At 39.3% G+C, this 144,179-nt stretch overlaps 1 protein-coding gene across 5 annotated transcripts; it reads left to right on the top strand.

The window, feature by feature from the left end:
* The first annotated feature begins 36,134 nt into the window (after positions 1-36,134).
* On the top strand, positions 36,135-116,985 carry LOC149253571 (uncharacterized). 5 transcript variants are annotated; one of them, XM_089459967.1, is made up of 3 exons: positions 36,135-38,122; positions 38,228-39,022; positions 39,217-39,899. In XM_089459967.1, the coding sequence occupies exons 1-2, from the start codon at positions 36,415-36,417 to the stop codon at positions 38,698-38,700; spliced, it is 2,181 nt and encodes a 726-aa protein (XP_089316093.1). In that variant the 5' UTR covers positions 36,135-36,414; the 3' UTR covers positions 38,701-39,022; positions 39,217-39,899. The 5 variants fall into 5 exon arrangements, with proteins under 5 accessions (XP_089316093.1, XP_089316095.1, XP_089316094.1 ...); XM_089459969.1 differs by having other exon boundaries at positions 36,136-38,065; XM_089459968.1 differs by having other exon boundaries at positions 36,136-38,170; positions 38,333-39,022.
* Positions 116,986-144,179: the final 27,194 nt, after the last annotated feature.

The raw sequence follows: 144,179 nt of genomic DNA, 5'->3' as shown, positions 1-144,179 counted from the left end.
AGAGCTTGAAGGTGAGAGAAATAATAATTTTCCCCTCTCGTAGGACGGGTTGTAACCATTTAAAGTTAGGACATATATTCCTTGTGAGAGTTACTTGAAGAGGTTCATGTTAAATGAGTTCCATAAAAATCCTTATTCTAGCCACCCAGGGTATCAAAAGATGCTAAAAACCATAAAGAGGTCATATTATTGGCCCAATTTGAAAAGAGACATGGCTCAATTTATTTCCAAATGCATAGAATGTCAATAAGTAAAGGATGAATGCAAGCACCCAGCAGGATTGCTATAGCCAATCCCATTCTAGAATGGAAATGGGAAGTGATTTCCATTGATTTAATTACAAGTTTACCAAGGACAACCAATCAACATGATGCAATCATGGTTTTGGTAGATAAGTTGAGCAAAGTAGCTCACTTTGTGGCTGTCAAATCCACTTGTATGACAAGTGATGTGGCTCGAGTCTTCATAAAAAAGATAGTGAGGCTACATAGGATACCCAAGAAAATTATCTCCGATGGATATGCAAAATTCACCTCAAAAATCTAGAAAGAGTTGTTTGCTAGTTTAGTGACAGAATTAACTTTTAGTATAGCATACCATCTGCAACAGATGGGCAAATCAAGAGGGCGAATAGAGTGTTGGAATAAATGTTTAGGATGGATGTAATGCATCAGCCTAGGAAGTGGGAAGAGTTTCTTCCACTACTGGAGTTTTCTTACAACAATGGGTATCAAGAATCATCAAAGATGAGCCCCTTTGAGGCACTTTACGGTTGGAAGTGGAACACTCCTATCAACTGGAGTGATCCAATGAATAGGGTCCATATTGGGCCTAATATGGTAAGAGAGAAGGAATAGGAAATGGTAACCATCACACAAAATATAAAAGTGGCTTAAGATAAGTAGAAGAGTTATGCAGACCAACATAGAGTACATAAAGAGTTTAAAGCAGGGAAGCATGTTTACCTACTTTGGAAATTGAATCTTCTACCAATTTGGAACCACAATTTTGTGGGCCATTTCAGGTTTTGGAGAGAATGGGAATTGTTAGAGCTCCAAGAAACTCTCCTAGGTTGTAGCTCGGAGATGCCTGGTAACATATAAATCAAACTATTTTTACAGAAGTTTATTGGAAGGGATGATGGTTTGGTTTAAGCCAGATAACCAAGTCTGCTCTGTTTTCACTCCAGACATGCATGAACACCCTCAAACTATAAGGCTTTAGACCACCAATGCTCAATAGTTTAGGAATTAGGTGAATATGGAGAATACTGACCACACCAGCAGATACACACAAGCATGTGATGGTCGGCTGCAACCGATAAAGAAACTTGTAGATCTAATCTATCAATGAAAAGACAAGATGACAGTTGTTTTGCATTAGACACATAAGAAACCTGAGTGGCCTACTCACTGATACATTCAATATTTCAATACAAAGATAAGATGACAATTATCTAGTATTAAACATGGAAGCAATCACGAATATAGCACCACAGGCACAAGCTTAGAACAGAGAAGAAATGGACAGTGAGCATATAACAACAAAAGAAGCTTGCATCGCTGAAAATGAAGATGAGACGCTGCAAGTTACAAAGTTTCTATTGTCTCCAGAAGTTGAACCTTACATCAAAGGCCAACCCTGATTACATCTTTCTGGTGGCTATTTATAATTTTTCATTACAACGGCCCCCCTGGCCTTTTAGGGATGGGGGGTCTTTAATTGACCACCAACTGCATTTAACTGTCTGATAGTGTCTCTGAATGAAGTTTCTTTCTTTACGGTGAAAACTTGATCAGTTTAGGTGTTGTGTTGTCCTTTTCTCCATTCGGCCATGCTCTCTATTTAATTCGGTTGTTGGGGTCAGACTGTTACCAGGCTAACAGAGCTGGTTGTCTTCTTCCTCAGGTAATAGACTGGACGTGGGGCCGGAGTGCATGGGGGATGAACGGCTGGGATGATCGTGAATGGTGGTCATCGAATCTAGGAGAATGTGTGGTGGAGATCAATTTACAAAGGTAATCGGTCATAGTGAGAACGGGACCTATCCGGGCCATTGGATCTTCAATGGGTAGATCGGATGGTTATCAGGCGGCGAAGATGTGTGGGCGATAGTGAGCGGGAGTGGTTTGTCCTGAGCAGTAATAGTTTTCATCGCGTAGGCCTCGGGCGGTAAGTGGTAATTGTCTGAATCCGTGTGATTCCACTCAATGAATGACACGTAGCGGCGGAGGAGAGAGAGAAACCGCCTATATCGCGCGAGTATTCTCCGTGTGATATGCGCGAGGACCATCAAATCTGGCAAAGGTGATCTGACAGTAGGGAGTGATCGGGCATGTTTGCTTTTATTGGGCGCAAAATGGGCCAATGGATTGGCGGGAGAAGATCGACGGCGTAAATGTTGTGCGGTGTGTTGTGAGCGCGTAAAGGTATATGTCTGGGTTTTATGGGCTCTTTGAGCTTTTCTGCTTGGGGATAAGGCCAAACAGGGGGGGTTTATCGGGTTAGAAGGTTAATTTGGGAAATGGGAAGGGTGAAATGTGATCGGGGTAAGAGGAGAAGGGGAAAAATGACCCGAGTGGGGCCCCTTTGACAATAGCAGAGCAGACCAAGCCTCTTTTTGACCTTCCAAAAGTTAGCACTGAACCTTAGGGCTAACACTGGCTCCTTCTGGGGATGAAATCCTCCCTGTGAGGTTTCAAGAACTGTAGACCACTGCCTTCTACATAAAACAGGATCAGAAACATTGCCTAGTACCATTGGGCATGGAGTCTATTTAAGCCTATACTAAAACTGTAAAATAACATATTTACAATGCTGAGGCCTGAAAGCCTTAAACTGAAATAAAGTTCAAAGAACAACCCATTGAATGGGCCATCAAAAACATAACCTCCCTCATTTAAAGCATTCCTTTTGAGAAAACAACCATTAAACTGAAAATTGACCCTTTTTACCTTTCTATGAAAGGTTTCTTTGTCTTGGTCAATGTGCATATCAGCAAATTCATCAAAGACTTGCAAAAGCCTATTGATTTGATCATTTACTTCAAAAACTTTCCAGCATTTGGTATTATCAGGTAGAGATGGTCTATATTTCACTTCATCTCTGTATGCTTTCAGCCTTGGATGTTTTGCTTGGAAGGTTTTGTACACCTGCTGAATGATAAGGTATGCTTCATACTCTGTTGTGTCATTTGTGACCTGAAAAGTTAATATGAAGGATGAATCAATGCATTCTTGTGTGGGGGACACAAGGACTTCACCTGTTCCTGCAGCTTCCTTAGAGCAAGCCCCATCAAAGAACATGTCCCAAATCTGTGAGCCTTCTTCCTCTGTGATCTGGCAAACTGGTTTTTTAAGCTGCGTAGAGGCCAACTGATAAGGCTTGGTAATGTCAAGACCGAGCTTATCCATGACAGCCTTGGGCATTGGATTATGGCTGGCTCCAGTGTCCAGAAGACAATTATGAAGGATTTCATCATGAATAGACAGAGAAACATAGAATGATGGGGAGTTGTCTTCACAATTTTCAATGATTGGGCTGAGAATAACAGCTGGTTGGTCATCTTGCAGATTTACATAGTCAGTGGAGGCTTGGATTGCTTTAGGCTCAAGATCCTCAAGGATGGATGCTTTGAAGGACTCATTCTTCACTAGTTCAATCAGAGGCATAGGTATTCTTGGCTTCTGAATTTCTGATTGAAAACTGAAAGAAGAAGGGGACTTGTTAAGGCCTCTTACCTCTATGGCTGGAGCTTTGAGGATGATAGGATCAACTGTTGGTTGCTTCTGCTTATTGGCTTGTTGTTCTGCAGGGACAACAGCTTTATGAACATGAGTTTCTTTGACATTATTCATCATAGACCTTAGATTATATTGGTGTTGATCTTCAGTTTGTAGAACAGCTTCTTTGTCCCACTCTTGGCTGGTCTGGTCCGTGAGTAATGACTCTTCATAGGCTGCTAATGTCAAAAAGGAAGAACTGCCTTTGTCTTCCATGCAGTGGATCTCATCCTCTTCATCAAACTACTCCTCCTCCATGACTACGTTCTGGAAAGGGTCTTCACCTTCTGTTCTTCACAGACCTCTTTTCCCCTTTGCATGATCTGCAATTGTTCATTTGCTCTCCTATACGGATTTGGATTTCTAGGAGCAAATGTATTAGGAACCCTTCCTTTCCCTGAATGTTTCTCAACCTTCAGCTTGGAGATTTCAGAGGCCAATGACTCTATCATCTTGGTCATTTTGTCTATCTTGGGGTCTGAGGATGAAGAAGGTTCACCCCTCTGTCTCCTTCTGTCAACATGTCCCTTGAGTTTCTCTATAGCCATGATGTTAGACTCTACCTCCAAAGCTGCATCATGCATCTCAGCCAGAGAAGCACATCTTCTTTCTCTCAATAGCAGGCAGAAGTCAGAATCAAAGGCATTGGCATAGGTGAGCTTGGCAAAGGTGGGAGTAGGTTTCACTTCAACTGGTATCTTGCTATACATGCGGTTGAACCTTTTATTGAAATCAGAAAATGACTCCCCGTTGTCTCTCTTTAGGTTGCCAAACTCAGTATGATAATAGAGTAAATCTTTCTTGTCCCCCCAATGCTTTAGGAAAACATCATCTAAGGCCTCAATGTTTGTTATAGATCTAGGGGTCAATTCTCTGAACCATTTTCTTGCTTCTCCATCTAGGCTTTGGACGAATACTCTCTTCCATACATCATCTTCACTAATATCTAGGTTATCAGCATAGCTGTAAAATGACTCAAGATGTTCTTCAGTTATAACCCCCTCTATCCCTGTGAACTTAGGCATGTATTTCTGGTATTCTCTAGCAGGCATTGCATTCAAAGGAGTGGGCAGTACTAGAGTTCCATACCTAGCAACTATGATTCTTTTCATTTTGGTGGGTGCTTGTGGACCTGCCATGACTGGGGTAGATGAAAGAATGCTGGCAGTCTGAATGATAGAAAGCTAAGGGGTGATTGACAGGGCTAAAGGAATATGGTGGACTGGAGGGGAGGTTTCCTTTGTGCTGAAATCTAAAGGAGGACCTAAAGAAAAAGCAGATTTATGAATCTCTGAAAATTTTTCCTCACTGCTAGTGCTATAGGCTATATTCTCAATATGTATGTGCTTTGTTACAAGCCTTTCTTGCAGAGATGCATAAGATTGTTTAGGCTTACCTGATCCTGATGCTCCCTTTTGTGATGTCTTTCTTTCCTTGATAATCTTCTCAGGGTCAGGTAGTGGGTCAGATGGTTATTTCTAAGGATTTCTCCAAGTATGCCTCACAAATTGAGCTAGAACTGCGATGTGGATTTGCCAAGAGTTTCGACCTCTAGTAGAGTCGCCAGATAGATGATTACAACCAAAAAAGTGTCCAGACTTTGTCTATCATCAAAGCTGGATCTGTGTCGTTTTCCCAGGGAAGCTGAGCTTCAATCTCCTCTCCTCGACAACGGCGCCAATTTATGTTAGAGCTCCAAGAAACTCTCCTAGGTTGTAGCTCGGAGATGCTTGGTAACATATAAATTAAACTATTTTTGTAGAATTTTATTGGAAGGAATGATGGTTTGGTTCAAGCCAGATAACCACTTCTACTTTGTTTTCACTCCAGACATGCATGAACACCCTCAGACTATAAGGCTTTAGACCACCAATGCTCAACAGTTTAGGAATTAGGTGAATATGGAGAATACTGACCACACCAACAGATACACACAACCATGTGATGGCCGACTGCAACCAGTAAAGAAACTTGTAGATCTAATCTATCAATGCAAAGACAAGATGACAGTTGTTTTGCATCAGACACAGAAGAAACTTGAGTGGCCTACTCACTGATACATTCAATATTTCAATACAGAGATAAGATGACAGTTATCTAGTATTTAACATGGAAGCGATCACGAATACAGTGCAATAGGCACAAGCTTAGAACAGAGAAGAAATGGACAGTGAGCATATAACAACAAAAGAAGCTTGCATTGCTGAAAATGAAGATGAGACGCTGCAAGTTACAGAGTGTCTATAGTCTCCAGAAGTTGAACCTTACAACAAATGCCAGCCATGATTACATCTTTCTGGTGGCTATTTATAATTTTTCATTGCAACAGCCCCCCTGGCCTTTTAGGGATGGGGGGTCTTTAATTGACCACCAATTGCATTTAACTGTCTGATAGCATCTCTGAATGAAGTTACTTTCTTTATGGTGAGAACCTGATCAGTTCAGGTGTTGTGCTGTCCTTTTCTCCATTCGGCCATGCTCTTTGTTTAATTCGGTTGTTGGGGTCAGACTGTTACCAGGCTAACAGAGCTGGTTGTCTTCTTCCTCAGGTAACAGACTAGACGTGGGGCCAGAGTGCATGGGGGATGAATGGCTGGGATGATCGTGAATGGTGGCCATCGGATCTGGGAGAATGTGTGGTGGAGATCAATTTACAGAGGCTATCGGTCATGGTGAGAGCGGGACCTATCCGGGCCATTGGATCTTCAATGGGTAGATCGGACGGTTATCGGGCGGCGAAGATGTGCGGGCGATAGTGAGCGGGAGTGGTTTGTCCTGAGCGGTAATGGTTTTCATCGCGCGGGCCTTGGGCAGTAAGTGGTAATTGTCGGAAGTCACACAATTCCACTCAATGAATGACACGTAGCGGCAGAGGAGAGAGAGAAACCGCCCATATCGCGCGGGTATTGTTCGTGCTAGTTGCTCGTGCGATATGCGCGAGGACCGTCAGATCTGGCGGAGGTGATCTGACGGTGGGGAGTGATCGGGCATGTTTGCTTTTATCGGGCGCAATATGGGCCGATGGATTGGCGGGAGAAGATCGATGGTGGAAATGTTGTGCGATGAGTTATGAGCGCGTAAAGGCATATGGCTGGGTTTTATGGGCGCTTTGAGCTTTTCCGCTTGGGGCTAAGGCCAAACAGGGGGGGTTTATCGGGTTAGAAGGTTAATTTGGGAAATGGGAAGGGTGAAATGTGATCGGGGTAAGAGGAGAAGGGGAAAATTGACCCAGGTGGGGCCCCTTTGACAGTAGCAAAGCAAACCGAGCCTCTTTTTGACCTTCCAAAATTCAGCACTGAACCTCAAGGCTAACAGGAATAATGGCTTATAGACTAGATTTTCGACCTACAATGAAGTTTCATGACATTTTCCATGTTTATTTACTTAAAATATAAGTGCAGGATTTTAATCATGTGCTTGACTGCTCTGTACTCCATGTAGAACTAGAGGGAGAGTTCCAGTTGGAACCTCTGTGCACTCTATATTGGAGGTTGATCACGCTCTAGAATTGAGTAATCAAGCATGTCAAGGTGTATTGGAGGCACTTTATACCACATGAAACCACATGGGAGATGGTTGAGAAAATGACGGTATCATTACACTTTTTAGTTTGCGGGTTAAGAAAATGTGGATACAACTGTAAATATGAATGTGTGTAAATAAATTGGAAGAGCTATTTATATAAAGATCTTGTAAATAGTTTGTGTTCAGGTATAAAACACTAAGGATAGTGTTCCTCCAAGGGGGTGGGGTTTATGACAACCGTTTTTGCCAAATCCTCTTGTAAATATTGTTATGAATTGTAAATTCATGTAAATAAGTCTTGATTATAAACGATGATTGGCTGAGATGGGACATAAATTCAGAGGTCTGTAGGAGGATGAGTTGCTTGCAAGCCATACCTTGCATTTAAATTACCACCTAAATTCGTATTAGAGGAGATGGCCCTACCATAGACAGTTAATGGAAGGAATGAGCTCCTGATCAGAGGATGAGTTTGCATGCCACCTTGTGGGTCATGTTGACAGGGTCAACATGCAAGAGGAGGTGAGAAGGAAAAAGAGGAGGCAAGAGAATAGAGGGGACATTATGCACAAGGGGAGGAGAGGGTATGAACGAAGCAACAAGAGAATGAGGGGCTAGATTTTGTCTCTTATATGTGTATCTCATGTGTTGTGTAGCCTTGTGTGATCACATGTGTGATCTGTGTGATAAGGGAGGCCTATAGAGGCGCGCGAGTATTCCCTATGATCAAAAGGGTAAGTAGTGTTATCGTGTATTTCTTATTAATGCCTAAGCATGTATGTGTTTTAAATGCCGAAAGAGAGTTGAGTGGAGTAGGGATTTTTTGTGATAGCTAGGTTGAGAAACCTGTGGGGCTTGCTGGCTAAAAATAACCAAGGTTGTGGCTATGTTCCAAGGGTTGATAAAACAAATGGAGACTATGTTGGTTGAGAACTTACTAAGAGGTTGAGGCACCCTGGAGCTAGTGGGTTGATAACACCTAGTGTCGTATTAGGGGTTGAGAACAAAAGTGTGAGCACCACTGAGAAGTTGTTGGAAAGTGCACTTATTCATATAAAAGTAACGTAGCTGAGAAACATCCTTTTTATATACATATCTCTCTCCAAGATTGAATTGAGTCTCTTTGTGCCCTGCTTGAACTCCTGTGTTGATTGCTAAATTATAAAGCCATTTTGGTGTAATGGTTGGGAGTTATTGAGTAAACCTGAGAAATGGGCTTTGTTTATCGTATGTGAGTGAATGCTTAAGAAATCCTAAGAAAACTACCTTCGTAGACACTGAATCCGACAAATTATCCTGCTGGCTACAAGAAAGGATAGCTGTGTAGTCAACCTATGGTTGAGTGGAGAGTTGAAGTCCCACTCTCAGTCACCAACCATCTACTTCATAAGATTAGTTACTTAACCATGAAATTGTGCATATCAATGAAATGTAAATGTTTATTGTTATTGTTGGAATTGTATGGCCAGTGACGAGGAATGTTTATTCCTGGTGTACCTAGATAAGGAATGTGTATGCTAGTGTAGTGTGATGAATAATGCATGTTCTTGTGTTCATGGGTAAATGGACGCCTGTTTATTATTGCAATATGATATATGTGTGGATTAATTATCTTGCTAGTTAAATTCCTTGTATAGAATGACTGGCAACATATGGTCATGTCGTTGATCTATTTAAGAGAGATGTGCCCCTTTCTCTATATATATGTGTGTGTGCATAATTTAGGAGAGATATCCCACATTCGACTAAGTGTCGATGGTGCCTCTGTAATGTGTATATATACACATATAAAGCTCAAGAGGGATAGCCTGGATTTGACTAAGTGTCGATAGAATCCCTGTAATGTGTACGTATATACGTAAAGTTTAGGACACACACACACATATATATGAGTGTCGAGGACATTCCCGTACACATAATATATGCATGTGTTTGTGTAGAGCCTAGGAGCTAGTTATAATTCTTTAAAGTGTTGAGAGGAATTCGACTGAGGAGAAGAATCCCCTAACTGTTGTTAGGACTGTTGCCAAAGCTTAGACACATGAAAAAGGAAATTATCATCAGTTAATGGAGGGATTTCTAACTTGCCTTGATGGAACGAAGTGTTTCCTAATCAAGTTGGTCGAGAGATGAAGCTGAGAGATGGAGAAAGTTCCCTTTAAGTGGTAGACACTTTTATGCCTCGCCACAGCCCTTGGCAGGGTTCAAACCAAGGTGGAATGCAAAATAAGGAGTAAGTTAGAGTGAGTGTGAGAGATGTCAACATGAAATCATCTTGGCCCTCAAGACCTCAGGGTAGTCATGCCATGGTGTGAACAGAGAAGAGAGGGGGTGGGCCAGGGTGAGAGACGTCAACATAACATTATCTTGGCCCTTAGGCCCTTGGGACCTAGGGAGGACTTGTGTTTGCACATTAGAGCCGTTGGCAAGATGAAATGGCAGGGTCTAGAAGATGTGACTTTCCACGTAGACCATATCGGTTGATGTAGGTTACTACATGGGCAACACATGGTAGTGTTCAATTCACATGGCAAGGTTTTAATCGTTGCCAAGTTTCAAATGGCCATAACTTCTAAATTGGGCATCGGTTTCTGGTAAAACTAATATCACTAAAAAAACTCTTAAGGAGCCAAATGTGATGGTGATTTCTAATCTATATTTTAAATAAGTTGAGAAAATATGGAGTTTGTGACCCCATTTCCATGACGAGACCTTGGAAGTTGGGTTAAATGAAAGTAACTCCTTCCATCTAACCTAGTTTATCCAAGGGGGTGGGAGGGAGAATTACAGTTTTTGAATGATCTTGCATACCTTCTCATCTTGCACACACAAATAGTGCATAATGAAGCCTCTATGTCTTCCTCTTTCCCTGAGAGTGCATTTACCACAATATTTTGTTTTCTCTTTTTGTAGGTAATTTCAAAGTCATAACCTAAGATCTTTATAACCCATTTTTCTTGCTCTTTTGAAGTTAGTCTTTGTTACAAGAAGTATTTCAAACTATCATGATATGTTTTTACTTTGAAGTGTCTTCTTATCATGTATTGATGTCTTTGCTTAACTACATGTAGTATGGCCAACACTTCTTTTTCATAGACAAATTTGAGTAAGTTATTTCCTTTAAGTTTTCTACGTTTAAAGGCAAGGAGCATTACTTCTTGCATCAAATCTACCTCAATGTTGCATGAGGCATCCCACTCTATAATTAAGGTTTTTGTGAAGTTAGGTGTGGCTAGGAAGAGAGTTCTACACATAGTCTCTTTAAGTTTTTCAAAGGGTTTGGTTGCTTTTTTAGTCCAAGAAAATTACTTCTTGTTCAACAATTTTGTTAAAGGGGCTTCTATTTGACCACAATCCTTGAAAAACTTGTAATTATATCTTTCCAATCCCAAGAATACTTTGATCTTCTTCAAGGTCTTGGGGACTAGCCATTCCTTCATATGTTTGATTTTATTAAGGTCCACTTCGACAACTTCATGGGATACAATATGACCAAAATATTCCAATTCTTGAACCCCAAAGGCATACTTGGAACACTTTGCATATAGTTGTTTCTCTTCCAATAGTGTTAAGACTCTATCAATATGTTGTACATGTTCTTCCCATGGTTTGTTGTAGATTAGTATGTCATCAAAAAATACTAACACAAATTTTCTAAGGAAGGGTTTGAAAATAGAATTCATGAAGATTTGAAATGTTGAAGGTGCATTAATAAGTCCAAATGGCATAACTAAAAACTCATAATGACCTTCATGTATTCTAAAGACTATTTGGGGAATGTCTTCTTACCTCATTCTTATTTGATGATATCCATAATGGATATCCAACTTAGTAAAGAAAATTGGTCCATGCAATTCATCCAATAATTCATCAATGATAAATAGAAAATTTATCTTTGATTGACATTTTGTTGAGTTGTTTGTAATATGGACACATGCACTATGAACCGTCCTTTTTTATAACCATCACCATTAGTGAAGAAAAAGCACTTTGTCTAGGATGAATTATAATAGCCTATAATATTTCTTGAACCATACATTCAATATCACTCTTCTATGAATATGGATATGTGTAAGGCCTAATGTTAGGTGGTATAATTAAAGGTTGCAAATGGATATTGTATGACTGGGTTAGAAAGGATTGGGCCGTGTCAACCTCTGTGTCAACCTACAACCCAACATAACTATTTCAAACCACTTGTAGCTAGAAGTTAGCCCTTCTAGCATGAGAGGGCTCTCTCAAAATATATATGAAATTGACTGTAAAAAACTCAAAGTTCAGATGACTAACTCTGTTTTTTCATGTGATTTTGCAAGTAAAAGAGTGTGATGACAGCCACCATTGGGCATGGAGTCAATTAAAGAAAATCAATTACAAACAACATTGTTTTCATGGAAGTTGAGGCATTTTTTACTTTAAACTGGTGTGAAGTAAACATTTACAGTAAAACAGAGCAAATTGAAGGAAGTTGGAGCAATATAACATTGAATTCCAAGTAATCAAATAAGCTATGAAAACTGATAACAACATGAAAGCATGATAGGATGGAATTGAAACCAAAAATGAATCTTAGGTTAAAACAAAGTATTGCTGCAAAATTTATTTCTTATTAACTAAAAACAAAAAAAAAACAAAAAAACAAAACAAAACAAAAACAAAAAAACAAAAACAAAAACAAAAACAAAAAACAAAACAAAAAAACAAAAAAAACAAAAAAAAAAAAATATATATATATATATATATACACACAAAAGTGGTCTTCTCACATCATCGATCCACCTTCTTTTCCAAGTGAAAAAGTTCTACATATATAGAGTGAGGTCTCCATTTAATAATCTGCCACCTGGGCTAGACTCGATGCATGGCTAAGAGACCTAATTCTATTTGACTAATAAAACATTGAGCCTTTATAGGGATATTTATGTTTTAATAGAGTTTGAATACAAATAGGAGTCTCCTATCATTTATGAGCTCAACAAATTTTGTTGTTGAACCTTATCGAATCCAACCAAATGTTGAGTGTACTGGATTGCTGATGTGATTTTGACACGTGTATGCTGACCTGGTTGACTTTGCTGACCTGGACCCCACCAAGTCGAATTTCAAAATTTTTGCAACAACTCTGGCTAGGAAAACTTCGGTAACATAGGTCTCAAAGATAAGTTTGTATTCTCTAAAACCTGATATATATGTGTAAAAAATGACAGATATTTTTGTAGATGAGCCCAAGTTGAACAAAAACCTCCTTCAGATTTCCAAAATCCCTTACCATTTGGTCAGAAAGTGAGCTTGAAGTCGACTACTAAAATAGTCATTTCCAGAAATTTCATAGCAAAAATTTGTAGAAAATTCAAAAAACACCTCCTTGCTACCACTCTGCAAGTTCTGCAAGTTCTGAGGTCTTCCTTGATGTTTGTAAGCTAAATACATGCCTTAGAATCCCATTTGTTGAGTTTTAGACTAGCCTTAACCTCCATGGAAAGCTACAACAATATCGTAGCAAATTCTCAGCTTCATTATGGGGAGTTGCTACGAAAGTTCAAAATTCTGAGTTTTTCGAATTTTCATGATTCTTAATGCCTCCTTATTACTCCTAATACCATGTTGACTATATATAAGGTTGCGTTTACTGTTTTAGGTATAGTGTAGACAAAATTAAGAATTTTACCATATCATGGAGTAGCATCTACTTCAGCAATGATCTTGAGATTTCTCTTTTTGAGTTCAACCTCCTTGCCTTTCTTTTTCTTTGTTGGCTTCTTTGATGGTTCTGTTTTATCCAATGGTACTTCGGGCATCTCCCCAACTTGTTGCATTGATCTTGTGATAGATTTCCTTGGCCTAAAAATGAAACCCTGTTCTTCTTGAGTAAAGTCTAACTTCTTAGCCCTCTTGCTTTTCTTCTTGGTTTCAATTTGGGTCACTTCTATAGGCTGCTCAACTGGGATTTCTTCAATTTATATAGCTTCTAGAATATCAGTTAGCTTGCCCTTCTTTGTACTTTGTTCTCTATTTTGTCTTCTAGTCATCTTCCTTTTGGTGCTTGTGGAAGCCTCTATTACAGGTTGCTCTGTCACTGGTTGCTTCTCTGCTACTGGTTGCTGCTCTTTTCTAGGGGTTGTGGATTTAGATTTTGGAGTTCTCCTAGAGGGGGTAGCAGCATCTAGTTCATACCCACTTAAGAACAGGAAGGTAAGCCAATCTTGGTTTAACCTATTTAACTCTTCAACCACCAGCAATTTGATAAGTCCATGATGAAAAATAGTGGTACTTCTTTATGGATGCCATGTTATCAACACGTCAGGAGTTGTTTGTCAGTTTCTTCCTCTTTACCTGCAAATCAATTTGAGAACACCTAGACCACACTCAGACCATGGATAGACTCATTTTGATAGCGCAAAACCCTATTATAGTGACAACACTTGTGAACTTTTGGTAGTAGCAGATGGTATAAAGTGGAAAAGGAAGGGTAAGGATGAATGAAAAGAAGTGGAGGGCACAAGAATAAAGGCATTTTATGACTCAGCACAACTCTGACATCACTAATAATCATTTAAAATAATATCGTTACACAACAATGGACTTTCGTAGCGAGACAAGTGTTAGGATGGACCGTTTTGCTACGGAACTGTTAGGAACTTTTGTAGCAAATTCTTGGTTTGTTGAACTGGAGTTGCTGCGAAAGTTTGTAAAACTGTTAGATGACTCAATTATGAAATGATGACCTCTATACAAATGGAATCATGACCTTTCCTCTTTTATGATGACCCTATCAAACACTAAATGTACCATATGAAAAATTTTACATGAACCTAAACATAAAAACCCTATCTAAAATGACTAATCAAACTGAAAATTATTTCTAGGGGTTATCATGGATAACAATGGCTCCAATGGGGATGTTGTGCCCCTGTGGTGTAGCAAAGAGCCAGCAGGCCAATTTCCTTATTGAAAACTTGAAAACTGATGAAATCCTCTCCAAGTTCTTGTGGCCTTCACTTCAGGCTCAAACATATTTTGGGATTGATGATAGTTGTTGTAGACTTCTTTTCTTTTTTCCATCAAGGTAATCAGCTGATTGATCCTTCATTGAATTGTATTTGGTTCTTCCTCCAATCCTTGTAACAATTTCATTACTTGAACTCCAAGGGAGCTTGGAAACACAACTTCAGTCTCGTAGACTACATGCCTATTCATTAGGTTGTTCCCAACCTCTTGTCATATTCTTCAGCCTGCATTCGACCCTTGACATGATTTTGAAGCAAAAACATTGTATAAACTGAAACTTGCAACTACAATCTTCAAACTAAATGTTGAAAGAGATGCTTGCCCAACAAGCTTATTTATGTACATACCAATCCTACTCTAACAACTGAAAATCCAACTGCTTAATTCAAGCAATATGAAAGCTCTAGTATAACCAGTCAAAGAGCTGATCCAACACCTGGGCTCCTTGACTGTGCTTGAACAAAATCAGTAGTGGATCATCTATTGGCAACTTGGAATGAAAATTGAATCCACAACCTGAACTTGTAAATGAAAGAAACTTCACCTTCACTGATGACTGGAATAGACTTACCAAAGGATCTTGATAATCATGAAAAATCACCTCTTCTTGATGAGTAAAATCATGAGGGCTGAATTCATTCATAACTGATGGCTTCTTTTGTCCTATGTCTTCAATTCCAAGAACATCATCAAATAAAAAGACAACAATAGATTTTTCTTCCCTTTCATGTAAATCAACAAAACCATCCATGCATCCTTGAACATCTTCAAACATGACATCCATATTGTGTGTATCAAAACTAATCTTTTGCTTATCAAACAAATCAAATATAACCTTTGGTAGTTTTTCTTGAGGAATGTCATCTTGATTTTGAACACTAACAGCTCCTATACAAACAACTTTATGCATATCATCCATGTCATTTTGATGATCCTCAAATAGAATAGGTAAAACCTGTATATTCAACTCTTCATGTAACTCAGGTTTACCTAAAAGTGAACTTTCATGCACTTTAACTGGGACAACATCATTATGATTTTCAATGGAAAAAGGTTCTTGTCTAGGTAGACAACTTTCATCACATGTTACCTCACTGTTCAGAATTTTCATGCATGTATTTTCAACAACCTGATCTTGAGGAGTTTCTTCTTGACATAAAATCTCAGAAAAGGAATGGGCTGAAAAATAATTTGAATGATTTGGCTCATACCTTTGACTACATATAGATTGACAAGGTTGCAAATCCTCATGGATTTCATGTACTATGACTTGACTGTCAAATTGCTGATCCATTTCATCTTCAACTAAAGAAGAGACATCTGCTTGTTGGAAAACTTCTTGATCATCATGATAACTAGCTTGAGAAGAAAATTCATAAAGTGCCTCTAACATCTCATCATCCATACATTCTACATCATCATCAATACTTTCAAGATATTGAATGAAACCTTTCAAAAAATTACAACAATCTTGAAATAGTGGTGATGAAGGATGAGACTTCCCATAATGTCCAAAAAATATTCTATGGAAATCTTTAAGAGAACACAAGCTTCCTGATGGCAACCCTTCATACCATACTCTAGCTTTGTCTTCTAGGGTAGCCATAAACATCTTCATGAGACAATCCTCAGGAAACTCAACCCTCAGTCTACATACATGTATATGGAATTTAACCAAATGTAGACCAACATCATCTTTCTTTTCATCTTTGAACATGGGAAGATGGGTTGACCAATCAACACAAGGCATAGGATTTGGAAAACCATATATGTGAGACTGATCCATAGGAGCATACCTAGCATTTCTTCTTACAGTAGAACTCATCTTGGAACTTCTTCAAGCTACTGATCTTCAAGCAGTGGAGTCACCATGAAGCTTTGATCTTATGTATCTTTTGATATTGGAGTCACCAGGGTAATATCACAACCTTCATAAAACTCTGATTTCTTGTTACCCTCAGGAATCAGAATGAAGAGACTCAGAGAAAATTTAGGAAATGGAGCTTTTCGGCTCCCGGTAGACGCACCAAAATTTTATCACTGGGCTATGTCAACCTTCAACCCAGCATAACTATTTCAAACCACTTGTAGCTAGAAGTTAGCCCTTCTAGCATGAGAGGTCTCTCTCAAAATATTTATGAAATTGACTGTAAAAAACTCAAAGTTCAGATGACTAACTCTGTTTTTTCATGTGATTTTGCAAGTTAAAGAGTGTGATGACATCCACCATTGGGCATGGAGTCAATTAAATAAAACCAATTACAAACAACATTATTTTCATGGAAGCTAAGGCATTTTTTACTTTAAACTGGTGTGAAGTAAACATTTACAGTAAAACAAAGCAAATTGAAGGAAGTTGGAGCAATATAACATTGAATTCCAAGTAATCAAATAAGATATGAAAATTGATAACAACATGAAAGCATGATAGGATGGAACTGAAACCAAAAATGAATCTTAGGTTAAAATAGAGTATTGCTGCAAACTGTATTTCTTATTAACTGAAAAATATACAAAAGTGGTCTTCTCACATCATCGATCCACCTTCTTTTCCAAGTGAAAAAGTTCTACATATATAGAGTGAGCTCTCCATTTAATAATCTGCCACCTGGGCTAGACTCGATGCATGGCTAAGAGACCCAATTCTATTTGACTAATAAAACATTGAGCCTTTATAGCGATATTTCTGTTTTAACAGAGTTTGAATACAAAAAGGAGTCTCCTATCATTTATGAGCTCAACAAATTCTGTTGCTGAAACTTATCGAATCCAACCAAATGCTGAGAATACTAGATTGTTGATGTGCTTTTGACATGTGGATGCTAACCTGGTTGACTTTGCTGACCTGGACCCCACCAAGTTGAATTTCAAATTTTTTGTAACAACTCTAGCTAGGAAAAATTCAGTAAAATAGGCCTCAAAGATAAGTGTGTATTCTCCAAACCCTAGTATATGTGTAAAAAATGAGAGAAGTTTTTATAGATGAGCCCGTGCTGACAAAAGCCTCCTTCATATTTCCAAAATCCCTTACCATATGGTTAGAAAGTGAGCTTGAATCTGACTACTAAAACAGTCATTTCCAGAAATTTCGTAGCAAAATATTTGTAGCAAATTCAAAAAACACCTCTCTACTACCTCTCTGCAAGTTCTGCAAGTTCTGAGGTCTTCATTAATGTTTGTAAGCTAAATACACTCCTTTAGAACCCAATTTTCTAAGTTTTAGACCAGCCTTAACCTCCATGGAAAGCTACAATGGTTTCGTAGGGAATTCTCAGCTTCAATATGGGGAGTTGCTACGAAAGTTCAAAATTCTGAGTTTTTCAAATTTTCATGATTCTTAATGCCTCTTCATTACTCCTAATACCATGTTGACTATATATAAGGTTGAGTTTACTGTTTTAGGTATAGTGTAGACAAAGTTGAGAATTTTACCATATCATGGAGTAGCATCTACTTCAGAAATGATCTTGAGATTTCTCTTTTTGAGTTCAACCTCCTTGCCTTTCTTTTTCTTTGCTGGATTCTTTGATGGTTCTGTCTTATCCAATGGTACTTCAGGCATCTCCCCAGCGTGCTGCATTGATCTTGTGATAGGTTTCCTTGGCCTAGAAATGAAACCCTGTTCTTCTTGAGTAAAGTCTAACTTCTTAGCCCTTTCGCTTTTCTTCTTGGTTTCAATTTGGGTCACTTCTATAAGCTGCTCAACTGGGCTTTCTTCAATTTCTATAGCTTCTAGAATATCAGTTAGCTTTCCCTTCTTTGTACTCTGTTCTCGACTTTTTATTCTATTCATCTTCCTTTTGGTGCTTGTGGAAGCCTCTATTACAAGTTGCTATGGCACTGGTTGCTGGTCTGCTACTAGTTGTTGCTCTTTTCTAGGGGTTGTGGATTTTGATTTTGGAGTTATCCTAGAGGGGGTAGCAACATCTAGTTCATACACACTTAAGAATAGGAAGGTAATCCAATCTTGGTTTAACCTATTTAACTCTTCAACCACCAACAATTTGATAAGTCCATGATGAAAAACGAAGGTACTGCTTTCTGGATGCCATGCTATCAACATGTTAGGAGTTGCTTGTGAGTTGCTTCCTCTTTACCTGCAAATTTATTTGAGAACACCTAGACCACACTCAGACCACGACTAGACTCGTTTTGACAGTGCAAAACCCTATTATAGTGACAACACTTATGAACTTTTGGTAGCAACAGATGGTATAAAGTGGAAAAGAAGGGTAAGGATGAATGAAAAGAAGTGGAGGGAACAAGAATAAAGGCATTTTATGACTCAACACAACTCTAACATCACTAACAATCATTTAAGATAATATTGTTACGCAACAATAGACTTTCGTAGTGAGACAAGTGTTAGGATGGACTATTTTGCTACGGAACTGTAAGGAACGTTCGTAGCAAATTCTTGGTTTGTTGAACTGGAGTTGCTGCAAAAGTTTGTAAAACTGTGAGATGACTCAACTATGAAACGATAAACTATATACAAATGGAATCATGACCTTTCCTCTTTTATGATGACCCTATAAAACACTAAATGTACCATATGACAAATTTTACATGAACCTAAACATAAAAACCCTATCTAAAATGACTAATCAAACTAAAAATTATTTCGAGGGGTTATCATGGATAACATATATGATGGTCATGACCTTCAGAAAGTGGAAGACCCTTAGGAATCTCTTCAAATACCCTAGGATGATTGTCAATAACTTTTTGGAGATTCATTAGAGCAGAGAATATAGATGTTTGAACATCTCATGGACACAATTATGCAATTACACCATGGTGTCCCTTTTTTAGTAATTTTTCCATGCCACTAGAGCTTATTACTTTAGAGGGTTTCCCTTGGGCACCTATAAGCTCAATTTCCTCTTTTTTTGATGAAAATATCATGAAAAGGTCTTGAAAATATCATGTCACGTGCTTTCTTTTAAAGTTCCCATAAAAAGGTTTAATTATCCCCTAAAATATTCTTTACCATAAGACTCAAATTTTGGAATTGTTGAATTTGTTTTTCATTAGACCTTTATGCCAAAGAATTTCCAATTGACTAAAGAATGTATTGCTCTTAATATCCCCATAATGTGTTATCAATTCCTCCATTCAAAAGGACCAGGATACAATAGAATCATTTTTCCTTTCACAAATCCATTACTCCAATTAGATTATCCATGTTATAGGATTGCTATCATAAAACTTCCTCATATCGATCTTTGGAATGTAGTAATTCCTTAGTGCTAGCTTGAAGCCCCAATGATGTGGATATTGGATTGAAAAGTCATGATTATGAACCTGTGATTCAATATTAGTGCTTTTCAATTGTGATACATTACTCCCTAGGTGTGATTGAGTCTCAACACCATGCTTCTCCTTATGTTCATTGTTTTCTTGGATCTCCATATCTTTTATAGGAATATTTTGTAATAGCAAGGTTTGTATTTTTTTTTATTTCTTCAATCATGGATTTTTGTATTTCTTCATTATTTTTAGTCATGGTATTTTGTATTTCATCCTCGTTTCCTTCATCCTTTATTCAATATGTGACAACTGACCTTCCAACTTGGACACTTAGTGTTGGGCATCTTCTTTTTCTTCATGATTCATGGATGAGCTTTTCAGAGGTTTAAGTGGTGAAGTAACTTTTGAAGCACCCTTAGGAGCCATGAGAGTAAATAATAATTCTCGTCTTTTCCTCTTTATCACCATTTTTAAAATGCCAAAAATAGATCTTCTAATCAAAAGTTATGCCAATTGTAAGTTTTGTACCTTTCAAAACCCTATTTTGTAAACTACCTAGATGGTTAAAGTTTTTCCTAAAATATATCTAAAATTTGAACCTTTTTTAATCTAAAATTTTGGTTTGTCGTATTCTAATGTCTTGTTTGCAATTCCATAAGTCTGACCAAAATTTGATGTGCCAAGTGAAAGTTATGGTAACTTTCCCAAAACCTGTTAATTTTGTGTCTCTTCCCAGAGCAAACTTCTATATCATGCCATATGTCCAATTATTCAAATCTGATTCTAAATTTTTTACCTGAGGTACTTTGGTATCTCATCTCAAATCTTTCAAAATTGCACAGTCTAAAGTGTCCCAAAAAGAAGTTATAGCAAAAATGCCATGAATATTACTCACTTTAAACTAATTTCAAGACCATTCACAAACCTTAACTTCCATAAGATGTATCTCAAAAATTATAGTGAACTCAAATATAATATATAATTAAATGTACCTTAAGATGTTTTTTCATTATGCTCAAAATTTCAGGATCTGGATATTCCCATTAAAAGAATTATGGAAAAATTTACAAAACCTCTCATTTGAAACTGATTTTGACACCATTCACAAACCCTAACTTCTACAGGGTATATATCCGAAAGTATAGTGAACTAGAATCTAAAATTTTTGCTTGATGTACCTTGAGATGTCTTCTTGATCTAATCAAATTTCACAGTATGAAATGTCCCCCCGAAAAAAGCTTACAATGAAAATGTTGAGATGACTCCTTTTAAGTAGCAAAACTCTAGGACTATAGCTCTAATACCAAGTGTTATAAACCTTGTGCCTTAAAAATGATAAGAGATTGATAATTATAGTCCACTTCAAGTGAGACACCTCCTTTTACAATGAATACAATGTATGAGACACGATTTGATGATCTCAAGACTAGGTCTCTCTCCTTAGTATATATATAGGAGACAAAGGGTACAATTATCATGAAATGGTACAGTGAAAGGTGTTAGCTAACAATGACAATATACCAATATAACCGTAATAAATTGATATTTAGGGCTTAATAAGGGCTTTTAGGGTTAAAATGGGGCTTGCATAGGGCTTAACATGCTTAGTTGAATTACTCCATATTCCAATATTTGCTTCAATTAATTATTCGCTTCATCTACTTCTAGGATGGATTATTTGTACATTTCAAGGTTTTTCAATGGGGAGTCTACCAACAATGGTATTTCATGTCCCACTTCCCTAATAGGTGGTAACCCCTTAGGCTACTAGAACACTTCTATGTACTCTTTCAAAAGCTCCTCCAACCAATATTTTTTCTCTTGAGTACATCCCTCTAGAGTTGCCTTCACTTTTACTATTTCATATCCTAGTTGATTCTCTACTAGGGAGAGTAATAAGAACTTCCTACTAGAACTGATAAATTTCTTGGCATGGATAGAGAGATATTGTATTTAACTTTGTATGCATTGATTATGAAGGACTTCCCATCCTTGAATAGGTAGTATTGGTTTGATCTCATCATGAAGATTACATCCCATTTATACATGTAGGGGCTTTCAAACACTACATCACACACTTCAAGTGGTACTACATCTACCTCCACTTCATCAACATAGCATGCGCTTATAACAAACTTGATCTTACACTACTTAGTGACCTTGAGATTTTCATCCTTAATTACCCATCCTAATGGATATTGGTGAGGATGTCATGAACTTCTAATCCAAACTTATTGACTAGACCATTGGTGACGAGGTTGGCCTATGAAATGGAATCAAATAGGGCATCCAACTTTGTCTTATTGACTTCAATATTAATATGGAATATATTAGGTGTCTCCTTCTCTTCCTTGGGACGAAAGCTACTTAGATTCACCTTATTTTGCATTGTAACATAGACACTCGTTTCATTTGCGTATGAGCTACTCTCTAGTTGGTTTCTTAAATCTAGAATGAGTTTGTTCTTCTTCTTGGCATCCTTCTTACATTCTTTCATTTCAGATCTAGTGTAGCTTCTAACACTCATATTCATTGTGACCACTAATATTCCAATGCTTACAATGGTTTTTTTTGTCATTGCACTAATATGTAGTGGTTCTCATCTTCTTGTATTTTTTTCCCACTTCCTCTTTCTCTCCTTAGAAGCATCTTGGTGGCATTTCCACTTGGTACCACTTGGTTATCATTTTCTCTTACCATTTTCTTCAAAAACTATCCTTGTACACATACCTCATCAATCATCTTAGGTTTAAAGAGCATCACTCCCCTCCATAAATGATTATATAGACCACCCAATTACTGGAGGGGTGCATATGGGTCCTTGGGAGATATACCTAGCATAATAGTTATTTTTTAAAATTCATTGGCGTATTCTTACACACTTTGTCTGTATAAATTCCTTGTAGATTCAAACTGCTTATGTATTATGCTAAAACAAAGGACTTGAATCTACTCTACTCATCAACGGAAACAATTAAATGATCGAGAAATAACAATATAAACATGAGACAAGATTCAATAACATATGCTCATAGATTTATATAAGGAGAAAGCAATTGTTCAAAACCCCTTCATATTTGTATTGCATTAGTCAGGAAATAGAGAAGAAATATAATGCTTGTTTAAACTTGAACAATCTCTGCACAAGTATAATCTATCTCATTGCCTCAGAAGCTGACTCTAGCCAATTATGCTGCATGCCAAGCTCCTATTTGCTTGCGTTGTTTCTCAAGGAATTAGCCCCTTATTAATTAGGTAAATACCCATCTTGAATTGCACAATCCCTATAGGTCCTTCTCTGTCTGCATGCACCACCTATACAACTCGAAGAATTATACAACTAATAATACACTTCCCTTGAACTCTAATCTCAACTGGGTAACTCGAATTTCATGCATGCATGAGTTAATTATGGCTGATTTATCAGTTAACTGGTTGAACACTAAAGTTGCACCCCACTGCTAGACCTCCTACTAGTTCCTCCAACAATTGGAACTAGTTTAACTGACATTAACTTAGTTTAACTGAATTAAATTATTACAACTCAAATTAAACTCACCCTAGGCTCCTAAAATTTAGGAACCACTCTACATGACTCAAGTTAGGCCCTCAACTCGAATTAACTAAGCCAACTAAGTGAAATTAACTTAGTTAACTCATTATTGTTGTCTTGTGATGTGGAATTACAATTTTATCCTAATTTAACTCAAGGGAAAATTAAATCAGGATTTTCTTGTTGCAATTTTCAACATTGGCTTTGCTTGTGCTAGAGGTAATGTTGATGGATCTATTGATCCTCTACGTAACTAATAGTGTATAATTGAGACTAATGAGGGTTTCAAATGCCTTTGTTATTTTGGGGTCACTCTCTAGCCTAAGCATTTTCGTTTAAATTTCCCACTAAGTTTGGACATGACCCTCTAACTTTAATTAGGCAAATGAAATATTTTGCTCTTCTCCTATGTTATGAAGAATGAAGTAAACTTCTAACTATTGCACCCATTGATTCAATTTAGCAACATCAATCTCATCTTGTTAATGTTTAATGTCCACTTTCATTTCCAATTTAAACAAAAATTGTGAAGAAGTGATGGCATCGAAACTTGGTCTTTGTTTATTTGGATTTTTTTCTAACTCTTTTTTGGGGTCTTCATTATATCTAGATTTCTCATCCATTCCAGCTTCTAAGTTATAGCTACCGAAATCCACAAAAAGTCCAAACTTGTTCTTTAATGCTCTTGAGATTGGGATGAAGTGGAAAACAACCATGAAAAGAACCAGACCCTCTTGTTAACCAGTCATTATGTCGGGTCACTCTACCCCTCACTTAGCCCGATTCTTTCTATCACTATGTTCTTCGTAAACCCAACCCGTCCGGAGGGCTTGCGCTTCTGAGGGCAAGGAGACACCAGCTCGATCCTAGAAGTGACACGGTGCCCCTCAATTACCCCTGGAAATACCAACAAAGGTAGAGCAGCAACTTCCCCTCCTCCTTTTATGCAACTTCCGCTCTAATCCACCCCCAAAATTGATGTGGATGACCATCTTGTGAAAGATGTCATTGACTTTCACTTCTAGCTTTGAAAATTTCTCCTCTAACTCATCATGTGGATTGTTATTACTATACTTATTTGACATAGCTAGGGTTTTGAGGCTTCTTCCTTATGCCAATTCATGGATCCTACAATTTACAACAAAACCATAAAGCACATTGATTTGATATCAATATGTTTTGTAAATTGTCATGGATATTCCATCACATAGTTTGTAATAACATATTTTCCCATACTATGAAATCCCTTAATATGTAGTGACTTAAGATTCAAATTTAATGTTACTAGATTAATGCATGCAATATTTGAATTAATTAAAAATGAAATGAAATAATCTAAGCAAATAACACACCATCCATACGACGTACATGAGACATACACTAGGAAGACCCAATGCATGAAAAACCTAGCTAGAAGGTGATATCTATGCTCTACTATTTTTTCTCGATTGTGAAATAGAAACACAAAGAAATAGGCACTCACTATGTAGTTTCCATGGATATTGTGGCCATTATGGAAAGCTCTTAATGCCACAACCTTGTCTTATAGTAGTGTTTAATTGTTTCTTTTCTTCTATTTGGTTATTAGGTAAAACATAGCATGTTACATACAAAAAAGAAAAAAGAAAAAAAATGATATCCATTGAAAATGATGCACTACAATGGGATTTCATTAAGTAAAGAATTAACACTATTAAATCTTTATCAAATAAAAAGCATGAGGTGGGTTTGAAGGGATTTTATTCCAATGTATGTGGCAAAAATGTCAAAGAAGCATAAATCACCATTGGAAGTTTTGGTGGGAAAGGATCACTTGGAGAATATATATATATAATGAAAATGTAGAACAATGTCCAAGAAGAAAGTCAAGAACCTCAAACTAAAATGTACATGTTGAAAATGATGAATATAACATATTAGAAATCAGTGATTAGTTTTAATATATCCTTGAAAAATATCCAATTTGACATGTATTGACGAGAAATATTTCTAATATTTTGGGTTGGGAATTAAATGTGCTATGTGCGTGTGCGAGATGAATCTTTCTAATATGTTCTTTACCATATTGTTAATTTTACTTTTAGGCTTCAATTTTACTGCCCACATTAGGTGTTAATCAAGGAAAGACTTAGCAACAATTCCTTGCATGATAATTTTGTAGAAATATGGTGATAGAATTGCAACTGCTCAAGAAATTTTAATCTAAATCAAGAGACACAATTCTACTCTACTGATCTGCGGAATTCAATTCACAATTTAAAACAACAATCTTAGACATGCAATAAGAAATAACACACATGCACAATATTTTTTCTAGGGGAACCCAAATGGGAAAAACCCCTCAAGCCTCTTTACATTAATCAAATGAATAGAGATGTAATAAAACTGTGTGTCCACTCTTAGTACAACCTACAAGTGAATAACGTATCTCTCTACTCACTGAGAAGCTCTGACCCAAACTTAGTCAATTTCTGCCTCTACTTAAGCCCCTATTTCCTTGCGAAAATCCTAGAGAATTAGCCCCTATTTTTTAGGAATTTTTCTCCAATTGATTATGCAATTCCCAAGGTTTGATCATCTGACTGCATGCAACACATGTACACTCAAACTAGTTTACAATTGTTTGTTACACTGCCTTGGAATATCCACCACAGCTGGGAACTTGAATTCTCTGCATGCGCTATTTATTTTAGGTTGATTGATCAGTAAACTGGATGATCACTAAGTTAGATTGGTGTCCCACCGCACAACTGACCTTCCACTAGTTCCTCCAACTGTTAGAACTAGTTTAACTAAAATCAATTGGATATAACTGAACTGGATTACTAAAATTTAGCAGTCACACATGCTTAACTGAACTCCAAGCCTTCTAACTCGAATTTACTGAGCTAACTGAGTTACAAGAGCCATGTCACATAATTTAACTACATCGAATTTGTCTACTGATGTGAAAATTTGATTTTTCTCAAAGTCAAATTGAGACTTTCTTGTTGCACTTATCAACACTCCCTCTCAGCGAGCAAGAGATTATCAACCACCCCTATCCTGCACATGTGGAACTCAAACTTCCCTCTTGACAAGGCCTTGGTCAATATGTTAGCATCTTGTTCCTCTGTCGGAATGTATTGTAGCAACATTCTTCGCCTCCGCACATAGTCTCATAAATGGTGATACCAGATATCTGTATGCTTGGATCGATCGTGAAACACTAGATTCTCAAAGAGCTTAATGCAACTCTGATTATCACAATAGATCACAGTTATATCTATCATTTGACTAAATAGTCCCACAAGTATCTTCCTCATCCATATCACTTCACATCCTGGTTGACGTGCAGCCATGTATTCTGCTTCTGCCAAGTTAAGCGCCACAAATATTTGCTTCTTGCTATACTAGGAAACCACTGTGGGCCCAACACTGAAAATTCCACCTGATGTACAATTTTGGTCGGATGGGCACCCTATCCAATCTGCATCTGTGAAGTCACATATCTTCACTCCCTCTGTCCATTTGTACCATAATCCATACTGGGTAGTGCCTTTGAGGTATCGTAAAACATGCTTCGTTGTCTTCCAATACAATTTGGTCAGACCAACCATAGTTTGGCTCAGTTGGTTGACTGCATAGCACATATCTAGTTGTGTGTTCACAAGATACGTTAGTGAACCCACTAATTGTCGGTAAATAGTAGCATCCACCTCTTCACCTAAAGTGGAAGTCTCCTTCCTCCACTTGGTCGCTAGAGGTGTCTTCTTGGGCTTGCAACTCTCCATGCAAAATCTTTGTAGAATCTCAGTGGCATACTTGCCTTGAGACACAAACAATTCCCCATCACCTTGCCATACTTCCAGCCCGAGGAAGCAGTGCATGAGACTCATGTCCTTCCTTTCAAACTCCCTTACAAGAGTTGATCAACTGCTCATCACCAGTTAATATTAAATCATCAACATATAAAACAATTATAAGAAATTTACTTTCTACCAAGATATGATAGAGGTTCGCATCCGCTTCACTTTTGGTGAATCCCAAACTAGTGATATAACTGTCAATCCTGGTGTACCAAGCACAGGGTGCCTGTTTGAGACCGCATAACACTTGCTTGAGTCTACACATATGAGACTCCTTATAAAATGTCTCAAAACCTTCTATTTGCTCGATGTATGCCTCCTCCTCAATAACACAATTAAGAAATGTCGTTTTTACATCCATCTAGTGGATATTCCACCCCATCTGCGCAGCTAGTGAAATAATTGATCTAATGGATGAATAACTTGCTACAGGAACAAAGGTTTCCTCATAGTCAATTCCCTCAACTTGAGAGAATCCTTTGGCCACAAATTTGGCCTTATACTTCTCTATGCTTCTGTCTATTGCATGATTAACCTTGAAGATCCATCTCAAACCCACAACTAATTTATTGTTCTTCATGATGGATTCATATTCTTCCACCATTGCATCAACCCGAACAGGCTACTCAATTACTTCCTCAAATGAGGATGGCATAGTTTCTACAAGCTCAATCATTAGAGCCATGTAGCAAGTGTACTGCTCAGGTGACCTCCTTTGCCTACACAAATTTGAAGGAGCTCCCACATTGTCCCTCACATCTTGCACTAATCTATCAACTTCCCTGGTTCTTTTTCTACCTTCTCTGGATGGTTCTACTTGAGTGAATGTCTACACTCTGCCTCCTCTCTACTCCTCAATTTGTGGCTTCTCCATAAATTCACGAGTTTCCTCCTTTGGAGCTAAAAGCTCCTCTTTTGGTGGGATCTAAAGCTCCCTCTCAAGAGGACACTGCATCACTTTCTCCTCATCAAACTTTATATCCCTTCACATAACTATCATTTTGAGGGAAGGTAAGTACACACGATAATTATGTGGAGTTTTGGTGTAACCCACAAAAACTCCCAACTTTTTTGTTGGCTCAAGCTTCTTCCTATAATCTTTGGAGACATGGCAGTAAACATAGGCTCCAAAAATCCTGAAGTGAGACACATCCGACTTTCTCCCTGAGAAGGCCTCCTCTGGTGTAATCATACCAAGAATCTGATGAGGTCTCAAGTTCTGCAAGTAGACTATTGTGTTACATGCCTCTTCCCACAAATGCAGTGATAGGCCTTGGTCATGTAGCATGGCTCTTGCAGCTCTAATAATGCTTCAATTCTTTCTCTCAACTACCCCATTTTGCTATGGGTTGTGGGGTGTTGTCAGCTCTCTTGAAATGCCTTCTTTCACACTGAACTCCTTGAAGTCATTTGAAACATACTCACCTCCATTGTCACTCATGAGAGCCTTTACCTTCTTGCCGGTCTCTTTCTCAGCTAGTGCCTTGAATTCTACAAACTTTGAGAATGTCTCATCCTTTTTCCACGTGAAGAAGATCCAACACTTCCCTGAGAAATCATCAATAAAAATAACAAATTATTTGTGTGTGGCAGTGGAGGCTATCAAGAAAGGTCCACAAACATCATAGTGGACTCTTTCCAAGATTGTGTGTGCTTTGTTGTCTCATTCATGCAATGTGGATTTCACATGCTTCCCCAAGATACAACCTTTGTGGACATCCTACTGCTCAAGTGCTCCTTTAGGGAGGCCAGTTGCTATTTGCTACATAATTTTCAGGGTGCCATGATGTGAATGGCCCAGTCTCATATGCCAAAGTTCATCGACATCGTGACTCTGTATTTTCTCTACCTTAGTGCTTAATGCATCAAAATCTTCCACATCTAACTTATACAGGTTCTTCACACAAACCCTGATTTGCTTCACCTGTCCAATGGTTATGCATCTTAGGAATGCTTTCCCCTTGCTAAAGATCACATCATAACCACAGTCCTCCAAGACTGCTACAAATATGAGATTCTTCTTTAGGCCTGGAACAGGGGAAGAGGGGATCCCTTCTCCCTCTTAAAGGTTATTGTACCAATCCCGGTAGCACTGTACCTTCCATCATCCTGAAGCTCAATATGCATCTGGAGATCTTTCTCCTCCATGTCACTGAAAAACTATCTACACTGTGTCATGTGGAATGGGGCACCAAAGTCCAAGTACCACACACTCCCCATCACAGTGTTGGTCATGCACGCAATAAGGGTGAATTCAAACTCAAATTGTGAATCCAATGCTTCACCTCCTGCTCCTCCTGAGTTCTTCTTGCTAGAGTTTTTGTGTGGACACTTTGTAGCATAGTGCCCGAATTCATGAAAATTGAAGCATTTTATTTTGGAAAAGTCTTTCTTCTTGCTGCTTGGTTGGATTCTGGTTTGGCTTGATATTTCTTCCCTTTGCCCTTCTTTCCTTTTCCAACCAATGCAAAATTTTCTTCATCCTCTCCCTTGGATGAGGTTCTATCTCTGGTATTCCACTTGATCTCTTATTGTACCAAATCAGACCACAAGCATTCCCAATTCTGTAATTTCTCCCTCCCATTCACTGAGTCCTGGTAGGTATGCCAAATTTTGGGAAGGCCTAGAAGAGTTAAGCTCACCATGTCATCTTCTGCAACATTCACACCAACCTCTTCAAGCTTATCATGAACTTGTGTAAATTTGTTGAGATACTGCGGAACGATATCATTCTTCTGCATCTTGATATTTTTAATTTGCCTTTGAAGGCCAATTTTCTATGATCATTTCTATTCTCAAACAATTTTGTAAGTGCCTTCCACATTGTGAAAGGAGTTTCTTTCCCGTGGAGATTTGAGATAATGTGGTCTCGCACTCCCTCCAAGATTATTCTTCTCACCTTGGCTATATATTTCTTCCATTGTGCTAGGTTCTGGGCATCAGATTCCGATGGTTTTCCAACATCTCTCTTGATGTATTCTAGCAAGCCATTGCCATCAAGCACTGCCTCCATGAGATCCTTCCATGCAATGAAATTCGAGTTGCCTTCTAAGGCATACTTTAGTCTCAGTCCATTGAATGTTGAAAATAGCAACAAGAAATGCTAAAAATAGAAGTGCTAAAAATAGCACTGCTATAAATAGCATTTTGGGATACCTTCCTATTTTAGTTAGTCCCTAACCTAAAATAGAGAAGTAAAATTCGAATTTGATCTTAGCAGTTGTTTGTAAAATAATTAATTAATTCATCTTGAGTTAATTAGTTGTAGGAAATCAAACATGAAGCCTATGTGAGGACATGCAACAATTTCTCCATTGATTGAGGAATTTATCCCTTAGTTAAGGAGATGAGGATGAGTTTTACTTTGAGTTGTAATTAGTTAGCATAGTTATTTGAGTTAAGTCCAGTTAGATTAGTTCAAATAGTTTGTTGAACTAATTGTGAGTTCAGTTAGTTAATGCATGCATGCATGTAACTGCTGCACTTCAGATAACTAGATATTCTCTCATAAATAACTCATGCATGTCAGTTCAGTCAGAGATCCAGATGAGATCAGGTGATGGGATAGTATACTATCAGTTGCAGGAATATTCCTTGGAGGATATCTCTTGCATGCAGAAGGAATTCATTCCTTAGAGATTGCGTAGTTACTTCTTCAGTTTAGTGAGTGTGTGATGAGGTCAATTCACACAGGTGGCATCAATAGACCCCAAGGAAAATTGCACAAGGAAATAGGAGGCTTGGAGGGTTGGAGGAAGACATATGTTGTGTCTATTCAGTTTGTGAGCTGTATTGTTCTATTGCAGAGAGAGCAGGATAGCTTGTGAGCTGATTCTTTTTGTAATCTGAACATATTTCCACTTGTATGATATTACAGAGATTGGGGTTTTAGGTTGAGGCTTTCCCCAGAGTATTCTTCTGTGTTCATGTGTGATTGCTTTCTCATTCTCAGTTATATGTGTTCTTATTGATCTTGCTCATATTCGATTAAGCTTCCGCAAAGTTTGTTGTAGAAGTAGATCTTGTATTTTGCTTTAGTATATTGCATAATCTATTGATCTACAGTGGGAAATTCTACATTGAAGGCCATTCTCCCAACTCTAAAGAGATCCTGATGCACTGAAGCTACAAATTCGAACCTCCTGAGAGACAACTTTGAAATTCTTGCTCTGTTATCATGTAGAAATATGGTGATAGATTTGCAACTGCTCAAGAAATTTTAATATAAATCAAGAGACACAATTCTACTCTACTGATCTGTGGAATTCAATTCACAATTTAGAACAAAATTCTCAGACGTCTAATAAGAAACACACGTGCACAATATTTTTTTCTAGGGGAACCCCACTGGGAATAACTGCTCAAGCCTCTTTGCATTAATCAGATGAACAAAGATGTAATACAATTACTTGTCCGCCCTGAAAAAAACCTACAAGTGAATAACCTATCTCTTTACTCATTGAGAAGCTCTGACCTAGTCTTAGTCAATTTTTGCCTCTGCTTGAGCCCCTATTTCCTTGCGCAAATCCTAGAGAATTTGCCCTATCTTTTAGGAATTTTTATCCAATTGATTGTGTAATTCCCAAGGTTTGATCATTTGACTGCATGCAACACTTGTACACTCAAACTAATTTACAACTACTTGTTACACTGCGTTGGAATCTCTACCTTAGCTGGGAACTCAAAGTCTCTACATGCACTAATTATTTTAGGCTAATTGATCAATTAACTGGATGATCATTGAGTTAGATTGTTGTCCCACTACACAACTGACCTTCCACTAGGTCTTCTAAACGTTAGAACTAGTTTAACTGAACTCAACTGGATATAACTGAACTGGATTACTAAAATTTAGCAATCACACATGCTTAACTAAACTCCAAGCCCTCTAACTCGAATTTACTGAGCTAACTGAGTGACAAGTGCCATGTCACACAAGTTAACTGCATTGAAGTTGTCTGTTGATGTGGAAATCCGAATTTTCTCAATTTGACCAAGGCAAAGTCAAATTGAGACTTTATTGCTACACTTCTTAGCAAATTTTGCCACCTTTGCGGCTCATGGATTATGGACAGATGGGTTGGTTAAAATCCACGTGTGATAAGAGGCCATTAGAAAATGGTAAGGTTGGTCATATCAACCATCCTATGTTTAATATGACGATCCATACCATGCTAGAAATCATTTCTTCTAGGGCAGGTGTAGTTTTGCATTAAGGATGGAGGTTTTGGGACACTCATGGCACAAAGTGCACAAAAACTTAGCAATCAATGTATACCTCTTCCCATGAAGTTTATTTTGCGTAAGTCACCCTATGTTTATCTAGTTTTCTTGTTGTTTTTGTCGGGAAAGGATCACACATACACACACATATATAATGAAAATGTAGAACAATGTCCAAGAAGAAAGTCAAGAACCTCAAACTAAAAATGTACATGTTGAAAATGATGAATATATCATATTAGATATCATTGCTTAGATTTAATATATCTTTGAAAAATATTCAATTTGACATGTTTTGATGAGTTATATTTCTAGTATTTTGGATTGAGATTTAAAATATTTTGGATTGAGAATTAAATGTGATATGTTTGTGTGTGTGTGCAAGATGAGTCTTTCTAATATGTTCTTTACCATATTGTTAATTTTATTTTTAGACTTCAATTTTACTCCCCACATTAGTTTTCAATCAAGGAAAGACTTAGCAACAATTCCTCATATGATAAATTTTCCACCTCTGCAGCTCATGGATTATAGACATATGGATTGGTTTAAATCCACGTGTGATGAGAGGCCATTAGAAGATGGAAATGTTTGTCATATCAACCATCCTATGTTTAACATGATGATCCATCCCATGTTAGAAATAATTTCTTCTAAAGCAGGTGTAGTTTGGCATTAAGGATGGAGGTTTTGGGTCACCCATGGCACAAAATGCACGAAAAATTAGTAGTCAATGTAAACCTCTTCCCATGAATTTTATTTCAGGTAAGTCACTGTATGTTTCTCTAGTTTTCTTATTGTTTTTGTCTTTATCTCTGCGACTCTGGGAGGTTCTTTCATCTTTTATTCACCCCCCAACCTCTGATTTTTTTTTTTATCTTGTCCATGATCCTCTTATTCCTTCTCATTCTGCCTCTCTTGCTCTCCTACAAATTTTGGTTCATGACCTCCCGTTACTTCACCTTCTCATCTTTCTTGAGGTTTAGTTCAACTTTCACCTAGTGTTCACTCCTTTTTTGTCTTACAACTAGGACCTTAGACCCTCTTCCCTCCTTTTCCCTAGTCTTTGTTATGCCTCGCCATGGTCATTTACACTCTATTCAGGGTCGAAGTAGGAGAGAGATGCCTCCTAAAAACCATGCCTAGGCTAATATGGAGGCTTTAGTGAATCATTATTGGGATTATACCACTCGATTTGCTTAGAAGAGATGGATTTTATAGAATAAGAGACTCGAGTTGAATGTAGGTTTTTGTCAGACATATACTTGGAGGAGAATGTCAGGCAATGGATTCTTGATACAAGAAATACACGCTCTAGACAAACTCAATACACACAAATTGTGGACTTATATCGGCAAATAAAGACCATAATGCACAAAGTTTTGGTTGAAAGAAGTGAAGCCCAAGAGGAATTTTTTCTTTGCATAGATGCCCTGCAACAACAATTTCACAAATTGGAAAAAGAAGTTTCAGTGCTAGCCAAGAAACTTGCCAATTTTGGATTTCCATAATAGCAAGGAAGATGAGCAGGTTCCATCTCCCACTCAGATTGAATCTCCTAATGGTTGTTCATGGCCTTTGCTATAACATTTTTGCATCTTAGGAGTATTTGTAAGCAAGATAACATTATAGTTAGCTACTACATGTTTGCTTTTCTAGTTTTCTAAATAAATGTAGAATAAACTATCCAGACAAGTATTATAAGACACTTGGTTTAATCTTTATGGCTTCAGGCTTATTTCTATACTCATGGTCTAATTTTCCCAATGGCATACCAAAAGATATAGACCTATAATGTTTCTTTTTTATTAGTAATATAAAGGTAGCCTAACTTACACAAGAGACAAAAAAAGGTTTATTTTCAAGCTTCAATTTTACTTCAAGGAAAATAGCAATATTGTTATTTTTACATATGAAATGTTTAAAAATATGCATAATTTGTATTATTATTTTTCTTTCTTTCGTCTTTGTTTTTATCATAAAAATATCATATTTGATATTGTTGAGCAAACTCACATATTCATCTCGCAACCAACCAACTATTACATATATAGAAAGACCATTAGCTTTATGGACACCCCCATTAACATAAGGTTGTGGTATGTTGAGGCATATGTATTGCATAACAAATGCTCATATAAATATGGGATAAACACAAGAGGAGAAGAGATTTTAAAGTCATAGAAACTATTCTAAGATGCTAAACATGATGTATCCGAATGTTTTTGTAATCTTGTTTCTTAATCATTGTTATCATCACCCACACAATAAGTCCTACAAAGGAGGAGAGGAAGCTAAGGAAGCACTCATATTCATCAATGTTGAGTTGACTAGGCAAGAGTAACTATTACTTGTCATTAAAGACAATAAAGGTTTCTACTATTAGGGTAGATTTATTTTGGAGATTTTGTAATTTAGACCACGATCTATTATCAATAGTTTAAGCCATATTTAATCAAGACCCACCATCTAAGACAAAGAAAATTGGGGAGAAAAGACACTAATGTCTTATGTCACATCATGATGAGAGGTTGGCCTCTTATGCATGACCAAATATGTCTCTATTGCATGATATCTCCATGTAGAAATAAGCTGAGTTCCAAAAGCAAATGTCTTATGCAAGATATTACTTTATGACCAAATATATCTCTATGGTATGATAACTCCATGTACAAATAAGCTGAATTCCAAAAGCAAATGAGGCTCCAATCCAAACACAAACAATTCCATTATTGGTTATATTTAATGATCAAAACTTGAGTGTGACTTGTTATTAACCCATCATCATGATTAAGGAAATTATAGATTTTCTTGATGTCAATAGCTCTCTAACCGTTCCTTGAAGTAATTAACAATTCTAATAAGTATTTTAGTTCTTCAGTATTCATGAAATGTTATTTTTCACAAAGTGTTACATGAGAGATGAGTTTTGAGTTTTATTGTGATTTATATCAATGTTGTGCTCTTTTACTCACTTTGACAGATCTCCCTACTCACTACATTCATAGTGAATTTGGTAAACACTTTTATGTAGATGATGATTGATTGGATCTTTTAGTGCCTTTATTAAATTATTTGGAAGAGAAAATGTAAAGGTGATATTTTTATTTTTCAACACCTAAGAATTTTATCAATATTCTTTTTTATCATTATCATTCACTTAGTAATTAATCTTTAATGTTTCTCAGTTTTTTGGAAAACTTTATTTATTTACAAGTGATTATACCCTTTGTTCTTAAACAATTTGAGTAAATGAGCCAATTTGGGGTTACCAGGGGGGCGCCCAATGGGCACGATAGCGACAGAGGCACGAGGGAGAACCTGACAAACGAGTTGAACGAACGAGCACAAGGCACAAGGGTGGTCACGACTTAGCATTTTTGGCACATCCTTGTATGCCTGCACACCCATAAGTAAGATGATACTTGTTGTAACATGTGACAACCATATGATATCCTTTTGTCTCATGTTATTAAGTGTTAAACACCTTCATCTTTTTAGTTTGGATAATGACACAACTTTATGTGTAAATGGAGATAGACTTTAGCATGTTTAATCAATAATTATAGTAACTTCAATAAACTTACTAACTTGAATAAACTCCCGTCAAGCACTAACCACTTATGAAAATATGTGTGTTTTCCCATTTTTTATGACCACCTATCCATGTTACTAGATCATGATACTTTTTCCTCAAGAAATTTGTTCATTACATTAATAAAAAGGAAAATAACCCATATCAATCCATCCAAGTGGAGACAAATGACATCTCCTAATCTCTAATTTCATAAACTTAGCTCATCTCTAATAACATTTGGTTATTTCAACGTAAAAGACAACCACTATCCAAATGTATCCAAATCACCCATTGCCTCATAGACTACGGACTTAAAACCCAAAATTTTACCTTATAAGCCAAACAACCAGCTGTTGCTTTTGGCTAGACCACACATATGTAAGCAATACTCAATAATATTGTTACAACGTCTCAATGAGAGACTCGAGCTTTCACCCCAAGGGCATGGCACAAAATTTTGACAATTGAAGTGAAATGTTGAAACCTAACCAGTCTTGTGGAGATGGCCCTGAAAACATCACGCGAGAAAAAGAAAATGGCGGATGAATGAGTGGCCATGAAAGTTGGACCTGAAAACATCATGCAGTAAAAAGAAAATGGCAGGTGAATGAGTGGCCATGAAGGGTTTTGTGGAGGCATTCCGCAATGCGATCAGTAGCATGGACTCTCCGACCAACAATCAGCATCAAATCCATAGTGCACTCCGCTAGAACCCTACAAGATTCCTTACGAGGTAACCCAGATTCCGAATCTCATTGTTTTCAAATTCTGGCTACCTTGTGTTGTACTCTTTCGAAGAACAATATGTCCGAGGATCGAGTCCCCAAGCAAACTCCCAATCCAGCTTCAGAAAACACTTTTTTTCGGAATGTTCGATCAGCCTCGGATTTGCTACGGAAATGTCAAAGATGGGATCACGAGACAGAAGCAGAATTGCATAAGCTGGGGTTTCCGTTAACATACGAGTTTATTAGGCTAGTTCTGATTAATTTACACGAAGATGTAAATATGGCATTGAAATTTTTTGTCTGGACTGAACAATGGCATGGACAAATGCACAGTCCGCGGCTTTGTCTGACCATGGTTGAAATTCTGGTTAAAGCAAACAACTTTGAAGACTTGTTGTGGGAAATGTTAGAAAACTCTAATTTATTTAATACAGCTGTAATGCTTTTGGTCGAATGCTATGTGTTTATGAGATGCCCAGTAAAGGCTTTTGAAGAACTGAAACAGATAAAAAACTCAGGGTTTAATAGACCCTCCCAAAATGCCTATAATGTCCTTTTTACAAGTCTTGTTCGCGAAGGCTTTCTCAGTGAGGCCAAAGAAATTTACACCGAGATGCTTGTAGATGGCATGAAACCTAGTGTTTTTGCCCTGGATTCCCTCCTCATTGCACTCTGTGACCATCGAAAAGCTGAAGACGCTGCAAGCATGCTAGAAGACATGGAAATTCAAGGTTTTTTTCCCAGTTCCACGTGTTGCGCTGTGCTGATCAGGGAGCTTTGCAGGGGCATGCAAGGGGACAGGGCTTATTGTATTGTGAGCGGGATCTTGAAGAGAAAGAGTAGGAAGACTCGTTCTTTGAATATTTGCGTCTATGCGTTCTGCAAAGCTGGGCAACTTGAAAAGGCTGAAATGCTCATAGAAGAGAGTCTTAATTGGGGTTATGTTCTTGATACTGTAACATACAATTCATTGATTGCGGGGTTTTGTTGGACAGGTAGGGTAGAAGAATCCCGTCTGATATTGGACAGAATAATGGAGGCTGGTTGTGTTCCGGATGTCATTAGTTATAATACAGTGATTACTGGTTATAGCAAGAAAGGGATGTTGTCTCATTCGCTAAATGTTTTCGACGAAATGATGTGGAATGGAATCTCTCCAGATGTTTGTAGTTACAATTCCGTGATACATGGTTTCTCCAAGGTTGGTAAGTTAGAAGAGGCAAACAAGTTTCTGCAAGACATGATGGCAAAAAATCTTGTTCCTTGTGCTACCACTTACAATATTATACTAAATGGGCTTTGTAAGAGTGGCAAGGCCTCAGATGCTCTTAAATTGTTCAGGAAATTGAAAGGGCTTCATTTTTCTCCAAAGATTGAAACTTACAACATTCTTATTGATGGACTTTGCAAGGCTGGAAAATTAGATGATTCACATAGAATTCTCAAGGAGGCTGGGGAGCTGGGATATGTCCCAACTCTTATTACATATACGACAGTCATGACGTGCTGCTTTAGATCAGGAAAGCTGGAACAGGGGCTCCAGGTGTTTTCAGAGATGAAAAGCAAAGGTTATGGCTGTGATGCTTTTACATATTGTACAGTAATCAGTGGCTTGTCTAAGCTGGGTAAATTTCAAGAAGCTTGTGCTTGTATAGGGCATATGTTGATCAGAGGTATTGTTTTTGATCTTGTGATATATAACTCAATTCTCAACACTTTCTGTAAAGCAGGTCAACTAGAAAGAGCCTTCCATTTGCTATATGATATGGAGTCAAGGGGTTGGATTGGCGATGTTTATACTAACACCATACTTATCGCTGGGCTCTGCAAAGCAGGTGATATGGATACAGCCTATAGGCATTTTACTGCTATGATAAGGAAGGGCTGTGTCCCAAATCTTGTAACATATAATGCATTGATTGCTGGCTTTTGTAAAGTTGGCAAAGTGGATATTGCGATTGATCTCTTCAAAATGATGGAAGAAAAAGACCGTATTACATATACCTCATTATTGCACGGGCTTTGCAAAGCAGGAAGAGTTCTAAATGCTTACAATCTTTTGCTTAGCTGCTTAAAAAGTCACATTAGTGTTTGTGATTCAGCAATTGGTGCAGTCCATGCTGCGCTCTGTAATTCGCTTAATTATCGTGAAGTGCGGCAACTAAAATCTGTTATTCAAATGACTAAGATTTTGCAGGAGTAGACTTTTTTATGTTGAGCTGTTGAAGCTCAGGGATTGAACTTAATTCTTGCGGGATTATATTGTTTAATTTGAGCTGGCGAAGCTCAGGGATCACAGATAATTCCATTCTTATCAGGCCCCACTTTGTGTCTGTCATGGTCTAGGAGTCCACATTGGCCACCTATGAATTTTCAGTCACCATGGTCTGGGAGTCCACATTGGCCACTTATGAATTTTCAGTCACCATGGTCTGGTTGCTTACAATGTTGCTCAGCACTACCTATAAAAAGAAATGGTTATGCAACGAGAGTGCAAAATCCCTTGCTGGCTCGATCTGCATATGGTATTTTGGACAGCACCCTTATATCTGTCCTTTTTTGATTGCTTCAGGCAGGAAGGTGACTTATGTCTCTTATATTGGATTACAAGGGTGAACAAATAACTTTTATTTCAATTTAATGGTAAACTATACATAACCATAATGTGTTGTGGAGATTTCAAACAAAATCAGCACTAAACATATAATATTCTTTGCAGATCCATGCATCCTTTGGGCAAGACGATCATGCCAAAAGTTGCTTGAGAAAGGTCGACATGCTTTGTAACAAATGTGAAGCTTCAACAAAATTGAGTATAATGCCTATGTAATAATTCCCCAGAACCTCATAATATCAAGAAGTAAGGGGCAAGTTCCTGTAGCCCTGGAACATATGAGAAAATCTGGGTTGTTGCCGGATGACTTTGTTTAAAGTAGTCTCTTAGGATTACAAGTTTCAATTCAAATCTGGCTTGCAACAAGAAGTTTTGGTAGTTTATAGGAAGATGATATCAGAAGAATTATTTCTGATCCTAAATTGTTATTTTCATTAATTGGTTACCTGTGGAGGAAAGAGAGGGACCTATAGCTAAATTGTGAAAACTTGTCTTCAGACCCCATGTGCACACCTTCACAATCTGCATAAAGATCTGCAGCGGAGTTGGTGTGGTAGGTGTCATGTGGGTTGTTGAGACATTAAGGGAGAGGGTTGCAAACCAGATGTTTTGTCTTATGCCACATCAATAAATGCTCTCTACAATGTGGGTAGATTTTATGAGCGGTAAAACTACCACGAGATGACAAGCAACAAATGTTGGTATGTTTTATATTACATACAGTAAAAATGGGGATTCTGTCAATGTTGATGTTGCACGTGAGCTTTGGAAGATGGAAGCTAATGGTTGTGTCCCCGCTTTGGTTACCTTTATTACTATTATTAATTTCCAACATTATTGATGAAGCACAAAATGCAACAAATGAATCTTTCTTCTAATATTATAACTGACATTTATTTCAATATACAAGGGATTTCAACATGAGGTAGATTTGTCTTTCAATTAATGTCTTTCAACATGATGGTTGACCACTAATCCCTGCCTCCCTGATCTTCTCTACATCTATATTCTCCTATTATCTCCAGCTTCTGTTTTTCTCAATTGTCCCCTTTCACATTAACTTAAATTATTTTCTTCCGATTATATTATATTTAATGCTGCCTTTTCCTTCATTTTAGATCCTTTCTGACCTTAACCTCCTTTCCTTTTCATTTTTAATTTACCCTCTTTATTATTAATTGTTTATTACAATCCATAATTTTAAAATATTATTTCAGATTTGTTCCCTTGAATTCCTAATTATTCCATCATTGTCTTTACAAATCTTTATTATTATATGAACACAATAAACCTTTTTTCATAATATTATCTCTTTTTCTAAGCTGCTAATTCATTTATATTAAATCTTTATTATTATTTCATTTTTTTTCTTCTTATTATCCCTATATTTTGTTCCTTAAACCCAACAACAAAAAGACATTTTCTTTTTTAACGGCCAACCCATTATTTTATATATTTTTTACAATCAAAATCTTTCTTCCTCTCCAATGGTTAACCCCTTTTCTTTTTCTATATATACCTCTCTTCTTCGACTTGTTTCATTCATTCTGTAAACACCCCACTTCTCTCAGTGAAGAGTCCACTTGTTAATCCATCACGTCAATTATGCCACTATGATTAAACCAGGATTCCCATACTAGTACAGTGAAATATGACCGATACAAGTACATATTGCTCCAATACCTTATTAGCAGTAACAACAACATAAGAGTTAATCCTGTGAACAGTAAAATCATGAACCATGCCCCAATGCACCGTTAAACACCATTTCATTCTAGAATGCAAACATATATTCACAATCATCAAAACTACATGAAGAACACTTATTTGCAGTGAAGATAATATCGGCGATATATCGCCGAATATCGGAAATATCGCGATATTTTCGGCGAGCTGAAATATCGCTGAGAAAATATCGCGATATTTCCGAGATATCGACAATATCTCGGCAAAATATCGCGAGACGATATAAATATCGCTGGGCGTGTTTTGCCGTGGCTAGAAAAAGGAAAAATCGTTTTTTTTTCTTCATTTTTGTTTCTGAGTGTTGGAGAAGGAAGGGGAAGAGTTTTGTGGTGGTTGTCAAGGAGGGTTTGAGGATCAAACAACAATTATCACCACCAAGTTTTTTTTGTGGATCAAAGATTGAAGAAGAGAGACAAACTTCATTTCTTCCATTAACAGGTATGTTCTTAAAAACCCCTATGTTAATGATTTTTTCATAGATTTAGGGTTATGCTTGCTTGCCTCTTTGCCTACCAACATTTTGTTTTTTTGTTTTTTTCTATTTGCTATGATTTTCATGCCCATGAACCAATGCGAGGGTTTTCTCCATATTTGGACAGCAAGCTTCATTTTTTTTTCAACTTTCTTATGCACCCTCTTATTGACATTTTTCATTCACATTGCAAAATGCAAATAATGTAGTAATTTTTTTTGAATGAGGTGGTTATTATTTATTATTTTTTGTGTTGGGGGGTTTAGTGCCAATTTTTTGTTTTTTTTTTTGTGCCCTAGGTTTGAATTAGTTCACTACAAATGTCAAATATGCCAAAAGCCTTGGACCCATTTTGGGAGTATGGGGAGGCTGTTGGTGGGGCAAATCAGGCATATATATCATGCAACTTGTGTGGGATCAAGATGTCAGGAGGGGTTACACGATTGAAATACCATCTGGCTAGACTCTCTGCACATGAAGCAGTTGTAATTCCTTGTATGGTTTCTAGTGCAGAGGTTATACAAAAAGCTCGTGAAGCAATTGCTGAACAAGACAGAAAGAAAGCTGCGAGGGAGAGGCCAATGGTCTCAAATAGATAGCTGCTAGTTTTATTTGTTTTGCAACTTTGGCTACATATAAGTTTATAACTCATGATGATGAAGTACTTTAAAGTTTTATTATTATATATGTGATGTTATTTTGTTTGAGTCCTTGATTGGACAATTATCAGGGATCAGCAGGATATGTGATGTTATTTTGTTTGAGTCCTTAATTGGACAATTATCAAGGATCAACAGGATTTGGTATCGCCTTTGAAGTTTGATGTATCATTTCTATTTGACATCATATATATCAGTGCCTTCTTCATATTTATGTGCTAATGTGTTTAGTTCATGTTGTTATTGCTTTATATGTTTAGAAATCTGAAAAAAATGAATATATTATGCATTTTTTATGCTTGTTGATATTTGCCGATATTTTCATCGATATTGCCGATAAGATATTTTCTAGACCCTCGTCGATATTTTGCTGGTACCGATATTTTCAACACTGCTCATTTGTAAAGTTTCTGGGAAACTGAGTCAGGGGCTATGACTCTCCACCCAACTGTAGATAGCTCGGCCAATCCTCGCTGCTATCACCCCCGAGCCAGATTCCAGAGACTGAGGGTTCTATTGCTCAGGGATTTAAGCACAACTACCAGTTGAACCAGGAACTCAAAGATTCTACCACCTCCTTCCTCCAACTGAGCTACCATTAACCAATGCACAGAGACATTGTGGTTCCACCCCAAATTTAGGGACACCAAAACCTAATCCAAAATCAAATATACAACAATGAGCCTTCAGAAACTTTCTAGGACTTTTCCAAAGAGTATTTCCTCCACCCTAGCCCAAGGTTGCGGGGGAGTGGCCTCCCTCCCCTCGCATCCCGCTCTCGAAGCATGCTCCCTAATAAAATTTCTCTCCCTAGTTTTTTTTTGCAAACACATTCCAAACGCAAATTTTTTCAAAGAAACAAGAATTTTTGAGTGAGGCAGCCTAATGATCAAGCCTATGGCCCTAGTATTGATATGCAATTCATGTCAATGTTAAATTCTTAAAGTAAAAGTGACATTCTCCTTTATCTTTCATTTTCATCCTCTTACTTAAATTTTTAACATTACCATGAAATGGCTCAAGATGTTTGAGAGTGGTTCCAACCTCGTTGAATTTCATATGGAGAAAGTAGAATTTTAGATCTCACTCAAAATCCAGCAGAACTATCAGTTTTTTAGGATTTCAGTATTGGGGGGATTGCAATGGTTCCTTTGGATTTCATCATGCACTAGTGTATGGAACTCCTATTTAATCAAGAACACCAATACCTCTATGTACCTTGATGTTAGTGACATTGGTTGTTGAACTCCTCTATCATGATCCCTACTAAAAATGTACCCATCACTCAAACAAAATCTTGATTTGACATGCTACATTTTTTTCTATCCTATGTTAATGCTTAGAGGGTGATATTAATGACAAAGATCCCAAGATAGATAATGATTTTGATGATATGTAGGTATTTGTTGTAGCATGATTTTTTTGGATGCTAGAGGCCATCTAGAGCTTGTTTGTTGATGTATTTTCAGTTTAGAGATGGATTGCACTCGATGCTATTTTGGTTATGTGCACCCTTACATGCTATATAAATGAAAACTTGTAACTTGTGGACCTGTGGTTGATGAAGATTGTAACTACTAGATGATTGATGTTGTATGGTTCAATCCATGTTTTTATGCTTTTTATAACTAATTCATCATTCTACATGCTTTTGTTGACATATATGCATCAAAACATATAAAAATATATATTATATACGATTTGCTCCTGACCCTGGAGCTTTTGAAAATGTTACTTCTCGCTCCCGCTTCTAGTGTTCACTCCCAAGCAACCTTGCCCGAACCATCAAGGATTTTTGAGAAATACCATCTCCACCCTCTAGGTCATGGGGATTCGAGAGGCAAATCCTTCCTCCCCTGGAATGTTTTCTTCCAGACATCCTGCCAACCAGAAGGATTGCTTCTCCAATGGAATGCTGGCTTGTACAGATTAAATTTTTGCTCCCTCCGTTCAACAAATCGAACCCAATATTTTCTCCAACAATTTTGCAGTCTCCCCCTGTTCTTTGCTCTGTTCCTAGGCAAAATCGAACTCTCTCGTGCCTCTGCTTCAGCGAATCTATTTTTTCTTGTTCTATGCTGTCTCTTCTCTACAGGTTGAAGTGTTTTCTGCTGACTTCTGCGCTGACCTCAGCCAAATTCGAATTGTCTTTTTCCTTGGAAAATATTTAGAGAGCCTCCCTGACAACGAATCAAATTTGTGCCATCCACTTGTCTGTTATCAGGTTGTTAAATGCCATTTTTAATTGGTTGTAGTGAATGGCCAACACACTACATCGATTAACAACTTCTTTTTTCGTTTTGTTTAAAAATCTTTGTCCCTATTTCTTGTCCATCATTGTAAAAGCACAACTGATGGGAAAATTCACATTTTCCCTTTTTGCCTAGCTACCGACAATTGTGTACCAGCGCAGAATTTTTGTTGTAAGAAACAATTTAACATTTTCCTTAGCAAGTAGCCTCCCCAACTTTGGAATCTGTTTCCCATTACTCCACCCATATTATTATTATTATTATTTTGCAAAAAAAATATTTACATTACATTCATGAGAGGAACATGGTTGGGGTTGTAACAAACCCCCTCCCCCTTGAGAGAACACCATTTTCGGTGTTCTCTATCCATATGCAACACAAGAAACGTAATAAAACACACATATTGTTTTGTGGAGCTTTATATGTATACAATATTTACAAATATATACACATTTGCTTTAACCAACAAACAAAAAAGGATATGCTGCCCTCATCGAGCCAACGATTTTGCATGTGGCTTCCTCAGGCCCAAAGTGCCTCCATTGCACTTTGACTTGCTCTATTGCTCGATTCTAGAGTGTGATGCTTCTTTGGTCTAGGATGCATAGTCGCTCTGGTTGGAACTCTCCCTCTAGTTCCACTTGTAGCACAATTTAATCAATCACATGATTAGAATCCTGTATATATCTTTTAAGCAAAGAAACATGGAAAACACGATTGACTTTAATTGATGGACGTAATGCTAGCCTATAGGCCATTGGTCCAATCCTTTTAAGGATCTCAAAAGCCCCACAATATCATGGGGCCAACTTGGCAAATGACCCAATCATTAAAGAACTTTTATTGGGCTTAATTCTCAAGTAAACATGTTCTCCAATTTGGAACACCCTATGCTGATTCGCATAGATTTTCTGCCTGTCGTGTGCCACCTTCAAATTCTGCTTGATGATTTGAGTTTGCTGCTCCATTTCCTTGGCATATTAGGGCCAATAAGGACCTGGTTCACTGGGTCACTCCAGCTAATAGGAGTATTGCAACTCCTCCCATATAGTGCCTCGAACAGGCCCAACTTTATAAATTCTTGGTACCCATTGTTATATGCAAATTCTACAAGTGGAAGATACTCTTGCCACTTCTTAGATTAGTGCACCACATACATCCTCAACATGTCTTCGAGGATTCTATTTGTCCTGTCTGTTTGCGTATTGAGTGCCAAATTTGCCCCCAAGCCTGCAAACAATTCCTTCCAAAACCTTGAAGTGAACTTAGCATCTCTATCTGAGATGATTTTCTTGGGAACTCCATGCAACCTCACAATCTCCTTTATGAAAATTTGAGCTACCTCACTAGCTGAATTGGTGGATTTGACCGCCATAAAATGAACCACCTTGTTCAACTTGTCAATCACAACCATAATTGCATCATGCTACCTGGAGTTTCATGGTAAAGTTGTAATGAAATCCATGGAGATCACCTCCCACTTCCATTTTGGAATGGGAATGGGTTGTAGTAAACCTACTGGATGTTTGTATTCAACTTTCACTCGCTGACATTATATGCATTTAGCAACAAAATTAACCACTTATTTCTCAAGTTTGGCCAATAATAAAACTTTTTGATGGCTGTGAGAGTCTTTTGGTACCCCAGATGGCCTGAATATGGCTTGACATGGAACTCTCTCATTATGAGCCTCTTCAAATCATCATTATTTGGTACATAGATTTTGTTCTTGAATCTAATTAGGCTGTCATTTGTGAGATGATATTCCTCATCCTCATCATCTTGTTGCAATTTTTCCTTCATTTCCTGATATTTTTCATGCCAAGTAAGCAAAATTTTGGTAAAAATCACATCATCAGAGTTTTGTCGACTTGTTTTGAACTATCCAGCAGGTCCACCTCATAAGAGCTTATGGCTTCCAGGTGATTCAATTGAATCCTTTTATTGAGTGCATCAACAACCCTGTTCTCTTTGCCTTTGATGTATTTGATTTCAAAATTGAACTTGCTAAGTATAGCCAGTCACCTAGTTTGTCTTGCATTCAACTTGGGTTGACCAAACAAGTGCTTGAGTCCACTATGATTTGTCATAAGTGTGAATCTTAGGTTGAGGAGGTAATGCCTCCACATCTTCAATGCATGAATAATGGCAGCTAACTCTAGAACATGAGTCACATAGTTCGCTTCGTGCTCATTTAATTTCTGTGACTCATAGCAAACTACTCGTCCCTCCTGCATCAAGACTCCATCGAGCCTTTCCTTGTAGGCATCTGTGCATACCACAAAATCCTTGTCTGGATGTGCAATCCTCAACACTAGTGCATTCGTAAGTAACTGTTTCAACTGCTCAAAGCTTGCTGTACATTTTGTTGTCCACCTGAATTTTCTTCCCTTTCCCAGCATGGATGTGATAGGATGGCCTATCTTGGAGAAGTTCCTGATGAAACTCATGCAGTAACCTGCTAATCCCATGAATGATCTAACCTCATTCACATTCTTCGGTGTTGGCCACTCCATTATGGCCTTGATCTTTTCTAGATCCATTGATATTCTCTCCTTAGAGACAATGTGCCCCAACTAGTGTATTTGTGACTGGAAGAAATCACACTTGCTGAGCTTTGCATAAAGCTTGTGTCCCTCAATGATCCGAGTTGACTCAACTCCTGGATTTAAGCAAGATCTTTTACTTTCGTGATGTGATTAGAATTGCATTTAAAATAGCATAAATGAACATAAATGCATGCTGTAAAGAAGAAGGAACTTGACAAGAATCAACAACATAATATACAAGACGTTGATAACGGAGTTCATCCAGGAGGGACTACGTCTCTGGGCCCCGGTGTCAAGATGGTGTAGGCCGCTACATTAAGTTCTGTCAATAATGATGATGTACATAGGTGGTGACGTCGCTATCATACAAGGAAAATGCCTTCATGCAGGAGTGGCTCCAAGAGATGTTCCGCTACAGGAACTCTCATTCAAAAAGGACTCCTATCAGTATGACCTAAACTCATGCATAATGATAATGAACATCCCGCCAACATGGCATAAAAGGGATTTCAATTCAAACATGCATGGCGACACATGAGTATCCCATCAACATAACAACAAAGGTATCTCAAACAAAACATGACGAATCATGACAACAAGTACATCCCACAGATGATTCCGCATCACATCAAGCAAGAATCATGAAACAAGTAAGAAAACAAGATCCCACGTCAAACATCAAACAGGGATCTATGCAGCACAATGCATCTCATAGCAAAAGAAGTACATGAACACTGCATATACCTCACATCCTGGGGCCATCTGAAGAAAAAGATGTCAAACTGTTGAAGCTGGCTGTATCGTCAATCTCGTGGTGTCGAATCTCATGGAAATGACTGCTCACACATGAACGCTGACACTTGCACTCCACTTTGAAAAGTGGCCGAAAAATGAAATGATCAAATGGAAAATCTGATTGCACCATCAGATTCGTGGTGTTGAATAGTGTAAAATTGACTGTCAAATTTCTGAATTCTGAGAAAATTAAAATCTGGGGCTTAAGGAATCTTTTAGATTCCCCCTAGATTCTTCAAAGATTCCTTCCTCCGGATCATCTGAAGATCTGCTGCTCAGGTCAGGAAACTGACTGCGCCATCAGGTTCGTGTCGCTGAGAGGTGTAAGATCGATATAAAATTTGTCCAATTTGGACACTGCAAAAATTTCACCCTCCTGAGAATTTCGCCCAATCATGGTTTTGCTTGCCTCTTCTCTGGGCTCATGGTTCCACCTGCAATAAATTAATAATATGTCTCGAAAAACACGCTCTCCTCTGCCTAGGCGCACTGATGAAATGAGGGTTTTATACTAAGGTTCGTGGGCGAATATTACAAGGCGGCGATTGTAGTGGAGTGGTATAAACTTCGAGTTATAAGGAGGAGGTCGGGTGGTCAAACCTCGACCCCTCCATACTAATACACATTTCGTTTAAAAAAAAACCGTAAATATATATATATTTTTGGGGGTCGGGTCTGCATTGGGTGGCTCGCCCCTTAACCTCTGCAGCCCGTTTGAAATGGCGGTTGTTTTGGTGTGCACGTTAAATGCTATTTGGGGCCATTGTGGCGCGTTAAAAGGCGGAGGTGATGGTTCATGGGGCTGCATTAATGGTGGTGTTGTGTGGGCACCCGAGTGGTGGGCTGACCATTTCAGCCGGGCGGGTTCGAACCCTGCCGCCCACGGTTTATGATATGACGTTTGGGTGGTTGGGGTGTGGGCTGGGTCCACCGGAGGTGGCCCGCCCACAGCCCTAACATAATGTTTTATGCAGTTGGGTGTTGGAGGGTTCGGCTGGATAATGGCCGTCGACCCAATTTAAAATTAAATTTTGTTTTTATATTTTAAAATGGTGCGGTTGGGAAGGGAGGTGGTGGGGGTCATGGCCTGCCACCTCATAATATATTTTTAATTTTTTTGTTTAACCACAACACATTTTTTTTGAATTTGTCTAATATAGGGGATATTAGACAAATTAACGATCTAACAAATTCGCCCGCTTTCGGGAGCTAGGTTTCATACCCCAAAGTCGGTCAAATTGTAGGACACTTAAACCTGGCTCACAGACCAACTTTGACCAAAACTTTGACTGGCTTGTTCTCCCTCATACAGGCTCGGATTGACGAACCGTTCGCACTGTTGCGATCAGGACGACAAGATCTACACTTTGGTCTTGGTTCGAAAGCATTCTGATCACTTTAATTTTCGAGCTTCCATAAGCCCTCTGTCTTGTGCGTGTCTTTGGAGCCACCTGGATCAATTGAGGAGTTTTTGGTCCTCCTAAAGCATGAAAAATAATCTGCGACTTCTCTATACCTTGTTTGCATCACAAGCGTCCTGAAAAGGTCTTGCTTCCATCTCCTTCACCTTTGTTCTTTAGAGCCTTAAGCGATGAGCCAACACCTGCAACCTCTGCAACCTGTAGTACATTGTTTTTGCAAATTACATGCTTGACTTTCATGACCAACTAATGACCCAAGCATCCCATACTTGCCACGAGTTTATAACACATACTCGGTGGTCAAGTTTACATCAAAATGGAAACAATACCCCAGCTACGAAACAAGGCCAACCACTATTTTTGCTTTGACAAGTGATGGAAACACGACATCACTTTCACAGTTTATCATGTAACTCAAAATAAGACCAGACATCATTGTTGCCTAACAAGTGATGGAAAACACATCATCACTTTTACATTTTAAAATGCAACAAATGATTTACAAAAGCACGACCATGACAAGCTAACATATCTAGAAACCATTTTTCACTTATCGCTGTGAATGGGTCATCCCCCTGTGGTGGTTTTGCTTGTCGAACAATTGTTTCACCTGGTTCATGCACCGACACTTTGTCTTTAAGGCGTTGCTCTGGATGGAGCCTCCAACATGTGGCTCTTTGATGGCCACTTCTGTCGCAATGACTGCAATAGGTCTTCTTCCTCCAGATCTGCTTAACATGTTTCTTTACCTGTTGTTGAGAGGGTCTTTCATGCCTCCTCCTTTTGTGTGCTACTATTCTTTTCCAACACTTAGAAAATGTATGGTTATGTAATCCACAAAAGGTACATGTTTTTCGATGCCATGTTTTACGTTCATCATTAACAACATGATTATAATCGAAATGAACATTCGAATATCGAAACTGGTTATACCTTTCCTTGCCGTCTCTGGTGTCATTATGGTGATAAGAGCTTGCCTCAACTCTTTCTTTGCAATGGATACTACCATGGGATGATGGGGATGTGTTCCCATCATTTTCTTTCCTCGATGATTTCAACGATGTCTCGGAAGCATCTGACACCTTCGAGCATTCTCTTTCGGTATATTTCAAGCCTGCAAATTGAGGTCTCTACACAACCTCCAATGGTTGAGTTATGCCTTGGTTATTAACACCAAGTTCTTTTTCCTCCTTGCACCTCATCCTGGTAAGGAGCCTTATGTTTGTCCCTGTAATTGGTATCTCCACATCTCCAACAAAAATCATACTATGTGAAGACGAAACTGAAAGGAAATCAACATATTTTACCTCCTCTGTCGATTTGGAAAGAACTGATGAGGGCTTCTCATCATCTGTTGTTGGTGGTTCGCTCGCTGTCTCGACGCATTCCCCAACTTCCTTTCTGACATACCCAAGTCCTGCCTGACGGGGTAATTCCTCTACTTTGATGGGGTTGACAATGCCTTGGCCATTAATGCCCAAGCCTTTTCCTTCATATCCCATTCTCTTTAACAGTTTGGAGCCAATTCCTGTGGTATGATTTTAAAAAACAGCGAAATCATCATCAGGACACATACATGAATTCAGAGAATTACTTTTTACCTCACATGGGTCATGCTGCAGCTTTTCCACGACCTCGTCCTTAGCTTGCAGCTGTTGTAGCAAACTTTGTTTTTCCTCTTTCTCTTCATGTAGAAACATCTTCAATTCAACGTTTTCTGTTTGAAGATTTTGTTTGTTGTGCTTCAGTTCTTCCAGGGCCTCTTCTGTGGCTTGCAACTGAAGCTGCAATCGCTTCTTTTCCTCTGTCTCTTTTTGTAGAGTTTTATACATTATTTCCACCCTTTGAGAAATTTTGAGCATGGTCTCGTATATTGCTTTTTCATCCTCTATCGCTGCACGTTTCATTGTTCACGCTTGCAATTCACATCCACGCAAAGACCGCTTTGATACCAAACTTGATCCGAGTTGACTCAACTCCCGAATTTAACCAAGATCTTTTACTTTCGTGATGTGATTAGAATTGCATTTAAAATAGCATAAAGGAACATAAATGCATGCTGTAAAGAAGAAGGAACATGACAAGAATCAACAACATAATACACAAGACGTTGATAATGGAGTTCGTCCAGGAGGGACTACGCTCTTGGACTACGCCTCTAGGCCCCAGTGTCAAGATGGTGTAGGCCACTGCATTAAGTGCTATCAATAATGATGATGTACATAGGTGGTGACGTCACTATCATACAAGGAAAATTCCCTCACGCAGGTGTGGTTCCAAGAGATGTTCTGCTACGGGAACTCTCATTCAAAAATGACTCCTATCAGTATGACCTAAACTCATGCATGATTATAATGAACACCCTGCCAACATGGCATAAAAGGGATCTCAATGCAAACATACATGGCGACACATGAGTATCCCATCAACATAACAACAAAGGGATCTCAAACAAAACATGATGAATCATGACAACAAGTACATCCCATAGATGATTCCGCATCACATCAAGCAGGAATCATGAAACAAGTAAGAAAACAAAATCCCACATCAAACATCAAACAGGGATCTATGCAACACAATGCATCTCATAGCAAAATAAGTACATGAACACATTGCATATACCTCACATCCTGGGGCCATCTGAAGAAAAGGATGTCAAACTGCTGAAGTTGGCCGTACCATCAATCTCGTGGCGTCGAATCTCATGGAAATGGCTGCTCGCACATGAATGCTGACACCTGCACTCCACTTTGAAAAGTGGCCGAAAAATGAAATGATCAAATGGAAAATTTGATTGCACCATCAGATTCGTGGCGTCGAATAGTGTAAAATCGACTGTCAAATTTCTGAATTCTGAGAAAATGAAAATCTAGATTCCTCAAAGATTCCCTTCGAGTCATCTGAAGGTCTGCTGCTTAGGTCAGGAAACTGATTGCGCCATCAGGTTTGTGTCACTGAGAGGTGTAAGATCGACATAAAATTTGTCCAATTTGGACACTGCAAAAATTTAACCCTCTTGAGAATTTCACCCAATCATGGTTCCGCTTGCCTCTTCTTTGGGCTCATGGTTCCACCTGCAATAAATTAATAATATGTCTCGAAAAACGCGCTCTCCTCTGCCTGGGCGCATTGACGAAATGAGGGTTTTATATTAAGGTTCGTGGGTGAATATTACAAGGTGGCGGTTTTAGGTGGAGTGGTATAAACTTCGAGTTATAAGGAGGAGGTCGGGTCCGCATTGGGCGGTCCGCCCCTTAACCTCCGTGGCCCGTTTGAAATGGCGGTTGTTTTGGTGTGCACGCTAAACGCTGTTTGGGGCCGTTGTGGCGCGTTAAAAGGCGGAGGTGATGGCTCATGGCGCTGCATTAATTGTGGTGTTGTGTGGGCGCCTGAGTGGTGTGCTGGCCATTCCAGCCAGGCGGGTTCGAACCCCATCGCCCATGGTTTATGATATGACGTTTGGGTGGTTGGGGTGTGGGCCAGGTCAACCGGAGGTGGCCCGCCCACAGCCCTAACATAATGTTTTATGCGGTTGAGTGTTGGAGGGTTCGGCGGGGTAATGGCCGCCGACCTAATTTAAAATTAAATTTTGTTTTTATATTTTAAAATGGTGTGGTTGGGAAGGGAGGTGGCCGGGGTCATGGCCCGCCACCTCATAATATATTTTTTATTTTATTTTTTTGTTTAACCACAACACATTTTTTTGGATTTGTCTAATATAGGGGATATTAGACAAATTAACGATCCAACATATTCGTCCACTTTCGGGAGCTAGGTTTCATGCCCCGGGGTCGGTCAAATTGTAGGACACTTAAACCTGGCCCACAGCTCAACTTTGACCAAAACTTTGATTAGCTTGTTCTCCCTTATACGAGTTCGGATTGACGAACCGTTCGCACCGTTGCGATTAGGACGATAAGATCTACGCTTTGGTCTTGGATCGAAAGCATTATGATCATTTTATTTTTTGAGCTTCCATAAGTTCTCTTTGTCTTGTGTGTGCGTCTCTGGAGCCACCTGGATCACTCAACCAATGTTGCACTAATCGTTATCGGGATTAATTCGATGCCGGGAAAAAATCGTAATAATCGGGAAAAAATCGGTAATAATCGGGAAAAAATCGTTTGGTACAAAAATATTCTTTTTTTTTCAATTTTTTAAATATCTAAACCATCTACAACATAAAATAAATACATTGACACATAAATATGATAAAAGAACTAATATATAAGATGTTTAATATCATTTCTAGTGTTAAAATCACACATAACAGTGAATCATGTCCTGGATAGTAAGTCCTGAATCCTGAGTCCCAACTCAGTATCAAAATATCAACAAAATATATAATAATGTATCTCATGAGTCATAATGTCATATACAATGAAATGAACAAAATAACTAAAGTCTAATACTATTGATTTCCTCTGCCCCTCTTGCGAGAAAATGCCATAGCTTTCCCTTTCCCTCTAGATGTAGATGATGGTGCTGGTGGACTTGGCAATGGAGTCTGCTGTGCTCTAGAAGCTGAAGAACTAGAAGTAGGAGCTATAGGAGGTAGACCACGTCCTCTGCTGGTGGCAGGGGTAGCCCGGGCAGGTGTTGTCACCTCCTCCTCCTGTTGCTCCTCCTCCTCCTTCTCCTCTCCCTCCTCTACATCCTGCACTAACCAATCATTAGCGGACTCCATGAGAGGCCTCTCGGCCTTAACCCTCCATGCAGCAGTGGTGTCAATCCCATCCAATGAGATGGCCTCCATATCAGGTGTTCTCTCAAGTTGCCTCACCCACAATCGAAGATTGTAGTAGACGTAGACCATGTCATTAAGTCGTTGGGACTCCAACCTGTACAAAGATCATGGAGTAATAATTATAAAATAAAATTGTTTAATGAATTCAAAAATTTATTGAGAAATTTGCAATATTTTAAATTTTTAAGTGTTAACTTGTTGCGCTTCTTGTTGTGTATTTTTTTAAATACACTCCAGTTGCGCTCACATCCTGAGGAGCTACATGTTTCGCTGAGGATTCGATGGCAAGCTTTTGCAGAAGGGGTACCCTGGCACCATACATTCTCCACCATGCATCTACAACAAAATTACAAATAAAATTTTAAATAAACACGAGAAAAAAATGGATTTTGAAGAGACAATGAAATTTGAAACAAACTAAAAAATACCTACCATTTTAATCGTCCTATCAGTCACAGCCATGTCAAAGCCAAATGTGCCACCTACCATCCTATATGTCTCAATTTCTTTAGAGATTTCTGTACGTTCTGTTGGAGATCGCACCATCCTCTGGACACAGGTTAAGAATCCATCCATGATTTCAGCATCAAATACAAACCCACATGTTTAAGAAAATGCGAGGTTCAGGAAAATCCCAGCAGCATGAATGGGACGATGGAGTGTGTTGTTCCATTGTTTATCAATAACTCCCCATAGGAGGAGTTGTCTCTGAAACCCTTCATCTCCCTTATCATCATAGTAGGCCCGAATGGCTTCTTTTGCCTTGTCTATGGCCTCATACAAATAGCCCGTTGCGGGCTTCTCACCATCAACTAACCGAAAAACCTTTACCAAAGGTTTAGTAACAACGCACACCTCCTGCACTCCCACCCAGAAGTCTTCTTGGTATGAAACTAGTCTGCATATGGCCTGTCCCTCTGGTTTGCTGCTCAGTGGCAAAGCACGCCACTCCTTTGAAAGAAACATTCTCTTCACATCCCACATAGAATTTAAGAGGGATTGAAGAGATGTGAAACTAGTGGCAAATCGTGTAATGGCGGGGTGCATCAACTCTTTGTTGTTGGTGAATCTTCTCATCAAGCTAAGCACAGATGTATGATTATATATAAATTTTGTAATGCTTTTGGATCACTCAACAATATCTTTGACAAAGGGAATTTTCCCTACGTCCTTCATCATCAAATCAATACAGTGTGCAGCACAAGGTGTCCAAAATAAAGTAGGATGCCTGTCCATAAGCATCCTGCCAGCAGCAACATAATTTGCAGCATTGTCCGTTATGACTTGGACAACATTTTCTACACCCACCTCCAAAATAAACACATCCAACAAATCACATAAAGTTTTTGCATCTTTGATTTGTGCAGATGCCTCAACAGATTTGATAAACATAGTCCCCTTGGGACAACTAACCAAGAAGTTTATAAGGGTTCTCCCCTTTTGGTCAGTCCAACCATTTGACATCACAGTGCATCCTGTTTGTGCCCATGATCCCCTAAAATCCTCCAATCTTTTGGTGCAGTCAAACTTTTCATTTTGAAGAATTCGCCCTCTCATGTCATGATAAGAAAGGATTTTGTACCCTGGGCCAACAGTTGCAACAACATCAAGAACAGGTTGGAAAAATGGATTATTCCTTACAATGTTGAAAGGAATATCATTCCAAAGGAGAAATTTTGCCAGCAACTTGTCAGCTTGTTTTTCTCAGTTTTTTTTAGCATTGAACTGATAGATGGCTGTGAACCAGGCGTGGTTCGAGGAAGAAAAAATGATGAGGCAGCTACCGGGTTGGTTGATGCTGCAGTAGAACCACTAGCACTTCCTTGTTCAGCTGACTTTTTTAGTTGCCTCTTCATTTCTGCTTTGGCCTCTCTATTGTGGTCTAAAGTTTCCAATGCTTTCATGGCTCTTCGGATGAGTTCAGGATTTGTCTCTGTGCAAGGCCCTACATCAAATCCAGGGATTTGTGCAAGGTGATACTTCAATCTGTACACCCCCCAGACATATGGTGCCCACACAACTTGCAAGACAAGTTCATTCTATCATTCGGAGCATCAGGTTCACCAAATTCCTAGAAAGGGTCCAATTTCCTTGGCATGTTTGATTTTGAACTTTGAAGTTGAAAACTTGAATGGTGTTTCGGTGAACCTATGGGAAAATAAGGATTACAATTTAGTATTTACAAGTTACAAACTTACAATTTAGTATTTTACTATTTACATTGTACAAAAACTAAAAAAAAATTACATACAATTTAAAAAACCCTATTCCAAACCCAACCAAAAAAAAATAAAAAAATACATTGGACAAATGTGAAAAACCCTATTCCAAACCCAACAAAAAAAACTGATTTTTTTTTACATTGGACAAATTTCAAAAACCCCATTCCAAACCCAACCAAAAACATAGAAAAAAACAAAAACCAAGTTACAAAACAATGAAAACACAAAACGTTAGTGCCCGTACCGGTTTTATGGAGATAATGTGTCTCCTCTTTAGCTCACTCTTCGATTTTCTTCTCCAAGTAGTTGATTTAGCTCCAAATCTCCAAGTCTCCAAACTCCAGTGCGCCCTCTGCTGTCCAAATGAAAAAAAAATCGCTTTTTTCCTAATAAACACGCACTGCCCGATAGAGTGGCAATTTTTACCGGAAAATCGGCTAAAAAAATATTTTTGCGATCAAATCGCCCGATTTAATCATTTTTTTGAAAAAATCGTGATTAAATGATTGAATCGTGATTTTTTCCCGATTAGTGCGACACTGCACTCAACAATTGTAGTACTACAGCGAGGTGCTTTTCGTGCTCTTTTTTAGTCTTCGAATACACCGATATGTCATCAACGAAGACAATCAAAAATTTGTCCAAATAAAATCACAATACACATGAACGTGGCAGGGGCATTAATAAGCCCAATGGGTACCACTACAAACTCATAGTGCTCGTATCTTGTCCTAAAAGCATTTTTATGGATGTCTTCCTCTTTGATGTGTACTTGATGATACCCAGATCTCAAATCAATCTTGGAGAATATCGCTACTCCCCTCAGTTGGTCAAATAAGTCATCAATCGTGGCAACGAATATTGGTTCTTGATGGTCACTTTATTTTAATTGATAGAGAGTTTGAGTGTCCCATCCTTTTTATTCACAAATAACACTGGAGCTCCCCACGGTGACACACTTGGCTGTATGTAACCTTTATCAACCATTTCCTTCAGCTGAAGCTTTAACTCAACCAGCGCAGGCGTGCTCATCTGATATGGTGCCTTGGATGCTGGTGTTGCTCTAGGCATCAGTTCAATAGAAAAATTGTGCGGAAGTGAACTTGGAATATCTGCTGGAAACACGTCTTCACACCGTTGCAGTATGGGATACTTCCTTAGCATCTTGATTTCCTCTTGCCCCGCACCATCGCTAGCTTTTTCACTGCTGAAAATTTGCACGACAAATAATTTGTAGCCTTTCTGGCAACTACGCTTGGCTTGCATTGTTGTAATCAACCTTACTCAAATTGGCTTTCGCTTGCCCTGTAAGATTTTTCTTTCTCCAACCTTATCCAGGGATTCAATCACTTTTTCATAGTAGTCCACTTTGGTTTTATGCATGTACAAACAATCCATGCCCAATAATATGTTGTACGCACCCAATGACAATAAATTCAAATGCGCTGTTGTGGGCATGCCGCTGAGCTCAAATGCACATGATTTCACCCATTGATTAATTATTCTCTTTGTTCCCGTTGCCAATTGAACCAACCATGGCTTTGTGTGCAATTCCTTGGCCAAATTGCATTTTTCCACAAGCTCTAGGCTGACATAGCTGTAGTTAGAACCGAGATTAATTAAAATGGAAACAAATTGGTTATGCAACTTACATTCCATCTCAATGATGGATGCTTGATGGTCTGTTTGGCGATTGTCCACAACTGCGTAAATTCTGGGAAAACTTTGAGCTGCATCACCCACTGTGTTGTTGAGAAATGTAACTAGTATCGGTCTTCATAATTGTATTTGAGTCATGATGTAATGTATTTCAAGAAAGAAAAAGAATATTTTTGTAAAAGAAAATTATTTATAAGCATGCGTTTCATGCTTTGTTTATTTTGTTTCTAGGTCAAAGCCTCCATTAAAGCCTTCTAGGGTTTATGTCATGAGTCTTAGTCCTTGTCATCATATAATGGACCCTTCTTGGGCCTTGTGTGTCAAGAAAGAAAATAATTTTGATGTAAATTGGCCATCTAAACCCTCCACCAAGATGGCCTCAAAAGGAGAGCTTCAAGCCACTATAAATAAGCAACTACTCGACCTCATTTGATCATCCATCCAAGCAAGTTCGATTTGCAGTTGCAAGAGGAGATAAGAAGTGCAAAATGCCAAGAGAAAAGTGAAAAGAATGCTAACAAAGAAGTAGGAGCCCTAACGAAGAAGTTAAAGACCATTTTCTCTGTCTTTTGACTCACACGTGCGAAGAAACTGAAGTTGTAGGAGGGCCGAAGTTGCAGGAGGACCGAAATTTTGTGACTGATGTTGTATTGATGTAGTTTGACTTAAGTTGACTTTGAAATTTGGCTAATCATCTTGGGAGGCTGACTTGGTGGATTGGAGGAGGTATTTGTCTTGGTCAAAGGTCTTGGTTGTCTCAATTTGACTTGGTTCTACTATAGGAAGAGTTTGACTAGGTTTTCCCCTAGAGAGGGGTTTGCCATGGCTGAGAGCCTACATCTCGTGTCCTTGATCTTCATGTTATGTTTTTGATAGTTGTTTGATGAGAAGAAGACATAAAGAAATTAAAGGAGCTATAAGAAGATAATTAATGATCACAAGTAATTATCAAGTTAAGAAAATCTTTCTGCCTTTTGATTTTCTAACATGGTATTAGAGCTAAGTTGAAGAAAGAAGGAAAAGGCAAGTTGAAGATCAGTGGAAGAACTCTATTTGCAAGGAAGAAAGAAATCTTGAAGACCTGGTTCATTATAAGACCTATTATAGGATACAAGCAAATCTAGACTTCTTAACATCGATGAAATCTAGAGACGAAGTCCTGATCACTTCTCTAGGAGACCAAAGACTTATGAAGACAGGAAAACACATTTAACAACCTCCTTATCTTTTGCTGTGATCCAAGAAAGTAAAGCTATAAGTCCAGTCAAGGCTGAAGGCCCTGTAAGGTAAAACAAAGCTTGCAACCACAATCTAAAAGGGATCAAACTAAAATTTCAAAGACTTGGAAGTAGTCTTACATGGTCAACATGAGAAAGGAGATTGATAACAATAATCTATACAAAGGATCCAAAGCTTTGTTGTGAAGTTCTGTCATAAGGATCTGAAAATCTCGAGTAATATTATGATTCAACAAGTAATCTACAAATGAAAACTGTAATGGATTCGAAAGAGAAAGGTTTTATCCATATTCTCAAAGTAATGAAGGAAGCATGTTTGCAGAAGTCCTTAAAGTAGTCCTTGAACTCAACATCTTTGGAAGAAGAAGACCATGACATTTTGAAGAAACGTTGCAACAGACTAAGGTAAGTAGTCCTTGAGGTAAGTATAATTGTTTTTATTCATATAAAATCTAAACCAAATTAGATTAGGGTTTTGAAATCTCATTTTCTTTGTTCTAGGGTTTGTAGCTAAATTCTTGTAAACCCTAGTTGGTAAAGAAACCCTAATCCCATTCTAATTTTGTTCCCTCATAGAAACCCTAGTTTTGGTCTCTAGGGTTTGTAGGTAGTCTAGGGAGAAATTAGAAACCCTAGTAAGTATAGAATTTAATTTGAAACCCTAGAATTGATATTTTAGGGTTTGGATCTAAAATTCCTAGTTAATCATACTCTTGTACTTGTATACTTTTGGTAGTACTTGTAAGTGAATGTTGTAGGTACATAAAGAAATGAGGATGTTGATACTTCATGGTGAGAGGGAGCCCTTCCAAAGGGAGCTTCCACCTTCTCACAAAAGATATGTATTATCTTTGATTTTCTATTATATATATATATAGCTTTATCTTTATTTTTCCTTTGAAGTACTAAGTTTGCAAGCATATTCTAAGAAGATCATGATTAGATTCAGAGGGAGACTCAAACCATGAAAGAAGTTTTGTTGCAAAAAGAGCCCTTCAAGAGGAAGCCCTACAACGTTTATAAAAGGAGCAACTCAAGGTATGTTTAAGACTATAAGATTTATTGCAGATTTTCTTCATAGAAGAAGGTATGATCATTTTGTATTTAAAAGCTTGCTTTATCATGTCTAGATTTTTGCTATAAAATCATGAAAGATTCTCATAGTGTTAGGGTGACTAATCTCTAGATTAAATTAACCCGTGTCTTAATATCTTTTGTTCACTTTGGTAAAACCCTAACTTTTAGGGTTCACTATAAAAATCTTAGCCTTTTTGATGTTTAAGGTTTGTTATTAATGTCTAAGATATATGATGAAACCCTATATTTTTTGGGTTTGATGTAGTAGGGTTTATGATAAAACCCTTGCAATAGTCAATGTAAGATCCTAAGAATGAAATCCTAAGTTAAAATGCTTTCGTATGATTGAAATCCTAGCTTAGTCTAGTTGTTGTATTAAAGTATTGATATTTGTATTATAAGATTCTAGAAACCCTAGATGTAAAATGCTTTCGCTATGATTGAAATCAATTGCTGATATCTAAAGTTTGGTTTTGATGATGAAATCTAGGGTTTGACAAAACCCTAGCAAAGATTGTTGTGAAAGTTTAGGGCATGAAAAGTGTAACTCTTGTTGATTGTAAGCTTATCTAGGTTTAGGTTTTGGACATCTAATGATTGATTTCTTATTCAAAACCCTAGATGCTCTTGGTGTGATTACATGCTAATCCTATTTTTGATAAAGTTGACTTCATGCTCTTGTATATTTGTGCTTGGTTGTACTTGTTGTCGAAGATTTGTAGGTACATAATCTTCAAGATGTTGAAGATGCTTACCTACCTCATACTTGTTGATGACCTAATGATAATATTGAGCATGATGAAAAGAGGGGGCTGTAAGAACTCCAATGACATTGAAGTTTACATTGAAAATTGATAGATGACCTTGTTACCCATATGAAGTTAAATAATAATGTTCCTGAAGGAATGAGGTTTTGGAAGGTCGAAATTCTCTGATAATATGATGATGCGAAAGAAAGAGCCTGTGTGGCTGGAAGAATGAAGTTGTTGATGGACATGTTCGGTAGATGAGAAGAAGCTTGGATAAAGTGTATACCTCCCCAGTTGAGAGGGAGGACATATTGTGACAGCGATAATAAAAACCTTGAAGAAAGAATAAGATCAGAGAATGGCTGAAGCACTACAAATGGTTATTCGTGATTGATGAAGTTGCAAACAAGAATTGGATGTTTTGGAAAGTGCCGAGGTTGAGCTTGGTGCTGTGGGAGAAGTTGTAGAAGGAAGCTTCCATCAAAATGTGTTTGGATATTGTGATGACCTAAGCAACATCAAAATAGTTGAAGACCCCAGAGTTTTATGCTAGCATACAAGAACATATACATTGGAAGTTTGATACTGGTTGGGGTCGTGAAGCTATAGTACGTGCCAACAAGATGAACAAGTAGTTGATGTGTTGATCTCTCCCTGAAAAGTTTGTGAAGCATGTTTGGATTAGTATATATCTCTGATTTGGTTGAAAGAGAGAAATGAAGTACCATAAAATTGCCTATATGATGGTACTTGGGAGGATATCTTGGCTTGGTTAATATTGAGATCTCAGTTGATGTCTAGATCCCAGTGAGGGAGGGTATCATGTGGAGCTCCGGTTTAGTGTTGATACCTGGATCCCTGTAAGGGTTGGTGTCAGGGCATGGAGGCCTAGATGGTATCTATATCCTTGTTGGATTGATACCAGGGTTGTAGCCTGATGGTACCTATAGTGGCAGATGCCTGGATGACACCTTAGTCCCTGTTGGGAGGATACCTTGGCAGTGAGGGTATCCCTAACATTGCGTATGTTGTTGTACTCTTCTTAAGAACATTTCAAATTGAGGTCAACCTTGTACCAGTTGAACAATTATGAATACCTCCCTAGTTAAGAGGGAGTGTTGAGAAATGTAACTAGTATTGGTCTTCATAATTGTATTTGAGTCATGATGTAATGTATTTGTCAAAAGAAAGAAAAAGAAAATTATTTGTAAAAGAAAAATTATTTATAAGCATGGGTTTCATGCTTTGTTTATTTTGTTTCTAGGTCAAAGCCTCCATTGAAGGCTTCTAGGGTTTATGTCATGAGTCTTAGTCCTTGTCATCATGTAATGGACCCTTCTTGGGCTTTGTGTGTCAAGAAAGAAAATTATTTTGATGTAAATTGGTCATCTAAACCCTCCTCCACCAAGTTGGCTTGCCCATCTTCAAGTCGGCCTCAAAAGGAGCTTCAAACCACTATAAATAAGCAACTACTTGACCTCATCCATCCAAGCATGTTTGATTTGCAGTTGCAGGAGGAGATAATATGTGTGAAATGCCAAGAGAAAAGTGAAAAAAAGGCTAGCAAAGAAGGAGGAGCGCTAACAAGAAGTTAAAGACCATTTTCTCTCTCTTTTGGGTCACATGTGCAAAGAAACTAAAGCTGCAAGAGGGCCAAAGTTGCAGGTCTGCAATAGGGCCAAAAATCTGTTGCAGGAGGACCAAAATTTTGTTACTGATGCAGTTTGACTTAAGTTGACTTTGGAATTTGGCTAATAATCTCGGGAGGTTGACCTGGTGGATTGGAGGAGGTCTTTGTCTTGGTCAAGGGTCTTGGTTGTCTCAATTTGACTTGGTTCTACTATAGAATAAGAGTTTGATTGTGTTTTCCCTTAGAGAGGGGTTTTGCCCTTGCTAAGAGCCTACATTCTGTGTCCTTATCTTCATGTTTATGTTTTTGATAGTTGTTTGATGAGAAGAAGACATATAAATTAAAGAAGAGCTATAAGAAGATAATTAAAGATCACAAGTAATTATCAAGTTAAGAAGATCTTTTTGCCTTTTGATTTTCTAACATGTGCAAGCTTCCTAGGTGCTGTAAATCTTTGGCCTTGCATTTTTCTGACGTGGATAGTCTCTTTTCTGGTGATTTTCACCACACATTCAACACTTTAATTGCTCTTTTGTTTCAGCTTTTCACTGCTCTGCAGCTGGCCGTTGTGTATTTCCTTTAGCAGCGATGTTGATGAAATCGATTTGTATTCGCTGAATGCTTACTTTCCTTCTTTTTATGAAATTTTGTTAGGCCATTTCTTCTTATTTTAGCGTTGTTCCTTGCTTTCTAGTAGCTTTTAATTTTTGTTTTGTGTTTTGCTTGCTCATAGTAGTGTTTCAATTTCTTGATGGCATCATTCAATGTCTGAGGTTCTAACAATTCAATTAAAGTCATAGGTAGCCCACTGATAAATCTTTGGATTTTGACCTCATCCTTGAGATATGGCACATATCTCAGTAGTTATAGGAACTTAGTGACATACTAGTGATCCATCATTTGTCCCATCTCGAGTTCATTGAATTCTTTTGCTTTGCTGTCATAGTATTGCTCGAACATATATTGATTCCTGAAGAGTTTCTCAAATTCATTCCAAGTCAATTCTTCTTCAACAATGCCTCTGACATTCTTCAAATCTTCCCACCATATGTCTGATTTTCCCTTCAAACTATAGGTGGCAATCTTGGCTTTCATGTTTTCAGAATAATCATGGATTCTGAAAAATTTCTTCATGCCAAGCAGCCAAGCTTCTGCATCTTCAGATTTCTTCATGTCCCCATCAAATGTGGGTGGCTTGGCTTTCTTAAATTCCTCGGGTATATAATCCTTTTCCCTTCTTTTTTGATGATGATGAGAGTGATGGTGGTGTTTCCTGGTAGTAGAGTTGGATGGTCTACTAGAATGATGCACATAAGTGCTGGTCCTTCCTTCTGGGGTACTCAGTGGTGCATTTCCCCTCACAGTGTCTTCACTTTCCAACCTATGCCTCTTCCTGGATGTTAGCATCAGGTTTGCACCTTTCCCTAAAGGTCCAAAGGCTAAAATTATAAAGTTCATTATGTAAAGTCATGGTTATGTAAAGGGCCTATAATTTTTTGTTTTTGTTTTTTGTTTGTGTAAATTGCTATATAAGCCTAGGGACATGTCAAATCTAGTCATTTCACCTAACCCTAAGCTTTCCCAGTTTTTTGTAGCAAAATTAGCCTATCGTAAGCCTACAACTGACGCTACCAAACATTTTTATAGCGCTTACCGAAAAAATAAAAAGTTAGGTTTTCGAGCTGCCAAATCTATCATTTCGACTCCCTAAGTGGTTTTTCACAAATCCCTATCCCTTTCCATATTTGATGTGACAACTAGCTACATTTTAAATCCCAAGAAGGAAGTTTAAAATCAAACCCTAAAATACCTAGTTTGCCCTAAAATAGTAATATCCAACAAACCTAGAAATTTGTTTATAGTGCGCATGAAGGTTCTAGAACGGTTTGCAATGTCCGACCAAGGTTATTCAAGGTTGTGAAAGTATTTGCAGTGTCAGAAACATTTGCAAGATGGGAATATCAGGCCATGTGAAGCATTATGAGCCCGATGGAATGTACTTTGAAGTTTATCTAGAAATTCTGGATCTTTTCCGAAATGCAGGTTGGGAATCAGCGTTCCAGCGCTTCAATGGATACAACATGAGTTGGTGTCATGACTTCATACAACAACAAGAATTCGAACCCTACAGTTTCCAGTCACCGAAGAATCCATTGCAGAGGCCACAAGTTTGCCAATTGAGGGTGAGATATGGTTTAAAAAACAAAGATTATAGAATGTGGACTTGAAATTTTTCTTGAAGGAAGACTGTCAGAACCAAGACTGGAACGTAGGAGTCCTCTAGAACATACTGAAGCCCGAATGGTCTAATGCTCTTAGGACTGTGCAACTCTTCTTCACCTGTGAAGGCAGTTATTCTAAAGCTTATTTGTATCACATGAGGTTTTTATGTCATTTAACAGGTTTTAGTAAGATGAATTTGCCCTATTTTCTTCATCAAAGTTTGCTGAAGATGTCTACCAAAGCTAGAACCAGACCTGAGTTGCAACCTCGTGACATTTGTCATCACAACCTGATAAAAATACTATATACTCATGAGTTGAACAAGCAGGTGGAACAACTAACACAGAGAAACATAAGACAACCTGCACCCAAAAGACCAAGGAGAGGCCAAACTAAAGTTTCTGCCCAAACCCTAGCTCAAGAAACAAAGGGAGAGCCTAGCCATATCTCCGTTGAAGAGCATGTTGAAAACCCTGTAAAAGAACCAAAGGTTAGGGTCTATGAGGGGAGAACAAGAAGACAACATAAGATAATGCTAGAAGAAGAGGAGGCAAAGCACACAACAACAAAAAATAAGAAAGGGAAACAGAAAATGAAAACATGGGATGAAGAAATAGAAACAGAGCCTAAGGTTTACTACAAAAAACCTCATACTCTCCCTACAGACAAATTAAGATCGAGTTTAAAGGCAAAAATCAACCCTAAGCTAAAGGAGACAGTGATTATTGATGAAGATGAAGAGACTGTTCAAGTTTCAAAGAGCAGAAAGAAAGCCACCAAACAGAGGAAAACAGAGTATGCTAACAGAAAAGGGAAAGAAACCCTAAAGGTTGACAAAAACATACATAAAGCTACCAGAAGGGTGACTAGAAGCCAAAACAAGTTAGACTTCCTTGCTCATGCTGCAGAAGCTATGGAGGAATGATCATTTTACCTCATTAGCAGAGAAATATACAAAACCCTAATTTTGTTGAACAAACCCTAATTATACCTCAACATTTTGACATGCTCCATTTTAATCTTTTTGACTGTTAGTTTATTCTCGATATGTTATGGTAATATGTCAAATGGTTTTGTGATTGAGGGAGTGCAGAGAATACGAGTCAACACAAGGAAAAAGAGCCTTAAAAGGAGCAAGCAATTACACAGGGTAGTTGCATAGTTTCAACAAAGTTTACAGGTTCATGTACCAGTTTTGCTACCAAGAGGGAGGACAAGTTGCAGTTCCAAATATCAAGCCTACAAGGGAGGGAACAATGCCAGATCCTACAATACAATTATGACTCGTCCTAGTTCTAGAAGAATAGCAAGAGATACGTACAACAGTTTAATAAGATATTATGACCAATGTTATGTGCCAAATAGAGATTCAAATAGCTAAAAGGATAGGATTTTGACTATGTTTTGTTAATTAAATCCTAAGATATTGTAAATATTTTGTAATTATTTCTACCATACTTTGTGGATCTTATCTTTTATGTCTTTTCCCTATATCTTACATCAGAAAGGAGGAAAAAAGGTTGGATTTTGATGAAAAGATAGTTATTGTTTGTGTGTTTTGAACGATTTATTAATTTACGGCTTGCCAAGATCAGACGATTTTAATCATTGACACAAAGATTCATGTGATGGTATCTCTTAGTCTGTATTCTCTACATGTTTCAATGTTCTCCTTTTGTAATGTCATTTGAATGTATTGTCTTCTGATATTTGAATGAGAATAAATGTTATAGAATTCATCCTTGTTTTTGATGCTCTGTCTCATAGATTTGAATATTTGCAATCCTATCTTCTAAAGCTACTTTAGGATCATCTCATATGCCCTACTGTAGTGGATTATCTTTCTATTTTCCTCTTTCAGCTATAACGATCACTTGAAATGTCTAAGATGTGCCATCTACCTTACCTTTGTCAATCCCTGATCATACAACCAATATCTTGGTAAATTGCCTTAAACCCTAGCTTGTTGACTCCACTGCCCAATGAACTATCTCCCTCATGCCCAACCAAACCTCATTTCAATACAACTTAATTGAAGATCTATCCATTGTGTGAATGTACAGTCAGTTGCTAATTCAATGATTACGCTGTTAGAGAGAGCCCTCTCTAGATTGAAGGGGCTAGCCTTCAATCTGTAAGATTGGTTTGTAAAGGTTACCTTAGAGAGTTTTTTGTTACAACCAAGAGAAACTTTCTGAGTGATAACACTGGACTTGCTACCATCTGCCCCATTTGTTTTCTCTTCTGACTCTCGAAGGCTCTTCCTGTCTCTATGACTAACCCCCCAACTCAGGTTGCCTCTGTCTCTGCAAATCTAAGAGGCTTTGCAAAATAACTGCATTTATCTCAGCTTGCCTCTCTTGAGCTTTGACCAGTCTTTCATTATGTGCCTTGAAACTTCTGGCTTTAGCCCTTAGGCTTCTGAAAGTATCCATCCATTCTGGATAGTTAGCCCCTCCCCCTTGGCCAACTGATCTTTCTTCTTCATTTGTCCTAGCCTCTTCATTTCCATACTGTGACTGATTAGAACTATACTGCTCCATTCTGGTCCTCATTCTCGTGTCTTTCACTATCTTCTGCTGCTTGTGATGTGTTGTCAATCACATAAAATTGTTAGGCACATAATACATAAATGAACAACAAGAAATCTTGCCCATGTTCCTGCCCTTGTAAAGCCGTTATGGCAAACTTTTTGTGACAAACAATCCATATCAACACATTATTATCAACAAATCAACAAATTAATAGCAATAATGTACAAGGCCGCATAATTAACAAAATATTTAACTGTGAACACAATTGTTAATTTATCAATGGTAGTGGAACAAATCGGCTGTTAGTTCCTGATACTTAAATAAATCACAGAGTCAGCGTATCAGCCACACATGCAGCCAAACAATTTAGACCGACTTTTAACACCTAATATTTGTCGTGTTAGTTTTCTAAAAATCATCTTGAGATTCCTTTGCAGGGATTTGGTGCTACTTTCCCATGACATAGCCCATCCAATCCAATTGCTAAACTTGAATGCTCTGACACCACCTGTAAACAACCCACTTCTCTCAGAGAAGAGTCCACTGGTTAATCCAAATTTTCCGGTACTGTTAGGGAAAAGGGATGATTTTTATTTTTGTTCTTTTGTCAATCCTCCCTTTGAGTACTTAAATTTACTTAATTAAAATTTTCCTCTCCTTTTTACATGTGAGCATTGTAATTTTGTCCACCACTATTTCTTTATTTATATATGCAAAGCTCTGCGTATTTAGTGTAACCTACCAGTTACAATTCACCAAGCAAATACACCTTTCCTAAGCTTTGTGTCTTATGGAGTATATATATGTGTGTATGTGTGACTCATCTTCACGGGCCGCTTATATATATATATATATATATGTATCCACGTCTCGCCTTGAGACTTGTCTTAAATGTTGCGTTTAATTGTGTGCATTTATGTATGGTGAGCATTCACTAACGAGACATGGAGTCTTGGGTACCTTTGGGCACAAAGCGATATATTTCCAAGCCTTAATAAAGTCAATATTTGCACCTTTATGTGTGTACCCACCACACACACACACACACACACACACACACACACACACACACACATATATATATATATTGATTGATTCATATGCCTCTCCGGCTAACATGCACTACGAGACCCATTATGAGTATTCAAAGTTCCTCCACGGTTCTAAGTGGCCCAACACAATGGACACAATACTGGTGTGGACATTCCATTCCACATCACGCCCTTATGTGGATGCTCTATGTTATATGATATCATTAAGTAAAGGCATTTGTGCCTTATACCATACTTGGCCCGACACGCAACGTTATATGTATATTTCTACATGTCTTTAAAGGGCGCAAGTCGATGCACCACACATCTATATCTTATTCACCATATAAATTTCTAGGCACAACACTCTTGCCTCGACGTGCGGGTAAATACTATATATAATGCTTCGATATGTGATGTTCAATATAATTATAAAACTATAACCTTACCATTCACACCCTCGTTATATATGTTGTTCACTATTAAGAAGTCTACTATTCACGACGCTGACACACAACTGACACCACCATTTTACACATCATTAATTCGATGGTCACGATATGGGAGGCAAGATCATTGGTGAGTAGGGGTGCATGCCTTCCCCACTGACATTGCTAGGAGAAGGCCCCACGGTTGTTGAAAAGTAGCGAAGGAATGGATTCCTTGATTTGTGCCTTAATTCAAGGAATCATATTGTGTTCTCCTTAGTCATGTACGATTTCCAGTGATGTGGAGGAGTTTAAGAAGTAGTTTGACTAGTGCGAGTTTGTGGAAGACCGAGTTTGTCTTCTAGTGAGTTAGTTTGGGAACTGAAAGAACAAGTAGAGTTAGCCTCCTAAATTTTAGGAGGAACTAGTTAACAACTTGTGTTGACTTTTGTTAACTAGAAAAGCACCAATTCGACTTCCCAAACATAGAACTTACTAACAATAGCCAAATCAAAGTGCTTATAAGGAGATCGAAGGCACACCTTGTATTCATAATTGAGCACGAGTTTGTGAGCTTGTGTGGAGCTTGTGGAGGAATGAGCCAAGAAGTTTTCTCTTGTGCAAATTGTTGGAGAAGATTTCCCTTGGAAGTGCACACGAAAATAGGAGAAATTCCTATTTTTTAGGAGTTGGGAATGTGTTAGGAAATAGGGGCCTATTTTTTAAGGAATGCACAAGGATTTTAGGTTGAGTGTGGTTTGGTGAAGGGAAGCAGATCAACATTCTAGCAGACATTTCAAGCCTAGTTTAAGGTAGGCAAAATACTATATTTTTTGTTTGAGAAAAGTTGGTTGTAAGAGATTTGTAGTTTATTCTTCTTCAATAAAATTCTGAATCAAGCGAGGGTTTTCCCAGTTGGGTTCTCTAGAGAAATAAATTATGTTGTCTATTGTGTGATTTGTGCTTTTATTTTTGTTCCTATGCCGCTGCAATTCGGTAGAGAAATTTTGTGTCTATGTGAAAAGAAAATTGTTTTCAAATTGTTCATATTATCTAATCAGAATTTCATGGATTTTCTACAACGGTGATCCAGACTGTCCATTAACCAAGGGCTGCGATTTCGGTAGGGTTATGCCTTCCTCTGTCCACATCATCAGGAGGAGGTCCCTCCTACCGTCAATTGGCTATATAAAATCTCGCTGTCCAATACCACTAAACTCTGCCCCGACCCCTTGTGTGGTTCTATGGGGTTATGGTCCAATGACCACAAGGTCAACCTTCACTATACGTTGCATAGTTGGAGGTCTCGTAATTGATTACTGCTTCGATTGCATGGGACTCAACCTTGACTCCATATACATAGGTTTAGTCGGGGGTTGGCCCCTACACCTGTAATGGGTACTGCTTAACTGCGCTGGGTGAAATCTGACTTTATATACGTTGTTTATAGTCGGGGGTCAGCCCAAACACTGGTAATAGATGTCGCTTCCCCTGTATTGAGTTCAACCTCAACTACGAAATGCCAATCTTTAGCGCAAGTATATATATGTATAATGGTTTTAATGTTTATTGTGATATATATATATATATATATATATATGGCTTGCTCACATAGTCGTGCTCGATACAACATGTGAAATGCCAAATCATTCGAATAGATATATGATTTATATCCCACGCTTAAAGATTTTACATTTTCCTTAAGAATTTACGTTTGCCAACAATGAGGTAACTCGTTTATGGCACGATCTTGTAGACTTTAAGACTCTTAGATATGAGGTTCACCTCTGCAACAAGGTGAAATTTCAATTCGACTATGGATCCTTTGGCATTAAGATTACGATAACATTACAATTTCAGCAATAGGATTGATATTACGGTTGCAATGAGTGTTTAAATCTATTACTTAACATATGTTCATATATATACATTTTATGTATTACACGCGGTGGTCCATGCCCGATGCCACCATGCATCCCCCACCATGATGGAACCGTAACTATAAAAATCTTCCTTCGAGACTACTTCTATTCCATAAACTTGTACCCACAAAACCATAACTTCACTTGGTTTTTTGCACCGAAAAGGCATAGCATCCCACAATAGGGGAACACCGTCCGCTGGTTCCAAAATGTCTTGTAAAACATATATGAAATATTGTAATAGTGTACATTTTCTTTTAATTGTTGAATTGGACCGACTATGAGCTTGTAGGCTGTGCATTTGCGTCATCAGAGACCATATATATATATATATATATATATATGCAAGCACCAGAGTTATAGCAATATCACTAATACAATTACATATTGCTCCAATACCTTATTAGCAGTAACAACAACATAAAAGTTAATCCTGTGATTAGTAAAAGCATGAACCATGCCCCAATGCACTCTTAAACACCATTTCAGCCCAAAATGCAAACATATATTCACAATCATAAAAAATACATGAATAATACTTACTTGTAAAGATTTTGGGCAACTGAGTCAGGGACTATGACTCTCCACCCAACCGTAGATAGCTGCGGCCGATCCTCACTTGAATCTATCACCCTCGAGCCAGATTCCAGAGACTAAGGGGTCTATTGCTTAGGGATTTAAGCACAACTACCTGTTGAAACAGGAACTTAAAGATTCTACCACCTCCTTCCTCCAACTGAGCTGCCATCAACCAATGCACAGAGATATTGTGGTTCCACCCGGATTTAGGGACTCCAGAACCAAAACCAAAATCAATTGTACAACAATGAGCCTTCATAAACCTTTCGGGACTTTTCCCAGGAGTATTTCTTCCACCCCAACCCCTAGGGGTTTTTGAGAAATACCATCTCCACTCTTTGGGTCATGGGGATTCGAGAGGCGAATCCTTCCTCACTTCAAATATTTTGTTCCAGATTTCCTGCCAACCAGAAAGATTGCTTCTCCAATGGAATGCTGACTTGCATAGATTGAATTTTCGCTCCCTCCATTCAGCAGATCGAACCCAGTCTTTTCTTAGCAGTTTTGAAATCTCCCACTGTTCACTGCTATGTTCCTGGGCAAAATCAAACTCTCTTGTGCCTGTGCTCCAGCAAATCCAATTTTCCCTTGTCCTATGTCATCTCTTCTCTACAGTTCAAACTGTTCTCCCCTAACTCATGCGCTTCGCTCAGCCAAATTCGAATTGTCTTTTTACTTGGAAAACATTCAGACAACCTCCCTGATAGTCAATCTTGTTAGCCAATCAAATTTGTGCCACTTGCATGTCTATTATCAGGTTGTTAAATGCCATTTTTAATTGGTTGTAGTGAATGACCAACACACTCCACTAGCTGGCAACTTCTCCTTTCATTTCTTGCCCATTACTGTAAAAGCACAGTTGATGGGAAAATTCACATTTTCCCTTTCTGCCCAGCTATCAGCAGTTGTGTACCAATTCAGAGTTTCTGTTGTAAGGAACATTCTAACATTTACCCCAACAAGAAACCTCCCCAACTCTGGAATCTGTGTCCCATTAGTCAACACATATTATTATTATTATTATTAGTTTTTTGCAAAAAAAATATTTACATTACATTCATGAGAGGAACATGGTTGGGGCTGTCACACATTCAAATTTCATTGTTCCTGAAGATGGGTGGAGTGTCTACTTGAAATGTTGAATGTTTCAAAGCAATGCACACAATTCACTCCAAAAAAGCTATCAACAACATGATGGTGCTTGTCAATCCTTTGAAGATATGCAAAACAATTTTTTTCCAAACCTTGTAACTTTGGTTACTCTTCAGGCAAGGCTTGAAACAATATGACAAATGGTTGTGTTCAAGGAGGCATATGATGTTTTGTGTGTATCCTAATTGATGTAGGCATTCTCTTGAAATCCCTGTGCAAAGTAGGAAAAGTGCTGATGCTCAAAGACTGTTTGAAGAATCAAAGTCCAAATTGTTTCTTGTAATGTCCTCTTCCAATTAATTGGCCAAAGGAGGATGAAATAGCTTATCCAACCCCGTAGGCTATAGTCAATAATAAAGGGGAAAACCCATTATCCAATGTTTTTGGGGCAACATTGGGTAAATTTGGTGTAGCTGGGGAAAAAAGCTAGAATTGGGGGCTAAACTTGTAACCCCTCACATCAAAATAAGGAGAAGAGACCCCATAAGGAGTCTATAAATAAGTGAAAGGAGAAATCATTTTCTCATTAAGGTTGAATTGGATATTTCTGTTTTATGAGTTGAGGCTCTGAGGGTTTTAAGACCACTTTCTCTCTAACTGATTTCAGCTGTGAAAGATTCCACCCTAGTCGGCCTTCTTTCCTTCTTAATTGTTTGTCATAATTCTTCTAAACATAAATCATTCGGCTGTTACTTAGCACACTGAAGGACGAGCTTTCCCGTGAGTAGATTGAAAGAAGGATTCACTGTGGTTCTATCTCTTGATTGAAATTTTGAGGCTATGTCTAGGTAGCGAAGGAGCATCACACCTCAACCAGGACAACGAAGGATATTTAGAGCACATTTGCGGCCAATTTACTTGATTGAGGCCACTTCAAGGCAGTAGATTAGCAATTAGTGCAATTGATAGGATGTTTGGAAGCTTTATAGTCCAATAAATAGTGAGTTGTTAGTAATAACAGAACTAGATTTAATTAGTGTAGTGTTTCATGTTATCAGGGTTGTCCTCATTGTTGCAGTTAGCCCTAGGACGAATCCTGTAAAATTGAATGTACTGTTGAGCAATGTTCATTTGTTTACATCACTGTATCTTCCTTATCCAATTGTTGAATTGAAATATTATTGTGATTTTTGGAGAAAATCTTATTATATGTTGTAACTTGTTTTAACCCTAAGGGCCAAAAATTCCCTCGGGACACTACAAATGTATTAGAGCTGTGCATCCTGCCAGCTTGTGAGTATATGAGCCTTGTATGCTTCCAAAAGATACGAGTAATGTTACAGCAAGAAGGAAAAATATTACACACAGTTCAGCTATGGAGGATAGGGGAGAACAAGGAGAAAAGATCCTGGTAACATCTTGAGTGAGCTAATCCAAGGATAGTAGCAAATAAACCAACTGTAAATGCAAGGACCACAACAGATAGCCCAAGGATAGCAGCAAATGACACTGTTCTTTGCCCAGGTCATGGGAAATCTAAACAACTTAGGTAACAATGTTGCTAATGGTTTGAATGTTGGTAACAAGATTTGTGCTGAAGGGAGAAATAACCATAATCTTGGCTCTTTCAATATTTTTGCACAATCTAACACAAGGGAAACGAATGGAGGAAATCATAGACCCTTACTTCCTAAACTTTTAGACAGTTAGACAACAACCCAAGGAGCAATAGAACACAATGGACTATTTGATAGATACTTTCGAGAGTATGCAACACTCGGGGAAAATACACGGGCAACCATGCCTTTTCAAGAGTACAACAACATCAAATATAAGAATAGACCTACGACACAGCGTAATCATAATCTAATGCGCAAGGTAGGTGAACTATCCATTCCCTCTTTTGATGGATCATCTAAGTGTTTAGCAAGGGCTTGGGTACAAAAGTTGGATACCTACTTCCAACTTAATCCCATGTTGGAAGCAAATGCTATCAAATTTGCCACATTACACTTGGAAGGGGAGGCACATGAATGGTGGTACCATGGACTGGTCACCTTGGGGCACTCCAACATAACCTCTTATGTGGAATTCACCCAAAGATTGATAAAATGTTTTGACCGGAAGGATCTTGATATACACTTTAGAGAGCTAGCACAACTTAAGCAGACTGTGTCATTAGAATCCTATATCTCAGAGTTCCAATAGTTAGCAGTCATGGTGACAAATATTTATGAGCAGAGGTTGATTATGCTCAATATAGAAGGTTTAGTTGAGACGCTGCATGGCTGGGTCAAAGCTTTTAAGTCTACTACCTTACATGATGCCATCGCCAAGACCCGAGATATGAGTGATGTTGCACCAAAGGCGAAATTCCCATCTAAACCATTAGTCCCTTCGAAGAACAAAAATAAGAAGTCGCTTCAGAAAGATTGGATCAGAAAGGAGATAGATTGGATGATGAAACTCGAAGTGAGTTAAGAAGGAAGAAGCTCTGTTTCACTTGCAAAGAACCATGGGAATCTGGTCACCGATGCTTGGGCAAAGGGAAAATCCACTATATTGAGGTAGTGTCCAACAATGAGGACGAAGAAGATCAAGCAACCACACGAAACAATGAACCTAGCAGCCCCAAGGATGAGCAATCCATTGAGGAACCTAGAAGAGGAGAAGCCACATTAAAAAATCAAGGGTGGTACCACAGCCTCTCTTTTAGGAACCCCCAAGTATTACACTTTTAGGATCAGGGGAGTCATAAAGGGGCAACAAATCATGACTTTGGTTGATGAAGGAGCTATGCACAATTTCATTGATGCAACTTTGGTAGAAAGAAGAGGTCTTCCCAAAGAAGAATTCAAGGGCTTCGACGTGATGGTAGCTAATGGGCACAACCTATATTGCACAGAGATGATCCCATGTCTGACCGTAACACTAGGTAACTATACATTCTCTATTGATTTTTGTGTAATAAAACTCACAGATACCAATGTTGTGTTGGAAGTTCAATGGTTACAGTCATTAGGAAAGATCACAATGGACTACCAAGCGATGGAGATGGAATTCAAAGCAGCAAATGGCAACAGAGTAGTATTGAGAGGTATGTCTAATGGCTGTCCCCAAACTGTTTTAGCTAAAAGAATGGAGGCCATATATAGGGATGGGGATATAGCTTATGCAACATAATGTATGATTATAAGCCAGAAGACGTCTGATAGTAAACAATTGTACCAGGCAGACATTCAACTATCGCTGAATAAGCATGACCAAGTCTTTGGTGAGGTTCCCTTGGAAAGGCCTCCTAACAGAGGCTTTGAGCACATCATTGAACTTGAAGAAGGGGCCAAACCTGTAATCACCACAACTTATAGGTACCAAAAGAAGTTCAAGGATGAAATTGAAAAAGACATCAAAAAACTTTTAGCTATGGGCCACATCAAACCAAGTTCAAGTCCATTTGCCTCATCAGTAGTTTTGGTGAAGAAGGATGGCACATGAAGGATGTGCATTGACTATCGAGCATTGAACAAAAAGACCATTAAGAACAGATACACTATTCCCAAGATCGATGGATTATTGGATGAATTGCATGGAGTGGTGTATTTCTCAAAATTGATCTGCGATCGGGATATCATCAGATTTAGGTTCGAGAACAGGATGTGCCTAAGACAACTTTCAGGTGCCATTATGGGCATTTTGAATTCTTGGTCATGCCATTTGGACTAACTAATGCGCCAACCACCTTCCAGTCTTGTATGAACCACATCTTCAACAAACAGCTGAGGAAATTCCTCTTGCTATTCTTTGACGACCTCCTCATATACAACAAAACGTTGAAGGAACACTTGGAACATCTAGATGAGATTTTGAGCATTATGGAGAAGCAGTTGCTATATACCAAGGCATCAAAGTGTGAATTGGGGATGATAGAGATTCTGTATTTGGGACATATTATCAGTGCACAAGGAGTGCATCATGAGAATATTCAGGCAATATTGGATTGACCTATGCCAAGCAACCTGACAGAGTTACAAGGATTCTTAGGAATTTGCAGCTATTATAGGCGATTCGTCAAAGGATTCTCTCAGTAAGGCACACCACTAACATATTTGACAAAGAAAGGAGCTTTCAGATGGACAAAAGAGTCCAATAAAACATTCAACAAACTCAAGGAAGTGATGAGCTCATGCTCGATATTGGCACTTCTTGACTTCAACCTACCTTTTGTATTGGAGTGCTATGCGTCAGGAGAAGGGATAAGAGCTGTATTGATGCAGAAGGGACACATGATTTCATTTGAAAGTCGGAAGCTCCAGGATTCAGAGAGACTCTACTCCATATATGACAAAGAGATGCTAGCCATTATGCATGCTTTGGCGAAATTCAAGCGATACTTGGTAGGGAGTAGGTTTGTAGTCAAAACAAATCACAACAACTTACGCCACTTCTTGGATCAAAAGGACCTAAATGAAAGGCAACATATGTGGGTAAGTAATATTGAAGCCTATGATTTTGGTATCGAGTACATAAAGGGAAAAAAGAATGTTGTGGACGATGTGCTTTCCGGGAAACCAACAACATGCTCCCTCATGGAGGTCATAGAAAATTGGAAGGCTCACCTACTGGTGGAATACTCCAGAAACAAGTTTGCTTGTTTACTGACAAACAACCTCATCCAAGATGACAGGTGCAAAATAGTTGATGACATTATTTTCTATAAAGACAGGATATATTTGGTCCTTGAATCCACACCCAAGGAGAAAATATTGAGGGCTACATGTGACACACCATTAGCAGGACACCAAGGTTTCTTCAAAACTTACCAATAGGTGGGGGAAAGGCTTTCATGGAAAGGCCTTAAGGATGTTGTATTGAAATATGTCAAGGAGTGTGTAACTTGTCAGCAAAATAAGATCAAGTACACGCATCTCACAAGCCTGCTCCAATCCTTGCTGATTTTGGAACAAAAATGGGAGAGCATCTCAATGGATTTCATCATAGTTCTACCCAAGGTACAAGTCAAGGATTGCATCTACGCAGTGGTTGACAGGTTAACTAAATTCACGCATTTCTTCGCGATTCTAGCTGATTATAAGGCCATACAAGTAGCATAATTGTTTTTCAAAGAGGTATTCAGACTCCATGGACTACCTAAAAATATAGTTAGTGATTAGGATAACAGATTTATGAGTGGATTCTGGCAGGAGCTCTTCAGGCTAGTGGGAACAAAATTGACCCCTAGTACTAGCTATCACCCTCAGAGAGATGGCCATACAGAGATCATGAATATATGGCTTGAGGGGTACTTATGTAACTATGTGACAGGATAGCATAAGGCATGGATCAAGTAGTTGCATCTCGAGGAGCACTGTTATAACACCACTTATCACTTGTCCATTGGATGACCCCTTTCAGGGTGTTGTATCTCCATGACACCCCATCTTTTATCAATTTGGCCTTTGGGGATAACAGGGCCCCAAAAGCTAAAGATTGGATACAAAAAAGCCAAGACATTCTTAAGGTACTCAAGGAGGACCTATAGACAGCCCAAAACCAACAAAAGATGTATGAGGGACCGACATTGGACAAAACACAATTTTGAGATCGGGGACCTTGTTTTCTTGAGATTACAACCATATAGACAATCTACACTCAAGAAAAGCGGTGCAGAAAAACTGAAGCCAAGGTTTTATGGACCTTACAAAGTACTTTGGTGGATTGGTGAGGTAGCATATGAACTGGAGCTGCCAGAAGGAATCAAAATTAAAAATGCCTTCCATGTATCATGTCTTAAGAAGGTCATTCTGCAGTGGGTCACTACTTCCATTGAGCTACCCCCTTTGGACGAAGAAGGACAACTAGAATTTATTCTGGAAGCTATTATGACAGTTCGAGAAAAAAGGTTGAGGGGCAAATTGATCTCAAAATATCTCATTAGATGGAAAGACCTACCCGAAGAGGAAGCAACATGGGAAGGGGAACAAATTTTGCAGCACCCCAATTTGCAATCACTTGAGGGCAAGCAATTTTGGGAAGGGGGGATTGTAATGCCCTCTTCCAATTAATTGGCCAAAGGAGGACGAAATAACCTATCCAACCCTATAGGTTATAGTTAGTAATAACGGGGGAAACTCGTTATCCAATGTTTTTGGGGCAACATTGGGTAAATTTGGGGTAGTTGGGGAAAAAAGCTAGAAGTGAGTGCTAAACCTGTACCCCGTGAAATTTCCTTAAATTGCAACAACTGGAAATTTATTCTTCTAACTGATTAATTATGCAGTTTATTTGCTACAACAAACAACGAATAAATCACACTGCAATTCTTCACAAATAAAACGCCGCAGAAAATAAAACATTGGAAGTTGGAACTAAGAAATATAGAGCGCACACACAAATTTGACACAGTTATTTTTGGACAAATGTCCCCCAAAAACCCAATGTAGGAAAACTGGTGCAACATATGAGGGTTTTATATTTATTATGTAGCAACAAAAATTCTGAGTACAAATCTGGATGTGAAACTGGCTATGCTGCCAAAATTATTTGGAGGAAATTCCTCCCTTCTGCAACCAAACTCGTCCCCTTTGGCCCTGCGTGCACTTCCTCCCGGCAACTCACACTGGCCAGAAATGCACACTACTTGGCCCAAATAATCTGCACTGCCTGTGAGCTGGCTCTAAATGAGCCGTCCTGCCTCCCTCTTGCCTTGTCTACGACCTCTTGCAACTGAAACAATCACTTTTCGACACTTCGAATTGGGGTTTCTAGCTGCTCGAACTCGCTGCTTGGCCTCTCTGTAGAAATAATTCAGCCTCCCAACTACTGCTCCTCTGCTGCTGAGAAACTCTGTTGGATATGACTTTGCCGCTCCCTCGGTGATTGCCACTTTATCACTGGCTCGAATTCTTCTCTAGCTGGACTCTGCTTTTTGAGAAATTTGATATGCCTTGTGTTGAAATATGTAACTAGGTTCGGTCTTCATAATGACATGTAATCATGATTGTCTGTATTTGATGTAAAGAGAAAAATAAAATTATTATTGTCTTTCTTGAGGCATAGGCTATTTCATTTATAGGTCAAGCACCCATTGAGTGCTTCTAAGGCTTGTCTTTGAGTCAACAAGTCATAAGAATCATTGTCATGTATGGAAGACCCTTTTGGGCATGTTACATATTGTAAAGAAAACATTATTTGAGTCAAAATTAGAGTCAAAGACCCTCCAAGACAAGTCAGCCTTAGCAAGTGACAAGTCGGCCTCAATATGTGACAAGAAGCCTATATATAAGTAAGACCTTGACCTCATTTGAAGAATAAGGAAGCGATTCGTTGAAGCATAAGAAGAACAAAGAACCCCTAGTGAAGAAAAGAAGAAACCAAGGAAGAAGACCAAAGCGTTAAAAGGTTGTTTTTGGGCCATCTACACTTCACACGTGCGAGTAAACTAGGGCATCAATTGCAGTAGTAAGACCGAAATTGCAATTACCTTAGGAGACCGAAATCACGGGTGAAAAAGACTAAGTATACAAGTCAAATTGTTGGAGAAGGAACTACTGCCCAAGTGAAGGAGAAAAGAGACCATTTCTACCATATTCCCATCACACGTGTGAGTTAGGGTTGCTGCAGGAAGGCCAAGAATCACATTCAAAGAGTATAGGTTTGAAATTGAGGTCAAAGAGGAAGCAAGAAGTTGTTAGAAGGCTACTTTGATTAACATTGACTTTGTGGAAGAGAAGCTCATTAAGGAGAGGTCTAACTTGGTTTTGGAGGGGTCTTGGTCAAGGGTCATCGGTCTTGGAATTCGTCATTTGAAGTTATATAAGAAGAGAAGAGTTCTTGTGGGTTTTCCTCTCAAGAGGAGAGGTTTTGGCCCTGGCTAATAGCCTATATCTTATGTCCTCTTGTCTCATTGTTCTTTATTGTTTGATAGTTGTTTGATGATAAGAACACTAATTATAATCAAGTAAAAGAAGAAGCAAATCAAGCTAAGTAAAATCACATCACAAACAATTATCAAAATAAGAGAAATCACCTAATCTAGTTGCCCCTAGATTTATCAACACCTTGATCATTGGTGTGTCTTCTCCATCACCATCGAGTTGCTCTTATAATCTCTCGTTGGTGAACCAATGACCATGATTAGATCCCCATCAATGGTTAAGATCATATCTAACTCGATCCATGTGAGTTTGTAGAGAAATCTCACCTTTCTCAATTAATTCCTGATAATTAATCACTTTTCCTAAGTTAGACTTAAGAAATATTTAATTATTGATTAATTAACTTAATTGATCCATCTCTAGGTGTTTTCTCCCTATTTTTTGTTTTGTTTTGTTTTGTTGTTATTCTGTGTTTTGGAGCTCCTATGTTCCTTAGTCTCTCTGACCAAGGTCGAGACTAGAACATGTGTTCGATGCTACAAAAACTAACACTCCCTCATAGCGAGAAAGGTGTTCTGTTGTCTCATAAAATCCTCCAAACACGTTGGTGATGTCTGACAAATGTGACAATCTACCACTGCCCACCAACTACTGCACAACTCTGATTCAACTACCAACTTTGTAGCTGAACCATACTGTATTTGCGCTGCTGCTAGCACTGCACTATACCACCTGTACTACTGCCAACTCTGCTCTGTGCTGCAATTGATCTCATGCTGCTGCTATTGCTACAACTATTGCAACTGATAACCAAACTCTTGTCCTTGCTAGTGAAAAGGGTTATCCACTATACTTATCTGTTCCCTAAAATAAACAAACTTGGCTCTCCCTAGAGCTTTCGTGAGTATATCTGCAGCCTACTCTTCTGTGGGAACATGCTATAGCTGGACTGCTCCATGCCACACAATCTCTGATGAAATGATATCATATATCTATGTGTTTCAACCTATCATGAAACACTGGATTTTCAGAGAGCCTGATTCAACTATGATTATCACAATAGATATTGGACGCCTCCATCCTCTGACCGAACAGGCTCACCAACAGCTTTTGAATCCATATAGCTTTGTATGTGGTTGTGTTAGCTGCCGTATACTCTCCTTCTGCAGAGCTCAATTCTACTGACTTCTGCTTCCTGCTGCACCACGAAACCACCCTTGATCCAACGTTGAAGTAGCATCTTGAGGTTCTCTTCCTATCCACTGAACTTCCTGCCCAATCTGCATCTGTGAATCCACATAGTCTGACACCATCACCTCGAGTATATCTCAATCCATACTCAATTGTGCTGCAAATATCTCAGTATGTGCCTCGCTGCTGTCCAGTGCACTTTCTTCGGTCTCACCATAAATTGACTGAGAGTGTTGATTGTGAAGCAGATATCTGGCCTAGTGTTGGCTAGATACATGAGGGAACTGATAAGCCGTCTATACAAGGTGGGGTAAATGTCCTTATCTTCTGATGCATCAATCTTCCTCCATTTTGTATTCATAGGCATAGACATAGGTCTATAGTCACGCATCCTGAATCTCTTCAAAATCTCTGTAGTATATCTCCCTTGATCAAGGAAGACCTCCCCGTCCTTCTGCCACACTTCCAAGCCCAGGAAGTAATGCACTAGCCCCAAGTATTCTTCATGTCAAACTCTGCTGCCAAGTTCCTCTTGCAGTCCTCTATGAGCCCTGATTACCTTGTTAATAAGAGGTCATCCACATACAACACTAGAATGAATGGCTCATCCTCTACCATCAAATATTAAAGGTTGGGATTGATGTCACTCTTGACGAATCCCATCTGCTGCAAGAAGTTGTCAATCCGACCATACCATGCCCTGGGAGTTTGCTTGAGCTCGTATAGAGCCATGTGTCCCTCTCACGAGTCTCGAAGCCCTCTGGTTGTTCGATGCATACCTCTTCCTCTATCACCCTGTTCAAGAATGCTATCTTGACGTCCATTTGGTGAATTTGCAATCCCATATGTGTTGCTAGAGATACAACAGACCAGATAGAATTGTATCTGGAAACTAGGGTGAAGGTCTCTTCATAGTCAATCCCTTCTTTTTGTGCATACCCCTTTGCCACGAACCTAGCCTTGTACTCCTCCACGCTGCCATCTGCAGTGTACTTGATCTTATAGATCCATCAATGCCCACAATTGACCTACCCTTAGGCCTCGACTCTACCTCCCAAACATCATTTGTCATGAGCTATACTCTTCTACCATGGCATCTACCCACACCTGATGCTGTGCAGCCTTTTGATAACTGGAAGGTTCTTCAACCTGAGCCACCAAAGCTTGGTACGTGTTTGGTTGTCTGCGTTCTCTCTTGTTTGACCATGGAGCTCCAGTGAACTCCTCTGCATCTTTCAATGTCTGACGAACTTCCCTGTTGGCTTGACCACTAGTGGTGGGAGGATCAACCAACTCCTTATCTTGCCTCTGCTGCTCCGTCTGCTATGGACTCATTGGATCTCCTGCACCTGAGGACACGCTGGTACTGGTAATTGTACTGGATCCCTGTGACTGTGCTTGCGGTGGTCCTAGTGGTTGCCCTTGCTACTGAACCAATGGAGCTTCTGCTGGCTCACTCTGATCACCTGCAGGAATCTCGTGAGATTTCTTAAAGGCTTTGTCCTCCATAAACTTCACGTCCCGACTCACGATAATCCTTCTGTTGCTAGGAATGTAGATCCTGTATGCCTTAGAGGTTTCGCTATACCTAACGAAATATCCCCTCTTTGCAGTCTGATCTAACTTCGTATGCTTCTCATCTGGTACATGGTCATGAGCTATGCTACAAAAGATCTTGAAATGACTGACTCCTGGCTTCTTCCCTGAGAAAACTTCTTTTGGTGTTATCTGTAGGAATTTACAGGGTAAGTTCCTCAGAAAGAACACCAAAAGGACACCGCTCACAACCAGATCACAGATCAATACACCAGTATTTTTGACATGGTTAAAACCCTCAAAGAGGGAAACAGTCCACGGCCTGCGCCAACGTGGCTACTACAGGCAATTTATTAATCAAAGAATGAAAATTTACATAAGCTTCTCTCATGCACGGATTACCCAAACAATGACCCTCCATGCGCTTTAAATAGAACTCATGGACCAATCGGGTGTCAAGCCACGGATCAAGTGTCGGTAATACCGAGGAGAGAGTGAACCGTTGGATCACTACATATCGTGACCGTCGGATTGTAAGTTACAAAATGTACAACGGTAAAGAAACACACTTTACCTAACTCTATACCTAACTCTATACTAGACCAAGTTGAACTTAACTATTTCCTATGTGTCGGAATATCCTAACATCCCCCCTTAAGAACAACTTGGGATAGGATTGAAGGATTTACAAATATGACACAATAGGAGAAGGAAGGAGGCACTAGAGCCTATCCCCCCTTAGTGACAACTTCCTGAACTCCAAGCATATATCGAAGTTTAGTGAACTTCGCCTCTGTGAGAGCCTTTGTGAAGATGTCTGCAACCTGATGATCTGTTGAACAATATTGCACTTCAAGAACATGGTCATGAATGAGCTTTCTGATGAAGTGCATGTGTAGTTCAATGTGTTTGCTGCGCTGATGCTGGACTGGATCTTTGCATAGCTGAATGGCACTTTGATTATCACACCAAAGTGTGGTTGGATGCTGCTGCTCAAAGCCAAACTCTGATAGGATTTGACGAAGCCACAAGGCTTCCTTACTAGCTTCCACGGCACCACGATACTCTGCTTCTGCTGACGAAAGAGAAATGGCAGCCTGTTTCTTACAAGCCCATGTAATAGGTCCTGAACCAAGAGTGAAGACATAACCGGCAGTAGACTTCCGATCATCAGGGTCACCAGCCCAATCAGAATCAGTGAAACCAACTAATAGAGGAGCTGCTTTGGCACTGTAATGAATCCCAAACTGTACTGTACCTCGAACATAACGAAGTATTCTTTTAGCTACTTTCCAATGACTTTCACGGGGGTTTTGCATAAAACGAGCAACAAGGCCAACAGCAAAGGAAAGGTCAGGACGAGTATGGGTTAAATACAAGAGTTTTCCTACAAGTTGACGGTATAAGGTAGCATCAACTTCAGGAGAAGTACAAGAGACTGAAAGTTTGACTCCAGACTGAAAGGGAGAAGGGGCTGGCTTACAGTCTTCCATGTGAAAATGACGAAGAATATCACAAGCATACTTGGACTGGGAAAGGGAAATACCCTCCTTGGATTGCAAGACTTGAAGACCGAGAAAATAGTGTAAGTGTCCTAAGTCTGTCATTTCAAATTTCTTTTTAAGGCTGGACTTCACATGGTTTATAAGGTTGGGATCACTACCAGTAAGAATAAGATCATCAACATAAAGAACAAGGATGATAAGAGAGTTGCCCACTTTCTTGGTGTAGACAGTATTGTCAGAATAACACCTAGAAAAGCCAGATTCTAAAAGAAAGCTATCCATTTTGGCATACCAAGCCCGAGGAGCTTGCTTGAGACCATAAAGGGATTTCTTAAGTCGACATACAAGGCTGGAGTCTGTTTGGATGAAGCCAATGGGTTGTTCCATATAGATTTCTTCATGCAAGTCCCCATGCAAGAAGGTAGATTTAACATCCATCTGATGGACTTCCCATTTTAAAGAGGCAGCAAGGGAAAGAACAAGGCGGATAGAGTTCATTTTGGCAACAGGGGAGAAGGTTTCAGTGTAGTCAATGCCTTCAACCTGTGAAAAGCCCTTAGCAACAAGACGAGCTTTATGTTTATCTACTTTCCCATCTGGTCCATACTTGGTTCTGTAAACCCATTTACATCTAACAAGTTTGCGTCCCTTTGGTAGAGGAACAAGATCCTATGTATCATTTGCCAACAATGAATGATATTCTTCATTCATAGCTGCTTCCCAATGTGGATGGCCTGAAGCTTCTGCAAAAGTGTCAGGGTCATGATTTACTGGAGCTTGAGCCAGTAAAGAAGAGGCTCTTTCAAACTGAGAACGTGTACGTCGCTGATCTGTAGGATCACCGGCAAGATCACCTGCTGCATCCCGAGTAGCACGGACCCATCTTGGAAGTTGAGGATCCTGAGAAGGTGGGGGAGGATTGTCATCCTCACTTTCATCATCTGAAGAAGAAATGTTTTCAAAAGTAGAAGAGATAGGAAGAGGTGGCACATCCGCCGGACTAGGCTCGCAGGCTGATTTATTTTCATCAAATTTTACATCTCTTCTAATGATAACATTTTTGGACTTAAATGGAATAAGTCTATAACCTTTTACATCTTCAGAATATCCAACAAAAGTACATTTCTCACTCTTAGGTTCTAAAGCTTTATGCTTTTCATCTGGAATATGGGCCCATGCTTCACTTCCAAAAACACGAAAGTGACTTACATCTGGTTTAATGGAACTCCAAGCTTCTTCTGGAGTGATATTCTTTAGAACCTTAGTAGGAGTGCGATTGATTATATAATTTGCACAATTAATTGCTTTGGCCCAAAAACTAAGACTGAGTCCTTTAGATTGCAGCATACAATTAGCCATTTCCTTTAAGGTGCGATTTTTCCTTTCAGCTACACCATTTTGTTGTGGAGTGTATGGAACAGTATGTTGCATTTGAATTCCATTTTTAAAAAAAACTGAAGCTGAAGATGCTGAAAGTAAGTGTTCCAATGGATAGATCTCGAAAAATTAGGCTGTTTTTAAAAAAAACGGCTCTGAAAAAGGCTTCCGGATGAAGAAGTTATGGCTTTTTGAAAAAATTTTTGTTGAAGTTGCCGGCAAAGTGCGCGAATGTGCGGGAATGAAAAAAAACGCCCCAACAAAATGGAGATTTGAACCCAAGACCTCTACTCTCTTAAAATAGCTTTGAACCAATTGAGCTATACAAAAAATTTGAGAGAGAGAGAGAGAGAGAGAGAGAGAGAGAGGGGGGGGGGCCTTGGGTTGCGTGCTTGCCTTGAGAAAGCTCTTTTTTCCTACAAAACAAAAACACAAAACCCAACACGAATATGCAAAGAAAAACGAACCTTACGGCTCAAAGTTAGCTTTACCCAAAAAACTAAATATTTTCAAAAGTTGAACCTTGCGGCTCAAAGTTAGCTTTAGCCGAAAAACTAAATATTTTTCTCAATGTTTCTGATTTTCCGAGATCACACTAAGGTGCAGGGAAAAGAGCATACGCATGAGAAAAATCCTTCCTTTCTGTTTCTGATTTGCCCAGATCGCACAGAGTCGCAGGGCAAAGAGCATACGCAGAAATGAAAGGTATAGATCCGGTTAAAAAAAAGGTAAATAAACCAAAACCGAAATAAGCAGAGAGAAAATAACAGTAAACTGCAAATAAAGACTGTATACCTCCAGATCTTAAAAATGACGCAGCTAGGGCTACCGGAAACCTTTTCGCGTGAAACGAAAGGGGTTCCTCACTGGAACAGATGCTCCGAACACAACAGAGCAGTCCTCTCGGCCCGAAAGCAGTCAGAAACAACAGATCTAGGAAACGGCAGTCGGATGCAGTTCTACCGGCTTCAGATTTGGATCACCAACGGACGCGGCCCTCAAATAGCTCTGATACCATGTAGGAATTTACAGGGTAAGTTACTCTGAAAGAACACCAAAAGGACACCGCTCACAACCAGATCACAGATCAATACACCAGTATTTTTGACATGGTTAAAACCCTCAAAGAGGGAAACAGTCCACGGCCTGCGCCAACGTGGCTACTACAGGCAATTTATTAATCAAAGAATGAAAATTTACATAAGCTTCTCTCATGCACGGATTACCCAAACAATGACCCTCCATGCGCTTTAAATAGAACTCATGGACCAATCGGGTGTCAAGCCACGGATCAAGTGTCGGTAATACCGAGGAGAGAGTGAACCGTCGGATCACTACATATCGTGACCGTCGGATTGTAAGTTACAAAATGTACAACGGTAAAGAAACACACTTTACCTAACTCTATACCTAACTCTATACTAGACCAAGTTGAACTTAACTATTTCCTATGTGTCGGAATATCCTAACATTATCTTCCCCAACGCCCTGTGAGGAACCTTGTTCTGAATATACACAACCATGTTACATGCCTCTGCCCACAAGAACCTGGGCAAATCCGGGTCATATAACATCGCCTTTACAGCCCCAACTATAGACTTGTTCTTCCGCTTCGCTAGTCTATTATGTTGTGGATTGCATGTAGTTGTCCACTCTCTTTTGATGCCTTCCTTCGCACAAAAACCTGTGAAGTCACTATCTGTGTACTCACCTTTGTTATCTAAGCGAAGCACCCTGATCTTTTTACCTGTCACATTCTCCACCAGAGCCTTAAACTTCTTGAAGCGATCAAAGACCTCATCCTTGGTCTTTAGAAAATAGATTCATGTTTTCCTGGAATGATCATCAATGAAGGTGACAAAGTACTTGAACCCTTTGAGAGATCTAGTGGACATAGGGCCACATATGTTTGATTGTATAAGCTGTAACACACCATTTGATTTGCTGCTACTCCTTGGGAATGTTGTCTTAGCCTTCTTCCCAAGCACGCACCCCTTGCACACATCATCATGTTCCGTGCCTAATTTTGGAACCCCTGTTATTGTCTCCCTGAGCATTCTTAGTGCTTAATGGTGTAAATGTCCCATCCTCCTGTGCCATAGCTCATTTAGGTCTTTTCCACTGTTATTGCCATTTCTCACTAGTGCCATTGGAGAGCAACTTGTACAATCTGTTGCTTCGTACCCCAACTTGTTTCACCTTCTTTTAGTTTTGGTGTTTGATGAACACCTTCCCTAGAAAGTGGACATCATATCCCTTATCCTGTAACTGGGATACTGAAATCAGTTTCATAACTAATCCCAACACATGCAATACATTTGTAACATTGGTGCTTGTACCTTGACTCCCTCTGAATGTCAATGGCACCTTTCCCAACTAGAGTGCATTTTGTCTTGATTCCCATTGTTATCTGGAAGTCCATCTCCTCCTCATTGTAGCTGGAGAAATATTCTCCAACTCTTGTCATGTGAGATGACACTCTTGGCTTGTCTATGTACTAGACTCCCTGTCAAGCTGAGCTAGTCAAGCAAGCAAATTCAGCCTCCAACCTGGAAGACAGTTCTCTAGCCCCCTAAATATCAAATCTATCCATGGCCATATTGTAGCATTCTGGAAAATTTACTGAAGGCATCTTGAGTATAATTTAGTGTGCTTTTCTCTTCCACCTGACGTTGATCCTGCTATTGCAATCACCGCTGCAAACCAACTACGTCCAGATCTGCTCAACGAACTAACTGATATGCCCATCGAAACTGCTTCGTGGCTACAACACTGCCTGTTGGAACTGCTTCTAGGCTGTTCGAACTTTTTTCTGTCACCTGCAATTGAAAATCAAACTCTTCCAACAGTTCACACTACTTGGCTAGCCCTCTGCGCAGACCCAAAATTTTTGCTCAGAGGCTCCCTCTGAAGCTGCAAAATTCCTCTTTCGTTTCTGAGCTCTTGATTTGTGTTCAAACACACTCTGATACCGTGTGAAATTTCCGTAAATTGCAACAATTGGAAATTTATTCTTCTAACTGATTAATTATGCAGTTTATTTACTATGATAATGTATAAATCACACTGCAATTATTCACAAATAAAACGCTGCAAAAAGTAAAATGCTAGAATTGAAAAATATAGAGTACACACACAAAAATTTCACACAATGATTTTTGGACAAATGTCCCCAGAAAAACCCAATGCGAGAAAATTGGTGCAACATATGAGGGTTTTATTATTATTTACTATGCAGCAAAAATTCTGAGTACAAATCTGGATGTCAAACTGGCTATCCTCCAGCAAAATATACTTCCATTTTTTTATAGGAAATTTCTCCCTTCTACAACAAAACTTGGTTCCTCTGGCCCTGCTCGCACATCCTCTCGACAACTTTCACTGGCTAGAAATGCGCACTGCTTGGCCCAAATAATTCGCACTGCCTATGACTTTGCTATAAATGAGTCGTCTTGCCTCCCTCTGGCCCTGGAAGTGACTCATTATGCCTTTTGGGTGATCTCCCGACCTCCTGCAACTGAAATGATCACTTTTTAGCACTTCGAACTGTTGGAAAATCAGAAAGGCAGTAAAGATTTTCTCGATCTTGATAATTACTTGTGATGTTTCTTATTATTACGATTCTTTCTATCTTCTTTCTTTAGATCATCAGGCAATTACCAAAAGCAGCAACACATAAACCAATGAACACAAGATGTAGGCACATGCCAGGGCAAAACCTCCCTCAAGGGGAAAACCCAGTCAAAGTAATTCTTCTTTTCAATAGTATTCTTTGAGACTCTTCACCCTAGACCAAGACCAGACCTCCCTCCACACCAAGTCAACCTCCAAAAGATTGACCTCTTCCCAGTAACTTCGACTATGCAACAACTTGTAGCAGCCAACAACTTCCGGCAACAGTGCAACTAGGAAGACTTCGATCTCCCAATCCAGAGCACGAAACAGAGTGAGATCACCACCAAAATTTCGATTTTTCTCCTCCTTAGACTCACCCAAACTCGCATTCACTTCGGCTTCTCGACAATAGAGTTTCCCTCCTTCCTACTTCGCACTTTTGCCCAACAAACTGATTTTCGCACTTTTGCCCAGTGGAGAGAGAATGAGAAGTGATGATCCAAATGAATTCGATGTGCTTTCTTTTATAGGCTTCTTGTGGGGTCGAATGGGTCCTTAGGCCAACTTGATCTTCTCTTAGGCCGACATGGTGTGGAGGTTCCATAATTCATATTTGGCTCAATACTTAACCTTTTTACATGATTCAAAAGCCCAAGGAGGGTCTCTTTATATGTACAATAATTCTATAGACTCAGAATAAATCCTAGAATTCCTCAATGGGGAATTTGACCTAAAACATGGTGACCCAAGCATGAAACCCATGCTTTAATAAGTCGCAATAATAATAATACAAAATTCTTTTCTTTATTCTTTTGACAAGTACATTTCATAATGACTCAAGTACATTATTGAAGACCGAGCATAGTTACTTTTTCCAACACTCCCTCTTAACTAGGGAGGTATTCATAATGTACATATACAATGGAAGATCTCAAACTATATGAACCATGAAGAACTTTAGGCACCGTAATGCCATGGACTAGATTCCTGACCAGGGCAATCTATCCAGGTGGGACTAAGGTGGACTGAAGCTTTCAGCACCTCTAGGTACCATCAGGCTTACTTGCTAACCAACAACCCAAAAAATCCAGGTGTGTATCCAAAACAAAGCTCCATAATCAACACCACCTTTCCAACTTCGGGGACTCAGACATCAACACAAAGTGTTAGCTAGATGTCTCCCCAGGCAATGCCTCACTCGCAAAGCCTCACCACCCCTTGATCCAACAGATCAAGAATAACGAATCTCTCCCAATCAAACTGATTGTTAACCGACATGCTATCAAATCCTTCAAGAGATTCACCTCTACAAACACAACCCCAATCAATAATATACTTTCAGATGTACATTTTCAAATACAAACCTCTAGGGTCTTCCAGGCAACAAATGTTGCTTCTCAACTTTTCATAGTAGGACTCTCAATCGAATCTTTGACAGAAGATTACTCAGTCATGTGATTTGCTTCCTACTTCTCATGGAGCAACATATCCCCCGAAATTCATTCTTCAATTAATACCAAGCTATTCCCTCCCTCTCAACCAGGAAGCACCTCTTTATCCGAACTCCCTCTTAATCTTAGGGAGATCTCTTCTATTCATGCTTCCTCCGGGAGATCAACTTCTTCTTTTCGACATCGGAGAATCTTTCGTGGCTTCCAACCATTTCATCAGAGTTATCATCATCCCCATCATGCTTATCACATCAATGAGCATCTTCACCAAGTTGAAGATTGTGTACCTGCACAACTTCAATAGCAAGTACAACCAAATCTGTAGAAGCATGATGTTAGCCATATCAAAATCACGGAAGCATTTCAACTTTATTCATATCAGATACCCAAACAAGAGACATATACTCTTCAACATCTTGCTAGGGACTTTATACACCCTAGACTATTTCATAACAACATTCATTCCATCTAGGGTTTCAATAAGTCTTCCAAAGGTATGGCATACCTTACTACAACATATAGCAAACCCTAGAAACCATTTACACACATATAGATCTTCAAAGTATCTAACAACCTTTCAAAACATATATGTTAGACTTCTCACTAGGGATTCATTTCATACAAAAGAATCAATCATAGCGTAGTCATTAACCTGACCAACTTCCACTAGGGTTAGTTCCAAACCCCTAGATTTTCAGTCAACCATCAATCAGTCACTATCATGACCAACTACCACTAGGGTTAGTTTGCAAACCCTAGATTTTTGAGCAATCATCAAACTCAACCAAAAATTCCAATTTCAACAATCTCTTCACAAATCTCAAATTATCATATAGTTAACATTCATCAGAGATTTCTACTTCAACTAAGGTTTAACTCCAAAACCCTAGAATTCACAAATTCACCAATCTTTATACAAATCTCAAATCATCATATTCCAGAGATTTTACTTTGACTAAGGTTTAATTCCAAAACCTTAGAATTCCATTTTCACAGTCTCAACAATCATTACATACATAAATCTCAGATTGTTATATTTCACACTAGACAATGTCACTACTAGAATTTAACTGCTAAACCCTATATTTTCATTTCCAACAATCCCTTAATAGATTTTAGATTATTATATCACATATACTACTAGGGTTTAGCTATAACACCCTAGATTTCCATATATCATCATCCTAGAATTTCAGACAAGGACTTCCTAAAACTCATGACCATCAATGACTAGATCATCACATATCTAGGAATTCATAAGCATATCACATGTCCTATAAATACATTTGACCTAGACCAACCTAGGACTTCAACCAAACATGACATATCCATATATGTTTAGATTTCATCATCATTCAAATATATTTGACATCATGTGTTAGTCAAACCCAACTCCACAACAATATCAAATAAGAGTTAGACACACATAATCATTTTGATTACACTAGGGTTTGATCAGACAAACACACACATACCAAGGAAAACATTTTTAAGACAATGTAAGGGTCTTGCTCACACATTCCACCAAACCCCAATGAGTTAGGGTTCCAATGTAGAATCACATATTCCACCAAACCCTAATGAGCTAGGGTTCCAATGTAGAAACGTAGAAAACCCAACATGACCAATACTTCAAAGGTTCAGGATTTTAGACCTCATCATTTAACTTTAACAAGTTAGGATTTCCAGATTACACCAAAATCCCAAACAAGACATCATCAATTGAATTTCATCTAACATTTCACAATCACCCTAAGCAGCATAGGATTTCAGACATTCACATTAGCATACCCTTCGGTTAGGGTTTTCCAAAACCTGTCTAGGGTTCTACATAATTAGTCAAGAATATGAGTGGGGTGGGTAAATTTATCAAGAGATGAATCACCCAAACAAGAATCACTAAGATTCAATACAGCTAGACATAATAGAGTTAGTAATAGATCATCAAATGAATAATCCAATCAATGTATTCAAAGCATACCTTTGTTTCTTGACTAACCTTGTCTTGAGAGATCCTCCTTCTCGTAGATGTTTTCCTAATCAAGACAATAGAGGGAGAAATGTGATTAGTATTTTATATAATCAAAACTAAATGAGTACATGAAACCAAAACGGAAAAGACATGAGATACTTATCTTTGAGAGTTGTTGGAAGCTCCCTCTAGAGCTTGAGGGAAACCTACAAACTTAAAGCAACATAAAAATGTCTTTTCCACAGATATGTTAAAAACCTATAAATTCTAAAACATATAAAACAAGTTATGTAAAGCAAATGACTTAATAGTGTAAGTCCCTAATGTTGGATTCTTCAGGCTTGACTTTCTTTGAGTCTCCTTCTTTAACAAAGTTGGCTTGATCTCTTCCTCTCTTCTTATTCTTTGGATTCTCGGGACAATCACTTTTGTAGTGACCCTTCTTATGACATTGATAGCACCCTATCTTTGACATGTCAACTTTCTTCCTTGGTGCCTTCGATCTCTTTCCTTTATGATGAGCAACATAAGCATTTGATACTCCTTCAAGATTAGTAACCATTGAGATTCTTAATTCTTCTTGACTACATGCAGTCCATAATTCTTCAAAGGTGGGAGCTACCTTCCAATTGTTGAGGCCCGAAGCAAGTGCACTCCAAGAGGGTGGCAATCCTAATATAGTAGTGATCACTAATTCTTTGTTCGGAATAATCTCATCGATGGCTAAAAGATCATCCTTGAGTCTAGCTATCTTCACAAAGAAGGTTGCAACAATATCTTCTTTAGTCATCTTTGTATTCCTCAGCTCATTCTTCAAACTTGCTACTTGACCAATGTTCTTAATAGTGAACAACTTCGACAAGGCTTCATACATCTCTTGAGCATGATTGATGTTATCTATGAACGGGACAAGATTGTCTTTTATCCCTTCTAGCATTAGAGTCATAGCCACCAATTCTAGATCCTTGAATTTCGCTTTGTTGGCATCACTAGCTTCTTCAGTAGACTTCTTTACATTTCCTTTTACCAAATCTAGCACCTTGTTCTTCTCGAGGATTAGGTCAATCCTCTTCTTCCAGGATCTGAAGTTAGATGCTCCTTCAAGCTTGTTCTCACCCTTGATAGAGTTAGACATCCTCTTCAAATATAATAGACTCCTTCCCTGAGATAGTGCATATGAATGGATCTGCCTTTTTCTTCCTTCTTCACCAAAGCTCTAATTCCATGTTGGAAAATCAGAAAGGCAGTAAAGATTTTCTCGATCTTGATAATTACTTGTGATGTTTCTTATTATTACGGTTCTTTCTATCTTCTTTCTTTAGATCATCAAGCAATTACCAAAAGCAACAACACATAAAACAAAGAACATAAGATGTAGGCACATGCCAGGGAAACCCCCCCCCCCCGAGGGGAAAACCCAGTCAAAGTAAGTCTTCCTTTCAATAGTATTCTTTGAGACTCTTCACCCTAGACCAAGACCAGACCTTCCCTCCACACCAAGTCAGCCTCCAGAAGATTGACCTCTTCCCAGTAACTTCGACTATGTAGCAACTTGCAGCAGCCAACAGCTTCCGGCAGCAGTCCAACTAGGAAGACTTTGATCTCCCAATCCAGAGCACAAAATAGAGTGAGATGACCACCAAAATATCGATTTTTCTCTTCTCCTTAGACTCACCCAAACTTGAATTCACTTCAGCTTCTCGGTAATAGACTTTCCCAGCTTCCTACTTCGCACTTCTACCTAGCAAACAAATTTTCGCACTTTTGCCCAGTAGAGAGAGAATGAGAGTGATGATCCAAATGAATTCGATGTGCTTCCTTTTATAGGCTTCTTGTGGGGTCGAATGGGTCCTTAGGCCGATAAGGTGTGGAGGTTCCATAATTCGTATTTGACTCAATACTTAACCTTTTTACATGATTCAAAAGTCCAAGAATGGTCTCTTTAAATGTACAATAATTCTATAGACTTAGAATAAATCCTAAAAGTCCTCAATGGGGACTTTGACCTAAAACATGGTGACCCAAACATGAAACCCATGTTTTAATAAGTCACAATAATAATAATAAAAATTCTTTTCTTTATACTTTTGACAAGTACATTTCATAATGACTAAAGTACATTATTGAAGACATAACATAGTTACTTTTTTCAACACGAACCGAGGTTTCCGGCTACTCACACTAGCTGCTCCGCCTCTCTGCAGAAGTAATTTGGACTCTCAATCACTGCTCCTCTGCTGTTGAGAAACTCTGCTGGATATGACTCTGCTCCCTTAGTCACAGGCTCGAATTCTTCTCTAGCCGGACTTTGCTCTCTGAGAAATTCGATCTGCCTTGATCACTTGTGTGTCTTCTCCATCCCCATCGAGTTGCTCTTATAATCTCTTGTTGGTGAACCAACGACCATGATTAGATCCCCATCAATGGCTAAGATCATCTCTAACTCGATCCATATGAGTTTCTGAGAAATCTCACCTTTCTCAATTAATTTTTGTTAATTAATCACGTTTCCTAAATTAGACTTAGGAAATATTTAATTAAAGATTAATTTACTTAATTGAGCCATCTCCAGGTGTTTTTCTTGAATTTTTTTTTGGGTTCTGAAGCTCTTGTGTTCCTTAGCCTCTCTGACCAGAGTCGAGACTAGAACACCTATTCGATGCTACAAAAACTAATATAACCTCTCACATCAAATAAAGGAGAATAGAACCCATAAGGAGTCTATTAATAAGAGAGAGAAGAAATCACCCCATAAGGAGTCTATAAATAAGAGAGAGGAGACATCAAGGTTGGATTTTCTCTTCAAGGATTTTGTGTGCTGAGGCTCAGAGGGTTTCAAGACCCCTTTTTCTCTAACTGATTTTGGTGATGAAAGATTCCACCCTAGTTAGCCTGCTCTCCTTAATTGTTTGGCATAATTCTTTTAAAGATAAATCTTACAGCTGTTATTTGGCACATTAAAAGGGGAGCTTCCCTGTAGGATGTGAGCAGATTGAAGGAAGGATTCACTGTGGTTCTATCTCTTGAATGGATTTTTGAGGCTACATCCAGGCAGTGAAGGAGCATCACACCTCAGCCAGGACAGCAAAGGATACTTAGGGAACATCTGCGGCCAGTTTACTTGCCTGAGGCCACTTCACGGCAGGAGATTAGCAATTAGGGCTATTCTAGAGCAGTGGCCATCTCTATACATCAGTTCTAGCCCCTTCTGCAACAGTTCAGACCGAGTTAAGCATCAACATAGCGAGCTGCAATTCTGGTGCAGCAGCTAGTCAATGTAGCAAACAGTGAGTTCATCCTAGACAGCTCAAGTAGTAACACAACCAGCGTGGCAGTGGTTAGACAAGTATACAGGACAACAAAAAGTCTGTTACAAGCAGATCTTTGGGAACAGCGAAGTCCCAGCTGGCAATTGCTAGGATGCCTGGAAGTTTTACAGTCCAATAAACAGTGAGTTGTTAGTAATAGCAGAACACGATTTAATTAGTGTAGTGTTTCATGTTATCAGGGTTGTCCTCATTGTTGCAACAGCCCTAGGGTGAATACTGTAAAATTGAATGTACTGTTGAGCAATGTTCATTTGTTTACATCACTGTGTCTTCCTTATAAAATTGTTGAATTGAAAGATTATTTTTATTTTTGGAGAAAATCTTGTTATATGTGTCTTAACCTTAAGGGCCAAAAATTCCCTTGGGACACTACATTTCTCTTAGCTGTATAACCTACAGCGATCTTATTGATCAGCTATGTAATGCTAGCAATCTTCATATAACCACGGACTTCATACAAAGAAGTCCAGCTATATTTAAAATGCTTTCACTAACAATCCCTTTTTTAATGCCCTTGAAAGTTTAGGCTGGCATAATGGTTGATGTTTTCAAGTTTCTTGACTGTGAGGTAAAGTTACCGAAAGTTCTTCTGAAGTGGTGGTCATTTCATCTGATAGTTATGGTAAAATGAGTGCTTTTCCTAGGAAAGAACGTGATTATGAAAGTAAGGATGTCAGTAGGCAACAGAGTAATCATGTTCATCTACAGGAAGGCTTTCCTATACGTGTTGATACAATAAGTAAAGTTTGGTTTTGGTTCAACTAGTGTTCTAAAAGAAGAAAAGAAGAAAAGAAGATAAATTCAATTATACATCTGAGTTTAAAGGTTATATGAATGATCCAGACATAAAGGAAGGCAAATCCTCCAGTACATGCAAATGTAAAGGTCAGTAGAATGTATCAGCAATACATCAGTGCAATGGTGATTTTCTTTCAGGAAAGCTTAACTGTTGTTCTTCAGGTTGTTCAGATTCTGCGAACAGACTGCAGTCCTTTCTATTGGAACATTGATCTCCAAATGTTTTGCTTTCATTGAACCTTTAAAGAATGTGAACACTCAGGCCATGGTCATTTTAGTAAAGATCTAAAGTTGAGCTGAGACAATTTTGTTCTTCAGAAGTTCCCGTTTTGGATATCTCGTATCTTAGTAAATGATCTGTCCTGAGTCCTTTCAGATGTAAGCAACTTCTATTACTAGTAAAAGGTCTTTTTGTTGATCAAAAACCTGCGAGCACAACCTAAAACAACCAATATCATCAAACACCCACCCAAATGCATACTCGGACAACCCAGGGAAGGAAATTGAACAATAGCCTGTCATCTGCATCTGAGACAGATAAAATGGGAATTACAGCAGGTGCAATCACCCCTCCAATAGGGAGAGCCTGCCGTATCCAAGAACAGATGTACTCCTACATAAAAGAGTTGATAAGAGAACGAGAGCCCACCTTTTCTCTGGTCTGATCCTTTAACCATGCACTTATAATAATTCCACACAAAATTCTCCCACAATAGCTAATGGGATGATACAGTGACACTCAATTCAAAATATTGGGTCCATTCACATTTTAATTTTATAGGAAAATATGCATTCCCTAGCTTCCTGTTTTGAATACCACTGGTTACAGGTTTTATTTCTGTTATTGCTTCTCTTATTTTCTACTTGCTCATGTTTTTCTTCTTCCCAAGGATGTGCGTTGAAATGTGGTGATCCTTCTGGTATGTTATTTCTGGCTGTTTTGCCTTTGTTACATGCTTAATTTGTGTCAAGGATGTAAATCACCAAAAATCTAGCTTGTTCTATTTCCTTATCCTCACCTTCTTCAGATGACTTTTCCATCTCATCTGCAAGCAAAGAAAAGGGGAATGAAAGTATGTAATGGCATGCCATCATACCTCTCCAAGTGATTAACAGGCTCATTTGCAACCTCTATCTTATTCAGTGTGAAGCCATTCTATGGCTTATGGGGAACGCATGAGCTGATGGCAATCATCGAATCCATGTAAGCAGTGTAGCCTTCTGTTTTTGAATGATCAGGATGAAGAAGCAGAGTAAACTCAAGTGCAAGGATGACCCAGTGCTTTCAAAAGGCCAGGTATGCCTATGTAAAAGAGTCAATATGGTCTGTATCATCAAAGCTGGAGTTTTGTGTTTGAAAGCCAGCAATGCTTGTATTTGGAGAGAGCCTAGTCAAAAGGCTTCTTTGTATGTGATTCACATATGGGTAGAAAAGAGAGATGAACAGTGAATAAACTTTTTGTAGCATTGTACATATTGATAACAGTAACCAAAATAGAGTATCATAGTGAAATTCAAGTTTTATAAAGAAATCAATGTTAAAAAAGACTGAAATGTACATAGCAATACATGATAGCTGGAATGGTGGTAGCTTATCTTTAAGAAGAGATGTGATGGATATTCTCATTCAAAAAACCCTTAATCAAGCTGGAAACTCCTTTAATACATATTGAGAAACCCTTTAGTGCAAAAACCCTGAAAATATAAACCATAAACCTGGAGTTAAGGTGGCAAGGCAAGCCCCAACCACTAAGTGCAAATAACACATCAACTTACAGAGGCCATAACTTCCACATGTAAGCCTTGTGCAAGGTCCATGATAGTTCGTTGGTGAGATCTTGACAAGAAGAGTAATATTTTGTGGTGTCAAAATCTTTGATTGTGTTAGTTGGAACAGGGTTGAAAAATGATGTTTAGGGCTTGAAAAATGCATTGGAAGGTCAACACCCATGAATTTCCCAAATCAGGACTGTTTTTTTAGATGGCCCAGATCAAACTCTTAGATCATTAATTACATTTGCATGCCCAAGCTACAAGAAATTTGTAGTTGTTGGCACAATATTGCCAATAATCAATGAATGTTTTATTCTATAACTATATGCGTGAATGAAAATATATTTTATCTTCTTTACTTGTAGTTGGAAATTTCTTAGAGAAAAAAATAGAAAATGAACAATCCACATCGTTTCCATTCATCATGTTGGAAAATGTGCAACATGGCAGCTTATTAATTCTTATTTTCCTTAACCTCAATATTTGTTTGTGAACTTAATTAATCTTCTTTATGTTCTTTTGTTAGATTTTTTCATCAAACAAATAGCAAGAACGAAACAACAAAGGACACAAAAATTAGGCTCTCAACCAGAGCAAAACCTTACCAAGGGAAAAACCCTGTAAATTCTTCTCTTCTTAGAATCTGCTTCAATTTAGACACAAAGACCCAAACCCTAGACCAAGTCCTTCTCTAAGTACCAAGTCAACCCTTGTAACGACCAAAAATGAGAATGAGGGTCCTGTATATATAGCCAAGTAAGTACCCTTTCACGAACAGGCATGTCTCTAAGACATGCCTTTTCATGATTAACTAACTGACCATTAGTTAATTTACTTATTATTTATTATTATATTTATATTATTATGATTATTATTTATTATCTATTTTTATTTATTTTTACATAATTTATGTTCATAACATTGCCTTCCCCTTCAAAAAGCTTTGTTCTCAAAGCTTGTTGATGAAAGGGCTTGATCTCTTTTTCTGCTACGAATGTCTTCTCGTCTCAGAATAGTCATCTTTGTCGATACAAGTTGATATGATCCTCTAAGTGACAAACAAAATTGTCGCACTGAGAAGGGATCAGACCAACCTAAATTAATCTTTTGTCGAATCTTGCAGTGACTGGAAACTTGTGATGAATTGTTATCACATGAATGGATTGCACTGACATTAGTATTCTTCGGAACATCAGGTTGTTGTTTATGTTCTAAATACATAGCTTGATTGAGTTGTCTACTCTCGTGATTTAGATGTCGATAAGGAATTCTGGTGATTTGATTTTCCCTTATCTTGTTTGTGTCATTTTCTTGCTTTATTTGAAGTATTTGATTTCCTTTAGCTATGGAAGTTGCATGGTTAATTTTTGGATCTTCACTTGAATCTTTTGTTACTGGAACTGCAATTTCTGAGCACATCTTTACTTCAACTAGCTTGTCCTTTTCTAGAGTTGTGATATTGACGAGATCAGTATTTGTTGTTTTTTCGTCAACCAGAATTTCTACATTTGATGTTTTCTTCTCGATAAGTTGTTGTACCTTGTTTTCTAATGACTTCTTGTCCTTCTTAAGTTTTTTAATTTGCGTCAATAATTTTTCACTATGGTCTTTAAGCCGAGAAACTTCTTCATTTTTGTTAGTGGTGATCTTGTCTATTTCTCTTTGCAAATTTTGTAGTACTTTTTTACCTTCTTGAGAAATTATTTTTGAAATATCTTGTATGTCCTCTAGTGTTACTGAATTTGGTTTCAGATTAACATCCTGGAGTGTTATTTTCTTGTTCCTGTAGGAAAATGTTAAAAACTTCTTTTTCGTATTCAGGATGAAGGAACCAAGGGTTTCCATCCATGGCGAACCTAGAATAATGTCACCTTGATTGCTCCATAGTGTTTGAACTGAGAATTGCGAAATAACTGTATAATCTTCAATGTTTAACTGTAAATTGGTTATGTCATATTTTTTGTTGCCAAAACAGTCTAATTTTTCGATTATATTTGACTCTGGAATCACTAACTAGTTTGCGATTTCATGCGTTATATAATTTTTATCTTCGGCAGGGGAGATAGCAATAGTGACATATTTTCCCGCAATAGACCCTTTAATTCTAAATAGCACTGAAACATAATTACGTGAAGTTTCTGGAAAATTTCCTTCATTACTGGTCTCCATTTTTTTCTCTTCAATGGTTGACTCAAAATTTACCTTTTGTCAAAATTATAATCTTTTCTTGATCACTTTAATGAGTTGATCACTTTCTTTTTTCTTTTTAATCTTTTAAACTTTTATATATATTTTACTTAGTAATTCCTTGTCTTCAAGTGGTACTTTTAATAATTTTTTATTCTTATATATATATAATTATTATTTTTTAAATTTAATTTTGTATATATAACCTTGGAAAATAATAAAATATTTCCTTTTAAATTTTTCATAATTGTTGTTAACTCTTTTAAATTACCCTTCATCACAAATTAACAAAATTTGTGATGAGGCGTTAATTTGTCGGAACGACACCAATGAACCTTGATTTCTTTTTTGAAGCTCATAAATGTTTCCTCTCCTTAAGGTCACTACTCTCGATAACTCTGCCGTCACGATTTTTGACAAAGGTCGCTGATGGGTTGGTGGCTGTACAACCCAGATTTTGAATGGTGGCAATGTTATACAAGGGTGGTGTTCTGCACAGTTTGGTGACGATGGTGACTTGCAGAGTTACGAGATGTTGGCAGCGACAGTGCAATGTAGTTGCAAACAATGTGGGGCACTGCAACAGTGGCAATGGTAGATGGAACCCTGACAACAGATTAAATGTGGTGGCTGCTAATACAAGTGCAAACGATTCGTGGCTGAGGATTTTTGCAGCGGTAGTTGCAGACGGGTGGGGTTGTGTTTCAGACAAGTTGGAAAAGGGACGACGATGGAATTTGAGGGAGGCGGAAAGTTGTAGCGACACGGTGGTGGTGGCTGTAAGAACCCTGCCTACGGTGAACGAAGTTTCTTGTGGATGCTGCTGCTTGTTCGAATGGCGGAAACAGAAGCTGTGGACGCAGTTTGTGAACTCCAACTGTGGTTGCGGGTTGTGAACGACGGTCCTGGCAGAGGCAGTTGTGGCTGCGGGATTTGGTTGTGGTATGTTGGACAGTGAACACTATCACTGAGGTTTCGTTGGCGTTTCGTACAGGCCACAGTAACTTCTGATATTTTGATTTTGATTTTTAATTTTTTTTTTTCTAACTCCTTTTTTTCCGCCTTTTTTTTTAAACTTTTTTCTAATATAAATCTTATTTTATTTTATTTTTCCAGTTTTTTCTTTTAATATGGCCAAAGGCCTAGTAGCGAAACTGGCAGAATGGAGAACCTCCGAGTTTGTAGTGAAACACTTGAATTTTGATGACAACAATGTTGACGAAGTTGATGGCCAAAAGCCGGGATCATACGTGGCTCTGATACCAATATAATGACCAAAAGTCGTATATGCAACGAAAATATTTAAAATACTTAGAAGACAAAGACATCCATCATAGGACAGTAATTGTAAAATGTATATTGTATTAAAGAATTGATATAGGATGATTACAAATGAGAATGAGGGTCTTGTATATATAGCTAGGTAAGTACCCTTTCACGAATAGGCATGTCTCTAAGACATGCCTTTTCATTCTTAACTAACTAATCGTTAGTTAATTTACTTATTATTTATTATTATATTTATTATTTATTATCTATTTTTATTTATTTATACATAATTTATGTCCATAATAGCCCTCCAACAAGTCTTTCCCTAATTCTGCACCAACTAGCTTCAAACTGCAACTTCGACCTGCCGGCTTGAATACTGCAATTCGTCTTGCAACTTCGATCTTGCAATTTCAGCTTTGCAACTTCTATGGAAACCCTGATTTTGTCTCCTCTTGAGACCTTCCTAGAGCAAGACAACTCTTCCCAAGGTCAATGAGGTCAAGGTAGGGTTTTCTTCCTTCCAAATACAAGATTCTGCACTTCGTCCTTCTGCACTAGGACTTGCAACTTCGGCATCCTTCTGCAACACTGAAAACCCTAGAACTTCGAACGTGTGAGAGAGATAAAGCCCAAAAACAAGATATTTCGTCCTTCTTTCTTCTCCTAGACCTTTGCTCTTATTTTCTGCTTCTTCCAGCTTTAGATCGAACTTATTTCTTAATAGATCAAACTTGTGGATGAGTGGCTTGTATATAGCCTTCTCAAGGTGTTGAATTCCCTCCTTTAGGCAAACTTGTAACTGTTAGGGCCCACTTGTACTTTTGGAGTTTCTCGGACCTTCTAGAATCAAATTAATTCTTTTTACAATTACATTTTTCCCAAAAGGTTCTTATAAACATGATCTTAACTCCTTTGACTCATGACAATAAATCCTAAGACCTAAAAAACCCTAGAAGCATGAAGAACATGCTTTTACCTAGAAGACCATCAATAAAGAGCCTGAAACCCATTCTTTAGTAATAATAACTTTTTCTTTTCTTCTCTTGTTTGTTACATAGGATACATATTGAAATGAGTACAACAATTATGAAGACCGAAACTAGTTTCATTTTCAACACTCCCTCTTAACTAGGGATGTATTCATAATTGTACAACATTATTCTCAAATTGAAGAGTTCTCATAACAAGAGTCGTATTGATAAAGCCATATTGTAAGCATCATCATTATGACCAACACTGTCTCTGAGGCCTAACTAGACAAGCTCTACTTTAATCAAGAGCATTATGTTGGGAGGCTTTACTTGTGATACCGCACTACCTCTACAAGGTACATGCCCCATCTAGATGTCTACAAGGTATGCCCTTTTAGGACTATTCTTATCTTGGATCTCCAATCCTGAGTCCTCAAAGCATATTGGTCCTCTTCTCCACTCTTCTCTTGGATACCTGTCACATCCTGAAAGAGTGTCGATACCTTTCCTTTCTTGGATGTTTTATTCTCAAGGCAAACACATATGCTTATCCAATGCTCCGCCATTCTTTCTTCATCCCTTGAAGAAGAGAATGCACATGTGATGTCCAACATCACTCTCTCTCAACCAGAGAGGACATCCCTATTCTTTAGAGAATAGATCCTTGCTCTTATTCAAGGAGACTCCTTTTACTCCCTCTCAAAACTAGAGGAGATCCAGACTTCCTTTCTATTTGGGAAGTCAACATCACAAGCCTTATAGCTTCTCTTCATAAGAGTATCAACTACTTGATCTTCATAGCTGCATGGCTCCCTCTCTTCTTCACATCTCAAGCTTGCTTCCTTTTATGGTATCATGGAGCCATCTTCACTCTTCAATCTTGTGACAGGTTCCAAGTCATTCTTCTTGCTCATCACTTCCATATTCGTCATCATAGATGAAGGCATTGTATTGAGCCTTTCCAAACTTCAAGCTGATCATAACTTCTTCTTGAAAGTGATCTTCCTTTGACCTTCAGGTTATCTTCTTGCACTGCTACCTTTTAATCCCAAGATGTCCACATCTTGACTTCACAGTTGCCAGGTACCAGATATTGAGCTCCCCTCAATATTCTTCATTCATACAGTTGAACTTGCCTCAACTGCCATCATATATTCTTGCAACATTCTTCTAGGTAGCAAAATAATATGTTAACCAGATAACCAACAATTAAAATCAAACTTACCTCATCATGATGACCTTCTCGTACCATCAACATCCTCATCAACCATCTCCACTTGAAACTTCCTTCATGCATCAAAGTGCCCAAGGATCGAACTTGATTACCAAGTTAGAACTTATCTTCCGAAGATTATATTGGATGTTAATCAATGTTGTATATTCTAGAGAAAGTCTTAATTCTATGTTCATCCTAGAGTAAGTCGAATCCTATTCTTTCCAAGCATTATATATCCATATACTTGAGCATATTTTATAACCATCTTTCTTTTCACAAGATTCAATGCATATGAATATTGTCCAAAGTTTTACATCCAACATGGATTCCTATGCTTTCACCCAATCATCTAGCTATCAACCCTAAAGTGAGCTTGCAATATGACCCATTGCATTATTTCATCCCTTTAACAATATTGATTCCACATTACATGGAATGTCTACTAACCTTGTCATGATGCTTTTCCCAAGGACCTTCCAAAATGATGGTCCTTCTTGAATCATGATGATCCAACTAAGCAAGATGACAACTTCTAACATAATGTTAGATAATACCTGGATGAACATTATGCAAAAATGGTCTATCTATCCATCTATCTAGATGATCTCTACAAAGCAACTTAATCATGTAAGTTCTAGACATGCTACTATCATATGCTTCATTCTATGATGCTATGTGGAACACACTATCCTAAAGTAGAGATTAATCCTTATAAAGAACCTGACAACGAGTGAGCCTTCTTCAGTAGTAAATATCCTTCACTTTTTCCTTCTTCGGCCTCTTCTCAGGTTCTCCCATTGCCTCCGCTATATGAGTTTCACTTCTTTCCTTTCTCTTGTTGTTTGTTGGCTTGGACAGTCCCTCTTAAAGTGTTCAAACTCATTGCACTTAAAGCATTGGACCTTGGACATGTATTTCTTCTTGGACTTTCCACACTTTCCCTTCTTCAACTTCTTGATAGTTTGAATCGATCTAGAAAGGCTTGAGACTGCTCATCTGATCCAATGTCATCTTTACTTTGATTCCTCCAGAATGCATTGGTCCAGGTGTTTCCAGAAACACTTAGAATTCAAAAGTGGCTTTGGAAAAGCTCAAAAATCAAAGTTCTAGGATTTCACCCAAACCAAAACTAGATTGTAGTACTCGTCGTCTTGATTCCAACGACGTGAACGACACTCAAATCTGAGTTCGTATGCTCAAGATATTCGTGGTCAAATTTTTGGTCAAACTAGGCACAGCGGTAGTGACTAACGAGGCAACAATTTGGAATTTTTGAATTTGTCCAGTGACCCTTAAAAACCGCCACCGAAATTTTAACCATTATTATATATAAAATAAAAAAATATATAAAAAATGGGGTGGCGGGCCGCCACCCCCCAACGACATATGTTTATTATAATATGTTGTAAGCGGGCCACCCATCAGCGGACCTGCCCAACCCTCCATTTTAAAGGCCATATATGAACTGGTGTCTGCGACGTTTGAACCCGCTCGGCCAGCTGGCCGGCTCGCCACCCGGGCAGCCCCATACCAAACCCACTCCAACTGTTATAACAACTGCCCATTGTTAAACACACTACCTGCCCGTTATAACAACCAACCGCATTTAATAAACAAGCTGCCAAATTTAAAACAATGCCAAAACAAAACGTTAACTGTCGAATATTTTGGGGAGGCCGCGGGGTTGGAACCCGGCCCTGCCCCAAGCTAATCTGGGCGTCCACCAACGAGCTAGGGTGACAGGTGTTGGAGAATCCGCCCACCTATAAAAACTCGAGTTTTCCAGTTGACTGGGAGAGCGTAGAGCGGAGGCCGAGTACGAGTAGCGGAACCGCGCCCAAGAGGGGCACATTTTTCGATACGAGAATATTCTATTCCAGAGGACACAAAAATTAGGCTCTCAACTAGGACAAAACCCCTCAAAGGGGAAAACCTGGTAAACTCTCCTCTTCTTATAATCTGCTTCAATTGAGACACGAAGAGCTAAACCCTAGTCCAAGTCCTTCTCCAAGTACCAAGTCAACCCTCCAACAAGTCTTTCCTTGATTCTGCACCAACCAACTTCGACCTACCAGCTTCAATATTGCAATTTGTCTTGCAACTTCGATCCTGCAATTTCGACCTTGCAGCTTCTATGGAAACCTTGATTTGGCCATCTCGTGAGACCTTCTTAGAGCAATACAACTCTTCCCAAGGTCAACGAGGTCAAGGTAGGGTTTTCCTTCTTCTAGCTACAAGATTTTACACTTCATCCTTCTACAACTCGGACCTGTAGCTTCGGCCTCCTTCTGCAGCACCAAAAACCTTAGAACTTCACACATGTGAGAGAGATAGAGCCCAAAAACAAGATATTTCGTCCTTCTTTTTTCCCCTAGACCTTCGCTCTTCTTTTCTGCTTCTCCTAGCTTCAGATCAAACTTCTTTCCTGATAGATCGAACTTGTGGATGAGTGAGTGCCAAATGAAGTCGAACTACTCCTTTATATAGCCTTCTCAAGGGTTCAAATTCCCTCCTTTACGCCGAATTGTACTTTTGGAGTTTCCCGGACTTTCTAGACTCAAAATAATTCTTTTTACAATAATATTTTGCTCGGAAGGGTCTTATAAACATGATGTTGAATCCTTTGACTCATGACAATAATTCCTAAGATCTAACAAACCCTAGAAGCATGAAAAACATGCTTTTACCTAGAAGACCATCAATAAAGAACATGAAACCCATGCTTTAATAGCAATAGCTTTTTCTTTTTTTCTGATGTTTGTTACATAGGATACATATTGAAATGAGTACAACAACAATCATGAATACAAAAACTAGTTACATTTTCAACACATCAAAGAGGAAAGCAAGACAAAAAAAGGATTAGATTTGAAGACTTTAGGATATGCCTACTTGTGATCTAGATTATGCCGACAATAAAATGAAAGATAGCATTAACACATAATGTGAGGCAAAGATACATTGAAAATAAAATTCTATTATTTAAAGAATGACAAAAAACATTGTAGAAATACAATGGATAGAGTGGCGGTAGCTCTCTTTGAGAAGAGGTGTTTACAATGCTCATTTGCAAAAGGCACTCAAGTTTAAACAAGAGTTTGAAATGACATTTTACTATAATGCCAAAAAACCATAGGAGGCAAAAATCCTAAGATGCAAGAATTAACCCTAGCATGAAATTAGGGTTGAGTGTGAATGCTAAGCTAAACAAGTTGAGTTGTATAAAGAAAAAGGGAACCTCTTTTCCCTTTGCTTTGTTTCAGGTCTTCTTTAGCTTTTGGAAAGAGAATTTATAGATTGAGTTGGATGCTCAACTGTTGGGCGTTAAAACCTTAAAAAACGCTTTGGAAGGCCTTAAAACTGTGTTGAAATTCAGGATCCAAAAACTACAAAAAATGTTGGTAGAAAAGATTGTTTATTAAGTTGATCTTCGATGATCACCTAGATTAGTCCTTCCCTCACGAGTAGCATTTCTCTCCATTGCATTAAGTTCTTGTACCAAATGGGGAACTTCTGGTAGATTTCAATCTTGGTGAAGCACTTGCCTTGGTGAAGATATTGTCCCTTTTTTAATGTCTTGAAAGAATGGTATATTTTGTTGGCAGTAGGTCTTCGATTTGTTGTAGCTTGTTCAATGTAGTGCCCAAGTGGTCTATGACCTTCGAGTTGTCCACTAGATATAGAAAGTATGGTTGAAGCAATGCCAAATTAAAGTCAAGGTATATGTTGAAGAAGGTCGAAAGATTCAATTGAAAACCATTCTCGCCCACAACCTTCGTGATGGTGTAAGGCCCATATTAGAGTGCTTTGAGCTTCTTGTGGGGTTTATGAGTCACTCTTTTTATAAATGCAACCATGCCTTGTCACCAACTTGAAAGCTATGTAGAACCTTGGCATTGGATTTTTGTTGAATATCATGAAATTGCTATTAGAAGCGGTGGATCCATTCGTTTCTTTGTTTGCCTTGTTCTAAGTGTGGGGTACTATTTTTGCTTAGATACAATAGGTAAAGCTCCATCGATTAGGATTAATGGTTGGGAACCTTGTGCACACTTGAAAAAGGGTTATGATTAGTACAACTATGAAGAGTTTTGTCGTAGTTGTGCTAAACATAAGAAGGCTTTCATCCCACGTTTGTGGATGCTTGGAGTTGAACATTTTGAGGATATCCATAGTCATCTGATTGATCACTTTCTTTTGTCCAGTGGTGTGACGATGGAAGGAGTGGATTTAGTCAACGTGGTGTCCATCATGAACCAAAGGCTAGACCAAAAGATTCTTAGGACCCTATTGTAGCTATCAGAAACTATGGTCTTTGGCAACCCCAAAGTGAAACCAATCATGCTTAAATAAGAGCTGAGCAGTGCCTTCTATTGTGACATTCATCTTGTATGGTGCAAAAATTGTTATTTTACAAAAGTGATCAACAATCATAAAAAGACAATCTTGGCCATGCTTGGTTGACATTGACTCCCAAGGCGTATCTGGGGTGGGCAAAGGAGTATATAACCCTTGCTTCTTGATTTTGTAGGTTTAGCAATGGCACATCCAATGCATGATTTGATATCTTGGATGTCTTGTTGGAGATTAGGCTAGTAGAAGAATTTTTGCAGCATTACCATTGCCTTCTTCGTTGCCTTGCCACTCCACTATTGTGGGCATCCCGAATCTTTTTTTCACACTTGCTTGAAGGAACACAAAGATCGCCTAGTTGAGACAACAATCCATATTGAAGGTGAAAGTATGAAACTTATTTACTTGTGACCTAGAACCCCTAATGGCCCATGGCTTTAGGAAGGGCACTACTTGGGAAACCCTGATTGAGAAAACGTGGTCTCGTTTTCCCATTCCATACTTATCACCTCTCTTCGTACACTACAAGCCCTATACTCCACCTCCCATCACTAGGTCCGCATGACCATGGGTCCATTGGGTTCTAGCACACCCCCTCCCTTTGTCCACATGTCTGGGTTGGGCCTCGAAACTTTGCTTCGAGAGGTTGATGCAAATAAAAGAAAAGTAACAAGCATATCATGGCCACAAGCAAGAAACAAGATAAGATAAGATAATTTTATTAATGTCCAACAAATGACCATAATAGGTCAATGGGACTGTCGGTTACAAATGATTACATTATGCAAGTCGGTGGATCAAACGGTCCCCTTTAACATTTCTATTTAAAAGCAAGAAATACATCTAAAAGTAAATGAAGAGTCAAGAAGCTTCGGATCAAAGCACTACGATGAAGCAGCGAAGGAGAAGAGGAAGAAGAAGAGGGGGGGGGCCCTGTCTAACCCCTACTCCTAACATCCGAGGTCGAGAGAAGAAAACTGAGAGAAGCTCGTCAAAGTCTGCTGTCTTGTGGGCATACTGGGCTGTCGTTGATGTCTCCTAGAAGTTCTGAAACGCCTCACAGGGGTGGAACTGATCCTGGAGTGTTGGCGCAGTCTGGTGGGTCGGCCCCCACGGGACCGTACTGATCTGGTTTCAGTGTCTGTGGGTCGGTCTCTGATTCTTTTGGTGCCTCGCGCTGAGGGTAGTGCTCTAAAGAAGTCCGTGATCTTTTGTGTGGTGTCCAGTCTGGCTGGTGGCTGAAGAAAGTGGGCCCGGAATCTGAAGGCCTCCTGGAGATAAAGTGCTAGGCATCTTTGGTCAACATATTTGAGGAAGCTGGACAGGGTCTGAGAAGACCTGAAGAGACAATGGAAACGGCCCTGGATCTCGTAGTATGCAGGGCATCCGAAGATGAAATGTGTCTCTGTCTCTATCTCCTGTAAGTGACAAAGCTGGCAGATCCTATCTGCTCTATCAGTGTGGTGGTCTGTTTCCACCCGGAGTCTGTGAGATCCGACTCTGAGCTGCCCGAGGGGGATTCTAAGGGCATGCATCCAATGCTGGAACGTGTATTGGGGTCTGATGATGAGCCCATCCTTGATCTCCAAGCAATGTTCCGCGTAAAAGGCCATTTTAGGGCGCAACCCATTGGGAGGGTTGGTCCATGTAATCTGAATGTAACGTTTGTAAATATCTTCCTTAATGATTTTATTCAGCTCTTGCTGATTGGGAAGGAGGTGGCCTGGAGCATTCAGAGAGTATTGAAAAGGAGGGAGACGCTCAATCTGGATTCCTGAAGCCTCCAGAATCTCTGTCACACCGGTGTACCAACATTTGGATCGGCCTGTCTGTAAACGGGCGATGTTCTCCGAGGAGCAATATGCTAAATATGGGTATCTGTCACGACCCTCCCTCACTTCTGCCAGGCCACGGAGTCTGTGCAGGAGTGACACTAGCCTGAATATCACCTCTAGGCGGAAAGGTTGAGCCCCGAACTCGGCTAGAAGGATGTGCTGGGGAACTGTCTGCTTGCACCTAATAAAACGGCGTAGAAGGAGAGTCTGGACACGTTCCACTGAAGCCCAATCTGATTCTAGGAGAGAGGGGCCCCAAATTTCTGAGCCATAAAGCACTGTGGGCCGAACCAAAGTATCCATGATGCGCATTTTGGACGAGATGTCCTGGAAATGGTGCCGGAAACACTGTCTCTCCAGAAGGGCTAGGGAGCCATACCCTTTGTTGATCCGAGGCTGAAGGGCTGGCCGCAGGCTGAATCGAGGTCCTGAAAACTGAACTCCCAAATATGTATAGGCGCTGACAATCTCGATCTCTTCTCCTTTGAATAGGAAATGTAAATCAGAGGTTTTCTTGACTCCATTGAAGATAATCACTTTGGTTTTGCCCAAGTTTACAGTGAGATGCCTCCGGTCACAAAAGGCTGCGAGCGCATCCAGCTGTCTCTGAAGGCCTTCATGGGAGGAGGCAATGAGGACAATATCGTCTGCGAAAAGAAGGATGGAAATTAGGACCTGGTTAAGAAGACATCCATCCGTATCCTGAGTATGCTCTCGGAGAAAGGACTCAAGTTCATCGATATAGATCCCGAACAGAGTAGGAGAAAGGGGGCATCCTTGCTTGACTCCAATGGTGCTTCGGATAAAATCCGACATTCCTCTGACTGTGCGGAGACGACCAAGGGCGGCGTCATATAGGCGCATGATAGCATTTAGGAGAGTAGAGGAAATGCCAATCTTGCTTAGCCTTTGAAAAAGATCTTCCCTCGGGACTGAGTCAAAAGCTTTCCAGAAGTCTACAAAACAGCAGTACACCTTAGAGAAAAAAATAAGATTATAAAATGCAAAAGATGGTTGGGACTCGGGATATTAACATTAGTATGTGGGCAAAAACCAAGCATGAGCTCTACCCCTTATTGTTATGGTCATCACCCAGTTCCTAGGGCCATTGTTGCCCCACCATATCATAAAAGGAACCCTTGCATGTCCCAACCCCTAGTAGGTGATGAACTGCCCCACCTCTAAGGGCGTGATCCATTGCTACACATCATTCACAACATGCTCTCATTTCCTAGAGCTTCAAGCAGTAATACAAAGAAAAATCACGAAAAGGCAAAAGTAAGAGTGGTGGAAAAACAAAGGCTGGGGTAACTCATGCATCCACAATTGCTCCATCCTCATATCTGTACCCCGAGAATGTAGATTTCCTCATCATTGCTACCCCTTTGACCATGGCATATGGGCCTGAGACCCCTTGCCCCCTCCATTCCATCATTATTCACGTGACACTTATTGATTGAAGGATGTATCGGGGACTTGTCTTTCCCCTTAAGGGTTGGAACTTGGGAACACCTAATAGGATCGCCCATTAGCCACTCCTACCTAGGGAGGTAACACTATTACGTGATCAAATCCCCAAATTTGGAAGGGAAGCCCCATATGAAGTGTCAATTTTCCCTTGACTAGCAAGCTTGGTCCACTTAGATGCATTAGTGATTATTGTACCTAATGGTGAATATGCAACACTAGACATTGTGTGTGATTGGCAGATAGTTTTATTATGGGTTGGGAAACTTAACTGGGGCCCAAGTCCACTAGAGGAGCATTATGACACCCTACATGTGAAGCGTTGAGAGCCATGGGACTCTTGCCACTTGCAGAGTATCGTTCCATTCCATGGGAAACTACAACACCCCCAACAGTCTGCACTTTGCCCCACATTATTCATGAGATGATGCAATTGGACTAGCATGCTGTTGACTTAGCAATGTACACATGGTTTGGCAGCTGATCCAAGGCCTAGATGATTTTTGTCTCACCCTTTGAAACACAGGAGGGCTAGCACCATGCTCAAGGCCCTCAACGTTGGACCAAAATCAGGTTATTCTATCACCAAGAGATCCATGAGACCCATTTTGTGCCCAAAACACAAAACTGGGATCCACACGATGATTTGCAATGAGATCTAGGGGTCAACCCCTAGAACATGATTTTTGGAGCCCTCTACACTCATTTTGGCACTGGAGGGGCCCAACGCTTGCCCTCAAGGGGCCGATACATGCATGACGTCAACATTTCATCCCTCTTGTGGGTGATCTATTATGATTTTACATTGGCTATAAGGTCGACTTGTGAACTTACCTAGGTTTTGCCCATTATTTTATTGTCTAAGGGGTTAGTAGGCTAAAATTAGAGATCATTGGACACATATATATTAAAGAGACCTCATTTGATCTCTCTCATCATCAATCTTGTGAATTTTTAACCTCTTAGAGAATTTGCACTTGCTTCTTGTGGATGATTTTGGAGATACTTGGATGCATTTTGATATATGGAAGCTGATTTTGACATTGTTTGGAGCTATTTCTTGGTCTAATGGTAGGATATATTGTATGTTATCTTGCAAGTGGAACCTTTTGTTGAATATCTTTTTGTTGAATGTCTAGTACATGGAACTATTGATTCTAGGTTGAAATTGTGCCCTAATTTGTTGAAGATCAATTTATTGAAGAATATCTAGATGAATGTTCTATGCATTACTCATTGTAACATGTAATGAATGTTCCTAATGGAGTACTTGTTATTCTCCATCAAAATCCATTATTCCGTTAAGTGGGTAATTGTTGAAATTTTGATAGCTAGGGCATCAAATTTCGACCTCCTTAGAAGCAATTTAGCTTATCTTAAACATCCTTGACTCCATATCATCATAGGACAAGGCACTGGTCCCGTCTCTTGATGATCAACCTTAAATTTTCTCCATAAATTTCTCTTCTCAAATTCGGTCCTTTTAAGGCTAGGGAGAAAAACTAGGGCTTGGATCGAAATTTTAGGGAGGTGGCTTTTTGGCGAATCGAGAGCCTAAACATCAAGAGATAGGTCTAGGATACCTAACCTATCAATTTGGTGGGCATCCACTCAAAATGCATCCATAAAATCTCTCGCTGTAGGTGTTGCCCTAAGAGGGAAACCCTAGTTTCCTCTCCCTCAACTTGAGGACTTTACTAAGGGTTTCATGAGCCTTGGGATAGTTGATTATCATTGAAAGAAACCCTTTCTCTTTGGTCTTGACCTTGTGAACACTTGTTTTTGCAGAAAATCTTAAAACCCCAGGTCTCAAACCTTAATATCTAGGGCTTTTCTCTGAGAGCATTTTGCTTCCTTAAAGCCTTGAACCATTATTGAGCCTTTCTCTTGAATGATCTCTAGCTTGATTACTTTGTGCCTTATACCTAACATATCTATTTTAAGTGATCTCCCGCCTACTGAGACTCCTCCCATTGGTGAAAGTCCATAAAGAGCAGAGGGTTTTGGTTGAGGTGACATTGGGCCTCTACCACATTGTTAGCACTTTGTCTAGCTTTTGTCTTGTAAGATTTCCCTCTCCAAGGCCTGCTAGATTTTGTGGTACCACACCCTACACTCATGTATGATGTATCCTAGAGATTGAGTTCTCTACATGCAAATGGACACTTCTCTTGGTTGGCATATAACTTGTGTTGCTATAGGGTGCTTAGCACTTGGTAAATGTGCTTCATATTTTGTTACCATGTTCTGTAGAAGATGAGGATGTTTGTCTAAGTATGAGCCACAAATTGGTGAATGACCGCATAATATTGTCCATTATCCTCATGAATGTTGTTAGTGGATTAGTCAAGCTGAAAGGCATGGCCAACCAGTTGAAGAGACCTTCCTTAATCTTGAAGGTTGTCTTCCACACATCAGTTGGCTTGATTGGCACTTGGTGATACCCTAACTTCAGATCAGTTTCATTGAAAAGCTTGGCACATTTCAGTTGATCAAGCAAATCATCCATCCAAGGGTTGGGATGTCAGTTTTTGGCTGTGATTTTATTTCAGATTTTGTAGTCAATATAGAGTTGTCATGCCCCGTTCTTCTAAAGCAACACAATCAAGGTCCTGCAAGGTGGGGAGCTTGGTCAAATGTGGCCAATTTATTAGCTCTTAAATTCAGCATTTTGTCTTCTCATTCTCCTGAAGAGAGCCTTTGTAAGTAGACGGTTGTTTGGTGTCAAATCAATTGCAAGGTTTACTTGACAGTGCAGATGTACCTATAAGTGAGGTGAAGATGTCTTCATATCCTCCACCAATTGACCTGCTTGCCTCTGTTACATAGAGGGACCCCTTGCCTTGGTGGTCGTGGTGATTTTCCTTGCTCCTTTTGACCAGACTATAAAGAAGAAAAATCTCCCAGTCTGAAAGATTATCTTCCTACATTGCTTAGCAGTGATTAGAGAGACCACAGTAGCTAGGATACCCGCTGGTATCTTGTAGAGCTAATCTCCCAAAGTAACGAGGACACCATGGGGCCTCGACTATTTCAAAACCTCAACTGAATTCAAAGAGAACAAACTGTATACAGGCTAGATGCTTAGCAGTCTCATAGCGGACACTCCAAATCTGAGAATTATTTTGAAGGGTGACACCAATAGTGATGAAGGGATTCAGGTTATGTATGCATAGTCTTTGCTTTCACGCTATTAAAGAAACCATGAGCATCCAGACCATCATGATAGGCATTTGATGAAAGTTTTACATTGAGAATGTGGATGCTTAATAAGCATGGTGCACAGCTTCTAAGTCAAATGGAGAATGTAGATGCTTAATAAGCATGGAATTATGTTTGATCTCATTCCAAAAAAAAAAAAAAAAAAAAAAAAAAAAAAAAAAAAAGCTTTCAACTTCGGCTCTTCTTTTGAGGTGATTTGGATGAGAATAAGAGCATGTAGGTTGGTGATGAACCATCTATGATGTGATTCCATTGAGCTGTTGGACTGAGTGTGGAGAGCACTAGTGGAGGATAATTTGGATTAGTGGGGAAATGGGGTGGGGGGGAGGTAATGACTTGGAAAGGGATCTTTGTTAATCTGAGCCTGTAAAGAAAAAAAGCAATGTCACTCGTTTAAAAAAAATACTCAATGCATTCAGGCTGGGTCATGGAATTTTGTATTTTGAGTCAGCTGGGGAGATGGAGAAAGGAATTATACAACCTGAATTGGATGCCCATCCAACGGTTTCCAGCATTCCCAAGTCCTTGGAGAAAGAGCCACTGGATTTGCTTAGGTGCAGGTCCTACGATCTCATCTGGCATTGATTTCATTCTGTCCAAAGGGCACAGAGAAGACCTGACTGCTGACTATGAGGCAGGCTCAGGTTAAATTTTCTATTTCTTTTTCTTGGGTAATGTAGATAATGGACGAATGAAGAAGAGTTTTGTGATACTGTGATCTTCAAAGATGTATAAAGCGAATGATAAGTTGTAATTGAAAACAAGGATTGTTAGATCAATTCGCTTTTCTCGATAACAAGGTGCATGCCAAACTATGGTTCTGTATTCAAATAAGTGTTTACTGAGAACATTTTCTACATCAGTAATTTTAAATTTGGATGAATTTAACTTAGTCTACATAAGCCTTTTAACCATCTCTCGCACAATCTTCTAAGAAGAGGACATTCTCTAGGCAGGTTGGTAGAAGTATGTGTTGCCTTGATTGTCCAGTGACTTAAGTGAACTTTTTCTAAAGCCTATATATGAGGGACATTATTTAATACCAGGACATTATGTTACAGTACTGCAATACGTGCTTACTTTGTTCTTGTTAATATGAAAATGCTCTCTTGCCTTGCTGGAAATGTTATCACTTCTAAAATTGTGAAGCTAGCAGCCACTATTGAGTTAGATAAATATACAATATGGTTGCAAACCAAGATGTTGCTTAGTAGATATGCAGTATTCCCGCTCATTCAGGTGTGCAATCAGCATTGAGGGCTAACTGTACCATGTGTTTGTGCTCTGTTGGAGAATTTGTGCATCTGCCTGATAAAAAGTATTGCAATTATATATTTGTGTCATACGTTTGAACTTCAGGGAATTCATAGTTTATTTTTATGAAAAGATAAACCAATGTTTGAGATGCGAGTAAAATTTTCAGAGGCTTGCATCATGTTTTATGTCTCTTTCCTTGTTTTATGAATTTGTGTTCATCTATTTTCTATCTGTTACTTTTGTTCTTCTGAAAACATATATTGAATGTAATGTAGGATTTGAAGCAGACAGTGCACATAATGCATTGCTTTATTATGTAAAGTCTGGTTTTGTTCTACAGGTTATGCAGACCTTGGAAAAGACAAGTCAACAGCTGGAGAATCTGGAGACACATATAGGAGTATTAGAAAAGATGGCAAAAGTTTCTGTGAGTTGTATGTAGTCCATTTTTTCCTGACTTCTACAATCCTTTAACATCTTGTCTGCTGAGATGTTTTCTATACTATGTAGAACTGTCTTCAGGAAAATTATGGGCTATTGAAAGATGCAACAAGATTATAGCAAGAGCTTGAAGATCAGAGCTCATGTTTGAGAAGACGAGGATCAAGGAAGCCTCATCATGTACGTAGTGTATAGCATTTTTTTAGCATTATTATGGACAAAATTTTATTTAGCATTATTTATTAATAATAATTATCTTTTCCTTGAAGATGGATTTTCAAAAGTAGTAGTAGAAACTGTCCTTCAATTAAGGTAAGAGCTATTCAAATCTTCGAGTCAAGTTTTCAGGCTTTAGAAAAACAGGTACATCTAAATGAGATCAATGGAATCAAGGATCAGATTACAAGGTCTAAAATCAGAAGGAAAAAACATAGAGCAGACCTCTAAGTACATCACTGGCTATAGGATTATGTGTCAGATCCCGGGGAAGAACAAAACTCCAAAAGTGCTGGCATGTAAAAGTGCAGAACTGGCTTTGTATCGGCTGGTTGAGCATGAAAAACACAGCAAATCTCAAATCCATGTTGTTTGGCATGAAAACATGGGTTAGACTCAAATATCAGATTCCTTAACATGTTGTATGTGCAGCAAAATCTCAGGTCCATTATATGGTGTTAATTTTTAGTTAACAATGGTATGTTCTATGCGTAGCATAATTTACTTCAATGTTCCTTAGCAGCCCAATAACAATTTCCACTTTCCAATAGCAATCACAATAATCACATTGACAGTAAAAACAGATAGAACATAAAACAAAGTGCAAAAGACAAGCCAAGACAAGGGGACACCAGATTTGGCGTATCCCAGGGAAAAAACCCCAATGTGGGGGAAAACCCTTTGATCAATTATTCTTATTATTAAATCAAAAGTTCAGCAGAGAGAGAGAGTACAAAAGTCAAATTGACTTGCCCAATACAAAGTCAAAACCAGTGTTGCAAACATCTCGATAACATCCCAATTTTATCTCAAAATCCTGGTTTTTTGGCCTAGCCGATGTTTACCAATTTTTAAAGATATTTTTATGGTATCTTAATTTTGCCGGTGTTTGCCGATTTTTTACTGATATTTTCCCGATTTTTACGATTTTTTGGTTTTCTAGACCCTTGCCGATTTTATCTTGATGTCGATGTTTGCAACATTGGTCAAAACAGCCCTGTAAATTTCTGCAGTTAACTGCAGTCAAACTACAGCCCTAACTAGAGAGTCAACGCTGGGCAAAACAACAGCAAATCATCCCCAAAGCAACTCTGTCTTCCTTAGTCAAACTTGGCCTGATCAGGAGAATAAATTCAGCCTTGGTCAAACTTAGTCAAAGGAGAGATAAAACTGCTGTAATTTTAAGCGGTCAAATAGCAGTCAACTTTGAAAGTCAACGCAGGTCAAACAGCCCAGAATTTCTCGGTTTTTGTGCCCAGAGATGCGGCCTAGAAAAATCGAACCTTTGACCCCAAAATCGCAGTCAAACTCGGTCAGCAAGTCCTTGGTCAATGTTGGTCAAACGTGTCCCAGAACTCTGAAATTTCGGTCTGCAATTCTACCCAGAAACTCGTCCTCGCCACACGTGTAAGAGAGAGAAGCTGCCCAATGTTGTACGAACCAATCAAATGAAGAGAGAGAAGTATGTGTGAGTGATGAATGTGCCAAATGAGGTGTGAGGTCTCTTGTATTTATACAATTCGTTGTGGGTGAAGAGACACATCCATTGGGCTTCTTGAGCCTACATGATGATGAGGCCGACCTGAACAATTTGCACATGTGTGGGCATAAATTCAAAATCACACTTCTGCTTGTCCGAATGAGATGATCTTTATATCAATCTTGGACCTCTCGAAAAGAGGAATCCAATGCAATCATCATCTCCATCAAATGAGTTGTCCCAAGGTGGAATTTGGCCCTAGTTACTGATTTTAACATTGCCTCTCAACTAGGGAGAATTCCACCTGCCAATGCTTCTGTCGTCATCATGCCATCTTGTTGTCATGTACCATCTCTGTCATCTCATCTCTGCTTTGTTGAACCATGAAGTAATAATGAAGAAGAATCGATTGAGAGCGAGTCACAAGACCTTGTCACTCTCCATTGACAAAAGTCACTCCAAAGGTAGAACCTCAGATGTTCCCAGATCAAGTTGTTGAACACCATGCATCTTAAACATAGGGAGTACGACAATACACTATGTGTCCATCAGTAGTACTATGGTCCCTATCCACATTTTCCAACTCATTGGCCAGATGAGAGGTACTTCCCATGAGTCCCGGACTAAATGGGTAGTGTTACCGCTCAAACTAGCAGGGGACCTAAAGGGGATCCCTAAAGGGAAAATGCTAGACCAAGGGCAACACATAGAGACTTAGCCCACTGTCACCTCAGCTAAGGCTTCCTTTTATTTACAGACTTTCACCGATGGGAAGAGACTCGGTATATTATGGAGTCAGTGAAGAAGGATAAATCAATGAATGGATGTGGAATGACCCAAATAATCCCTTTTCAGAAGAGGTTGAAAGATAGAGCTTGCTTGCTTTCCAAGCAAGGTACAATGTTTTCTAGAAGAAGGGAGGATCTAAGGGTTAGGTTTATGGGATATGACTTGTGAAGGAGTTTCCTAATCCCTAAAATCCTTGTTGAAATTGGTACCCCAGATGGTTCTTGAAGAATTGCATTTCCAAAGGAACGGGACCACATGGGATCAAGTGGACCCAGTGTAGGTCAGGAGAGGAGTTTAGCTACCAATGATTTCCTTAACCTAGACAAGGTATGGGAAAAGATCAAAGAAAGAGTATTCACTTAGAGGTGTTGAATTGATCTAATAAGGTACTAGCCTTGGGGATGGTAGGGCAAAGTTCGATCTAAGAGCTAGGGCTTGGCTTTTCTCACAACTCCACCATCAAAATGGCCTCAAATTTGGAGGAGGTCTTGAGGAAACACTAGCACAGGAAGGGCTAGGAGATCAAACTTTTTGGAGGGCTAGTTCACTAGGAAAATGATGCCCTAGGTGACCCAACTTGGCTAGACCTAGGAAAAGGTGAAAGAAGTTGGTTTAAGGTGACCACCTTTTGGTAGATCAGTGCCTTAGTCTTGGGAGAATGGAGTCTATGATGAATATGAGTGAGGACCTTTGGTTCTTGGTCAAGGAGGCCTCAAGACTACTTTGCTAGCCTTCTAGGTCAAAGAGAAGCAATCTTGCAACTTTTATACTTCGATGTGAAAAAGGTGATGGCTTATCAAGATCAATTCGTTGATAGAATTACCCCTAGGAGATTTCATTCACATTACATGGCCCATACATTGAGAGATGCTATAATAGAGACAAAATTCCACAATTTAAGCAGTAAATGCATGCAACAATTAGCCCTAAAAATAGCGAAAATCCCAGTCCAATGTATATGACAAAGTAAACAAGAATAACACTAAAAGCATGTACTTACATGTAATAGAATATATCCAACCATCCACAATTTGACAAGAAAGAAGCTCCAAGATAAGATAGACCAAATCCACACATCAAAATTCATCCATAAAGCTTCAATTCATCCTCTAAGAAAAAGTGCGAAATTCTCAAGAGAGAGAAGAGATCCAATCCAAAGTGATGATGAGAAAATGAACTCATCTCACTTGTATTTATACACTAATGAGGAGTTCGAATTAGTCTCCTTGGTCTACATAAGCCCCAAAAATAAAATAATGTTTTAATAATCTAACTTTTGGTGACAAGCCCACCAAACTAGCTCATAAATGAAAGAATAAGCCTCTTAAGAGGTCAAATGATGAATAATATATGCAATAGGGCCCTTTAAGAGGCCTGATGAGGTCCATCGGTGCCATAATGAAGAGTAGGACCCTCAAAAGTGACAGACAAGGGGTTGGCCTTTTGTTCTCTAGACAATAAACTTGTGGTGCTTCCAATGGGTGTGGGGGCACAACAATAACCTCATGGGTCTCCAAATGAGTCGAAAATGCTTGTAGATCGTCTGCAAGGGCTCTGATGATGGTGTAGGGGATGCCACGCCATCCTACAAGACCTGGGTCAGCTGCCAAGTGCATGGTACATATGTGGGGTCGGTTGGGCAAAGATGAACTAGGTGCATCTTCCTCATCCAATAGGAGTATCTCAAGCATCTCTGACCATCCTCGGGGATCCATGGAGTGTTGTCTACTGCTGTGGAGGCCCATGGCTCTCAACGCACATCCTACATGTGCCAATGTAGCCCGCTAGAGGATTATGACCCTGTATAGGGAGACCAAACCCAAGATGGAGAGCATCTGCAATCTTGCATAAGATCTCATGCGCCCCCTAGCCTTCTAGTACAACAAGTCATTAGGGAAATCAAGTAATTGAGCTTTACCAACCATGGGCTACAGGTGGGGACTTCATAATGGCCTGCCCTTCCATAATGGGCTTCAGGATGTGCCAATGTCTCCTAAACTCCAAATGGGGTTAACCAAGTATCCTATTAGGTGGTTTCTACTTCTAAAGTGAATAATATGTTCAAGGTACATCCTTCAAAAGGTGGTGGCATGTGACAGATAGGTGAATGAAGTAAGGGATGAGAAGGGGCAGCCTCGAGCCACATGTTGGGGTAGAAGGGTAGCCAATAACAGGGAAACCCACACTTGGGTTTATAATGTATAGGAGGGAGCGATCGTGGTACATGAGGTGCCTCGACCTTGATTTTTCCACCCCTCTTTATATGCCTTTTGCCTTTTATGATTTTCTTTGATTAATTGCTCGGGGCTCAAGGGGTAAGAGCATGATGCATAAGATATAACAGTGAATACCCCTTTCTAAAGTAAGGCAGTTTATTACCTACCAGGGGTTGAGACAATCATGGGTTCCTTTATGATGAAGGAGGCTCATAGAACCTATAGGAACCAAGGTGATGGCCATGATGATGGGGTAGAGCTCATGTATTGGCTTTTGCCCACGTGCTAAATGTGTTTGTCTTGACCTTCTTTTGCATTTTGTGGTACATTTTCTTGTTGAATGTGGCCAAATATGCTTTTGTCTTTCCTTTTAGCTGCATCAACCTTCAGGGCATCATTCCAAGCCTGACCCAAGGTGTGGGCAAGGGGAAGGGACGAACTAACCCTATGTGAACCCAGTGGAGGAATGTGGACCCAGGTGGGAGAAATGATGAATGGGGTAATAATGAGTGGAAAGGGGGTAATTAAGCCGATAAGGGAGCGGGATCACGCAATCAAAATCGAGGTTTCCTGTGAAATACCATCCCTATAGCCATATGGTCAGCAAAAGAGATCCCATGGGACTAGAATGCACAGTTAATATCCAAAAGGGGTCTACGAGACAAGAGCACAAACTTAGCCCATTCTTTCCACTGAATCCCCCCATTAATCCATGCCCAGAAGTGTCCATGATAAGAAATCTACAATACTCAAGTACCAAATGACAAGCCATATCTTTAGGTTTGGGAGGCCCACCTTCAAACATACAATCATGGCAGATGGGCGAGGGACCACATGGCTGGCTCAGGTGGCGGAGAAATGGCACAAGGAGCTAGTTGGTGGCTGTAAGGCGCTGTTGGCTGCCAGTTGAGGACCATCTTGGAGAAAAAAATTCGGAGAAAAAAATTCTCCAAAGGATATCACCCACAAAATGGTGTGTAACATCTGGCTCCAACTGGGATGTGATCTCCCGAAGAAGTGGGTGAAGCTACTCGAACGGGAGGTCACGAGAACTCTAACAATCTCTTGGTTACCGTCGACCTGTCACCTGCACATAAAATAGATGGAAAAACACTAGGAAACATGCTTTCGCGACATCTCATGATCGCACATGCTATATGTTAGGCCTTAAAATCAACATAAAATAAAATATGCAAATATGCATTTATCTACCATGAGAAATATCATATGATGTTACTTCTAATGCGAAAATGAGCATGCAATGCATCCTACCCTAGCATGCATATGACGAAGTTATTATTAGGTGTAATCATAAAGCTAGTGCAACCAACATATCATCAAGTCAATATAAATATGTCAGCCTATATGATTATTCATGCAACAAATCCCAAGGCTAATGCAAACCCAAACACATGAAGGATGTTGTGGGCGGGAGGTGGGAAAATATGATGCCCACACATGAATGATTATGTGAGAAGAGGTAAGAAAAGAATGTAATCTAGTCCATGAGATCTTCTCTTGTAACCAAAATATAGTGATGTCAACAACCAAGCTCATAAACTTTTGATGGATGGCAATCTCTAGCATATCACTTCCACCATTGCCCTTATTATTTACATCATGGCTTATGGCCTTCATCGGGTTATGATTAGTAGGAAAGGGCAGCCGACGAGATGGAGAAACACAAGTAAGTTGCACATGATGATTACATTGGAGAGGGGAGACTATGGAGTGACGAAAACCATGAGGGTGCGTCCAAGGGGGAAAAGTATAATCATTGAAAGGCTTTTCCTTGACACTATACTCGGGAGGGGGGAAGGGCTCACAGTTGCTTGAGATCATATGACCAGGGGTGAGGGAATCACTTAAAGAGGGAGGAGGAAATATTGTATTCAACGGGTTTTGCCTTCCCAAAATCATAATCTAAAGGCTCAAGTGATTTGAACATAAGATCACACTCATGAGAAGTGGGAGGCTTATCAATTTCCTTAGTATCAAAGATTAGGTCTCTCATAAAAGGAAAATTTATCACTTCCAACTGCTCGTCTTTATGCAAAGGAAAATAAAGATTCTCCTTCCCAAGGGTATCAATGGGTATGTCATCATAAATAGTGCATGAGGGGAAGGGAATACCAATCTCATCCTCATCCTCCTTATCAGTGTTGTAAATGGGAGCACAATCAAATTGAGGACCAACAACTTCCCATTTCTCCCTTTCAATGTGGAAGTAATCTTCAATGTCATCTTTCAAGGGGTTAATGGGGTCAACTTCCTCAAGGTTCTCAAAAGGAGAATCATTAGAAGTAATATCCTTGAGAAAGGTAAGGTTAGTCTCAACTTCACCTTCCATAGACTCATTCTTCCCAACATGTGTGTTCTCAAAATCATCCTTCTCACCATGCAGACTCAATGATGACTCATCTTCCTGCTTATTGCTTAGATTCTCAATGTCTTGATGATGCTCGATGAGGGCTTCCTCTTGGATGCTTGATGCAGGGTATACTTGAAAATGACCAAGAAAGCCATCAACGAACTCCTCAATAGATGAGATGCTCTTGGGTTCATTGTCATGCAACCATGAGTTGTGACCATCGAGAGATCCCATGAACAATAACATAAGGACATCTTGGTGGACCACTTTCCCCTTTGAAGTATGTGCATTGAATCTTTCTACATGGTCAATTGTAGAGAGTGGATCACCATCAAACATGAGCACCCCATGTAGCATCCTTCCTGCAACATGATTAGGATGCCTAGGGATGCTAACAATGTCCAAAGCAGGAAATTTATCAAAGAAAGACAACCTATTTGAGGTATACATGAAAATATGTAGGAGTTGCGAGGGTGAAATTAAATATGCCTAGAAAAATGCGTGCTTCACCCTACAAGCATCGACCTTAAAATTCAATGAAGAACTAGGGCTTCGTTCCTCCAATGGAGTCACCAACAATGATATGTCAATATGTCGTATGGGGAGCAAAACACATGTTTCGTTTCCCCAGTAACGATGCCAAAATGTTACCACTCAAGCTAGCAGGGGACCTAAAGGGGATCCCTAAAGGGCAAATGCTAGACCAAGGGTAACAAATGGAGACTTAGCCCAATGTCACTTAAGCTAAGGCTCCCTTCTATTTACGGATTTTCACCGATGGGAGGAGACCCAATATATTATGGAGTCACTGATGAAGGATAAATCAATGAATGGATGTGGAGTGACCGAAATAATCCCTTTCCAGAAGAGGTTGAAAGATAGAGCTTGCTTGCTTTCTAAGCAAGGTACAATGTCTTCTAGAAGAAGGAAGGGAGGATTTGAGGCTTAGGCTTGTGGGATATGACTTGTGAAGGAGTTTTCCAATCCCTAAAATCCTTGTTGAAATTGGTACCCTAGATGGTTCTTTAAAGGAACGGGACCACATAGGACCAAGTGGACCCAGTCTAGGTCAGGAGGAAGGAGTTTAGCAACCAATGATATCCTTAGCCTATACAAGGTAGGGGAAAGGATCAAAGAAAGAATATTTGCTTAAAGGTGTTGAATTGATCCAATAAGGTACTAGCCTTGGGGATGCTAGGGCAAAGTTTGATCTCGGATCTAGGGCTTGGTTTTTCTCACAACTCCACCATCTGAATGAACTCAAATTTGGAGGAGGTCTTGAGAAAACACCAGCGCATGAGGGGCTAGGAGATCGAACTTTTTGGAGGGTTAGTTCACCGGAAAATGATGCCCTAAGTGACCCAACTTGGCTAGACCTAGGAAAAGGTGAAAGAAGTTGGTTTAAGGTGACCACCTTTTGATAGATCAGTGCCTTCGTCTATGATGAATATGAGTGAGGACCCTTGGTTCTTGGTCAAGGAGGCCTCAAGACTACTTCGCTAGCCTTCTAGGTCAAAGAGAAGCAATCTTGCAGCTTTTTATACTTCGATGTGCAAAAGGTGATGGCTTATCAAGATCAATTCGGTGATAGAATTGCCCCTAGGAAATTTTATTCACATTACATGGCCCATACATTGAGAGATGCTATAATAGAGACAAAATTCCACAATTTAAGCAGTAAATGAATGCAGCAATTAGCCCTAAAAATAGCGAAAATCCTAGTGCAATGTATATGACAAAGTAAATAAGAATAACATTAAAAACATGTACTTAAATGTAATAGAATATATCCAACCATCCACAATTTGACAAGAAAGAAGCTCCAAGATAAGATAGACCAAATCCACACATCAAAATTCATCCATAAAGCTCCAATTCATCCTCTAAGAAAAAGTGTGAAATTCTCATCTCACTTGTATTTATACACTAATGAGGAGTTTGAATTAGTCTCCTTTGCCTACATAAGCCCCAAAAATAAAATAATGTTCTAATAATCTGACTTTTGGTGACAAGCCCACCAAACTAGCTCACAAATGAAAGAATAAGTCTTTTAAGAGGTCAAATGATGAATAATATATGTCATAGGGCCCTTTAAGAGAACTGATGAGGTCCATGGGTGCCATAATGAAGAGTAGGACCCTCAAATGTGATGGACAAGGGGTTGGCCCCTTGTTCTCTAGACAATAAACCTTTGGTGCTTCCAATGGGTGTGGGGGCACAACAACAACCTCATGGGTCTCCAAATGAGTCGAAGATGCCTATAGATTATTTGCAAGGGCTCTGATGATGGTGTAGGGGATGCCACATTATCCTACAAGTCCTGGGTCAACTGCCAAGTGCATGGTACATTTGTGGGGCCGACTGGGCAAAGGTGAACCAGGTGCATCTTCCTCATCCAATAGGAGTATCTCGAGCATCTCTGACAATCCTCGGGGATCCATGGAGTGTTTTCTACTGCTGTGCAGGCCTATAGCTCTCAACACACACCCTACATGTGCCAATGTAACCCTTTGGAGGATTAAGAGCCCGTATAGGGAGATCAAATCCAAGATGGAGACCATCTGCAATCTTGCATAAGATCCAATGCGTTCCCTAGCCTTCCAGTACAACAAGTCATTAGGGAAATCGAGTAAATGAGCTTACCAACCATGGACCACAGGTGGGGACTTTATAATGGACTGCCCTTCCATGATGGGCTTTGTTAGGTGCCAATGTCTCCTAAACTCCAAATGGGGTTAACCAAGTATCCTATTAGATGGTTTCTACTTCTAAAGGGGATAATATGTTCAAGGTACATCCTTCAAAAGGTGGTGGCATGTGACAGATAGGTGAATGAAGTAGGGGATGAGAAGGAGTAGCCCTGGGCCACATGTTGGGGTACAAGGGTAGTCAATAAAAGGGAAGCCCACACTTGGGTTTATAATGTATAGGAGGGAGCAATCGTGGTACATGTGGTGCCCCGACCTTGATTTTTCCACTCTTCTTTATATGCCTTTTTCCTTTTATGATTTCTTTGATTAACTGCTTGGGGCTCAAGGGGTACGAGCATGATGCATAAGGTATATCAGTGAATAATCCTTTTTAAGGTAAGGTGATTTATTGCCTACCAGGGGTTGGGATAATCATGGCTTCCTTTATGATGAAGGAGGCTGATAGAACCTGTAGGAACTAGGGTGATGGCCATGATGATGGGGTAGAGCTCATTATTGGCTTTTGCCCATGTGTTAAATGTGTTTGTCCTGAACATCTTTTGCATTTTGTGGTACATTTTCTTGTTGAATGTGGCCAAATATGCTTTTGTCTTTCCTTTTAGCTGCATCAACCTCCGGGCCATCATTCCAGGCATGACCCAAGGTGTGGGCAATGGGAATGGGCGAGCTAATCTTATGTGGACCCAGGTGGGAGAAATGATGAATGGGGTAATAATGAGTGGAAAGGGGTAATTGAGCGGATATGGGAGTGGGACCACACAACCAAAATCAGGGTTTCCCTTGAAATATCATCCCTAAAGCAAAATGGTCAGTAAAAGAGATTCCATGGGACTAGAATGCACGGTTAATATCCAAAAGGGGTCTAGGGGATAGGAGCACAAACCTAGTCGATTCTTTTTGTTGAATTCCCCCAATAATCCATGCCCAGAAGTGTCCATGATAAGCAAACTGCAATACTTAATTACCAAATGACGAGGCATACCTTTAGGTTCGGGAGGTCCATCTTCAAACATACGATCATGGCAGATGGGTGAGAGACCACATGGTTGGCTCAGGTGGTGGAGAAATGGCACAAGGAGCTAGCTGGTGGTTGTCGACTGAGGACCATCTTGGAGAAAATTTCTCCAAGGGATGTCACCCACAAAATGGTGGGTAACAGGTAGGATGTATGCTAGGGCATCAATAGGAGAAGGTGGACCACTCATCCTATGCATATGTCAATCGTAAGGGAAGGTGAACCACTCACCCTACATACATGTGTTTAGTATGTTGATTTGTGTAGCTTGGGAGGTACTCCAAGCCCTAGGGTTCGGGGTTTGGAGGGCAAAGCGCCATAAGAGTCACTTGTGGGCTTGGAACCCAAGTATGGGGTTTTGCACCAAATCGTGTTTTGGGCATTTCCATGAGCACATTTCTACATGTGATGGCATGAGACGATAGAGGGCGGAAAGGAGAATCCAACGCTTCGAGAATCGTCGAATTCCGAGTTGTAGAAGTGGAGATATGAATTTTTGAAGATATTTTTGGGGTTGACACCATAAGTGTCAAGGTCAGCCTAAGGTTATGTTAGGCTTATGACAGTTGGACAACCCCTAAAATGTGACGTTTTGGAGCCCTTCTCTTTTATATAAATAGAAGTTGATATGGAGACTATTACTCATCCATTTTGTGCAACAAAAGGACAAAAAAAGGCTACACAGAAGGGGAGGAGGCCTCTGATTAGCCGCAGGAGACTAGGGTAGAATAGTGAGGAGCAAAAGGGCCATTTTGAAGCCTCTTGTGACTGTGTTGAGGATTATCCCATGTTGTAGCTAGGTCGAGGGTGTTAAAGGCTGAACATTGCACTGATATGGCAACATTGAGGTGAGTTAAACCTTGTTTTGTGTGGGTTGTAGGCGTTGGAACTTAACTATGGTAGGCCGCAGGCCATACCACCATAGGAAGGCATTTATGCAAGGTTGTTTGAGGTGGTATATGCCCAAAACAACAACACAATAGGTGGGTACACTCCCATGATTAGGCTGCATTGATTGAAGGTTGTTTGGGTGGTATATTTAGGGTTGTTGCAACGTGAAAGTGCCCTACCAGGGACAACAGAGATATATCATAACTGAAGTTGAGTTTGCTTTGTGTTGGGGTCAAAGTTTTGACTAGTATTTGGATCAGAATTATTGTAGCCTATAAGTGCCATGTATTGAGCTCAACTTGGGCAGTTGGAGACCTCAATTAGGAGTAGAACTTATAGTGAAGGATTGGGTGTTTTGATAGCCCAAAGTAGCCCTAGACGAGCTATCTTGAAGTGACGAAGAGGAGCTAAAGATTAAGTGAAGTTTAGTGCTGAAGTGCAACACCTTGATGGACAAAGGTGACTGCTAGCCTGACAAATTAGAGCTCGGGAATTAGGCCTACCCAGAGAGCATATTGGATCAGCCCGTGTACATGCTACAAAAGTGACTTGCAGTAGTGTTAGGTGGCAGCCCTCCTGGAGTCTCGATGTGTTGTCCTTTGAAGGACTAAGGGGTAGCTAGTGAGCAGTACGGGAGCAAAGGACCGACAGGACAAGATACAACATAGAAGCTGCAACGAAGTTTCTCATTGTATCTTGTATATCGTAGCCTGTTGTATTATTCGGATTTGGTTTAATATAACGAAGATTGGGCTGTACATTATTTGTTAAAAATTGTGTATACTTGTGTACATGTGATTTATTGCTTACTATTTTCCGTTGTGCAAAGTAGTTCTGGTTGAGATTCTTGGTTTGGTAGCGTCAATGATTTTAAGATTCTAACCTAGACCCAAGGTCGTGGAAATTCAACATAGTAGGGCAAAGTGAACCACTCACTCTACACACGTATCATCATGGGGTATCACAGGGGAAGGTGAACCACTCACCCTGTACATAGTGCACCACATAGGGGAAGGTGAACCACTCACCCTATGGTCGCTCATAGCTCCAAGAAGTACCCCAAGCCCCAGGAGCTCCCAGATCTCAGTGTCCAACTCAAGAGGGACCCTCATGGGAGGGTCTTTCCATGACTCCAAGTCTCTCTTGGAAGGCTAACAATTTGACCTTCCCCAAAGGTTTCGTGAGGATATCTGTGACCTGCTCATCAGTCCTGGTGTGTTGGAGCCTTATTGCTCCACGTTGTACCATATCCCAGATAAAGTGGTACCTGCTGTCAATGTGCTTGGCGCAGTCATGGAACATAGGATTATCTGCAAGGCGAATCCCACTCTGGTTGTAGCAGAAGTTCACGATGGTATCCAACACGTGCTCAAATAGCTCATTGAAGAGCTCCCTCAACCAAACAACTTCACAACAGGCCATACTAGCTGCAATGTATTCGGCCTTGGCAGTGCTTAGTGCAACCGATTTCTGCTTCCTACTCATCCAAGAAATTGAAGCAAACCCCAATGAGAAGCAACATCCAGACGTGCTCTTACGATCCACCACACTGCCAACCCAATCAGCATCTGTATATCCATGCAACCTCAAATTCCTGGCAGTGTATCTCAGTCCATAATAGATTGTGCCTTGGAGATATCTCAAGAGATTCTTAGCAGCAATCCAATGTATGTGATGAGGCTCGACCATAAATTGACTCAATGTGTTCACAACAAAGCATATGTCAGGATGGGAGTTTACCAAGAACATCAGGGCCCCCACAAGTTGTCTATATTCAGAAGGATTTGCCAATTCAGGCCCAACAACACTTCCACATAGCTTCTTGAAGTTGAGTTCCATCGGAGTAGACACAGACTTGCAATCCACCATCCCACATCTCTCGAGCAGCTTCACAATATATTTTCCTTGAGAAAGGAAAATCTCACCTGGCTTTTGCCAGACCTCCAGGCCTAGGAAGTAGTGCATCAGTCCTAGGTCCTTCATCTCGAACTTGGAAGCCAACTCCCTCTTGCATTGATAAATGAGAGGGTCTGCACCTGTCAGAAAGAGATCATCCACATAAAGGACCAGAATGAGAGGCATGTCATTTTCAACCTTGAAATATAGGTTAGGGTCAGCGTCACTCCTTGTAAATCCCAAATTCATAAGATAGCTATCAATCCTCTCATACCAAGCGTTGGGGGCTTGCTTCAACCCATAAAGGGCTTTCTTCAACTTGCATACGTGTGTCCTTCAATCCTGTACTTCGAACCCCTCAGGTTGTTCCAAGTAGACTTCCTCCTTAAGTGAGTCATGCAAGAAAGCAATTTTCACATCGATTTGGTGTAAGCTCCATCCTTGAGAGGTAGCAAGAGCAATAATCAAACAGATAGTGGTATATCGGGCAACTGGTGCAAATATCTCATCATAGTCCACCCCTTCCTTTTGAGAGAAGCCTTGAGCAACAAACCTGGCCTTGTATTTTTCAGCACTCCCATCACCTCCATGTTTGATTTTGTAAAGCCATTTAGAGGCGACCACAGACTTGTCCGTGGGTCTGGGAACCACATCCCAGACATCATTCTTCATAATGGATTCGTACTCCTCATTCATCACAGCCTTCCATACTTGGTGTTTCACGACTTCTTCGAACGTACAAGGCTCAAATTAAACAATAGTACTCATAGCAGCAAGGTACCCTTGATACCTGGTGGGCTTCTTACTTTCACAAAATGTCCCTCTTGGAGCAATATGCTTTTCAACATCTTCGAGAGTGTCTTTGAGCCACAACAGTCTTTTCCTTGAGGTAGAGGGATCACTAGGAGGTGGATCAATGGGATCCATCAGACCTTCAACATCGGGCATAGGCTCATCGGATGGAGGTTCATCTTGCTTTCCTGTAGCATCATCATTCTCTTTTCCTGGAATGGGTAGATCTTTGGCTTTCCCAAGAGCAGTGTCTTCATTGAATGTAACATCATGGCTTACTTCCACATCTCGTTGACCAGGCACATAGATTCTATATGCCTTTGAGTTTTCACTGTAGCCCACAAAAGTTCCTTTCTTCCCACATGCTCCCAACTTGTTTCTCTTCTCTTTAGGCACATGAAAATATACAGGACAACCAAATATTCTAAAATGAGAAACATCAGGTTTCTTACCAGTGAAAACTTCTTCGGGTGTCTTGAAATTCAATGCTTGATGTGGACACCTATTTTGAACATATACGACAGTATTTGTAGCTTCTCCCCATAAGAACTTTGGTAGACTTAGATCCTGAAGCATGGCATGGGTGGCTTCCCTGATCATTCGATTCTTTCTTTCAGCAACAACATTTTGCTCATCAGTGTATTCAACGGTTGTCTCCCTCTTAATGCCAACCTCTCTACAATAGTCATTGAATTCATTTGATTCATATTTGGTCCCATTGTCAGTGCTCAATATTTTGATCTTATTCCCTGTTTGATTCTCCACCAAGGCTTTGAAAGCACGAAACCATTTGAATACTTCATCCCTCTTCTTCAAGAAATAGATCCATGTTTTGTGAGAGAAGTCATCCACAAAGATAGCATAAGTATCCTCCTAATGATGTTACAGGCAACATACCAGATAGGTTAGAATGGACCAATTGAAGAATATCAGAAGTTTGACTTTCGCTTGAGGGGAATGGTCCCCTTGTAAGTTTCCCAGCTGCACAACCCTGACAAACACCTTCATGATTCATGTTGAAATTGGGCATACCTGTGACCATCTTCCTTACCCCAGGTAAGGCTTTGTAATGAAGGTGGGCAAATCTTCGATGCCATAATTCAGATTGAAGAGAAGTGTTGCAAGACATGGCTCCCAAAGGACTTCCTCCAACTTGATAAAGACCATCAACCCTAAATCCAAGTGTAAATGCATCTTTAGGGTTTCTTTGCCAAAGACGTACCTTTCCATCAATGAATGCTACCTTGAAGCCTTTATCTTCCATCGCAGAAATAGATACCAGGTTCTTCTTCAAATCGGGCACATACAATACTTCTTGTAGATGAATGGTTTGACCTTGATTCAAGTGAAGAGTGACAGTACCTATTCCTTTCACGGGATAGGTGGCATTATCTCCAAGTATGATTTGCAAGTTAGTCTTTTTTTCAACCAAATTTGAGAGGGCCTCTTTGTACCCAGTGAAGTGCCTTGAGGCTCCATTATCAATCAATCAATGATCCAATGTATCCAGAGGAGAGGCAATAGATAAAGCGGAAATAAGATAAAATTAATTTTGTTTTTCTACAACATTACTTTACTCATACTTGGAATGTCTTGATCTTTTGGGAGGACGACCATTTACATATCGAGCAGCGGGAGCATTTCTCTTTTCTTTGTTGTTGAACTTGTTGTTCCTTTGATTGCCATTGCCTTTGTAGTTGTTGTTGTCATCATCCCTTGGAGTATCCTTCTTGTGAGGACACTCTCTAGCATAGTGGCCAAACCTGTTGCAATTGTAGCATCTTCCTTTTCTTCCTTCTTTGTGTTGAAAAGTGTAACTAGGTTCGGTCTTCATAATGACATGTAATTGTGACTCTTGTAAATGATGTAATGAAAAAAAAATATTATTGTAAGTCTTGCTTCATGGGTTTCATGAGCAAGTGATTTTATTCTAGATGGCTTCCATTGAGAGCCTTAGGATTGGTCAATAAGGTCAAAGAATTAATGTCATGTATGAAGAGCTCTTCTTGAGCATATGTAAAATGTATATGAGTCAATTAAGTGTCTAGAAAGCCCTCCAAAAGACGAGCACGGTTCTCCTCTCTTCAAGTCGGTCTCCAAACAAAGTAAAGATCACGTAGGCCTAACTTATGAAGTCACATTGGTTCACATGGTTCATGTCGGCTTAAAATGACAAGCAAACCACTATAAATAGGTGTGAAGGCACCTCGCATTAGATAATGACACATGTTTAGATTTCTTTTGAAGTTTCGATGATGAAGTATTGAAAACAATTCGGTGATATCTCTGTGTTTTCGTATGACAGAGATAAAAATCGGATCTTTGGCACAGTAAGAGAGTTCGGATTCCTTTGAGGTTTTCATAGGATGATCATTGTCAACAACTTATATATTTTTCGGATGGAGAACAGTGATGGGATCAGACCTTTAGTATAGTCATCAAGCAATTCGAATATCTATCTTTGGTGGTGAGTCACAGTCAAGTAAACTCGGATATCATTGCAGTAAGAAATTTGGAAGCCTCTTTGTGGTTTCGTAAGAACAATAGCTATGAAGATTCTGTGGTTCGACCTCTATTACAGTCATCAAAGAAAAGGGACTCGGTGAAGGAACAATGAAGTATACCTCTGTCTCGGTGTAGTAAGATCTCATTGATAACATAACAGTTCGTTGTAACTACAATTTGTATTATCTCTGTGGTGAAGATCTCGGTGTCAAATCAATGGTGAAGATCTCAGTGTCAAAGCAGTGGTGAAGATCTCGGTGTCAAGGCAGTGGTGAAGATCTCGATGTCAAGAATGAAAGATCTCAGTATCAAGGCAGATCTCGATATCCAAACAATGACGAAGATCTCGGTGGAAGAGTCAAGAAGAGGACTGTCAAGAGAATGTGTGTCTTGGTCTTGTAGTGGCTACTAGGTCAAGGATCTTGCTCTTGGTATTCGTCAATTGGAATCTCTATAAGAAGAATTTGTGCGGGTTTTCCTCTCAAAGAGTGAGAGGTTTTGGCCCTGGTTGATAGCCTACATGCTGTGTCTCTTGTCTACTTATGTTCATGCATTATTTATTGTTTGATGAAGAAGAATACTAATAATTTAACATGAAGAAGATCCTAATTTAAACAAGTAAAAAGCATTCACAAATAGTCACTAATAGAAGAGAAATCATCTAATGCTCATGCCCTAGATTTCTCAACATGGTATCGGAGCTAAGGTGCAAAAGTCAAAGGAAGGGCATCTAATCAAAGATACACTCAAGGATCGAGTTTTCAAGAAAGGCATCTAAGCAAGTCGAAGGATATCAAAGCAAAAGATCAAGAGCTACGTTGAAAAATAAGACCCTAGATTGAAGAAGCAGTTTACAACAGCAAAAGTTTTGGATCCTCTAAAGACCACAAAACCCTCATCAAGCTATCTACAAAGCAAGGTAGCTCGAAGGACGTTAAAGACAAAGATCACATCATCTTGGAGAAAGTCGAAACCGTAGAAGCAACTATGATCTGCACTCATTCACTACCAAAGTAGTTGAAGTATCTTGAAAGCGAGAAGGCATTATCATCATCTTCAAAGCTATAAGGTAAGTTCCCTCTCATTGAAGCAAGGATCCTCTCCTTGTCCTTGAAGAAGACCATCCGAGCAAGCAGCAAAACATACATCTTCTTCAACCATCATCAAAATGATCAAGTTGAAGATTTCATTGTCACTTGTCAAGTAAGTGTATTTCATTCTTTAATCAAATTTGGTAAAATGACTTCGTGTTTGCAAGGAGTTCTATAAGTTGGTTGGGTCATCAAAATTCCTTGCATGAAAAAGGAGGATGGACATAGTCCTCAAAGAAAGTGAAGTCATTGAACACATCAATGGAAAGGTCTCCTCTGAATACATGGAAATGAATTCTTATGAAAGGTCCCCTCATGTAGCAATATTGGAGACATCAAAGAGATAGTATATGATAAGTTGGTAGAACTATTCTCTGAAGATGCGATAAAGAAGGTCACATAACTTAGATCTGATCTACAAAAAATTGAAGGTATCAAAAAATGAAGGGATATCTTCATAAGATCTCAATTGCGAGATCTGGGAGAGATGATATGAAGATAATCATCATTGTTCTAAATGCACTAACTGATGAACAAGGTAACAAATATCCATGGGGATAAGAAATTTACCTCATTCAACAACTTGTGGTTTCTATGCAAGATAGAAGAAGACAAGTTAAGGGTAAAAGTGTTGAAGGTTAAAGGACTCGAACATTTATTGGAAGGAAAGGGAACTTTGGAAAATTTGTTCCTCAGAAAAGAAAGAAGAGCATAGTTGAGATTCAATCATATGGATATAAGAAGTATGGACATTATAGGAAATATTGTCCTAAAGAAACAATATCAAAAGAGAAAGAGAAGAAGCCCATATAACCGAAGAAGTGGAGTCAAAGAGAAGAAGTCTAAGAAAAGAGGAAGTAAGAGATCTCTACTATGTTGAGATAGTCTCCCTCACAAAGGTCTTGTCATAGTTCCTAAATCTTTTGTTATAGGATATAATAAATTATAAGATGCATCGTGGCATCATGAAAGCATTAGAAACCAGAGCTTGCGACATCACCATTGGGAATCATGAAGGATAGACGAAACAAAATCCAAGACAGTCAAATATGAAGGATATAGCTCTTGGGAACCTCATTGCAAACTTAAGGAAAAGGAAGAAATCATCTAGGACAAGGCTCATCTTACATTTGCCAGATAGGGATATGAAAGATTCTCAAGATTCTCTGATGGAATCCTCATTGGAGGGTTCATCGATCTAGAGAGGAAGCAAGTGTTTCATTAGGAACTCCAACTTGTGGAGTTCATGAGATGATGGTATGATGACATAAAAGATAAAGCAGATCAAGGTGTTAAAGATCTTTTCAATCAAGGAAACTGCTGAAAGAAGCCTAGATGACCTAAAGGTAAATGAGGTATGTATGCTTGTATTTAATATTATAATGTCATTCCGTATGGTTGCAGGTAACATGTATCACTACTTCTACCTTGAGAAGCGTGATCAAGGGAAAGGGATCTCCTCCTCTGAAAGGACGCAGGAAGGCATAGGTCACACTAGATGAAATCAACATAATATGTCCTCATATGAAGTATGAGGTAGTTGACCACAACTAAGGAACTTTGATTGGAAGCTCCTGGGAATAAAAGGTGTGAGGAAGGAAGGAAGAGATCGTGAGATATGCAACCATGGTAAAGGCAATCAACATCCAGAAGACCAAGAAGATTTGACTAGGAAATCTCCGAGAAAGATATGTAGACTCTGTTGGAAGTCTGGAAAAGATGAAGACCCTTGACAATGGATATCTTTGGGAGATGTGTCAACATGTATGCAGGATGTTGATACCTACAGGAAGATGTCATGATGAAAGACCATCACAAAGGTAATTTTAAGTGTTCATTTCTTATTTTTGAACAAATATCTGGATGGGCTTATGCAGGACTACCAAGGGGAAGAACTGTGGATGACTTCCAAGAGGACCATATAGAAGGATGTAAGATCCTTCCAAAAAATATATGGCATGGAGAAAGCAGCATTACATGAAGCAAAGCCAGATGAAAACTGATGGATCACTTTCTGATGAAGGGAATGAGGACATAACTGACTCATGAATGAAAGTGATGGATGGTTTGTGCCCAAATGATGAAGACTCCATGACAAGAGAAATTCATGACATCGAAGGAAAAGGAGTTCTTCAAGCAGTTGGTTGTCCCATCATCTCCACCTGAGGAGCTGTTGTAGGTCCCTAGTTAAGAGGGAGCCTGGAAAGAAGTTTCTTACTTGGAAGAAACTTGGAAATTCCTAAGCCAAGAGGGAGCTTAGGTACATTCCTTTTGTAGGAATGAGTACATTCCTTTATTGGAATATGTCCTCCCTATTTGAGAGGGAGAGATAGACACATCATTCTGGTCTTCACTTGGGAAGACAGAATGGAGGATTGGGTAATCATTTGGCATCCGATACTCTTTGAGGATGAGATAGGGCATCCAAGAGAAGAGTGATCGTAGAGGACCGATATTCTTTGAGGACTGGGAATCCAAGATAAGAATAGTCCTGATGGAACACACCTTGAGTACCCGAGTAGGGTATGTTCCGGGAGAGACAATGATGAGTATGTCTATAAATCATTGGTCTTGCCAGCATTGAGCTCAGATCTTGTGGAGAGTTGGAGTTGTTAGTCAAGGCCTTGCCATGTGACAATGCTGGTTGAATGAGTCAATTAAGTGTCTAGAAAGCCCTCCAAAAGACAAGCACAGTTCTCTTCTCTTGAAGATGGCCTCCAAACAAAGTAAAGATCACGTCAACCTACCTTATGAAGTCACATTGGTTCACATGGTTCATGTCAGCTTAATATGACAAGCAAACCACTATAAATAGGTGTGAAGGCACCTCGCATTAGATAAGGACACATGTTCAGATTTCTTTTGAAGTTTCGATGATGAAGTATAGAAAACAATTCGGTGATATCTCTGTGTTTTTGTATGACAGAGATAAAAATCGGATCTTTGGCACAGTTAGAGAGTTCAGATTCCTTTGAGGTTTTTAGAGGATGATCACTATCAACAACTTATATATTTTTTGGATGGAGAACAGTGATGGGATCAGACCTTTAGTATAGTCATCAAGCAATTCGAATATCTAACTTTGGTGGTGAGTCACAGTCAAGTAAACTCGGATATCATTGCAGTAAGAAATTTGGAAGCCTCTTTGTGGTTTCATAAGAACAATAGCTGTGAAGATTATGTGGTTCGACCTCTATTATAGTCATCAAAGAAAAGGGACTCGGTGAAGAAACAATGAAGTATACCTCTATCTCAGTGCAGTAAGATCTCATTGATAACATAACAGTTTGTTGTAACTACAATTTGTATTATCTCTGTGGTGAAGATCTCGGTGTAAAATCAATGGTGAAGATCTCAGTGTCAAAGCAATGATTAAGGTCTTGGTGTCAAGGCAATGGTGAAGATCTTGGTGTCAAGAATGAAAGATCTCAGTATCAAGGCAGATCTCAGTATCCAAACAATGATGAAGATCTCGGTGGAAGAGGAGCCAAGAAGAGGACAGTTAAGAGAACGTGTGTCTTGGTCTTGGAGTGGCTACTAGGTCAGGGGTCTTGGTCTTGGTATTCGTCAATTGGAATCTCTATAAGAAGAATTTGTGTGGGTTTTCCTCTCAAAGAGTGAGAGGTTTTGGCCCTGGTTAATAGCCTACATGTTGTGTCTCTTGTCTACTTATGTTCATGCATTAGTTACAGTTTGATGAAGAAGAATACTAATAATCTAACATGAAGAAGATCCTAATCTAAACAAGTAAAAAGCATTCACAAACAATCACTAATAGAAGAGAAATCATCTAATGCACATGCCCTAGATTTCTCAACACTTTGAATCTCGACTTAAATCCTTGACCTTGTCTCCTTGGACCAACATTGTTCTTCCTCTTAGCATGAGCGGAGAAGGCAGTAGGATCATTTCCATTTGAGGCCTTATCTCTCTCCATCATCCTTATTTCTTCTTGAGTGCATCTAGCCAATAATTCATCAAAACCTGAAATCCTGTCATTATTGAGGATGGTGGTGTTAAAAACATCCCATGCTCTTGTAAGACCTCCAAGTGCAATGAGAGTGAGCTCTCTGTCACCAACAACTTCTCCAATAGATAAAAGATCATTCTTTATTTCGGTAATCCTCATGAAGTAGGATTGAATAGACTCTCCTCTATCCTGTTGATTTTGGATAACGTCGGATGTGCTCTAGCTTCGAAATTTTGTAGAGGGGCTAGAACACATGAGATCTCCAAGACCCAGAAATCGTTTGGAGAAATTACACCCGGATGAGGAGTTATTAAAATAATTAATATTTTTAATGGGTTCCTAAGTCTAAACCTAGGAAAATAAAAATATTAATGGATAGTAATAAAGATATGGGTGAGAAAATTCTGAGAGACTAGGATCAAGTCTGTTTTAATATTAGCCGTTGATTAGAGACTTAATCTCGATGGTTGATTCATCAACATGAAAAGTATAAGAGAAGACTTGAGAGTCATTTGGAGACACACCAGGCAAATACTCAGTAACTCGAGGGAAATCGATTCTCAAGGAGGAGGAGTTTTATTTCAGAGGGAGAGTTGTAGGGTGAAGGAAGAGGATGGTTTTAGCATCAGTGAGAGACTGAGGAGGAGGCGACGCGGTGCCTCAGAAAGACAACGCAGAGGGAGAGCTCTGAGAGAGAGCGCAGGCAAGGACGAGATCTCACGCAGTCCTAATGCCAATGACGCAGGGATCACGCAGATGATGCAAAGATGACATAGTGAAGGATAAAGGGTTTCTGTGGTGTCAGGATTTCTCCTAGTTTAGGAGGAAAATGATCTTAGGTGTTTTCTTGAAGGTTTCTCTATGTGCTGCAAAATTATTCCTTGTAAAGAGATTGTTGTTGGAGAATAATAAATAAACCCTCATCTGCTGCACCGGTTTTCCCGCATTGGGTTTTTCCAGGGACCTTTGTCCAAAAATAACTGTGTTGATGTGATTGATTCTTGTGCTTGTTTATCACTGATATTTTCTCTATGCTGTTATGTGATAACTGTAGTAGAATTTATATTAATGTTTGCTGAAGGGTTTTGTAAACAACTTAGTGTGAGAAATGAGTAGGAGAAATAAATCAGTTACTGCAGTAGAATTTCATGTCAGAAATTTTCACATGGTATCAGAGCAGAGATCGGGCAACAGGAGTAAAGAATCTGCTATGAGTCAGGAGCATGATGTCGGGGCATCAACTCAGAAGGACCCACGCAGATCTCCAGAGGGAGAAGAGAGCACGAGGAACATGGATCATGATTATTCTATGTTAGCTTCCAGACTGGAAGAAGAAGTCGCTTGCTTAGCGAGTTCTGCCTCCTCTGAGGTTTGGTATATAGATAGTGGAGCTTCCTGGCACATGACAGGAATACGAGAATGTTTTTCGAATTATCAGGAAGAAAGGATGAACTTCCAGATCACCATGGGAAATAAGTCAAAATGTACCCCCGTAGGAAGAGGTACTGTAGTATTTCAAACAGAAGCAGGGGATCGGCTTTGAGCAACCAATGTGCTACATTTGCCGGGATTGGGGATGAACTTACTCTGTATCTAATCTTCAAAACAAGGGTTATGATGTTTTCTTCGTTAAGGAGAAAATATATGTCAAACACCCGAGTTGGAAAAAGAAGGCCCAGATTGGAGTCAGAAGTAACAGGCTATATAGATTACAGCTAGAATCACTAATGGCACTGATAGGTAGCAGTGGGGAAAAATATTTGAATGAACTATGGCACATGAGGATGGGACATTTACACCATGGCGCTCTAAGAATTCTTGGGAGAACAGTATCAGGAGTTCCAGAGTTGAGTACCAAACGAGATGATGTATGCAGAGGATGCACACTAGGCAAGTATGCCAAAGCTGCATTTTCCAGAAGCAACAATAGGGCTAAGAGTGTTTTGGGATTGATACACTCAGATATCTGCAGACCCATGTCCACAAGAGCTCTTAGTGGTGCCAAGTACTTCGTCACCTTCATTGATGACCATTCCAGAAAGACTTGGATCTACTTTCTAAAAACCAAGGATGAGGTTTTTGGTCGATTCAAAGAGTTCAAGGCTCTAGTTGAGAATCTAACAGGAAAGAAGATAAAGATATTGCGCTCAGACAATGGTGGAGAATACATCGACAAGGACTTCACTGATTTTTGCGCAAGGGAAGGCATCAGAAGAGAGTGGACAACCCCCTATAATCCGGAGCAAAATGGAGTAGCAGAAAGGAAGAACAGGACTATTGTTGAAGCAGCCAGGGCGATGTTGTATGATCAGGATATGCCCAAGTTTCTATGGGCAGAAGCATGCAACACGACAATGTATGTCCAGAACAAGACTCCTCACAAGGCATTAGGTAAGATTACTCCGGAGAGTGTCTTCACCGGTAAGAAGCCTGAGGTGAGTCATTTCAGGATATTTGGGAGTTTGGCATACTGCCATGTACCTGAAGAAAAAAGGAAGAAATTGGATTAGACTGCGGAGAAAGGATATCTTGTGGGATATAGCGAGAATGCTAAGGCATATAGAGTCTATCTTCTGGGGAATAGGAAGATCGTTATTCGACGGGATGTAAAGTTCATGGAGGACAGAGCTTTCAGGAAATCCCGAGAAATGCCTTTTGAAGAGCAGTCAAAGGATGATCCGTTGGTCCAGCCACTTCGTCTAGTAGAAACTAGCACCAGTATTTCTCCTAAAGGCAAAACTCCAGAGGTATCACAATAGGTGGAGTCTCAGGAAGAGGAGGAGCAGATAGATATACCCACTACTAGTGGTAGAATGAGTCGGGAACTTCGACAGATACTACGAGATGCAGAGAATTTCGTCAGTGCGCCCAGGAACGAGAAAAGGGAGCGTAGATAGCCAGACAAATACCAAGCCTTGGTGGCTCAGGTTGGAGAACCCTCTAGTTTTCAGGAGGTCGTTCAACATCAAGTATGGGTAGATGTTATGGTGGAGGAATACAGTTCCATAATGGTCAATGATGTCTGGGAAGTAGTACCTAGGCCTTAGGATAGGTCAGTTGTAGGTTTGAGATGGCTCTACAAAGTCAAATACGTTGCAGATGGCAGTGTGGAAAAATACAAAGCCAGGTTTGTGGCTAAGGGGTATGCTCAGAAGGAAGGGATAGACTACAAATAAACCTTCACCCTAGTAGCCAGGTATACTTCTATTAGATCCGTGATATCCCTTGCAGCACAGATGGGGTGGGAGATTCACCAGATGGATGTCAAGACGGCGTTCTTGAATGGGGTGATAGAAGAAGAAGTATACATTGAACAACCAGAGGGTTTTGAGACACATGAGAAGAAATCTCATGTATGCAGGTTGAAGAAAGCCTTGTATGGGCTTAAACATGCACCTAGAGCATGGTACGGTCGAATTGATGGCTACTTGCAGAAGATGGGATTCGTCAAGAGTGACGCAGATCCTAATCTCTACTATCTTGTTGTAGAGAATGAGCCTCTAATCCTGGTGTTATATGTGGATGATATTTTCTTGACAGGCTCATCCAAGCTGATCAAACATTGCAAGGAGAACCTAGTCACAGAATTCGACATGAAGGATTTGGGACGGATGCATTATTTCCTGGGGTTGGAAGTTTGGCAGCAGAAGGGTAAAATTTTCCTTGGACAAGGGAGATACGCTACAAAGATTTTGAAAAGGTTTAGAATGCAGGACTGTAGACCTATGGCTACTCCAATGATTACCAACTGGAAGAAGATTGATGCATCCGAAGATAAAGAAGTCGATCCCACCTTGTATAGGCAGCTCATAGGGTCTCTGATCTAACTGGTCAATACCAGGCCAGACATTTGTTACACTGTCAACACCCTCAATTAGTTCATGGTGGAACCAAAGAGGGCGCATTGGGCAACAACCAAGCATGTTCTTAGATATATGTGAGGAACAGTCGAGAATGGACTAATGTACACCCAAGGCAATGACATCGGGTTGAGTGGGTTCACTGATGCAAATTGGACTAGAAGTTTAGTAGATCGGAAAAGTACCATTGGGTACTGTTTCAACATTGGATCAAGAATGACCTCCTGGTATAGTAGGAAACATAAATCCGTGGCTCTGAGCTCAGCTGAAGCTGAATATATGGCAGCTAGCACAGCTTTGTGCAAAGCCATATGGCTTAGGAAATTACTTGTGAATCTATTTAGGAGAAAGATGGAAGCGACTAGTATTTTGTTTGATAATCAGAGTTGCATCAAGCTCTCTGAGAATCCAGTCTTTCATGATCGGTCGAAGCACATTGATATCAGGGGTCACTTTGTCAAAGACTGTGTCCAACGAGGGGCAGTACAGTTGAGGTACACGCCAACAGGAGAACAGGTGGCAGACATCCTCACCAAGGCTCTAGGAAGAACAAAGTTTGTTTATTTCAAGGAGAAGATGGGGATGGTGAAGAATCTGTTTCAGTAGCAGAAGTGGATAGTATAAGGAGTTGCAGTGCAGCAGTTAGCAGTGGCAGTGCTATGGGCAGCATGATGCAACACATTCAGAGGGAGCTGCAGTACAAATGTAGCAGTGACAGTTGCAATGTCGTGGGTAGCAGTATAGGTTGCAACAATGCATTAGGTGTGGGGCAGTAGGCCGAGCATCAACAATGCAGAAGACCGATGTTGTGGTTCAGTGTGATGCTTCTATTAGGAAGTATTATTAGAGCACATTCCTCGCTAAGAGGGAGTGTTGATTTTGGGTAGCATCAGATGTGTGGAGGGGCTAGAACACATGAGATCTCCAAGACAAAGAAATTGTTTGGAGAAATTCCACCCGGATGAGGAGTTATTAAAATAATTAATATTTTTAATGGGTTCCTAAGTCTAAACTTAGGAAAATAAAAATATTATTGGGTATTAATAAAGGTGTGGGTGAGAAGCTTCTAAGAGACGAGGATCAAGTCTGTTTTAATCTTAGTCGTTGATTAGAGACTTAATATTGGCGGTTGATTAATCAACAGGAAAAGTATAAGATAAGACTTGAGAGTCATTTGGAGACACACTGGGCAAATACTCAGTAACCTGAGGGAAATCGATTCTCAAGGAGGAGTAGTTTGATTTCAGAGGGAGAGTTGCAGGGTAAAGGAAGAGGAGGTTTTCAGCGTCAGTCAGAGACTGAGGAGGAGGTGACGCAGTGCCTCATAGAGACAACGCAGAGGGAGAGCTTTGAGAGACAACGCAGGCAGGGACGAGATCTCACGCAGTCCTCACGCAGATGATGCAGAGATGACACAGTGAAGGATAAAGGGTCTCTGTGGTGTTAGAATTTCTCCTAGCTAAGGAGGAAAATTATCTCAAGTGTTTTCTTGAAGGTTTCTCTATGTACTGCAAAATTATTCCTTGTAAAGAGATTGTTGTTGGAGAATAATAAATAAACCCTCATCTGCTGCACCGGTTTTCCCACATTGGGTT

Source organism: Pinus tabuliformis, chromosome 7, assembly GCF_031772625.1.
Source record: "Pinus tabuliformis cultivar Carrire ecotype Pingquan chromosome 7, CPIR1, whole genome shotgun sequence".
Taxonomy (NCBI): domain Eukaryota; kingdom Viridiplantae; phylum Streptophyta; class Pinopsida; order Pinales; family Pinaceae; genus Pinus; species Pinus tabuliformis.
This window is presented reverse-complemented; position numbering and strand designations above follow the sequence as displayed.

Coding starts and splice junctions, on each gene's coding strand:
- LOC149253571 (XM_089459966.1), top strand. CDS start 36,415: ATGCGATCAGTAGCATGGACTCTCCGACCAACAATCAGCATCAAATCC.